The sequence below is a fragment of the Rhineura floridana genome, chromosome 3 (assembly GCF_030035675.1).
Source record: "Rhineura floridana isolate rRhiFlo1 chromosome 3, rRhiFlo1.hap2, whole genome shotgun sequence".
Lineage (NCBI taxonomy): Eukaryota > Metazoa > Chordata > Lepidosauria > Squamata > Rhineuridae > Rhineura > Rhineura floridana.
The window spans coordinates 172777198-172921376 of NC_084482.1; the positions used below are offsets into that span (position 1 = coordinate 172777198).

Consider the following 144179-nt stretch of genomic DNA (forward strand, 5'->3'; position numbering starts at 1 on the left):
TATGACAAATGGCACATGCTGAAATTACTTCATCTATACATATATTAGAGGTGCAGGAGCATTGTCCTTTCTTTACCTGGCCATCCTGCTAATTTGTTTTTAGAGCCTACCTCATCCCAAGACGTTAATTGGTGTAATTAACTATGTTTGAATTTTAAACCTCCAGTCACACTGATTACATTTCACTTTTCCCTATAGTGCTATATCCCTGGCCACTGAAAGTCAATTTAAGTAAAAATATTTTATACTGCTTCCAGAGTAAATGTTGGAGGGTCAAAACTAAGAATGCTACTCTGAATGCCCTCGTGGCCCTGACTTGGTGCAAAAATGATAAAAGACTGTTCTAGGTCAGTCGTATGATTGTGTCAGATCATAAGGATGGAGGTGGTCTTTTAGATATGCTGGCCAAGGGCATTCGGAGTTTTATTTCATCTCTAGTAGTGGTTAAGGTGCTAGACTACGACCTGGGAGACCAAGGTTTGAATCCCCACACAGCCATCAAGCTCACTGGGTGATCTTGGGCCAGTCACTGCCTCTCAGCCTCAGAGGAAGGCAATGGTAACCCCCCTCTGAGTACCGCTTACCATGAAAACCCTATTCATAAGGTCGCCCATAAGTCGGAATCGACTTGAAGGCAGTCCATTTCATTTTTTAGTGTCTTGAATTTAGTAATAGGACAATAGATGTTGAAATAAGGGATTCTTCTTTGAATATGAAGACAAGTGAATGCATAGTACACAGAGACAAAAATATATTTTTGAAAGCTGTGAAAGCATGAACAGGATGGCTATTTTTTAAAAAAAAATTGACAAAGAATGTCTGTATAAAAATGTACACACCATTGAGATTGGAATTAATGATTACCGTGCCAGTGTTGTGAACTGATCCAGGAGTACAGCTGCACAGTTAGTGCTGATCATGGGCAATTGTTACCACTTCCAGAAGTAATATTGCACCAAGCTGTTGCACAACTTGGAATGGGATACCCAAAATGCAGCCACTGTGGAAGTGCGATGGGGTAGGACTGAAGACAGTTAATTTCTGATGCGTTCTGAAAACAGTTTGGCTACTGCCAAGAATTTTCTAGAGGGCCACAGTTTATGCAACTAACATTGCAGCTTATCGCATCACAGATGGATGGACTTGCATCATAGACACTAGTATCCATCTCACTACAAACTATTCCATTTGCTAATTATGTGTATGTTTACGATTCAGATGCCTAACCAACATCTTGCCAGTCTTTTTTCATGCACATATGATACTTTCACACCCTGTTAGAATTCTTTTATTTTTGCATTCAGTAAAATTACCCTCAGCAGGTAAGGAAAAGCTGTTGCATGAACTTTGGCATCATAGGGGGAAGGGTTTAAAAGGTCAGCATAAATCAACAGGAATGGCAGCACTCTATAGTATCCTGTAGTAACTGAAAACCACTGATGCAGAAGTGTGACCTTTGATAACAGCCACATGAGATCACACAGCCCACTTTATTTATACCAGTCCAAGGGCTGTTCTATTATTGCTGAAGTCAAAGTTGTTGATGGATTTAAACTTGCTTGATCAAACTCCCAGTTAAGAAAATAACAGCCAAATGGAGCCTGCTAGTTACATATTTAAAAAGAGTGTTTCATAAACAGAAAAAAATGCCTTGTGTTGCATGTGTTAAAACATCACACAAAATCAGACTGGTGGGATGGGCTGGCAAGTTTTCAGTGTGTGACATTTCAGTATTTGCTAAGAAACAAAGAAGTCCAGGGAAACTACATAATTCATCTTGCAGGTTTGGGGGAGGAAAGAGAAAACTGTGAGTTTTGCAGAAGAAAACATCAACTTTTTCAGAGAATAAATTGTTCTTCTCACAGTCTTACTAGGCACCCTTGTTTGTCACAATTATGTCATTTTTGTACAGACTGTCATTTAATAGAAAGGAGACTGTGAATTACATTTTTAGCTGACTTCCACCCCCATCATATGAAGAAACAACTTGGCATTTTTATTGTTAGAGTGATTCTGCCCAGATCAATTACTGGATGTACGTTCTCGTTAGTGTTTTCTTTTATAAGGGTTTGCTTCCTCTTCACTGAGTAGTGGGAAAGTCAGGAGACCGTATTGGGATCAATATTCTTCTAAGGACAGAGGTGTGGTATCTTTATAAAAATCTGTTTATTTACCTCTTTATGAGCCCCCAAAGGCGATGTTAGGGTAGGAGCCAAAGCAGTGCTATCTGCAAAGCAGCTCAGTCCAAGGTTTGTTTATTCCAGACTCCAAATTCTGTTTCATAGACTGGCTTTCCCACCCATTTTTTAAAATTGTCTTTTTTTAAAAAAAATTGTGTTTTTAAATTGTTTTTTGTGTTTTAAAATTTGTAGATTTGTTTTTATTGTTTTAATTGCTGTAAATCGCCCAGAAAGCTTCAGCTATGGGGTGGTATATAAATATAATAAATAAATAAATATGCCTCTGAAAAACTTGAAAGCAGGACATGATCAACCATCTAAGCACCTGGTCTCTGAATATGGCTTGAATAATTTGCTAGAAATTCTGCATGTTTGTTCTTACTCACTATTCACCCTGACTACAGAATCTGTATGACTAAATTTAAGAGTGCTAGTTCCAGTGCAAATCACCCTTATCTACTGTTAGTGAAACCTTACATTTGATCATTCAGGGCAACATAGGAACAGTAAGCTGCCTTATACTGAGTCAGACCATTGGTCCAACTAACTCAGTATTGCCTTTACTGATTGGTAGCTCTCCAAGGTTTTAGGCAGGAGTTTCTCCCAGCACTACCTGGAGACACTGGGGATTGAACATGGGACCTTCTACATGCAAGGTAGATGCTCTACCACTAAGCTGTGGTTCTTCCCCAAACTCACTGCTTCAACGCTTTCCAGGTATAAGCTATCTTTACTTCCAAGTTTTAACTTCCTCCATCTCTTCCTCTCCTTCCCTTCCACTCTCTCCTCCTATTTATTTATTTAAGTTGGCAAAGTCCTCCCAAGTGTCTTACAAATGATAATTAGCTTCACATGCATAGGTAATTTAATTTCCAATTTAATTGTAGGAACATTGTGCTTCCATATGATTTACAGTACAATCCACTTGCAATGCTTCCAGTCCAGGTTCCCAATGATCCTTTACCAATATTCCTTTTACCCATCAACCTCTGATCCACACTGTTGTGCCTGTCCACCAAAGTTGTTTCAGGTCCTCATACCTTCTCCCACTCTGGCTCCATCTCTTGCCTTTGGTGGTCCAATGCCTCTCTTTCCCTTGTCTTTCATTTTCTTGCCTCCCTGAGCCCCCTCCCCGGTACTGATTATGTCTTTCATCTTTACTCCTCATTCATCACCATGATGATTGTATAAATAGGTTAAGCAAGTCTTCTGAGGCACAGTCAAAAGAGTTTGATATATTTAGCCAAGAGAAGAAAAGATGCAGGGATGGACATAATAGTTGTCTTCAATTATTATTATTATTAATAATTATTAATTATTACTATTGTTATTATTATCATTTATTTATATACCACTTTTTGGCCAAAAGGCCCCCAAAGTGGTGAACAAAACATTATAAAACATATTACAAAAAAAAATACATAAGAAATAACCAGTAAAAAATATACAGTAAAAATACAATGCCACAAAAACAATGCAAATACAATATAACAAGAACAATGCAACAAGAACAGAGGAAAAACTTTTCTCCTTCTCTCTCTCTTATCTGAAGGGATGTCATACAGAAGATGATCTCTGTTGTCCCAGAGGGCTGGGCTGGGACCAATGGGTAGAAATTGCAAGGAAAAATGTTTTGGTTAAACTTTAGGTGAAACTTTCTAACGCTAAGAGCTGTTTGACAAGGAAGCAGATTGCTTCAGAAGGTGATGGACTTTCCTTCACTGAAGGAATGTAAGTAAAAGCCAGACAGCCATCCGTCATGGATCCTGTAGTTGCAAGATTGCTGAACTGAACAGGTGATTGGACTAGATGACCTCCAAACTCACTTCCAATTCTAACATACTATAATTCTATGAGTCTAAGCCTTTGATTTGCCTGCACACATCTGCAGTACAAGGAAGCAAATTAGGCTGAAGACTGGCTGGAGTGTCCTCTCGAGCCGATGCGGTGAGCAAGGAAGCAGATTCTGCAGCTCCTCATGCTCATTTCCTCTCTCTCCCTAAACCCTTCTGCCTCTCTTCCCTTATTCATCAATATGTTATTGTATACAAGGGCTGTGGCAGGCCAGGAAGCCTCCAAAACTGTCCTAGAAATTAAAGACCTTTTTTCGTGGGAGGCTCAGAGGATAGGTCTTGTTTTGTACACAGGGTCATATTGGTGGGTAGAAATAAAATTTCCCACAGATCAGATGGGTTAGTTGTGGTTTGTCTCACTTGTTTGAATCATATAGACGATTACTAAACTTGAATCAAGAAGGCACTTCTAATATGAGGCATAATTGTTTACTCTTTCTTCATGCTAGGAAAGTGCATGCTGCTTTTGAGAAACACAACTGCCCAAACAGTCATTTCACATTCAGATGCAAGTGTGCTTTTGAGGCAGGTATAAATTTTCTTAGCCAGCTACTGCCCTCTATTTATTTATTACATTTCTGCCCTGTACTTACTACATTTCTGAGTCACTTTTTCCAAATCTTTTCCATGACTGCTCAAGGCACCTTGGGCATCTTGTGATGGAAAGATATAAATGCAATGAAGCTACCTATATTATTTCTTCCATATTTTCATTGTAATTAGGAAAAGCAAGACAGTACAATAGCAAAATCTGAGTTTGTATTTGCTCTTCTTGACTGGTTTCATTAACTATTGCAAGGGGTTCATGTGGGAGAGGAAAATATTAAAGCTTCTTAAAGGAGTTCTTGAAGCATTACTCTCCTTATTCTAGCCTGGTTAAGAGGCTCACTTTAGGCTTATTTCATAAATAAATTTGCAGTCCTACACAAACTAATTTTGGAGAAAGCCTCATTGAATTCAGTGGGACCTACTTCTGAATAAACATGCATAGCATTAGGCTGCATGGATTCCGGGGGGGGGCTTTTATGGCATTTTTGTTTTTGTTATGCTTGAGGGGAGTGGGTGGAAGGAATGGATTTGTAAAATTAACAAAATACTTTTATCTTCCTTGGTAATTGAGATAGCAATTTTTCCCCTTTCATATACATGTGAGTCAGTGAGGGAGACACATCTGCCTGCACATGTCTGCTATTGAATTCCACTTAAAGCAATGTTTGGCTGTGGATTTGCGGTCTCAGCCCACAGCAGAAGCAGACTGGAACCTGCAGTAACCACTCAAACCAGAGCATTCTTCTGTAACTCCAGAAGGCTACCTTGATGTAGGTCACATCAAATATGCACAGAAGCCACCTCTACTGGAATGATCCCTCACTGACTCACATGTTTATGAAAGAAAACAAAATTTGCTACCTGAATTACCAAGGAAGATAAAATTATTTTGTTAATTTTACAAACCAATTCCTTCCACCCACTCCCCTCAGGCATAACAAAAACAAAAATGCAATACCCCCCCCATGCAGCTGAGCACAGCCTTCAGTGATAGAAAGTGTCCAGATCTCCTGAAATACACTGGAATCTGCCAATTTCTGTTCACATTACTGGTAAAGCTCTGAGTTAGCTGGATTTACAGATGGAAAATTTGGATCAATCAAGACTTTTTAAGGTGGTGGTTGTGCTGGAATAGTGTGGTTTCTCCCACTTTCACCTGATTTGTGGCAGTCATATTGTTATGTGAGTTGTTGACTGACAGGACACATTTTCTTACATGCAGGAAGAGGATTGTTCATTGTCTCCAAGGTACTTCAATATGCCCCATATTGACATTCCTCAGTCTCTGGGACTGTCTGAGGATGAATGCACATCACTGCCATTTTCTCTGGTGGCCAGTATCTCCCTCTGTTCATGATGACTTTTTTTTGGTGTGACTTCTCTGAACAGTTTGTTTTCAAAATGTGGGATAAGCACTGGTGTACATTACTGTGGCTTCTGCTTAAGGCACTGAGGAAACTGATAAGTGGCCCAAATGCTGTGGGAAAGTGAGAAGAAGCATGCTGTTTCTCTGAGATGCTAGTCTGATGCACTTGATGACATTGATTCAATCGTCATATCTGTCATGGACATGGAAAAAAGAAACAATTAGCACAATCATGTGCTACATCCTTCGCTGTGTTTTGATAAAGGGAAAACGTTTTAGGATGTAAGGAGAAAGGGGGTATGTGTACTGGGGGAGTGTTTAGAATAGGATTTTCTTCTCCTGAGGACGTATGGCCCACTAAGAGAACAGGACATTTGCAGTGATGCCTCTCTTTGATGGCTATGGGATATACCCAAATAGTATATCATATTTTCTACTTGAATGTACTGGCAGAAAGGCAGTATATAAATCTAATAAATAAAAACCTAATATATATATATGCTGATCCTCTGAAATACTAGCTTGATGACACATTTTTTCTTCTATATGTGATTTTATGAGGGTTAATTATGGAATGCATGTATATAGCACATCCTTCTCCCCCTACCCCCAAGTAGGTGGTAGACTGAAGTTCTACTACATTATATTTTGGACCCGGGATGGGTATTTCACATTAAATTTACTTGGTGTGACAGACTTGCCCCGTATCCAAAATATCATAATCTTGTAGTTGTGTTAACTAATCCATAATAATTACTGCTGCCTGGTACCATCTTCAAAACCACTAATCAAAATTAGAATCTACTCTGTACCTATTGGCGTAGTCTGCGTATGTACATGCAATCTCCTTGCTTGAGGCAATCCTGTTTTGGGCCCCCAAAATAGCAACCTATTCTTGATGACAAGGTTGTTTGACTTGTTCGTCCAGAGTAGGGCTTGTAATTTTGAACACTGCCACACAACCTTCATTGAAGCAGCTTGCAGTGGTGTGTAAAACTGAAAGTTTTGCTCAGGATGAAGACATCCATAAGCAAGCAGGCTTTGCAGGCAGAAAGAAAATAAATAACTCCTATAAATAGGGTGGTCATACAAAAACCCTGAAGAGTGGAAATCCAACCGCTTTACTATGCTTTAACCACTTTGGGACTGTGATAAGATGCTTAAATGGTAATTACTGCACGTCTGACACAATCCTATGTGTATTTAATAAGAAGTGAGTTTTGCTGTATTCTATGGAACTTACTCCCTATGTGTAATTAGGATTGCTGCCCAAGTAACCTTAAGAAGCTGAATGTTGGAAGATTCAGGACAGACAAAAGGAAGTACTTCTTTACTCAGCGCATAGTTAAACTATGGAATTTGCTCCCACAAGATGCAGTAATGGCCACCAGCTTGGACAGCTTTAAAAGAAGATTAGACAAATTCATGGAGGACAGGGCTATCAATGGCTACTAGCCGTGATGGCTGTGCTGTGCCACCCTAGTCAGAGGCAGCATGCTTCTGAAAACCAGTTGCCGGAAGCCTCAGGAGGGGAGAGTGTTCTTGCACTCGGGTCCTGCTTGCAGGCTTCCCCCAGGCACCTGGTTGGCCACTGTGAGAACAGGATGCTGGACTGGATGGGCCACTGGCCTGATCCAGCAGACTCTTCTTATGTTCTTAAGTATGCATCCAAGGAGGTGACACATGAAAGGACAAATGTTGACATATTGTCCGTACACTTGATAACTGACTGAAGAGGCATAGGCTGCTCCTGTGGGTGGTTAATAGAGCAACACACCTGAGTATTGGGACATATCCCCCACTTCTTTGTGGGCAATTGTCTGAGGGGCCACGTTCTCACGAGGCAAGAGGGCCGCTGACAACAGTCACCCCCCCCTCTGGAATAGCCTGCGGCGTTTCCCCCTCTATCAGTATTTGACCAGGGATGAAGGGGAGCTGAGTGTAGGCGCTTATGAATATGGACCATCCCGTACTGCAGGGTGAGTGAATTTATTTTCTGGCTGGGCCCCAATGCCCACTTGTTGTTAAGCAGGCGACTTTAAAAGGCAGAATGCCCCTATGTGCGACTAACAAATCAACCTGGAAATGACACATTAAGTACGGTTCACGAGGGGCTAAATGAAAGGCATCCTGACAGACGGGTGACACACATTCTCCACTTTACGCGAGTGAGTGAACAATTTAAGCGGCACGTCATCTTTCTCGTGCCCACCTCTTTGCGCGAGTAATCCACTTCTCCTGCGTTTGTGCGTACACGCACACGTCTGAAGACGGCAACGCTCAACGCGAGGAAGAGGCGAGCGACTAAACTGAGGCGGGGTCACATGCTGGCCTTGTGGGTGGCCAGGCGCCGCCCAGCGACGGCGACGGCACCCTCATCTCCTTCCACGGAGTCTTGAGGAAACAACGTTCTCCTAGCCGAGGGAGCCATTCCTTGTCTGCGACTGAGGGGGTTGAGTGTTGGTCGGTGGGTGCACGTTCTTCTTCCCTCGCCCCAGCGGAGCCCAAGGCCGGGCTGCCCGGATTGGCCGGGGAGGGCCGCGAGCTCCGCCTGCTGTAGCCGTGCTTGCTGACTGGGAGGGGAGCAGAGCGGAGCGAGGCTGCGCTCCCTAGTCTGGAGCGGGAGCCTGGCAGCGGCAGGAGGAGCGGCGGCGGCTGAGGAGGACCCGGAGCCTGCTGGTCTGAGGAGTCAGCCCTGTAAGCCCTCCGCTCCTTGTGCGCAAGGCAAGGGGGAGCCTCCCCGCCTCAACCGATCCATGACCATGGGCGACAAGAAGAGCCCGACCAGGTAAGAGGGCTGACGGAAGGCAAGAAAGAAGGGAAGTAGTGGCGCTTCGTGGAGTAGTCGAGAAAGAGTGGGAGCTCTTCCTAAGATGGAGGGAGTGTGGAAAGGGGGGGGGCAGAAAGGAGTGTGCGTGGGTGCCAGCCGGAGCACCCAACCCGCTTTATGCTCAAGGGAGGCGCTGTGTGTGGGGACTAGGCCCCGGGTGGTGGTAGGGGTTGTAGTGGTGGTGGAGGAGTGGGCTTTTAAGATGGAGGAAGTGGGTAAGGAGGAGAGCTTGTTTGTCTGCCTGCCTGCCTGCCTGCCTCCTCCCCAGCTAGGTACAGAAAACTCCTTGTTTTCAATTGTGTTGAGGAGAAAACTGTAGGGTGGAGGGGCAGGAAAGCTAGAGCTCCTTGTGTGGCTAACTGTTAGTGAAGGGGGGGGCTCTATTTTGTGCCCAGGGTGGCTCTTAAGATGGAGGGAGTGTGTAGGAGCAAGAGGAGGAGGGCGAAGTATTTGTGTTTCTCGCTCTCTCTGTCGGTGCCAGGGCTAATCTGGTGTTAGAGCAGCTATGGCGGCCTCTCTCTCTCTCACACACACACAAACACACACAGCTCCTCGTCTCCTCACACTGACTTCTTTCAGACAAAGGGAGATTTAACAAGGTAAAGGAGACAGACAGACAGACGGAGGGGGCGCATGGAGGGACACGCCTCCAAGCCTTTAAAGTACAATCAAGCACACACACCCCAAAAGAGGGAGGGTAACCAGCTCAAATACCTTCCACCATCTCCTTTCCCCTGCCCTTCTAGATTCAGTGGGTAGTCGTCGTGTGAAAATTGATTGTCTTGAGACTCTCTTACTGGGAGGTATGGAGATGGGGAAGGTTGGGGATAAATATGTGCGTGGTGAGAGGATAAAACAAAGTGGTATTTTAGCTTTATAGATATTTTGTGTCCTTTCATCGCTGCTCCGTCCAAAATGTGATTACTTTTTAGGCAAGGAGCAGAAAAACAGGCAAGCAAGCAAAGCAGAGTATTATATGAAACAGCTTTGCTTTATGATCTTGTTTGTAACATGTTTTATTTTTCCTTTCCTTTCCTCCCCCTCCTTCTCCCTCTTCTTCCTACACCTACTTCTCAAGGCCAAAAAGGCAAGCAAAACCTGCAGCTGATGAAGGTTTTTGGGATTGTAGTGTCTGCACCTTTAGGAACAGTGCTGAAGCCTTTAAATGCAGCATATGTGATGTCAGGAAAGGCACCTCTACAAGGTACATTGACACATTAAAATGTGAACAATTGTCTCCTGTTTTCTGCTTCCTTAATTGTACTGCTGCTGACTTGTTGATATACCATGGTGGTGGGAACAAAAAATAACTACCTTTGAAATACTGTTTAAACCCCTATTTTGTGTTACAACTGTTTAAGTACACATTAAAAACAAATGTTTGTAGACATATAATAATTACTTGATGATATTTGCATATTTGTATGCCATGCTTGTAGATAAAAAAAAGGTTGATGGGCCTTTCTCAGATCATTCAGATTTGATTGGAAGCTGGGTATTTTTCTGTGCCATTTTGGTAGTGGTGTTTGTTTTTTAAAAAAGTCTGGGGAGTGCCTTTTTGTTTTCTGAAGGTTGATAGAGTAAGGAGCCACAAAACAGGAATTGCTTTGAAGTGCTGCTTTTTTGTTCTAATAATGGCTTGTGTCATGTAAGGAGGGAGCTCTGTGGAAAACCAGTGTCCTGCAGAATAGCATTGTTGTAAAGACTTTCAAGCTATATGCAGGAGTGCTGCCATCTGACATCTGACACATGCATTTATGTTACAGAAAGACATGTAGAAACAATGCAGATTTTTGAGAACTTGATGTCTTTTCTTCTTCTGATTAACTTGTACCTGTTAGTGATGGAAATTCTTTCAAAATGTTGAAAATGTTAAGTATGGGCTAAGTAATTCTTTCAAAGTTATTAGGTTGACAAGCTGTCTTAACTGTGAATAGGGTGTTCTATTTTTCATGTTCTCCACGATATTTTCGGAAAGCTATAAACTTTATCATATGTTGCATGCTTTTTCTTTTTAAAAAAGATCACAGTATTTCACCATGAATAGAGTTCTAATGTGAAACCTGCAGAATGGAAAAAGCAAGTTGTTTTGGTGATTGGGAGCAGTCTTTAGTATGTTGAGCTAGGCAGAGCAATACTAACTGAAAATGTATACTTTCAACAGGAGAATTCTTCTGGTTCACTTAGACTTCTTGTGACATGAGTGCATTTGTTAAGTGTCATATGATGGCACTTCTGTACATAACTTGCATGTCTTTTTGACTGTTTCTACACTTCATGCTGTTTTGGAGGACACTGATTTTAACTGTAAGTCTAATATATATTGTAGTATAAAACATGCTTTGTGAAAACTTCAGATGTTCCTATAGGCTTTAGTACTGTCAGTGAATCCAGCTGTGGCTTTTGCATAAAAACCTGTTTTTCTTTGGGACTGTATTGTTGTAGATCCACTTGCAGGTTTAGCGTTTTGTAGATGGTGTTTAATAAGGATGGAAAACAGGCAGATTGTGGGATAGAACTACTTCCTGCATCAATTTTATGTGGCTCTGCCAAATTTAATTTAAGGTACAGTAAAAAAATTCCTCCACCCCGATTTCACTTTTAAAGAACAGAACAGTGTTTTCAAGTTGCAAGAAACACATTCCAAACTTCAATATTGGATCTCTCTTTGGTTTTGTATATATAACATTTGTTGCTCTTATATGCCTTCAAATCGATTATGACTTATGGTGACTCTATGAATCTTTTTGGATATATTCATAGGGTTTTCATGGTAAAAGGTATTCAGAGATGGTTTACCATTGCCTTCCTCTAAGCCAGCCTTTCCCAACCAGTGTGCCTCCAGATGTTGTTGGACCACAACTCCCATCAGCCTCAGCCAGCATTGCCAATGGACAGGAACGATGGGAATTGTTGTCCAACAACATCTGGAGGCACACTGGTTGGGAAAGGCTGCTCTAAGCCTACGGCACCTGGTATTCCAAGGCGGTCTCCCATCCAAGTACTAACCAGGCCTGACCCTGCTTAGCTTCCGAGATCAGATGAGATTGGGCCAGGGTAGTATTTATTTTCTATATAATGCTTCAGTGGTGAAACTGGGAAGGCCTTACCGTCAAGAATGGGCAAACTTTATTGGGGAGCTTGAGTGCTCATGAGTGACTTGAGTTTGAGAGACAATATATACTTCACACTCCCATACTACAGTCTGGGGACCAGTCCCCACAAGGGATACAGAAGTTGGGCAATTTGCTGGGTATGCTTACTTGTTCAAAAGCATATTTTTGTCTCTGAGGAAGGACAACCTATGCTGTAACATGAGAATTTGGGGGTGGGGTCAAGTGATACTATATTGATATGGAAACATCATCCCATTTAATTACATATTAAATTAATAAATTGAATTAATAATGGAAAACTTTTAATTAAGGCATAGTTATTAAGTGATTATTAGAACTAGAAAAATGTGTGCTTTCTTCCTCATTTTGAATTTCCTGCAATGTAGAGTTAATGTATTATTATTGTTATTATTATTGTCTTTATTTATACCCCGCCATTTTTCCAAAACTGGAACTCATGGCGGCTTCCAGATAAAAAATACATATAATTAAAAACATACAAAATCTACATTAAAATAAGATTAAACTATTTCCAATATTAAAACCATACACACATATAGCTAAAAGAGTTCAAACTAGTTTAAAAATAATATAATAGACATTAGCAATGCAGCACCCTTCACATCCCATCCTTAGCCTTCAATTTCAAAGGCTTGTTGGAATTTAAAGGTCTTTGCTTGTTGGCGGAAGGACTGCAAGGAGGGGATCATTCTTACCTCCCTAGGAAGGGAATTCCAAAGCCTAGGGGCAGGCACCGAGAAGGCCCTCTCACGTGTCCCCACTAGTCGTACTTGAGAAGATGTGGGTATTGAGAGAAGGGCCTCTCCTGAGGATCTCAGGGCCCGGGCAGGCTCATACAGGGAGATACGGTCTGATAAATAGCCTGGATCTAAGCCGTATAGGGCTTTATAGGTCATCACCAGCACTTTGAATTGTGTCGGAAACAGACTGGCAACCAGTGGAGCTTTTTTAACAGGGGGGTAGTATGGTCCCTGTAACCAGCCCCAGTTAGCATTCTGGCTGCAGCACGTTGTACCAACTGAAGTTTCCGAACAGTCTTCAGAGGCAGCCCCACGTAGAGTGCGTTACAGTAATCTAAACGGGATGTAACTAAGGCATGTGTCACCGTGGCCAGATCAGATTATTGTAAACATCTTGTTAGGTTTCTTTTCCTGGTTTCACCAAAGTCAATATTACCACATGCACTTAAGACACTTGGGGCTCCTCCATATGTTGTTGGACTCCCAACTCCCATCAGTACCAGCCAGCATTGCCAGTGGTTAAGGATGATGGATGCTGTAATTCAACAACATATGGAGGGCCACACATTCCCCATACCTGATTTGCTTAAAAAGCATACCTTATGCTTTTTAAATAAGTGTTATCAATGATATTTATGACATCTCATAATAAAGGTAAAATTAACAGTATTTTTATAAACAAAGTGAATATTGTTTATAAGTCTGTGAATAACTCAAATGATAGTAACTGAACAATGAATTCTGCCTTGAGTTTTTGGTTATGGCTTGGGCTTGAGAGTTACTGTATGTGATGTGGTGTTGTCAGGGAACTTTGACACGTAATATACAAAAATGCTATGGTTTATGTCTGGCTGTTACTCAGAATATTTGCATCTGATGATACAATCTGTTTGCTTATTTGTATGATAGAAGACCTTCCGTGGTGCAGAGTGGTAAGCAGTGGTAACGCAGCCGAAGCTCTGCTCACGGCAGGAGTTCAGTTCCAATGAAGGAGGAAGTTGAATCTCCAGTAAAAGGGGTCGAGGTCCACTCAGCCTTCCATCCATCCGTGGTCAGTAAAATGAGTACCCAGCATATGCTGGGGGGTAAAGAAAGGCCGGGGAAGGAACTGGCATTCCCACCCCATATATACAGTCTGCCTAGTAAACGTTGCAAGATGTCACCCTAAGAGTCAGAAAAGACTTGTACTACAAGTGCGGGGACACCTTTACCTTTCCTTTATGATAGAATATCTCAGTTGCTAGTATATACTAGGATTGTTTAAGAACCTGTAAATCTGTCCTCCAAAATATCAGTAACAAGCTACCAGTTTATGAGTGATACTGCTAACATTAGAGACAGAAGCTGGAATGTCCAACAGTGGAAATGATTTATTGTTTATATAAATACTCAGACAAGGAACGTAACCTCTCTGTATAATAAGACTTATACTGGAAAAAATATTACCACTTTCTATTCCCCCACTTCCCTGCTCAGTCCAGGGCATCTCAGTATTATTCTAAGGGTGTGTCCTGGGTGACATTTGTTAGTTTCTGATCAGAGGCTCAGAATATAGCTTTGTGTACTAGCCAGTGGATTTTGGCTTGAGTTATGAGGGCTACTGTGGATTGTGAGCTAATTCACTTTTAAGGTTTGCTGTGGTTTGGGGAATGAGGTAGGTATCCATGACTGAAAGTAAAAGCCTCACTTGGTTTTCTCAGTCAAGAAATGCTTCTGTTTTTGAATGTTTTACATAAAATAGTGAATGATGTGGCAGAGGAATATAATTCACATGAAACTGCACCTGGATATAGTTTACTCAATGTACTTGATGTACTTTCAATTTCAGAAGCATAGGTTGGCAGTAGTACATGTGAAAAGGATCTTGAGATTGTAGTCAATTACAACTTGAACATGAGTCAGCAGTGTGTGCAGCTGCAAAAAGAGGTTGATACAATTTTAGATTGCATTAATAGAAACATAGTTTTCAAATCATGATAAGAAATAGTTCCTTTATTTTATTTTATATATGTCACTTATGTCCCATAATATAAAAATTCTCTTGGTTATAATAACTGAGCATAAAAACATAAATACAAGATAAGCAATAAAATCAAAATCAGCTTTATTCTCTACTGGTCAGATCTCATCTGGAGTACTGTCCAGTTCACACTGTGCTTTAACAAGAATGTAGACAACTAGGAATGGGTCCAGAGGAAGTCAACAAAGATGATCAGTGGGATGAAAAACAATTCCTTTGAGGAAAAGTTGAAAGAACTGGGTATGTTTAACCTCCGGAAGAGAAGACTGGAGGGGGACTTGGTAGCACTCTTCAAATCCCCATTGGGCTGTGCCATAGAACTGTGCAAAAACTTGTTCTCTGCTGTCTCAGAGGACAAGACTAGATCTGATGGACTTAGGTTGCAGGAAGGTAGATTTTGGTTGAAAATTAGGAGAAACTTTATTATTGTAAGAGTACTTCAGCAATGGAAACCATTACTTTGGGGTAGTAGGCTCTGAATAGTTTAGTCAAGGAGCAAGTTCTTAAAGCTAAAACAAGCATTGTTAAATATGTGACTTGCATATCTTCAGCCACTCAGTTTTAACAATAGTTTGCATTGTTCAAAGAGATGTAGGTTTTCTGTGGGGTCTGTTTTGATTTTTCAGATGATGATTTATGTGTAGCTCTGCAATCCTGAAAAGTTAAGCTGCAGTCCTATACCACTTAGCTAAAAATAAGCTCCACTGAACTGAATAGCATTTATTTCTGAGTAACCATGTACAGAACTGTTGTTTGTGACTAAAACTTCTGCTTCTATCTGTTCAGCATCCAATTTTTAAAAAAACCTTTTGCTGGCCATGTTTTTATTGTTAACAAAAGCTGCAAATTGTTTTCCATTATTAGTTTTAATAGTGCCTGCTTGCTTTGTGTACAGCATGCATGTTCCTGCTGTCATATTTTTTCCTTGCATTTAATCTCCCTTTTGAGCTATCTTGTTTGTAAATCCAGCCCAGTAGTTCTCTTTTGACACCATCAGTGTGAAATTGAATAGAATTCTTGTGTTCATAATTAGTTAAGTACAGTATGCCAAGAAAAGTGACACTTTGCAGTTGTTTTTAACTCTAAAGGCCACACCAGATGTAACATCAGTGATGATGGACTTCCTTCAAGTCAATTCTGACTTATGGCGGCCCTTTGAATAGGGTAAGCGGTATTCAGAGGGGGGTTACCATTGCTTTCCTCTGAGGCTGAGAGGCAGTGACTGGCCCAAGGTCACCCAGTGAGCTTCATGGCTGTGTGGGGATTTGAACCCTGGCCTCCCAGGTCGTAGTCCAACACCTTAACCACTACACCACACTGGCTCTTTAACATCAGTAGACTTGCTTATTTAAATCTGGATCTGCCTAAGTCATAAAAAAGCAAGAAGCAAGAGCCCCAATTCTTAAAAATACCATGTGTGTGAGAGGGGTGTGCTTGTTTAGTCCTATCTGCAGCTTATCTTCCCACAATCTTATCTCCCCTAGCACTTTTCTTTTCCAACACCAGAAGTGAACTCCAATCAAATTATAAATGTAGGTGAGAAAAACGTGCTTGGGTGTGGATAAGCGAGTAGTGTACTTGTGTGCGTGCCACTTGTGTTCTAAAAATCAGATTTCCCTCCCCCTTGCTTTGCCTGTGTTTGGGCAGACAGTTTAACTAAAGCAGGGGTTAGGAACCTCCAGACCATGGGCCAGATGTTGCCTTCTAGGTCTCTATGACTCCCCAGCCATTTATTTATTTATTAAATTTATTTTCCACTCTTCCTCCTAGAAGGAGCCCAGGGTGGCTGTGTCCCTCACCATTCTGCATCCTCCTCGAGTGCTTTTACTTGGCTTGCAAAAGTGGGCAGAGCCACAGATGTGAATCTTGCCTTTTACAATACAGCCATGTAAATAGTTTCTATGTATTCCCCTCCATTTTTCCATCTTCCCTCCAGGCAAGCAAAGAGGTATTATCACAGTTCAAGGATACATTTCAGCCTGTAAGAAATGGGATCTGTTTTCCTTCATCTGTACCACCTTCTGCTCCCTGAAATGAACTGGAATAATCAGGCATTAATTTATAGTGCGTGATTTATGACTTGTATTGAAGCAGATGCAATATAGTAAGGGATATGTCCTGATAAATGTCTGTAATATGGCCAACTTGTTTGATAAGTGTTCTAAATGTAACAGATGATATAACTTTAATCCTGTCCTTTTATGTAGTGCCATCAATATACATAGCACTTTACAGAATAATATTTGGGGGGGAAAAGATGTTGCTCCCCACAAGAATTTGCAATTTAAATATCAGCAGTTGGATTAGAGCTAACAAAGAGAGTGGATGAAGAGGCAGAGTTCTGCACACAAAGTTTTATAACTGACTGGCAGCACAACTGTCCAGCACTGTATTGAAAGTACAAAGCTCAGCCTATCCACACGTTCTTGATGTTATAGCTGCTTTTAGTGGGTGGGTTGTTCCACAGTTGTCATATTTATGTGTGTTTTTTATCTTTTTATTTTGTTTTTGTTTTTATACTGGTTTTAACTTTTTAATTGATTGTATGTCACTTTGGGTTCATTTTTGTGAAGAAAAGCGACTGACAAATTTAATGTGCTCGCCATATCTTTCATTTTCATTTCTAAATATACTTAAGACTTTTTGACTATTGTATGTACACACAAGATAGTTGTGTGTACAGCTATCTTGGAAACAAAAATTCAAGAGGGGATGATCACTTGCATGGAAAGGCAGTGAATTAGAATTGAAAACTCCTGTGGATTTTTTCAGTACCCTTAATAATCAGATTGTATTCTTCCATTTACAAGAATGCACTCTTATATTTACAGCCATTCCTTGCAAACCTTGTGTGGCTTTTTTATTTATACTAAAATTTAAGAGCATTCCTCTGTGAAAGAACTATTTTTCAGAATTGGCCCTGCAATTTGATTTGGGCAAAAGGAAGTTTTCTCCCTGCTTTCTCTTCTGGAATCCTATGTCTCCGTTTTGGATCTTGAGGAATGTTTCTAACACATTTCCCTAATCAAGTTTCTAAGATGGGGCAGTATCATAAGAGGGAAGGGGAACCACCTAAAATAACACCTTAGCATCCAAATGGGCTGTATTGTCATGCACAGAAGGTTTACAAAATGTGTATTCAGAGCTGCACAGCCCTCTTGGAAGTTACAAAGTGCTTTTGTGTTTGATATTTTGTCCCTTCAGGTAGCATTGGAAACAATCCCACAATGATTCCAAGAGATGCCTTCTTATTTATTTTTATTATTTATTAATTATATTTCTATACCGTCCCATAGCCGAAGCTCTCTGGGCAGTTCACAACATATAACATCCAATATACAATTTAAAAACATATGGTTCCTCCCCCCCACCCCACACACACACTTTCTTTTTCCATGTCTGTGCTGTGCCTGGTCTAAAAGCTATAGTAGATGAAATGAAGAATTTCAAAGCTGGAAAGGTAGCTAGGAATGGTATTTTATTTTTACTGGCATCAACTCTGGGCAGTTCATCCTTTTCCCTGGAGCTTGCTAATAGGCCCTAAATGAAAACAAACTTTTGTGTGTATCTTCATTCACTGTCTCTGACAATTTTGTTGTTCAATAGACTAGTCAGAAAAACTGTAACATTCACCTGTGGAAAACTTACATCTAAACACTCTTTCATTTGAATCGTTTAAGAGAAATAGAAGCCAACCATGTGACTTGAAAGAGAATAGTTTTATGCTATGCAGTTTGGTTAAAAAACTGGTAGATCACTGCATGTGGAGATCCTCTGTGATGTGCATTTGTTTTAGATTTAGTCACTGTGTGTCTCTTTCAAAGTGTAATGCTTAAAAACAGTGAAACCCAGTGACCTACTTTATGAGTTTTCAAACGGTTCTGTAGGTCAGTGGGTCTCTTTGCAGAATGTAGGTCATTTGGAAAGTTGTACATTTCTTCCATAACAAGTAGCCTTTGACCTACAGTGGAATTTACACAGGTTATGTATGCAGCTTCAGGGTTTTTTCCCTCTCAGTAGATACAGTTCTATCCACCTGATCCTGGTGTTCTACTCTGCTATGTAACAAATAATTTGGATATAATATAATTAATTTTTAAAAGTTGGCATATTCTAGAGAAACAAAGAGAACCTTTGTGTGTTGGTGTTTTGCTGAATAATAAACAGAAAAATAAACATATCATCCACTACTCTTTCTATGGGTTTAAGGAATTTGAAATATGATCTTGTTTCTTATGACTATTTGGTGTCTTCATCCATTGTGGATCTGGAATTATACTAATTCAGTCAGTTGAAGAAGCCTAGGACATGAATAATAATGCTCAGTTTTAAAAGAAAAGCTTTTGTTGAACTCTGCAGTAGTTCCTGTTTGTCTGGAGTACCTATTTTCAGTGAAATTTGTATCCTGTGTTCCTGTACTAAGCATTTTCATAAGTTGTTGTACAATATCTGATCATACTTGGCCTTAACTGTCATTTAGCCTTAATTTTGCATACCACTGCCATAGGTTTCGTGTAAGAGATATCATTGCTTGAATTGGGAAACTTGCCCTTGGCAGGATATTGTGGGTTCTGTAGCTCCATTCTAGTTTAGGCTTGAACTTGCAAGAGGATCTGATGTGGTGACTTTCTAATTTGCATAGCTCTGACTCCAAAGAAAGCAACTGGTTTTTGCTATTTAATCTTGCTGGATATAAACCTCAGAAATTTGGAGACTCTCTTCTAAGCAATGCGGTAACTTGGCTACTACTTAAGTATTGCTGATTCCATGCTTGAAAGCAATTTGCCTTGTAGCTGTTTCTTACTGCCACTGCTTTTTGCCTTTTTGTGCCCATCTCAGTCCATCTTGCTCATCTGTGTCTGCCTCTAGTTCCTTGGTTCTTCCTAATTTTGGACAGATTCTTTGACCTGTGCTTTCCCTTTTGATGCTTGCTCTACATGCAATCTATATGGGTTTATAGCAACTGATTTTGGTTCACCCTAATCCTTTGTTACTGGAATTGGCTTTTTGGCTTCGGACTCCAATCTGCATGGATTGCATCTTGCTCCTGTATTCAGGTTCTCAGATTTTTGTTGAGAAACATGTAATAAGCTTTAGTGGATTTAGTGTCATGGATTTCCTTTTAAAATCTTTTTCTTAGAGTTCCATGTTTCTCTGTGCCTGAGGCTGATAAAATGTCTAAAAATCCTAGATGCCACATTCTTGGCAACGTTGTCAACAAGATGCTTCAGATTTTTACAAGCTAGATGTAGCATCTTCCTTTTCATTGTACAGAGGGGCAAGTGCTGTTGAATCATTAGACTGTTGTTACCTTTTAAAGATATATCTGCATCTCCCCCTCCCATATGCTTTTAACATTTACTGTAGAGTTGCTTGTAAAAAGCATAGTTGCTGAATGAGTTTAATTAAACATCTTCCATGAATATTAAGAAGGGTAAAGATTAGGGAAAAAATGAATAGTTTTTTGGGGGGAAGGCTGGGTGGGATTAAAAATATCAAAATATGAAAAGTAGTTATTATATGACCTGTTCTACTATTTCTGTGCATTTTGGGTAGGACATGATGGAGATGGTAGTTGAATAGAATTCCTAGATTCAAATTACTTTTAGAAGGTTTCTGCATGTTTTAAAACCACGCCTACCATATGCTAGCTGTTGAATACACAGGTAATTTAAAACTGCTTCTCCAAACACCTGAAAGAGAATTCTCACCAACTCTGGTTGAACGTAGAGTTAAGACATGGGCACAAAGAAGAAACTATTCCTATTGTTAGTTGCTGGTAAAAAGAATAAAGGATGTGCTGCACAGTTGTGTAAGTACCTCTTAGTTCAATGGGACTTGGGTAATTTCTAGATCGGCATGAGAACCTCTGGCCTGCAGGGCAAACTTTGTTCACTAGCTAGGGGTTCAGAGTTGGCCTCCAAGGCAGTTTTCCCTAAACCACACCCACCTGTCTCATACATGACATCATAGGTGACACCAGGTGTAGCGTAGATAGAAATGCACCTGCAAATGCACATTTGGGAGCCTTAAAGTGTGTTCCTGAGTGTGCATTGGCAAGAGACAGCACTCTTTGGTTCTACCACCCTTCATGGAACAGGCTTTGGCTCAGCTTCCCATTAGCAAAAACGTCAGATGCTTTAAAGCACTGCACAGGTCTCTTTGGAAGCCCTGAATTGTGCTTTGAAGTCCTGACTTTGGGACTTCAGAGTGTGCAGTCATCTAATGTTATTTTGAAGTCAAGTAATTGAGAGGTGGGCAGCGCCATCTCCCTGTAAAATTTGGCTCACAAGGCTAGGATCTGATAGGGATCTGACCTGCAGAGCCAAGAAGTTTCCACACCCCTAGATGAGGTGTATATTGAGAAGGTTGCTTCCAGATGAAGTGTATATTGAGTAATTGTCCTAATTTGTTTTCACAAAATTTGCACAGAGGTGATATGATGTGGCAATCATGAGGTTATCATAAATTTTCCACACAGTTCTCTGTCATTTTTTCAACTGAAAAATGTCCAGGGGGTGGCTGGGAATTGGAATTTTTGGAATCATATTTGTTGCTATTTAGCCACTGCTATTTATCACAATGTCCTTGTTTTCTTTGTGATGGGTTATGAAGGTGCACTCTTATTGCACAAGGGCATTTACTGGCATCTACCTGACTGTCAGAGAGATCAGCGCAGAAGTGCAGTAGTCTGGAAGTGCTCATACTCTTCAGATAAATACGCATAGGATTTTCGGCTTAGTCAACAATTGAATCATGTAAAAAGGAGCATTGCCTTTTAGAAATGCCAAGGGACCAACTTATTTTCTCAATTATTTCCAAACTGCCATTAAGTGATTATTTACACTATATCGTTCCTCCATGCTCAGTGTCACCTATATTAAGCATGATTAATCGCACTGGAGTAAATCCCATTGAACTCAATAAGTATGCAAATGATCAAACCTGCCCTCCTCTTTCCATCACCTCCGTTTTACCCCTTTCCTCCCCCTTCTTTTGCCTCTCCCTTCCCCTCCCCTCCCCCCTTTCTCCTTCCCCATGGTCAGTTTTACCTATCCTAACCATGATTGCATACGAGTAAGTCCCAGTGAACTCAGTAAGCATGTAAATGCTCAGACCTGCATGTTCCCTCCTTCCCCTCCCCTCCCCTCTCCCTTCTCCCTTCCCCTCCCTTCTCCTTTTTTCCTCCTCCCCTGCCCACTCCAGCCCTCCGTCCTTCCCCCCTGGTCACTTTTACCTATCCTAAGCATGATTACACAGGAATAAATCCCACTGAACTCAATAAACATGCAAATGATCAAACCTGCCCTCCCCCTCCTGCCTGCTCCCATCCCCCTCATCTCCTCCCTTTCCCCTGTGGTCAGTTTCACTTATCCGAAACATGATTGCAGGGGAATAAATCCCACTGAACTCAATAAGCATGCAAATGACCAATCCATTCCCAGCAAACTTGCGCAGGATCCCATTTCTTACCTCCCGGATTAAAAACCAGAGAAATTCACTAATAGGCAAAAATCCTTGTGGGTTAAGAACGTACCTATAACCAACAGATATTTCTATCAAACTTTAAAAAGCAGGAAATTGGGCTGTAGTGGATGCAGGAGGGGAGCACGAGACCTGACCTCCTCTCTGAGATATTGTACTGCCCTACAAATTTGTCAAAAATGCAAACACAATTTGGGCTCGTCTTTCACAGTCCTATCCATTTCCTGTGTAGCTTGGAAGAATTTGGTGACATGTGCCTCTGAGCATTTGATGAGTGGTGGCAACACCTGCAAACAGCCCAAATAATAGAAAGAAGACGTGCTGTGCTGATCTTGTTTTAGGAGGGAGGAAGCACAGTATTAATAGTTGATATAGTTCAGATGGTCACTTTAAATATGTTTGATTTACTTTGCAATTTTAGTGAAGTTTCCTACAGTAAATCATTTTCTTTTGCTTCTTTTTCTGTGAATATGTGAAACACAGCAACACTTTGCAGAATATACACTAAAAAACTCCATAAACAATTGTGGAATAATTGTAATTATTCTGCAGAATAGTCTCCAGTGGACATGAAGAGTGTCTCAGTTTGCACAAGATAAAACAGTGGGAGGTGAAATCTATTCTAACAAATTTCTAGGTGTGTTTTTAATTGACCATGCCCACCTTTCCTCAAATGAAGTGGATTAAGCATAGCAGGCTGAAAACATTCATCTTGGGCAGACCAGTTTGTTTCCCCCAGCAGCTAGATTCATTGCTTAAGTAGCAACGTATTGTAATCAGTTTGATTGTACATCAAACTGCAGTTTCAGATTCAATTATTAATGTACCCAAAATAGAAATAGAGCATAACCTCCAGTTTGAAACACAAAAGGCGGTCTTCACCATCATATGACATTGACCAATAAAAAGGCTTTGAAATTAATAAATATAAATTTGACACAGGTTACTAGGATGAACAATGAGGGAAATAAAAATTTCTAGATTAGATTCTCTGTAGAAACAATAGTAATGCAGGAAAGAAGCAAAAGTAAGAAGAACACCAACAAACATACAAAAATGTAATTCTCCATCTCTGGAGATGGCAGGTGTTTCCACCACTCTCCATAGGCCCATGTTACCAAATTCTTCCAAACTACACAGGAAGTGGATTGGACTGTGAAAGACCAGCCCAAATTGTTGTTGCATTTTGGCAACTTTGTAGGGCAGTCCAATATCTCAGAGAGGAGGTCAGGTCTCCTGCTTCCCTGGTGCATTCACTATAGTTGCCCAATTTCCCTCCTTTTAAAAGTTTGATAGTAATATGTGTTGGCTATAGGTATGTTCTTAAACCACAAGGTTTTTTGCCTATTAGTGATTTTTTCTAATAGGTTCTCTACATTTCTGCAGCAATTTTTGAACTGTTTTTTAAGTCGTCATGAAAGTTGTTGAGTATTGTAGTGCCAATTTCTTCTAATCAGTACATTTTTTGTATGCAGCTTTGACTACTGTACACATTTTTGCAAGCAAGTTGTCCTAATGTAATGTATTTTTGTATGTTATTTTCACTTATATGCATTTTTATACACATTTCCCTTTAATACAGTATATGCACTTCTATGAATATTGGTTGGTTGGAGAACCGTGTCCCAAAATTTGGTTAAGTGCAATTTTCAAAGGATGGTTATGTTTCGGTCCTCATATTACTTTGGAAAGTGTGAATTTGATAACTTTGGCTTTAAATTTGTGTTTTAATGTTTTTAAATCTTTTTTTAAAAAGCATAGATGTTTTTAAAGCTTTTCAGAATGTTTTTAAAGATGTTTTGTTTTAATATGTTTTAATGGTGGTTTTATTTTAATATAAAGTCTGTTTTTATGATGTGTTAAAGTGTTTTAGTGCCTTTGTTTGCTGCACTGGGCTCCTACTGGGAGAAAGGGCGGAATATAAATCTAATAATAATAATAAGATGTGAACTGAATCTAACTTCTCGCTCATCCCTAATGACTTCTGTGCCTGGCTACCAAAGACATGTTTCTGTTTCTTTGCGTATATTATTTGACCTGCTGGGTTGTAGTATTCTCAATTCTGAAAGTGCTTGCAGTACTGAGGACTTGCACTTTCTCAGATTTCAATAGAACATGCAATACATTGATGGACGATGGCCCTGTGATGGAGTCAATCAGCCAGCACAGTCATTTGTCCCTTGGGCATACTTGGATGGAGCACATCATTAGATGAAGGGGAGGCTTTCCTCTGTAATGTTAATATTGTGTACTAGCTCTCTTACCCCTGTGCTGCTATTACTGAGACCCTGCAACTCCATTGGGGACAGGGAAGGAAAACAAGTAAATAACTTTCTCTGGTGTCATGATTATTTTGAGTGTATTATTTAATTGTACTTCAAGAAACCTTATATAAGTTGTTATATTTCATACTCCTAAACAAAATGAAAGAGTGAAAAACATTAATAGTTATGACTAAACAATTAATGACGAATTAAATGCTAGTGTATTTATTGGAGATGCTGTGTGGTAGGTTGCTTTTACACATCTCGAGGTTTGTACAATGCATTTAAGTGATATTCTGAGCAATATTTTACTTGTCCATAACTTGCATGTTAATAAAATAAAACTAAGCCAAGAAAAAGAAATGTTGCCAGCATATCTGTGTGCATTAGATGTTGTCTTAAGAGGCGAGAGAGGCAAGCTATTTACCTGGAAGGACTTGTTATACATTCAGCAAGTTGGCAAGGTGCTAGCTGCAAGACTGGACTTGACTGTTTTTCAAGTAACTGCTACCGTTGAATCTTTAACACTCAATCTCTGTTGAGAACACTGAAATTTTAAAAATCAATTAATACATTTAAGAGCAAGACAGTAAATGTGCTGGTTATTTAGAATCAGTTGACAGCCCTAGAAGTAAATAGGCTAAATGTGATATAATACCATCTTCATTGTGTAAGATAATAGATTTTTCTTTCATGGCTAATTTGCTGAAATTATAGATTAAGGATTCAAATAGAATTAGTGTAGTGTCATAGAAATCTGATTTCCATTTTAAACAAGTATATCTGAGCTTTCAGTTTCAGTAGATATTTTTGTTAGGGTAGTTGAGACAGTGTACTTAATTTTTGTGTTTGACAGTTGATGGAAAAAGTCATGCACAGAATTACTTTGCTCCTCCGTTGGAGTGTGAGAGCCTCAGAGAGCTGCAGCTGAGTCAATATCCTTATAGCAATGGTGATGCATTCTGTAGCCATTCTTTTGAGATTGGTGTAGTGTTGCCAATTGTTGTCAAACAAATCTGTTCTTGTTGCATGATATTAAAACATAACATGTCATATGCTACATGATATAAAACAATCGTGGCACAGTATGAACAGTTCTATTGTTGTTGTTATGTGCCTTAAAGTCGATTACGACTTTTGGTGACCCTATGAATCAGTGACCTCCAAGAGCATCTGTTGTGAACCACCCTGTTCAGATCTTGTAAGTTCAGCTCTGTGGCTTCCTTTATGGAATCAACCCATCTCTTGTTTGGCCTTCCTCTTTTTCTACTCCCTTCTGTTTTCCACAGCATTATTGTCTTTTCTAGTGAATCATGTCTTCTCATGATGTGTCCAAAGTATGATAACCTCAGTTTCATCATTTTAGCTTCTAATGGTAGTGCTGGTTTAATTTGTTCTAACACCCAATTATTTGTCTTTTTCGCAGTCCATGGTATGCGCAAAGCTCTCCTCCAGCACCACATTTGAAATGAGTTGATTTTTCTCTTATCTGCCTTTTTCACTGTCCAACTTTCACATCCATACATAGAGATCGGGAATACCATGGTCTGAATGATCCTGACTTTGGTGTTCAGTGATACATCTTTGCATTGAACAGTTGTATAGCTAACCAATTATGGTACAATCTGAGCTAAAGCTCTTGACAGCATTTTTTTGTAATACTTCAAAACAGGCTTCTATATATCTCACAATTAACTCCCAATTACAAATGACTGCAGATAAAAAAGTTTAGTCCAAGTAAAATTACAGGAGATGTTAAATAGCATTAATGCTTAAGAACAAGGGCTCCTACTGGGAGGAAGGGTGGGATATAAATAAATAAATAAATAAATAAATAAATAAATAAATAAATAACATAGCAGCAGCCTGCTGGATCAGACCAGCTGCCCAGCACCTGTTCCCATAGTGGCCAATCAAATGCCCATGGGAAGCTTGCAAGCAGGACCTGAGTGCAAAAGCATTCTCCCTTCCTGTAGTTTCAGCAGCTGGTATTCAGAAGCATACTGCATCCAACTGTGAGGCAGAGCATAGCCATTGTGGTAAGTAGCCTTTGATACCGTTATCTTCCATGAATTTGTCTAATCCTCTTTTAAAGCCGTCCAAGTTGGTGGCCCTCACTGTCTCCTATGGGAGTGAGTTCCATAGCTTAACTATGCGCTGTGTGAAGAAGTACTTCCTTTCATCTATCCTGAATCTTGCAACTCAGCTTCACTAGATGTCCACAAGTTCTAGAATTATGAGAGAAGGAGAAAAACTTCTCTCCAGCCACTCTCTCCATGTCTTGCATAATGGTATAAACTTCTATCATGTCACCTTTGACTCGCCTTTTCTCTAAACTAAAAAGCTTCAAATACTGCAACCTTTCTTCATAGGGGAGTTGTTCCATCCCCTTGATCATCTTGGTTGTTGTTTTTTAAACTTTTTTCCAACTCTACAATATCCTTTTTGAGGTGAGGTGACCAGAGCTATACATAGTATTCCAAATACAGCTGCACCATAGATTTGTATAATGGTATTACAATATCAGCAGTTTTATTTTCAATACTTTTCCTAATGATGCCTAGCATGGAATTTGTCTTTTTCACAGCTGCTGCACATTGGGTCGAAGTCTTCATAGAGCTGTCCACTGCGACCCTAAAGTCTCATTCCTGGTCAGTCACTGCCAGTTCAGATCACATGACCGTATATGTGAAATTAAGATTTTTTGCCCTGACATGCATCGCTTCACGCTTGATCACATTAAATTATATTTGCCATTTTACCGTCCATTGAATCAGTTTGGAGAGGTCCTTCACAATCTCTGTTTAACAGCCCTGAACAATTTAGCATCATCAGTAAATATGGCTACCTCACTACTCACCCCTAACTCTAGATCATTTATGAACAAGTTAAAAAGCACAGGTCCCAATACTGATCCTTGGGGAACTCCACTTTTTACATCCCTGCACTGGAAGAACTGTCCCTTTATTTTCCTACTCTCTGCTTCCTGTTACATGATTAGCTCCTGATCTACCTCTCTTATTCCATGACTGCTAAGCTTACTCGTGAGTATTTGATGAGGTATCTTGTTGAAAGCTTTTTGAAAGTCCAAGTACACTATGCAGGGTGGATTGATTTAAACCAGGGCAATTTAAATAATTGATTTAAATCATGATTTAAATCAGTGTATATTTATTACATTTATACTCCTCCTTTCTTTTCATGGTAGAAACCCAATGCGGCTTACATATGGTTCTCAGGCGGTCTCCTATCCAGGCACTGACCAGACCTGATCCTGATTAGCTTCAGCAGGGTACTGGCCTTATGTGCCTTCAGACCATAGCCTGGGACCAGTTACTTACAGTTCTTCACATATTTCTTAAACAATGGTGCAGATCTAATTACTAAAACATGTTAATTTACAACTCAGTATAGCATTTTACAAGGAGGGTACACTTTGTGTAATTGTTTAGATAACTTGATTTTTATTTATTTAGGAAATAGTACATTATATTGCTTGTGTCAAGCTGTACATGCTTGTTTTTTGAGAAAACAAGTATAGAATGGAGTTCCCTAGGGAAGATGAGTTATGCTGAAGCAAAACAGGGTATGGACTTATGGCATCATCATTATGGTCTGCCATGATGTTGCAAAATAAAGGGCGTGTTATGTAGTATAAAATAAGAAAACGACACCCAGTGGCAACTCTTAACTGCATCTTTCTATACCGTAATCTTGGGTTATAGTTTCTAAACCCAGTTAACTGATTAAACAAGCCATTAGGAGCTCAGCTTTTTTCTCTTAACATCCAACATAGGAAACAGCATGTTGAATGACACTAATACTAAAAGACATAGAGAGTCTTGACGAAGGATACATTACCATAATGCATTACAAAGTAAATTATTCAATTTAATAACCATTTGATCCACATTGTTCTTCAGACATATCCACATCTTCATCCCCGTTCTTTTCTCCCAATAAGCAGAGTTCATTAAGACGTTTCATCATTCTTGCAAGTAGGGCCCTGCATCTCCTTCTTACACTATTTACACTTTGCAGATTTTCCTTTTTTGCCCAGGAAGAAATGTATTCAAAATATTCCCAGATAGGGTCTCTTTTACGCCTAGAAGCCATGGCAGTTCTTCTGTGGCAAAAGTGAGAGGGAGGGAATATGAAAACTGCACTATGTCTTCCCTTTTTTCTTTCTTTCTCTCCACTGTTCCTTTCTACTCTACCTCCAGCTGTCCTTTTCTATATTGTCTCTGCCCTAATTCTTTTGTCCATGTGTAGCCCAACTCCACCACCACATACATTCAGAACAACAATAATCCCATTCCCATCCAGCATGTGTCTTTGCACATGTAACTTTAGTCAGAGAAAAAGAAACTGAAAGTCCAAGTAGCGAGAGTTTGAAGCTAGGCTAGGCAGAGCCATTTTCATGAAATAAAAAACTGAAATAAATGCCCATGTTTGATTGGTAGGTAACTCAATATATGTGAGTGTGTTAGAGCTGTTAATTCATTTTAACAAGTCTGGAAGTGTAGGTTTAGCCTGTTTGTAATAAGATAGAATTGAACGAGAGAGAGATGTACTATTTTATAAATGATTTTTTAAACAAATAAAAATCTAATTTAAATTTTAAAAATCATTTCTTTTAAAAAATCACTGATTTTTATCCACCCTGACACCATATCAACCAGATCACCTCTATCTATATGCTTGCTGACACTCTCAAAGAACTCCAGTAGCTTGGTGAGACAAGACTTACTCTTGCAGAAGCCATGCTAGCTCTGCTTCAGCAAGACTTGCTTTTCTATATCTTGGTTATTAAATCTTTAACAATAGTTTCTCCTAGTTTTCCCAGGGCAGACATTAAGCTAACTGGCCTGTAATTTCCAGGATCCCCCATGGATCCCATTTTAAAGATTAGTGTTACATTGGCCACTTTCCAGTCCTCAGGTATGGAGGTAGGTCTAAGGGAAAGGTTACATATTTTTGTTAGAAGAACAGCTGTCTCAGATACAGTCCTCTGAGAACTCTCGGGTGGCTGCCATTCAGACTCAACAATTTGTCAGATCTTATTTTGTCTATAAAGCCTAGAATGTCATCTCTTGTCACCGCTATCTGCCTCAGTTCCTCAGACTTCCTTCCAAATGTTAGTTCAGGCACAGGGATCTGTCCTGTATCCTCCACTGTAAAAACAGATACAAAGAATTTGTTTAGCGTCTCTGCAATCTCCTTATCCTGGTTAGCACACCTTTAACTCCCTTGTCATCCAAGGGCCCAACCCCCTCCCTAGATGGTCTCCTGGTTTGAATATATTTAAAGAATTGTTTTGTTGGTTATTATGTTTTTAGCAATGTGCTCCTCAAATTTGTGTTTAGGATCCTGTATGTTCTTCTTGTATTTCTTTTGTCAGAGTTTGCGTTCCTTTTTATTTCCCTAATTTGGACAAGACGTCCATTTTTTTTTTAAAGGAAGCTTTCTTGCCTCTAATAGCTTTTTTGATTCTGCTTGTTAACCATGCCGGAATCCTCTTAGTCTTGGTGGTACTGTGACGTCCTTCCCTGGTTCTCCCTGTCAGGTTCCCACCTGCTTGTGGCTACTGCCTTTCACTAGGCACCACCAGGGATACCACCAGTCTGGACCGTCCTTTATATGGTTTCTCACTCCGCTCTAGCACAGATCTCACTAGATCCCCCTGCTAGGCAGCACCACCAGTCACGTCCTATAACCAATACTCCCAGAGACTTTGCCTGAGTCTCTCTCTAGCTGGTTACTTTTGTGACTGCATGCTTATGCTGTTCCCAACCCCCTTGTATCTTTATAGATAACGCATACAACTCTGGGTTGCTCTGGATACTTGAATTGTTATTATTCCTCCCTTCACCGCTGCCACCATTAGATACTGTTTCTGTTCAGCCTTGGTAATTACCTTGCCCTCCCTTCTGGTATGTATATCCCCCAGCCAAGGATCAGGCCTTTGGTAAACCAAATAAGTATTTATTAAATATCAGAAATAACAAGATTAGTTTTAGAATGTTTCACAAGCGTATGGTTTCATCTATTCCTGTTTTGTACTTGACTTATTATTAATCAGAACTCCAACTCCCTCTTTCTCCACACTCCCAACATCCACCCAGATTCAACTGTCATTCTTCCATTTATACTCCCAGCCATTCAAATGCTCAGCCAATCATCCAGCATTCTACTGCTCATGTACTCCCCCCTCCTCTTTCACTTCACTTACCATATGTCTTCTATATAAACAGCACTTACCATATTTACACTATAAGCAGGAACATCACAGGTACCTTTCCTGATCTGCAGTATACACTCCAGTTGAGTTTCTAATATAGTGTTTTTAAACAATTCCCAAGCATGTTGGTAACCACTTATTCTAGGGTACAGTAATTTAGGGTATCTAGAAATTTTACTTTTTCGTTGTGACTGGAACACGTATGTAGCCAGTCTGTATCAGAGTAGTCACCCATTACTACAATTTTTCCTAGTTTGAGTGCTTCAGTTTTCATCTCAAGGTCTCTCTCTGAGCATTTTGAACAAGGGGACAATAGAATATCCCCAGTACTAAATTAGTTTTGTCACCCAATATCACCACCCACAGCGATTCTGCAGAGGAGTCTAACTCTTTGGGGGGTTTCTGGGTTACTGGATTCAATGCCCTCTTTTGCATATGACATCGCCTTCAATAAGTCCTTCCCTGCTTATATGCAGTGATAACCATGTCCCACTGGGTTTCTCTGTTCCACTAGGTTTCCATTATGCTGACTATATCAATGCTGTCCTCTAAGACCAAGCATTCTAGTTCTCCCATCTTGGCTCGGAGGCTTCTGGCATTAGCGTATACAGTGTCTCTCTTCAAGTGTCTTTGGCACTTTTGATTTGATCTGTGGTATTTAGGCCTCTCTAAATTGCTATGCTGTGCCTCTGCACTCACAATGCCTAATTGTAGGTCTATCCCATTAAATTGTCATCATTTTTATTTATTTCTTTATCCCAAGGGGAAAATTTGTTCGGAACTGGACCCTACTCAGCTCCTATTGGCTTGCCCCTTCAATCAGTTTACAAGCTGCTCTACCACCTTCTTGATTTTAAGCACTAGCAGTCTGGTTCCATCCCGGTTCAAGTGGAGCATGTCCTTTTTGTATAGCCCTGGCTTGTCCCCAAATGTTCCCCAGTGCCTAACAAGTCCAAACCCCACCTCCTGACCAATCATATCATCTACGCATGGAGACTACAAAGCTGTGCCTATCTAGCATTTCAGAGAAAGCTACCTTAAAGGTCCTGGCTTTCAGCATCGTAGCTAGCAACCTAAATTTTGCCTACAGGCCTCACGGCTGCATTTCCCCACATCATTGCTGCCAACATGCAACATGACCTCTGACTCCTCCCCAGCACTAGCTACAAAGTTATCTAGATGATGGGAGTCATCTGCAACGTTCACACCAGACAGGCAAATAACCCTGTGATCTGCGTGCCTATTACACACCCCACTATCTGTGTTCCTAATGTTTGAATCTAATAGGATCCCTCAACCCCCCAGAGAAGTATCCTTGGCAAGAGAGGATATCTGATCACCTCCAAGGACATGGGTCACTTTCAAGAAATTGTTTCCTTCTTCCTCAGATAGACACTGTCCTTCTCCAAGGCCCATGATTGCAGAAGACCTATCAACTTAGGAGTGGGACACCGCTGTTATGTCCCTGTAGACCTCATCCACAAACCTCTCTGTCTCTTTCAGCTTCTCCAAGCCAACCACCTTTGCCTCAAGGAAATGAATGTGTTCCCCAAGAGCCAGGAGCTCATTGCATCGAGGGCACACCCACAACATCTGTGCAACAGGTAGATAGGCGTACATGTTACAGGCAGTGCAAAACACTGAAAGCCCCCACATCCCTGCTGCCTTCCTACCTGCATTATTTTTTTATGCAGTTTATTGAGTTAATTTACTGAAAGCTAAGGTTTTGTTCAGGTCAATGGACAGACTGGCAGAATGGTGTGTCCTGGATTCCTGGCTGTACAGCTGAAGTGGCTCTGCTGTTTAACTCACCTTGATGTTTGTGAGCTACGGGTTCTCACTAGCTCATGGAGTGGGCGAAGGGATCAAGGCAGTGGTAAATGCATCCTTGAAAGAGGGTGCTATGCCATCAGCCCTCAAGGAGGCGGTGATAAAGCCCATCTTGAAAAAACCCTCCTTGGATCCCCAAGAGTTGAATAACTTCCGCCCAGTCTCTAACTTACCATTCTTGGGCAAGGTGATTGAGCAAGTGGTGGCCAAACAGTTACAGACACATTTGGAGGAAACGGATTATTTAGATCCATTCCAATCGGGCTTTAGGACTGGGCATGGAACTGAAACAGCCTTGGCTGTCCATGGAGGCTCAGGTTTTGGCGGTGAGTCGGGCAGCCTGGTATCAATTACATCTGATACGAAGGCTGCAACCCTATCTCCCTGTTCATCTTCTCCCACAGGTGATACATGCCCTGGTCTCCTCTCGCCTAGACTACTGTAATGCGCTCTACGTGGGGCTACCCTTGAAAACGGTCCGGAAATTACAGCTGGTACAAAATGCGGCAGCGCGCTTGATTAAGCGCGGTCGTCGTCGTGACCATGTCACGCCAGTATTCACTGGTTACCTGTTGTTTACCGGGCCCAATTCAAGGTGTTGGTGCTGACCTTTACAGCCCTATACGGTTTCGGCCCAGTCTATCTGAAGGAGCGCCTCCAGAATCACCAATTATGCCGCCTGACAAGATCAGCCTCACAAGACCTTCTCTCGGTCCCACCAGTTAAAACAGCTAGACTGGTGTGGACCAGAGAGAGGGCATTTTCGATCGTGGCCCCCACCCTCTGGAATTGCCTTCCCCTCGATCTCCGACATGCTCCCTCCCTGACAGGTTTTCGCAAAGCCTTAAAGACCTGGCTATTCAGGCGGGCCTATGGAATGGGGGAGGATTGATTTTTATGTGGTTTTAACTGGAATTGTTTTAAACTGATTATGATTGTTATTGGTTTATTATGTTATATACTATGTATTGTTTTTACCATTGTAAGTTGCCTAGAGTGTCCACTAACCTGGACAGATAGGCGACCAATAAATAAAATTTATTATTATTATTATTATTATTATTTATTTATTTATTTATTTTATTATTTGATTTATATCCCACCCTTCTTCCCTGCAGGAGCCCAGATGGCAAACAAAAGCACTAAAAACACTTTAAAACATCATAAAAACAGACTTTAAAATACATTAAAAGAAAACATCTTTAAAAACATTTTTTTAATAGAGCTTTGAAGACATCTTTAAAAAGAGGTTGAAAACATATTGGTTTTTTTAAAAAAAAAAGGTTTAAAAACATATTAAAAAGCAATTCCAACACAGATGCAGACTGGGATAAGGTCTCAACTTAAGTCTTGTTTAAAGATGAAGGTCTTCAATAGGCACCAAAAACATAACAGATGGCACCTGTCTAATATTTAAGGGGAGGGTATTCCACAGAGTAGGTGCCGCCACACTAAAGGTCCATTTCCTATGTTGTGCAGAACGGACCTCAAGATGGTATCTGCAGGAGGCCCTTACCTGCAGAACGCAGTGATTGACTGGGTATATAAGGGATGAGACGGTCTTTCAGGTATCCTGGTCCCAAGCTGTGTAGGGCTTTGTACACCAAAACTAGAACCTTGAACTTGGCCTGGTAGCAAATGGGCAGCCAGTGCAATTCTTTCAGCAGCAGGGTGACATGTTGGTCATGGAAGCGACCAGAGGGGCTGCAATCCTTGACTTAAACTTAAGTGGAGCTCAGGACTTGCTGCTTGAGATAAGTGGGATTAAACTGATTTGGAACAGTGACTTTAGTGGTATCAAATTCAAAAAATACATATGCGGACAATTTCCAAGAAAATTCAACACAATCAATTTGATTTCACTTGAGAAAACTTCTGAAACATGGGAATTGGTCAAAAAGGGAGTTGAAAGATAAAGTCAAGAGGGTTAGATCTTTCCTTAATACTTGGTGGTGGTTCTAAACCACAATAATACATTCAACCAGAATTTACTTGTAATTCATTACTTTTTTGAGGAACGAGCGGGTAATTCCTTTACATTTTGCTTGTAATAGAACTAGGAGTAATTTTACTGCTTTTGTGGAGTAATTGTAATGTTTCCAGCATTACTTTTGAGCATTACTTGAGGTGGAGAAACAGGGGAAGTCTTCTGCTCCTTTGATTTGTGGATAACAATCATGTGCCTCAAACTGGGCTTCTGTGTAGCGTCGCTCTTCTCTCATGCTCTGTGGGTGGGTAGGAGGCGACGAGGGAGGAGGTGGAGAGTGAGACAGGATGAAGTGAAGAAAACAATTGTTTTTAAAAATGGATGGTGGTGGTGAAGAATGGAGTGGAGGGAAAAAGGAGCCGGAGGGCAAGAAGATGGATAAAGGAGGAGAAGTAGGCAGCAGCAGAATGGAAATAAAGAACTGGAGGTGAAAGATGACGACGTGTGTGTGTGAATACTGTGTTTGCACTTGGCACACAAAGTGGTCACCACCACCATCTCTGGCTACTGTGCTGCATTTGCAGTATTTTAACTTTTTTGCATCTTGGGAAAATGTTTGCTTGGATGAGTGTCCCTTGGTTGGTGGCAGGGCAGGGTCCAGGAGGTGGTTAAGTGAGAAAGATTATGCTTGCTGGCTGAGTGGGGTGTGTGTGCACTTGGTTTGATGTGCGAAGATCTGAGTAGTGTCCTCTGCCTCCTTTCCCACCTTCCTTACCAGCAGAGAGACCACCGTTGCTATCTCATGGATAAAAAGAATTATTCTACTACCTTTGTATGTGTGTATTTATTTTTAATGTTGTTTTAGGCTGCTTAGATATGCAGTAGCCAAGGCCAGCACCTTGTAGGCGTTTTTAAAAAAAGTAACTGGCGTGTAATTGTAGTGATTACTTTTGAGAAAAAGTAACCAGTTACTTTCAGAGCAATTGTAATTGTTACAGTAATTACTACTTTTTGGGCCATGTAATCATAACCGTAATTTATTACTTTTTAAAAGTAATCTTCCAAGCTCTGAGTACTACCATGGACAGGAGAACACCAGCATGGTTAACGAGCACAGTCAAGGGAAGCTGTTAGGGATAAGAAAGCTTTGCTTCCTTCAGAAAATGGAAATATCTAAATGAGGTGGAGAAGAAAGAACACAATGTTTGGGGAAAGAAATGCAAGCAGACAATAAGGGATGTAAGGGGAAAAAATTCAAACAACACATTGGTAAAAACATAAAGACAAAAAATAAAAAAGTACATTAATAGCAGGAGACCAGCTTTAGAAGTAGTTGTATCTTTAGTCTACAAGGGAGTCTAAAGGCAGACTGCAGAGAAGTTAGAAATAATTCTTTATATATGTCTTCAAAGTGGAAGATCTAGGGAAGATCCTTGTGCCTGAACTAACTTTCACAGGAAGGGATAAGAAAACATTTTAGGCCTTATTGACAAACTAAAAACTGACAAATGACTGGGTCTGGATGGGATCCACCCAAACGTTTTTAATGAATGCAAGTGTAAAATTGTTGATCTTCTAACAAAAATATGTAATTTACACCTAAGGTCAGCCTCTGTAACTGAAGACTTGAAAGTGGCCAGTGTAACATCTCTTTTAAAAATGAGACCCCGGGGGGATTCTGGATATTATGGGTCAGCTAGCTTAGTGTCTGTTCCAGGAAAACTGGTGGAAAGCATTGTTAAAGATAGAATACCAAGCATATAGAAGAACATGTCTTGCAAGGCAGAACTGGCATGGCTTCTGCAAGGCTGAACTCTGTCTAACCTTTGAGAGTGTCAACAGAAGTATAGATAGAGGTGGTTCAATTGACCTTTTGTACTTGGACTTTCAAAAACCTTTTGACAAGATACCATACCAGAGACTCCTGAGGAAGCTTAGCAATCATGGAATATGAGGATATGTCCTCTTATGGATCAGTAACTGATTAAGGAAGAGGAAGCAGAGAGTAGGAATAAATGGACAGTTTTCCCAATGAGCATATAAAGTGGAATCCCTCTAGGACCAATTTTGGGACCTATGCTTTTAAACTTGTTCATAAATGATTTAAAATTAGGGGTGAGAGTCAGATCACCAAATTTGCCAAATTGTTCAAGGTGGTTGGAACAAAAAAAAAGGGATTTCAAGGACCTCCAAAAGGATCTCTCCAAACACTTTGAATGAGCAGTAAAACGATCAAGTTAATTCAATGTAAGCAAGTATAAATATGCATCAGGGCAGTTTTTTTCTAATTTCATGTATACGCTCATGGGGTTTGAACTAGCATGACTGATCAGGAGCAAGACCCTAGGGTCGTAGTGGATAGCTCAATGAAGACATCGACCCAGTGTGCGACAGTTGTGAAAAAGATGAACTTCAGTTGGGGATCATTAACCAAAAGGGGGTTGAAGAATAAAACTGTCAGTATCATGACATTATATGACATTATACAAATCTATTATGAGACCATAGTTGGCATACTGTGTACAGTTCTGGTCACCTCACTACAAAAAGGATATTGTAGAGCTGGAAAAAGTTCAGAAATAGGCAACCAAAGCTGGAATATTCTGGAGAGACAGAAGAAAGTATTTCTTCACACAATTCATACTTAAGAGAGGATTAGACAGATTCATTGAGCATAAGCTGTCAGTGGTTACTATTGATCACTGTGATCTACCTCCACTAATACTGGTTGCTGGGAATCACAAGTGAGGATATGCCATTGCTCTCAGTTCTTGTTTGCAGACTTCACATAGGTATCTGTTTGGTCACTGTAAGAACAGAATGCTGGATTAGATGGGCCTTTAGGGTGATCCAGCAGGGCACTTGTGTTCTTATGCCATAATACATCCCACAAGAGTCTTTATGATGAGGCTATCTCAGTAAATTGTGCTTGATTTATTTACTAATTGCTCTTTAATTTAATTGGATAAAATTGGGATTGGCAAATAACAACATATTTCCTTTAATACTTCAGTCGAAAAATGTAACAGCACATACCATCAAAGCATGATCAGAGGTAACTAAGCACCTTGAGTATAAAGCCAGATCGTCCCTGTTGTGATCAGGGTGTTGGCACTTTGGCAGATCTGGTCAAGGCATCTAATGCACTGTCAAATCCATTTTTGTGGGATTAGTTCCAATTTATGCTACCTAAGGACATGGAGAGGATAGCAGTTCACTTGACCATATACTTTCTCTGTTCCTGTCCCTCATGGTTTGACTAGGTGAGTTCAAGGTGTGGTGAATGCATCTTTGCGTGATGGGGTGTATCTGTTGTCTTTAAGGAGGTGGTTATGCAGCCTCTCCTGGAAAAAGCACACTCTGAACAACTATTGCCTGGTTGCAAATCCCCCCCTTTTGGAGAAGGTGCTCGAAAGGATAGTGGCAGTGCAACTGGAGTTACTTTTGCAGGAAACTGATTGTCTAAATCACTTCATTCTGGGTTCTTCTGACCTGGCTTTGGGACAAAATCAGCCTTGGTCACCCTGATGGATGACCTTTTATTGTGAGATGAACAGGGGGAGTGCAACCCTGTTGCTTTTGCTTAGTTCCCCAGTGGCTTTTGAAATAATTGACTGTGGCATCTCTCCATGAGATGGGCATGCCATATTACGGTGCCTCGGCTTCTACTTACAGGAGTGTTTCCAGAGGGTAGTATTGGGTGATTGCCTTTTGGCCTCTTGAAAATTGTGCTGTGAGATGCTATAGGGCACAATATGGTCCCTGATGCTATTTAATATCTATATGAAGGCACTGGGAGTAGTCATTAGGGAGTTCGGGGCTTATATCAGAATGCTGATGGCACACAACTCTACTTCTCTGTTAGGTTGGCTGTGCAAGTCCTTGGTCAGTGTCAGGATTCAGTGGTGGGCTGGATGAGGATGAGTAAATTGAAATGGAATTCTGATAAAACGGATGGGTATCCATGTGAGTGGGCAGTTCCCAAATCTGGGAGCTTAGTCAATCCTGTTCTGGATAGGGTTGCACTCCCTCCAAGGGAGCAGATTCATATCTTGGGAGTGTTGCTAGAACTTACAGAACTGCTCCAACTCAGTGACATTTGAGGGCTTCCTTGCATAAACAGCTCTTCATGTCCTGCCACAACATTTTGATGGGCTTTAGGTCTGGGCTTTCACTAGGCCATTCTAAAACACAGAATTTCTTTTTCCGCAGCCATTCATTGGTAGATCTGCTTGTATCTTTAGGATCATTGTCGTGTTGCGGACTTCCGGGAAGGGTGACTTCGCTTGTGCCTGCTTTTGAGACGGGCTCCCGCCTCAAAAGAAGCTTATTCAGATATAAATCAGTCAGAACATTTTTTTTTTGACTGATGAAATTTCTCCCGGGCAGGGAGAAACGTAGAGATCAACCTCAAAAGCCTGTTTTTGTTGGGAGGACTGGATTTCATTAATTTATGAGAAAAGGTCCAGCCAGCAATGCCAGACGGACTTCCGAACAAGCTCTATCTGATTAATGCGATACGTTTATCTTTTCTTCAAAGAGAAAACGGACTAACAGGCAAGCACCCTTCTTTCTATTATTTTTTTTACTTGGTTTAAATTGTTGCAGCAAAAAGAGATTTGTCAAATGAATCAGCTTTAAAGAACTTCTGGGTGAGCTATAACTCTTCTCTGTTATTCACGAAATTAACAGCTTATCTCTGTTTCTATTGCAAAAAGCTGTCCTGGAAGTGCATTCTAAAGATATAAACAGAAGAGGGATTTCTATTCCGAGGAACATTATATTGTCTGGGACTATTCTCTTTTTGGTCTATTTTATTTTGACGAATCTGCTTCTTCACGACGCCACTAACTGTTTTGATGCTGGGAACTAAATTTGTTTTGTGTTCTTGAACATAGAGAGATAAGGCAGGCTGCTCTGTTTATACTGTGATGTCATCAAGCCTGGAATATTAACCCAATTGTTGCTGAAATAAGAAGTGGTTCTTCTTTATTTTTGTTTTGTTTTGTTTTCGTGGTTTTAAAAATGGCAATCAAGAAAGTGGCTGAGAATCTGGAAGTAATTATGTTTCAGAAAATAATGGATGAGATTGAGATAACGAAACAAACCCTGCGACAGGGCAGTAAGGAGCTGAAAATTGAACTGAGCAAAATGACGCAGGAGCTTAAAGAAATAGGGGATCCTGTGAGAGAGGAGAATGAGATCAGAGATGAGAAAAGAAAAAATAAAGGGAAGATACAAGCCCTGGAGATTGGAACAAATGTGGAATTGGAAAAAGATCTGGAGTTTATGGATATTAGAAATAAAATCTACTGTTTGGAATTTAACGTTATCTCTGAAGAAATTAATGAAGATATTAGAGATAAAGTTATCAATGGCTTGGATAATCTTCTGGACTGGAATGACGTGATGGAGCTTGATATAGAGAAAATATATGGAATCAACTGCAGCCATGTGACAATGGAAAAACTCAAGAGATGAGCCAGTGCATTTTGTAAAAAAGAAGAACAGAGATATGACTTTACAACAATATTTCAGCAACTTATTCAGAATCGATGGCAAGAAAATATTTGGGATAGAGGAAATTCCCATCAGACTCTTATTATATGACTATGGTTATGACAGCAAGATTATTATGGAATACTGATAATGGAAGGTTGGACACTGAAATTACTGGACTTAACAGGACTATTGAAGATGGAAGATGGAATTAATATGGATAATGGAATAATGGCTATTGAAATTATTGGACCTAACAGATTTTGATGAGATGGATTAATCGATATGTTTATTTGGACTATGGTTATGACAATAAGATTATTATTATTATTAACGAGATGGATTAATCAACATGTTTATTTGGAGAAAAATTGATAGATATATTTCTTAAAGAATTGAAACCTCTCTTTGACTTTTTGTGGAAAGAATAAAGTAATGTTTATGAGATTTGATGATTAATTAAGATAACTACTGGAGGAAAGTGATTTTATAATATAATTTAAGAGACAGGATTGTTATATATTGTAGACCTACAACTGATTTGATCTGCGACAAATGGGAAGTCAACATTTTATTTTTTGTTTAATCATTTTTGTTTTGTTTTTTGTCTTTGAATGTTTTATGATTTTGTTTTGTATGTTTTATGAAAATTTGAATAAAAATTATTGTAAAAAAAAAAAAGGATCATTGTCGTGTTGCATGACCCATTTTTGGTTCAGGTTCAGCTCTCGGATAGGTGGTTTCACATTCTCCTGAAGAATATTCTGATACACTGCAAAATTTATGGTTGTGCCAACGAAGACAAGCCATCCAGGTCCTGAGGCAGCAAAGCAAGCCGAAACTATCACATTCCCACCACCTTGCTTGATGGTTGAGATGAGGTTGCTTGTTTTTCATCAAACAACGCTTCTCATTGAGGCCAAAAGTTTACCGTTGACTCTTCTGTCCAGAGAACATTGTTCCAGATGTCTTGGAGATCATCTGTGTGATCTTTGGTGAATTTCAGATGGGCAGCAACGTTCTAGTTAAAGAATAATGGTTTCCTCCTGGCTATCCTCCCATGAACACCATTGTTGTTCAGACTTTTCCTGATCATTGAGTCATGAACACTCACATTAGCCAAGGTGAGAGTGGCCTGCAGATTCTTGGATGTTACTCTGGGGTTCTTTGTGACTTTCCTGGATGATGTGCTGGTTTGTTCTTGCAGAGATTTTGGTAGGACAACCGCTCCTGAGTAGAGTGACTGTGAACCTTCTCCATTTGTAGACTCTCTGTCTGTCTAGCAGGGGAAAAAACTAAGACTCAGATGACTGTTGCGGCCCTGCCAGTGCTCACATGCCAGTGGTCAGCATGGCCACCTTGCTTTCATATGCAAGTCATCTTCCTCACGTGATACGTGCAGATCACCTGAGGAAAGAGAGATTATTGCTTCCTCTTCACTCATCAAATGTTTAATCTGATTACTTGGAAGGGGGGTGATTTGCATCTGTATCAGGGCACTGGGCTTCACCCATCCCAGCACTGTATGTTAATTCTCACCCCCGCCTTATTGTTGCGGTGAGGGGGTTTGAGAGTGTTGAAGAAGCTAAGAGCAATGCTGTCAGGAGTCTAGACCAAGAGCAGGGGCACCATGGCGGAATGGTCAAAGCTGAAACACCAGACTAAGATGCATCCAAACTCAGAGGAAGGCAATGGTAAACCACCTCTGAATGCCTCTTACCACAAAAACCCTATGAATAGAGTATCCAAAATGCAACACAACATAGTGCTGGAAGATGAGACCCCCCAGGTCAGAAGGCACTCACCGAGCTACTGGGGAAGAACAACAGACAAGTACGAGTAGCGCTGTGACTAATGATGCAGCTGGGTCAAAGCCGAAAGGAAGCCCATAGGCTGATGCGCACAGATGAGAAAGGAGAGTCCGGAGTTGTACGATGCACACAATAGGAACATGGAACGTGAGAAGCATGAACCAGGGAAAGTTAGAAATTGTCAAGCAAGAAATGGAACGTATCAACATTACAATACTTGGCGTGAGTGATTAAAATGGACTGGAATGGGACAATTTCAATCAAGCAACTACAAAATATTTTATGCAGGAAATGAGAAATTAAGAAGAAACGGGGTTGCTTTAATAGTGAGAAGTGATGTAGCAAAAGCAATTAGGAGCTACAACACAAGGTCTGAGCGAGTATCAATGAGATTAAACGGGAAACCTATTAACATAACCATCATCCAAGTCTACGCTCCAACGTTAAACGCAGAAGGAGAGGTTTTATGCAGATGTACAGGAGGAAATTGATCACAGACCAAAACAAGATGTGCTGATAATCATGGGGGACTGGAATGCAAAAGCAGGGAACAGAGAAGAACTAGAAATTGTGGGAAAATGGGGCTTAGGTGACAGAAATGAAGCAGGAGAAAGACTTATTGAATTCTGTGAAGTCAATAATTTGTTTCTTGCAAACACATGTTTTGGGCAACAGAAAAGACGACTGTACACGTGGACCTCACCAAATGGTCAATATAGGAATCAAACTGATTATATAATCGGTAGCAGAAGATGGAGAAGTTCCATACTTTCTGCAAGAACAAGACCAGGAGCAGACTGTGGTACAGATCGTGAACTGGTCATATCAAAAATCAGAGTAAAGCTAAAGAAGAAGAACAAAGCAATCATAATGCCAAAATACAATATAAATAACATCCCAGAAGAATGTAAAGATCAAATAAGGAACAGGTTTCAGGCGTTAAACTTAGTTGACAGAGAACCAGAAGAACTATGGACTGAAGTCAGAGTCAGAGACATTATCAGGGAAGAATGCAAAAAGACAGAAAGACCTCAATGGATGACTGAAGAAACTCTTAAAATGGTCAAAGAGAGAAGGAAAGCAAAGGCAAACGGCAATAGAAACACGGTAAGAACGCTAAATGCAATAATACAACTACTAGTACGTAGGGACAAAGAAAACTATTACAATAGTTATTGTATAGAAATAGAAAAGGACAACAAAATGGGAAGAACAAGAGCCCTATTCCAAAAGATTAGAGAAATGAAAGGGAAATTTAAACCACTAGTAGGGATGTTGAATAATCAACAGGGGAACACACTGACTGACTGAGATGAAATAAAAGGAAGATGGAAGCAATACACTGAAGAACTCTATAAAAGAGATGCCAGGATGACAGATTCGTTCACGGAGGAACCGTATGATAAAGAACCAGAAATTTTAGAATGTGAGGTGAAAGCTGCTCTTAAAATACTTGGAAGAAACAAATCACCAGGAACAGATGGCATACCAATAGAGTTGCTACAAGTCACCGAGACTGAATCAGTCCAAATTTTGACAACAATTTGTCAAGAAATACGGAAAATTAAACAATGGCCCACAGACTGGAAGCGTTCAATATATCCAATTTCAAAGAAAGGGGATCCCAGAGAATGCAGTAATTACCGCACTGTTGCCTCTATATCCCATGCAAGTAAAGTAATGCTCAAGATTCTACAACAAAGGCTGTTACCATATATGGAGCGAGAAATGCCAGACGTCCAAGCTGGATTTAGAAAGGGAAGAGGCATCAGAGATCATATCGCAAACATACGTTGGATAATGGAATGGACCAAGGAATTTCAGAAGAAAATCACTCTGTGCGTTATAGACTACAGCAAAGCCCTTGACTGTGTAGATCATGAAAAACTATGGAATGCTTTAAAAGAAATGGGGGTGCCACAGCATCTGATTGTCCTGATGCACAGCCTATACTCTGGACAAGAGGCTACTGTAAGGACAGAATATGGAGAAACCAATTGGTTCCCAATCGGAAAGGGTGTAAGACAGGGGTGTATTTTATCACCTTATTTGTTTAATCTGTACACAGAACATATCATACGGAAAGCGGGATTGGCCCAAGATGAAGGAGGTGTGAAAATTGGAGGGAGAAATATCAATAATTTAAGATATGCAGATGATACCATACTCTTAGCAGAAACCAGTAATGATTTGAAACAAGTGCTGATGAAAGAGGAAAGCACAAAAGCAGGACTACAGCTGAACGTCAAGAAGACTAAAGTAATGACAACAGAAGATTTATGTAACTTTACAGTTGACAGTGAGGACATTGAACTTGTCAAGGATTATCAGTACCTTGGCACAGTCATTAACCAAAATCGAGACAATAGTCAAGAAATCAGAAGAAGGCTAGGATTGGGTAGGGCAGCTGTGAGAGAACTAGAAAAGGTCCTCAAATGCAAAGATGTATCACTGAACACCAAAGTCAGGATCATTCAGACCATGCTATCTCTATGTATGGATGTGAAAGTTGGACAGTGAAAAAAGTGGGTAAGAGAAAAATCAACTCATTTGAAATGTGGTTTTGGAGGAGAGCTTTGCGCATATCATGGACTGCGAAAAAGAGAAATAATTGGGTGTTAAATTAAACCCGAACTGTCACTTGAAGCTAAAATGATGAAACTGAGGTTATCATACTTTGGACACATCATGAGAAGACATGATTCACTAGAAGAGACAATAATGCTGGGAAATACAGAAGGGAGTAGAAAAAGAGGAAGGCCAAACAAGAGATGGATTGATTCCATAAAGGAAGCCACAGACCTGAACTTACAAGATCTGAACAGGGTGGTTCATGACAGATGCTATTGAAGGTCACTGATTCATAGGGTCACCATAAGTCATAATCGACTTGAAGGCACATAACAACATTGTTTTAAGGGCTCACCTGCCACTCAGTTTTCTAACACTTCTTAAAATCATTGATAAGTTACTCTCTTAGACTCAGTATTACTAAATTTAAAGTTAAGTACGCATTGTTATAGTTCATTGAGAACCAGTTGCAGGAGGTTATCATGTTTTGAACTTTAATATATGAGAGTTTGTTTGGTTTCTGACTACCTAACTGCTATGAGTCCTGTGAAGATGGTTGCCCTTCAGAGACCAAGGCAGACCTAGTACCAATTATGACTCTGGAACTTCTAGACCAGGCTGTTAGGATGGCAACCCCAGTTGCCTTTTGACATGCAAGTGTCCCTTTTAGCGGACTTACTCATGTCTTAACGTGAAGATGCAGTGACGAGATGTGGGATAGCCAGTACAACAAACACCTAAAACTCCAAATGATATTATGTGTGTGGCTGAAAACAGAGAATGTGGCATTAATGAAATCTTGTCAATAAGTTTACAAAGGCTATAATTGTATGCACCATTACTTAAGATTGAGCCCCATTGAACTCAGTGGAACTTCTGAGTAAATATGGATTACTCTGTACATAACATTTACTATCGCCCAAAAATACATATTAGTTCATCATGTGGTCTTCTATAAAAGAGATTCTGTTGCAGAAGTTGCTTGCCTGGTTGCCTAAAGGCAATTTTCAACTCTCTTCAGGCAAGTGACTATTTTCACAATGAGCTCTGAAAAAGGCTTTGTGGAAGTGCAATAGAAATGAACTAGCTAGTGCAAAGCTATCAATACTTAATCAGCATGTGCATTTGTATACATTGTAGAAATTTAGTTATAGAGATGTTAGGTTCTAGAAATTCCTGCTTTGTTCATGCCTTTGGGCAGAAGCAAGTTTAATGGACTCCACGGTGATTTTCAAATTTTGTATTTGTGAGATGGATATAGTGTTGCTTTCAGGCTGATCTGTGAAGAGTGGTACTTGGATGAAGAAGCCTGCCTGGCATTTTAACTAACAAAAAGGAAGTATGCTTGTTTGGCTGTTGTCCAAGGAGGCAGGATGGTAGTGTGGAATAGGAAACATGGAGTAAAGAGAAACAAAAAGGTGTTTTCTACAATCAAAAGTTTTTCTTGAATGCTATTGCTTTGCTGTAATTTGTAGAAATATTACTACTTAAATACAATTTGTCATCCTGTGAAGCCATAGTATGCAAAGTGAAGTTACAGATAACCTAGATATATTTGTAAAATGTAAAATTTAAACTGGTTATGAGAAATTGTAACGATGTAATATTTTGGCCTGTTGAAATAAAAAGGGACCGAACAGCTTTCAACAATGTACAGAGGTTGCTGTGATTGTGTGAAAAAAAAATTATACGTGTTTCTGTGTACTTTACCTCATGGTGTTTAGTCCTCAAGCCACTTTTGAAACATTCTAGCCTGTCCTTGACCAAAGAGTATGTACAATGTGGTTTAAAAGCAACTTTAAAATTCTTCCTCATACCATCATTAAAAAAAAATTCAACCTGAGTTTCATGTCCAATAAACAGATTTTTAAATTGACTTTAGAAGCCTGTTGAAGTAAAAAAAAAAAAAGTTCTAGCCTGTAAAGGAATTGGACTTTACTGTCCTGGACTGTTTGTATGGACTCTTTTATATGGATTGCTGTGTGTTATATGGGGATACATATGCACAGAGCATATGCTGTATATCTTTCTTGTCTGGTCATATGGGCATTATAGGGTTAATCTGCTCGAATGGTGTGCCCTGGGACTCAAACGAGAAGGCAGTAGAATTGCTTTGCTTACTTGAGAGATGGTAGGTAAAGGCACTAGAGGAGATTCTGCAGGGTATGTAATTAGGCCCAGGGATAGATTACATTTAACACTTTGTTTTGTCGTTTTAGCTCCAAAGGGAATATATTACTTTTCTGTAACTTTTGCATATAATATTGTTCCGCGCCACCCCAATCTCCTAGCGGTGAGAGATCTCCAGGGGTCCCTGTGTGTACCCAGGGTTTCCTTGGAAAGAATGTCAGTGGAGACCGTGGTGTCTTTATGAAATATGGTATATTTACACACATTCCAACCTGAGCTTACGATGGAGGAGGTCAAAGCATCATCAGTCCAATATCTTGCTTTTCCATCAGACTTACAGGAGGCACCCTAAAGCCATGGTGCAGGGAGCCAGCCTCTGCATGTCTCCAGCTCCCAGCAATTCCTCCTACTCAATCTAAAAACATAACAATAGGATTTCCCTGGGCCAGTTATTAGGCACTTGATAGACCTATTAACTCACCTGGCCACTCTGTTAGACTAACAAAGAGGACTCATCTGACCAGTGGAGCATGCTTCTCAACTGCAGAGCCCACCTCCAGGTGCAGGGTTTCAAATCAGAGGCTGGGACTCATAGAAATGATCTATCTCAACCCCAAACCCATAACTTAAAACTTCATTATTTTTGTCATAAACCTGATATGGTCTCTCCTTAGTGTAACAACCTTATGCCTAGAAGTCACACTTGAGAGGCATTGGAGAGATCAAAGAAAGGTTTTTGTTCTTTATTATTAGACCGATTGGTAAGGGGCAGCCTAATATTCAAATCCCCCCCCCAAAAAAAATCTGGTGGCAGTGAGTTCTCTTTAAATGGAAAGGATGGGCTGAGCAGAGGGATACAGTCTGTGTTAGCCAAGAACTCTCTTCCCTCAGATGGCATGGGACCCAGGGTGGGTGTGAGGCAGCTATCAAGTAGGCTATCTTCTGAAACTGAGAAGAGCATCCTTTTTACACTGCCATGACGGGCAAAGTCTGAAGCTGCCTCACCACTGCAGAACATTTGTGTAAATATGCTTAGGTTTATGCTGTACCAGTCTTTTCTTATAATGACCAGTGAGATCTGCCAGCTGGATTTTGTTATTGGTCCTTTTTTTTTTTAAATCAACATATTATAGCCCTAGAAGTTGTTCAACCCATATATCTGCTCTATATGGACATATCTCTGTGGGCCCTTGTATTCCTTCTTCTTCCCTCTGAATACCCGCTCACTTTACAACTGCCTTTTTTCTGTTCAAGAAGCTACTATAAGGACAGAATATGAAGGAACAGGTTGGTTCCCCATAGGAAAGGGTGTGAGACAGGCAGGGCTGTGGAGTCGGAGTGGGAGTCAAAAGCAATTTTGGGTGGAGTCGGAGTCGGTAGAAATGTTCCGACTCTGGCTTCAAAATAAAATTAATAATTTAAATTTTTTGTTTTAATGTATTTTAAGGTCTTTTTATGATGTCTTAAAGTGTTTTTAGCATTTCTGTTTGCCGCCCTGGGCTCCTGTTGGGAAGAAAGGTGGGATATAAATCAAATAATAAATAAATAATATACATTTGCTGTTTATGAAGGAGTCAGACAGTAGAAAAATAGAGGAGTCGGAGTCGAAGGCTTGAAGTACCGACTCCACAGCCCTGGAGACGGGTGTATTTTATCACACTATTTGTTTAAACTATATGCAGAGCATATCATGCGGAAAGCGGGATTTCACCAAGAGGAAGGAGGTGTGAAAATTGGAGGGAGAAACATCAATAATTTAAGATATGCAGACGATACCATACTACTAGCAGAAACCAGTAATGATTTGAAACAAATGCTGTTGAAAGATAAAGAAGAACAAAAGCTGAATGTCAAAAAGACTAAAGTAATGACAAGATTTATGTAACTCTAAAGTTGACAACCATTAACCAAGCAATAGTCTTTAAAATAGTCAAGAAATCAGAAGAAGGATAGGACTGGGGAGGGCAGCTATGAGAGAACTAGAAAAGGTCCTCAAATGCAAAGATGTATCACTGAATACTAAAGTCAGGATCATTCAGACCGTGCTATTCCCGATCTCTATGTATGGATGTGAAAGTTGGACAGTGAAAAAAGTGGATAAGAGAAAAATCAACTCATTTGAAATGTAGTCTTGGAGAAGAGCTTTGCAGATACCATGGACTGCGAAAAAGACAAATAATTGGGTGTTAGAACAGACTAAACCAGCACTACCATTAGAAGCTAAAATGATGAAACTGAGGTTATCATACTTTGGACACATCATGAGAAGACATGATTCATTAGAAAAGATAATAATGCTTGGAAAAATAGAAGGGTATAGGAAAACAGGAAGACCAGACAAAAGGTGGATTGATTCCATAAAGGAAGCCACAGACCTGAACTTACAAGTCTGGACAAGGTGGTTTATAACAGATGCTCTTGGAGGTCGTTGATACATAGGGTCGCCATAAGTCAACAACCGCTACCCAATGTTTTCATACTTTTAAAAATCAGTTTCTTCTTGTTCTACTGCTTCTCTTCTTTCTGTCGTCCTTTCCCCTATCACCTGTCCACTGTGGGAGGCTCCAGAGCAGCAAACACATGGTATTCTATGGTTTGATATGACCTGACCTATCTTCCAGGTACTGGAAGGAAAAAGCATGTGTAAAGAATGTACCTTAAGAGTATATACATATATTTGCATGCAAGATCAAATGGATGCTGAAAAGAAAAACAAACTCAATGCATGGATTGAATTGTTAAATATTTTAAATCTATTTACTAAACATAAATAGATGAGGTTTGCAAGAATAATTTGTTAGTAATGTCACACTGCAATAAAATACATGTAAAGTTAATAGTTTCTACTTAGTTTTTACATGACATTTCACTAACTGTGTCAAAACAGTCATCTTTGTTGTTCCTCTTAATTTTTAAGAAATGCTCAAAATCCCTTTCCCCTGCAGTGTGTTTAGAGATCTCCTGCATGTTTTTCTTTAGTTTATTTTCCCCTTTTGCCTTTTGTTTGTTGATAATATATTTTAGTTATGTGCGAACCAAGATTGTTCTGTTGTGTGTTGATGTACTTTGAATACCATCCCACACTTCCAACTGGCGGGGAGTCGGGAGAAATGACAGATTCTGTTTAAATGTTTATTACCTTATGTTATGTGCCTTCAAGTCGATCACGACTTATGGTGACCCTGTGAATAAGCGACCTCCGATAGCATCTGTCGTGAACCACCCTGTTCAGATCTTGTAAGTTCAGGTCTTGGCTTCCTTTATAGAATCAATCCATCTCTTGTTTGGCCTTCCTCTTTTTCTACTCCCTTCTGTTTTTCCCAGCATTGTCTTTTCTAATGAATCCTGTCTTCTCATTATGTGTCCAAACTATGTTAATCTCAGTTTCATCATTTTAGCTTCTAGTGATAGTTGTGGTTTAGTTTGTTCTAACACCCAATCATTTGTCTTTTTGCAGTCCATGGTATGCGCAAAGCTCTCCTCTAACACCACATTTCAAATGAGTTGATTTTTCTCTTATCCACTTTTTTTTACCATCCAACTTTCACATCCATACGTAGAGATGGGGAATACCATGGTCTGAATGATAGTGTTGACTTTAGTGTTCAGTGATACATCTTTGTATTTGAGGACCTTTTCTAGTTCTCTCACAGCTGCCCTCCCCAGTACTAGCCTTCTTCTGATTTCTTGAATATTGTCTCCGTTTTGCTTAATGACTGTACCAAGGTATTGATAATCCTTGTCAAGTTCAATGTCCTCATTGTCAACTTTAAAGTTACATAAATCTTCTGTTGTCATTACTTTAGTCTTCTTCATGTTCAGCTGTAGTCCTGCTTTTGTGCTTTCCTCTTTCACTTTCATCAGCATTTGTTTCAAATCATTACTGGTTTCTGCTAGTAGAATGGTATCATCTGCATATCTTAAATTATTGATATTTCTTCCTCCAGTTTTCACACCTCCTTCATCTTGGTCCTATCCCACTTTCCGTATGGTATGTTCTGCATATAGATTAAACAAATAGGGTGATAAAATACACCCCTGTCTCACACCCTTTCCAATGGGGAACCGGTCGGTTTCTCCATATTCTGTCCTTACAGTAGTCTCTTGTGCAGAGTATAGGTTGTGCACCAGGACAACAGGTGCTGTGGCACCCCCATTTCTTTTAAAGCATTCCATAGTTTTTCATGATCTACACAAACAAAGGCTTTGCTGTAACCTATAAACAACAGGGCGATTTTCTTCTGAAATTCCTTGCTCTGTTCCATTATCCAGCATGTGTTTGCGATATGATCTCTTGTACCTCTTCCCTTTTTAAATCCAGCTGGGACGTCTGGTATTTTTCATTCCATATATGGTAAGGGCCTTTGCTGTTGAATCTTGAGCATTACTTTACTTGCATGAGATATTAAGTCGATGGTTTGATAATTACTGCATTAGCTGGGATCCCCTTTCTTTCAAATTGGGATATATATTGAACGCTTCCAGTCTGTGGGCCATTATTTTGTTTTCTGTATTCGTTGACAATTTTTTGTCAAAATTTGGACAGATTCAGTCTCCGTAGCAACTCTGTTGGTATGCCATCTGTTCCTGGTGGTTTGTTTCTTCCAAGTATTTTAAGAGCAGCTTTCACCTTGCATTCTATAATTTCTGGTTCGTCATCACACGGTTCCTCCGTGAATGCATCTGTCATCCTGGCATCTCTTTTATAGAGTTCTTCAGTGTATTGCTTCCATCTTCCTTTTATTTCATCTCGGTCAGTCAGTGTGTTCCCCTGTTGATTGTTCAGCAACCGTATTCTTGGTTTAAATTCCCTTTCATTTCTCTAACCTTTTGGAATAGGGCTCTTGTTCTACCCTTTTTGTTGTCTTATTTATGCACAATAACTGTTGTGATAGTTCTCTTTGTCCCTGTGTACTAGTTGCTGTATTATTGCATTTAGGGTTCTGACTGTGTTTCTGTTGCCGTTTGCCTTTGCTTTCCTTCTCTCTTTGACCATTTTAAGAGTTTCTTCAGTCATCCATTGAGGTCTTTATCCCTTTTTAACTAGAGGTATTGTCTTTTTGCATTCTTCCCTGATTATGTCTCTGACTTCAATGCATAGTTCTTCTGGTTCTCTGTTAACTAAGTTTAAAGCTTCAAATCTGTTCCTTATTTGATCTTTATATTCTTCTGGAATGTTATTTAAATTGTATTTTGGCATTATGATTGCTTTGTTGTTCTTTAGCTTTACTTTGATTTTCAGTATGACCAGTTCATGATCTGTACCGCAGTCTGCTCCTGGTCTTGTTTTTGAAGAAAGTATGGAACTTCTCCATCTTCTGCTACTAATTATATAATCAATTTGGTTCCTATATTGACCAATCTGGTGATGTCCACCTGTACAGTCATCTTTTTGGTTGCTCAAAAAATGTGTTTGCAAGAAACAAATTATTGACTTCACAGTATCAGTAAGTCTCCTGCTTCATTTCTATCTCCTAAGTCCCATTTTCCCACAATTTCTAGTTCTTCTTTGTTCTCTACTTTTGCATTCCAGTCCCCCATGATTATCTTACCAGCACATCTTGTTTTGGTGTGTGATCAATTACTTCCTGTACTTCTGTGTAAAATCTCTCCAATTCCTCCTCTTCTGTGTTTGCCGTTGGAGCATAGACTTGGATAATGTTTATGTTAATAGGTTTTCCATTAAATCTCATTGATACTCACTTAGATTTTGTGTTGTAGCCTCTATTTGCTTTTGGTTCATCCGTTTTCACTAACAAAGCAAACCTGTTTGTTCTTAATTTCTCATTTCCTGCATAAAATATTTTGTATTTGCCTAATTGAAAGTGTCCCATTCCCGTCCATTTTAATTCACTCACACCAAGTATTGTAATGTTGATGCATTCCATTTCTTTCTTGACAATTTCTAACTTTCTCTGTTTCATGCTTCTCACATTCAATGTTCCTGTTGTATATGTCGTACAACTCCAGACTCTCTGTTTGCATCAGCCTCTGGGCTTCCATTTGACCCAGTGGCATCTTAAGTGACAGCACTACTTGTACTTGCTCATTGTTCTTCCCCAGTAGCTTGTTGAGTGCCATGTAACCTGGGGGTCTCATCTTCCAGCAGTGTCTTGTGTGGCATTTTGAATACTCTGTCCATAGGATTTTCATGGTACTTTTTCAAGGTACATAATTACTTTATGTAGCTGGTACATTTTACTTACGGTTTAAAAATATGTCTTTCTGTGTCTGTGTCTCCCTCTCTGTATGTATATGTTCCATAGAACTGTTGGTCAATAGAGACATGCAAAAAATTCCATGCAGTATTCCTGGATACCCTACAAGAGCATGCTCATATGGATGAATAATGTTCTACATTGTTAGTTACGTTATCAGAGAACCCCAAATTTGCTTCCTGAGGTCTTGCCCTTTCTTATGGTGTACACTTGGCCCTCTTGTAGACCTATGCTGAAGTTGGAAAGGCATTTATAGATTGTTTTACGCCTCACGTGGTGGTACAGACAGCTGTTTCCTCTTAACTGCTAGGGAAAACATTGTTCCTCCTGGTTTGTCAAAGTGCAGCATGGCTACTTTGGCTGTAAATTAGAGGAGGTGGTGTTGATCAGGGTTAGAGCACATGCTTTGCATGCAGAAGATCCCAGTTGAAACAATCAGGTAGCCATTGAAAGGAAAGACCTGTTATTTGTATTCTGGAGAGCCACTGCTAGTCAGAGTAGACAGCTGTGCTCACCTCATAATAATTTGTAACTTTCCTGTAGGAAAAAGGTCTATTAAAGTAACCATTGATAATTTGTTCTTTTTTTTATCATTTCTGTATTCTCTAATTAAATGCCTTTTTCATTCTTTGCATATAAATAAAAACCTAAAAAGAACCCCAGTAAATAAGAATCTGACTATACAGTCAATAGGCAGATGGCATATAGCAGGACTTGATTCAAAAGCAGTTCTTTTGATCTCTTTTCATTCCCCCCCAAAAAAGTCTTGTCTAATGATAACTGCTTGTACCACCTGCTTTTTGTAAACAGTACCAAAAAGTCACACTCTTCTTACTGACTTACTCATCTCTTTCATAACACAGAAGAGAAAATTCATGTTAACTCACATTTTTAAAAAACTAATTTTAATGAATCTTATAAAAGCTGAAAGTTTTGTAAGCCTGGAGCTGTTGCTTAGAAGGCAGCTTTAGGTATGCTTTGCTCCAAGACTCTTCAAATGACATACTGTATTAGGCTGACAATTCCACACGTGTTGTGGGTCAGGCACATTTCCAAGTGCTTTGCAGCTATCCAGCAGGAGAAAAAAATATTAGGAATCCAAATAATCCACACATCAGTCTGTGCTGTGCTCCTTGGTCAGTGGAGACACAGAACAAGTGAGCTGCAGAGAGATTGTGGGTATTAAGTGGGTTGGATAATGAAAGGCTACACTGGCATTGATGTGAGATTCCTTAAATGGAAAATGACTGTAACTGATGGTGCCAGGATGGTTGGCATGATTTACAGTTGGCAAAGCTTCACAGCAGAACTGTGAGTACTTAGCAAGAACTCCCCAACTCATATTGTTAGAACTGAAGAGTTTTTCTAGTTTGCCCTGATTTTCTAGGTATTTGTACTTGGAAGAATAAAAAAAATAGAGCATCTATGTGTAAATGTGGTAAAGCTTTATTGTAGCTTTGAAATTAGAGGACAGAAAGGGAAAGGGAGATGTTCCAGATGATATATTAAATTAACAACAACAAAACCCTTTTTGGTTTCATAAGTTAAGAGCTTTCCATTTTTAATCAAGCTCTGAAATGCCAGGAAATTGCAGCTATTAAGTACCTCACCCTTACAGATGTTATTTAGACAATATGGATATAATCATAGAATCATAGTAGAGTTGGAAGGGGCCTATAAGGCCATCAAGTCCAACCCCCTGCTCAATGCAGGAATCCAAATCAAAGCATTCCCAATGGATGGCTGTCCAGCTGCTTCTTGAATGCCTCCAGTGTTGGAGAGCCCACTACTTCTCTAGGTAATTGATTCTAACTGTAAACTGTGGTACCTACTCCTCCCCAGTGTCTCATAATAATGGCAGAACTGATCCAACTGACTCCCCCTTAACATAGAGCCATGACCATGGCCGTATAATTATAGTGAGATGAAGATGTTACTGTTGTGTTCAGGAAATGCAAGGTTAAATCTGCAAATTTTTTGAGTCGGCAGTCTTCCAGATATGTATATTTTGAAAATATGTTGTAACTTTCTATTCAGTTATCTTGTCTTTGCATGTGCTCTGTATTTTGTGTTGTGTATTTGAGGCTGTTTGAATATTATCTCCCTGATTTCCCACCCCCGCCACATCCCTGGACTAGGACTATATTTTCCTTCCGTTCATTTTCAACCTGATCCTGAGGCCTGCTCCCAAGTTCCCTGCCCCCTGCACCCCAGTCAAACAGTCCATCTGGGGTGTGGTTGATAGGTTGTTGATATTTATATGCACATTCACAAAACTGCTTTGACAATCTTGTTAAGAAGCGTTATATAAATTAAATAATTCTTTTTTTAAAAAAAACCTCTACTATTGAAAATGTAAGATTCAAACAATGCAGAAGAAATAAAAAAGTTACACTTATGCTCTGTGGATATGAGACCTGCCTTTATACTTTTTTATTGGGAGATTTTTGAAGCTTTGTTTTTATATTTAAGGATCACGCTACTGAGGCATGTTGCCGCACATGTGGTCTCTTACCAGTGAAGTTGCTATGTGTTCTGGGAGGGATGAGGCAGCGAGTCCTTCCTGCTGCCTCCCCACTCCTGCCCGGTAAGTGGCATCGAATCCCCTGGCAGGAAGCCAGGTGCACAGCGTAACCCTCCCTCCCTGCAGGACAACGTGAAGAGATTCATATACCACTTTGCCTTGGCATAATTTTGTTGCTCATTAAAATCATGCAGTAACTGGAGCCTCTGGACTAAATCTGGCCTCTGAGGCCTTGTGATGAAACAGAACATTGCTGGCAGATCACTTTAGGAGATATAGGCTGGCAAGCTGGCTTACCAACCCTCATTCTCTTCTAAAAGTGGCCCTTCAGGAAAACAAGTTAATGAGTAGAGTTCTAGTGCTACAGTGCCTTGCAAAAATAATTGGACCCCTGACCGATGCTCTCATATTACGGAATTACTAATGGTACATTGTAATTTTGTTCTGTATGACACTTTATTTTGAAACACTGAAAGTCAGAATCAGTTAAGGTAAATTAAGTAAAGTGACATTGGTTTTATGTTGGGAAATGTTTGTAAGAAACATAAAAAAGTGAAACATGTTGCTTGCATAAATATTCCAGCTTGTGACACACACACACACACGTGCTGTGGAAGCGCCCAGTTTACACAGATGAAAGAAATTGCCCTATTGAGGACACTATTACTTTACAATTGGCCTCCACCTGCGGTCAGGGGTCTGAATACTTTTGCAAGGCACTGTGTATGTATATTTTAAAAGTATATAAGGTGGAGGAGCAACCCTTCTTAGGAAGGCTATACAACAGAAGCTCTCCAGAAGCCTTCCCAAGTGCCTGGGAGAAGACAAATGTTTTTGCCAGGTGCCTAAAGATAGAGAATGATGGCACCAGGCATGCCTCCCTGGGGAGAGCGTTCCACACACAGGGGACAGCTACCAAGAAGGCCTGTTCTTGTATTGCCACTCTCCACACCTCCTTTGGAGGGGGCACACAAAGAAAGGCCTCTGATGCCGAGCACAGGGTCCGGGTTGGTATATATAGGGAGAGGTGGTCTTTGAGGTATTATATAACCTTGAGGTGTATTATATAACCTGTAATTATTATGATCTGTTGTTTTGACGTTGTTTGTAAGCCTCTTTGGGATTCACTTGAATAGAAAGTGGCATAGAAATACAATCAGGTTGAAATACTGAACGAAGCTGAATGTTGGAAGATCCAGGTGAAAGTACCACTTTATCTAGTACATGGTTAAACTATGGAATTAGCTCACACAAGAGGTAGTGATGGCCACCAACTTGGATAGCTTTAACAAAGGGTTAGACAAATTCATACTGGATAAGCTATCAGTAGCTACGTTCTACCTGCACTGTTGGAAGCAGTGTACTTCTGAGTACCAGTTGCTGGAAACCGTACGAAGGGAGAGTGCTGTTGTGCACAGGTTGTGCTTGTGGATTTTCCATGGGCATGTGGTTGGTGACTGAGAGAACAGGATACTGGTCTAGATTGGCCTTTGGCCTGATCCAGTTGGCTCTTCTTATGCTCTTAATCTTCTTGGTAATGAAAATATTTTCCCACAGTGATTTGAAAGAAAGGACAATTCCCCAAAAGCAGAGGAACGAGAGGGCAAGGTATGGGATAAAGCACATTCTTCTCAAGGTTCCATCTTGTCATGTCCTGCTTTAGTTGTCATTAACTATGTTTGCTCTTTTCTCTCCTCATCTCACACCTGCTTCCACTAGTAGTTAGACATAGACAGCCTCTTACAGCTCAGTTGTGGAGAACTGGCAGTGTTTGTTGGTGGCAGTTTGGGCAAGGTTGTATGTGCTGTAATGACTGTGATGAATGCTGTGGGAGAAGAGAAGAGAAGCTTGGCAGGCTGCTTTCAGAGCCTGTGGCATACATGTGAAATTCTCCAGCAGCCGCCTATATTGGAGCAGCTGTGAATTCATGGAGAGAAGCCAGAGAGCTTGGAAACAGCCATTCACCACTTAACCCTCAGTTGTGGGAGCCCATTTACAGAGGGGATAAATAACGCAACATGCTACTCCCTGTAACTTCTCCCTCTTGTTATTATGCTTCTCTTTCCTGATCACTCTGAGTTCCTTGAAACCCCTTAGGAGCACTTGATCCATTCCATCAGAAGGTTGAAGGAACCTAAGGCAAGGTATTCCAGTTAATAAAATGGACTTGTTTTTCTTATAGAAATGGCTGGAATGCTTGTGACAAACCTCCAGAAGATGACTGCTCATCAGATAAATACGCAGCAGCTCTGATAACTATTTCTTTTTCTTTTGAAAATTCAGAGCTTGAAAATGAGCAGTCAGATATTATGGTAATAGACCCAGTTTCTTCATTGATTGAACCAATGGCATCTACGCATTCCTTATTTGAATTGGCAGTACTTGTAGCTTTCATTCTGTATGGGAGCTATAGTTGCAGAGCTAGAAGAATTTGGATACAGATAGAATCGCTTCCTTTTCACTAATTCTTAGCTGATAGCATAAATGTGAAGTGCTATTGAACACATCTGTATTTGTAGCAGTGAAGTCTGACAGGTTGGCTGGGCTGGTGTAATGGCATGAAATGTTCATTTGATCAGGGAATTAAACAGTACAACTTCTGTGAAAGAAGGGAACCTTGTTGAATTAAAACACAGGGTGAGGACTGGGAAGAGATGATTGGGTTTCATGAAATCTAAGGGACAGAGTGCAAAGGCAATACAGAATGCAGAGAAAGCAGTATGGAAGGATGGGTATGTGGAGAACGAACCTGGAAGAAAAGGTCACACAGCTTAGGGGGCCTGATTACCCACTAAGCAATACTCCCAGCAACTTTTTAAAAAAAGAAAAAAGAAAAGAAAGAGAAAAGCAAACCCACTTTGGGAGTGGGAAATTTAGAGTAGCAAGTGAAGGATTGCTTGATGATTTCCACAAGCACCATTTCCCATTTTTCTTTACCTACATGTCTATACACACAAAATAGTATAAATTCCTTCTATTAGTTGTGTCGGAACTGAGCTCTAGGGCAAGTCTCACCTATTTCCTGTCTAATAATAATCATGATATTGATTGTGGTTTCTTTGGGGGAAAGTTGACTATAGTTTTAACACAAAGGCGAGGAACTAGATCAGACCAGTTGGCATGATTGTTATCTTCCGCCAGGTTTGACAGGTGAGTAAGACCATCCACTTGATGTCACAGTGACATCAGGTGAACTGTTTTTGGTGGCGTGGTTTGAAATCCAGCCATGCAGACTACCAACAATCGGCTTATTGTCAGGTTTTGTGAAGCCCTGGGCTTCACATGACCTGAGGAGGGTCTCATGAAGCACTCCCCAAGCGCTGACAATCCGCTGATTGTTGGAGCTTGCAAAGCCAGAACTGTAGTTAATCAGCCAATGGCTTGCAAAGCCCAGTGCACAGTATTGTCAGATGTACATCACTTTTTAGAGAACTTTGCAGGCTTATCTGATCAGTGGTGTCTTCATCCCCCCTTTTTGACACAGTGCGTCTTTCCCTGCCCTACAGCTGAGTAGGTGGATGTGATTTGGTAGAAATGGCCATGGAGGCCTGGTGGTTTTAAGATTATGCATGGATAATACCAATATGTATCCTGGAAACCTCAAAATTTTCCATAGTTGGCTACAGAATCATAAAGAGTGCTTATCAGTAGTTTCTTCTCAGACTGAAGGGAGGTAATGAGCGGAGTACCACAGTGCTCGGTCGTGGGCCCAGTGCTCTTCATATTTATTGATGACTTGGTTGAGGGAGGTGCAGGGAATGCTTATCAGATTTGCAGATGACACAAAATTGGGAGGGATAATTAATACCTTGGAAGACAGAAGCAAAATTCAAAGGGATCTTGAAAGGCTGGAGCATGGGGCTGAAAAAAACAATGAAATTTAACAGAGATAAGTGCAAAGTTCTACACCTCAGAAAAAGAAACCAAATGAGCAGTTATAAGATGGGGGATACTTGGCTCAGCATTACTGCATGCAAGAAGGATCTTGGGATTGTTGTTGATCACAAACTGAATATGAGCCAACAGTGCGATATGGCTGGAAAAAAGGTGAATGCTATTTTAGGCTGTATTCATAGAATCATAGAGTTGGAAGTGACCTATAAGGCCATCGAATCCAACCCCCTGCTCATTTCAGGAATCCAAATTAAAGCATACCTGACAGGTGGCTGTCCCGCTGCCTTTTGAATGCCTCCAGTGTTGGAAAGCCCACCACCTCCCTAGGTTATTGGTCGCATTGTCGTGCCGCTCAAACAGTTAGGAAGTTTTTCCTGATGTTCAGTTGAAATCTGGCTTCCTGCAACTTGAGCCCATTATTCCGTGTCCTGCACTCTGGGATGATTGAGAAGAGATCATGGTCCTTTGTGTGACAACCTTTCAAGTACAGTAGGGCCGTGCTTCTTGGTGTTCCGCTAATACGGCACCAGCAGGGTGATCAGCTGGGGGGGGGGCTGGAGCTTCCTGCACTCCAGCTGATTATGCCGGAGGAGAGGAAGATCAGCTGTAGTGTGCTACAGCTGATCTTCTCCTCTTTTGGTGCAATCAGACTCCCGCTCGAGGTGATGGTGCCCAAGGAAGGGAAGATCTGATCTTCTCCTCCTCTGGTGCGATCAGCGGGTTAGGTTCCAGATCCCCGCGCCAGAGCTGATTTGCTTTTCAGCGGGGGTCTGGAACCTAACCTGCCGTATGACTGGGACCCTACTGTACTTGAAGAGTGCGATCATACCTCCCTTCAGTCTTCTCTTCTCAAGGCTAAACATGCCCATTTCTTTCAGTCTCTCCTTATAGTGCTTTGTTTCCAGTCCCCTCATCATCCTTGTTGCCCTCCTCTGAACCTGTTCCAGTTTATCTGCATCCTTCTTAAAGTGCGGTGTCAAGAACTGGATGCAGTACTACAGATGAGGCCTAACCAGTGTCGAGTACAGGACTAGTGCTTCATGCAATTTGGAAACTATACTTCAGTTAAAATTCTGGAGCAGATTATGAAGTGATCTGTCTGTAAGCACCTTGAAAACAATGCAGTGATTACCAAAAGCAATGATTACTCTGTGTAATCAGGTGCAGTTTTGCAGTACAGTATGCACTGATTTTTGTTTAGATAGATGAAATATGAGTCATTTTGGTTTCTTTGTTCTTGCCTATCCCAGCTGGGCACATAGTCAAATACTTCAGTGCTATTAAAAAAAGAGCACATTTAGTAATACACCCATCCTTATTCACAGAAGTGATCAGACCAATCAGACCTTGCAATTAATACAAAAAATGAGAACACTGAAATTATCCATATCTTCCCTCCTTAAGGCTTTTAACTCCATGAAATCTCAGGTTCTATTACTTTTGTTCTCATCATAAAATGTTTGTATTAGAGTTATGAGCAACTGTCAAAGGAGTGCTATGGAAATGTATATGTTTCCTTAGAATTGATGGTATCACTATATTCATCATGGATATTCTAAATTTGGTCTGATGTATGTATGGCCCAATCTCTAGGCTAAGCAAAGTTCTGTGTCCCAAAATGAGGTGAACAGAATGGATAAGTTAGTCTAGAATTGGACTAGAGCTGTAGAATGCACAGTGAATTGATCTAGAGCAGGGGTTCCCAAACTGTGGTCTGTAGACCACCAGTGGTCCTCAAGCTTTATTCAGGTAGTCCACATCATGACCATATTAAATATTCATACTGATTTTAATTGAATTGTATTGCTTTTATTTGTTATACTGTATTTTATTGTATTGCAGTTTGAATTCTATTATTATTGATTATGTTCTGACATCACATAATTTGCTGGACAACTTGATTTTTCTTAAAGTTGAGCCACATCAGGATAGTGATCATTTACCTATCTTTCTGAAATTTAAAATTGGAATCATGGCTACTCATCTAATTGATAAGTTTGACATAAATTTTATGTTTGCTAATCAGGGCCGGTTCTAAAGCGTGGCCAGGTGGGGCCCTGCACTCCCCTTCTGCAATCCGTGGCAGCAATCCTGCCGCGGATAGCAGGGCAGGAGCTTCAGAGCCGCCCACCATGCCCCCGCTTCACCTACCTTTCTCTGTGCTGTTTTGGCGACTGCACGTGCTGTGCGCACAGGTTTGCCATCAATCAAGATGGCGGCCGAGGTTTCCCTAGGAGGCTGAAGCCTCTGCCGCCATCTTGGTTGATGGCAGCAGTGCGTGTGTGTAGCATGCATGCGTGCCATCAACCAAGATGGCGGCAGAGGCTTCAGCCCCTTAGTGAAACCTCAGCTGCCATCTTGATTGATGGCAAACCTGCATGTGCAGTGCGCGCTGCGAAAAAACAGCACAGAGAAAGGTAAGTAGAATGGGGGAATGGTGGGCGACTTGGGATCTCCCACCCTGTGATCCGTGGTACCCATCCTGCCGCGAACCACAAAAGGGGAGTGCCGGGGCCCGGAGCAGGCTGGTGCCTATGGGCCCCGGCATGCCTGGGGCCGGCCCTGCTGCTAATGTCCATAAAAGAGTCAGATGGTCTAACAACCTGGATGTGATAAGTACTAAAATTCTTAGACCTGATAGGGCCTTCGGATTCTGCTATGAGATTATTATAACAAACTCACCTGAAATAGCTATTTGCGCGTGTCAAAATTTAGCCCTTGAGCTGCAACAGGTCCTAACAAAAAAAACTCTTAACCTGTTAGTTCCCACCTTTATAAAACACAATTTGAAGCCCTGGTTTGACTCAAAGTGTGTGACAACAAAGAAACAGCTGGTAGTTCATTATCAACACTACAGACTAAGTAAAGCTACCTCAATGCCCCCAGCATTACATCTTCAAAAAAAAAGTAGTACAATGTGCTAATCAAAAAGAAAAAGAGGGAGGCATTAAGCAAAGCCTGGGCCCAGTTGATCCAGGCAGCTAAAAGCAATGATTCCTCTCTTTTGGCATATTGTAGGGAGTAGGCTTCCATTAGAACCCCCTAGGATGACCTGTCTGGTGTCTGCCAAGACATGGGAAACCCATTTTAGTGCACTCTATTCAGCAGGGCTAGACTCTACAGTAACCTCAATTATCAATTTGGCAGATACTCCTTCATGACAGCTAGTCTCTATATTAGAAATAAAAAAAATTAGTCATTCTACACAAACCGGGGAAGGCTCCTGGGATTGATTGTATTCCATCAGAGCTAATAAAAAACAACATAGACATAGTCCTGGCCTCACTTCTTACATTCATAGATCAGTCAGCACAAATACCGACAGACTGGGGCCTGACCATTATCATCCCAATATATAAAAAGGGACAAAAGGATGACCCTTCCAATTACTGTCCAAGTAGTCTGCTTAGTACAGTAAGCAAGCTCTGTGCCAGGCATTTGTTGTGGAAACTTTGGGACTGGCTTGATCAGGCGAACATAGTAGTTGAGGAGCAAGCTGGCTTTAGGTCCAGTCGCTCCACCACTGATCAATGCCTGATCTTACATAATCTGATTAGGAAATATAGCTGTAGGCCCAATGGAGCCCTTTTTTCAGCTTTCGTCGACTAAATCTGCATTTGACACGATCTCCAGGAACAGGCTGTGAGCAAAATTGGAGTCCTCCTCTCTTGACCACCAACTATTAATATTAATTCTCACCTTGCATGAAAATAATTCTCTTAGAGTAAGGTGCAACCCGCAAGAACATCTGTTCTCTCGGTCCCACTAAACAGAGGAGTGAGACAGGGTTTTATTCTGCCCCCCATTACTCAATTTTTACATTAACTCTCTAGTCCCAACTTTAACAAACCCAGACTTTCACCCGCCCAAATTAGCAAACCGACCCATTCCTGCCTTATTGTATGTGGATGACACTGTTATATTATCTTACTCAGAAGTAGGACTCAGGAGAGCTCTTTGTGCCTTTACTGCATACTGTACAGAGAATGAGCTTACAATAAACTACCAAAAGACCAAAATGTTGGTCTTTTCCAAAAGATATACTAAGCACAGATGGAGGGTCAATGGGCACAATACCAAACAGGTCAAGGTATATAAATACTTGGGTGTAGTTTTTAAAACAGCTGGTCTGTGGAGAGCCCAAATTGCTTTCTGAGAATGACCAAAGAACTATCTCCACTAGATTTTAGATTATTCTTTTTGGAAGGGGGGTTCCCATATTCTCCCTGTCATCAAAGTTTTCTACGGCAAGGTGTTGACCCAACACTCTATGGCTCTCAGATACGCATCTGTAAAGATTTTCGCTCCCTGGAGGCAGTACAGTCCAAATTTCTGCATTCTATTTTTGGAGCCATACATGGCATTCCTAATGCCCTACTCAGATTGGAATCTGGGCTGGTTTTCCTTGAAGCATGAGCATGGCTAAAATACATTAAGTTTCTGGCTCAAGCTAAATTTCAGACCTCAAGGATTAGCCCCTTTGATTTTAATAGACAACCTGACCTCTGGTTGGGCAAGTATTGTTGAGGAAAAATTACACCTTTATGGGTTTTCTCCCTCAGCTCTAGTTCAACTAGGACCTATAAAGGCCAAAGAAATGATTAAGAACCGGATTAGGGATGTTGCCTTACAAGAAGACAGAGCTCAGGCCTCACATTACTTGTTTCTGGTGAATTACAATAAGAATTTTGCCCCTTAACTGTATCTTTATGCTCTGGAGATCCCTAAGTATTGTAGAGCCTTTACACTGGCTTGTTTTAACTCTTTACCATCAGCCTTGTTGGAGGGGAGATAATTTGCACATTCCTTATTCCCAACGTATCTGCCCATGTCAATTGGGCGAGATTGAATCAATCACCCATGTTGTGTTATACTGGTCATATTATAAGGACATTCATTCCGTTCATAATCAATTCTAAAAAACTTACCAGGTAGATCTGACACATTCTATACCTCCTTCCTTCTCTCAGATTTGAGAAATGAAATACCTTTAAAGTTGCAAAATTTTGGGCTTTAGCACACGCTATAAGGAAACAGATGGTTAATACATCGTAACTAGTATATCAGATTTTTTAAAAGTTTGTTTGTATATAAGTCATATAATTTAACCTGTTTATAAGTAACTCTTTTGCCTTTCTGTGTTTAAATACTTGTACTTGTATGGCTGGGTCAATGACTGCAAACAATAAAGATGAGTTACTTTTGCAGGAAGGGAGTTTGAGGATCTGAGGCAAATAGCGGTGACAGATGTAGTTCTAGACCTTATTGATAGACTAAAAGCTGACAAATCCATCAGAGTTCCTAATGAACTCAAATATGGAATTACTAACCTTCTAACAAAAATATGTAACTTGTTCCCCCAGATCAGCCTCTGTACCTGAAGACTGGAAAGTGGCCAGTGTAATATCCCTTTTTTAAAAAGCGATTCAGCAAGGTCCTGGAAATTTCAGCCTTTTTTGCTTAATGTCTGTTCCAGGAAAACTGGTGGAAAGCATTGTTAAAGATAGAATTAGCAAGCATATAGAAGAACAGGTCTTGCTGAAGCAGAACTGGCATGCTTTCTGGACAGGTCAGTCCTGTTTCATTAATCTATTAGAGTTCTATGAGCATGTCAACAGGCATGTGGATAGAGATGATCCAAAGGCTCCCCACCCAATCTAGACTTTCAAAAAGCTTTTGACAAAGTAACCTTCAAAAAACTCCTGAGTAAGCTTAGCAGTCATGGGATAAGAGGACAGGTTAAGAACCAGGAAAGTGAGAGTAGGAATACATGGGCAATTCTCCTAATGGAGGGATGTAGAAAGTGGAGTCTCCCAGGGATAAGTATTGGGGCCTGTGTTTTTACATTTGTTCATAAATTTGCAGTTGGGTTGAGCAGTTTGCTAAGCTTGCTGAGGATATCCTTGTTCTGGATTCTTGGTGGATGGTTAACTGTGCATGTTAAGCATGCTGTCTCTGACTATGGTAACAGAGCACGGCCATCATGGCTGGTACCATTGATAGCCTTATCCACCATGAACTTGTTTAGTCCTCTATTAAAGCCATCCACGTTGGTGGCCATAACTGTCTCTTGTGGGAACGAATTCCATAGTTTTAACTATGTGCTGTGTGAAGTACTTTCTTTTGTCTGTTCTGAATCTTCCAACATTCAGCTTCATTGAGTGTACACAAGTTCTAGTGTTATCAGAGGAGAAAAACCTTTCTCTATCCACTTTCTCCATGCCATGCATAATTTTATACACCTCCATCATGTTGCCTCTTACTCGCCTTTTCTCTAAACTAAAAAGTCCCAAATGCTGCAACCTTAATTGAGGATTAAGAAAGACAATAGTAGTTTGCATCTGATAGATTTTGGGGGACACAGAAAGAGAAGGTGGGTTTATATGAAAGAATGATGATGGAGATATTTGAGTGCAGTGAACAAGTTAACATCTATTGAGGATATATTGCCAGGGGAAACAATTTTCATATAAAAACTATATTTCCCCCAATTCCTTGGTGTTAAAAGGATAAAGAACATTAATAATCACATTAACTTCTTGACATCTTAGAAAGGGCTGACAGCAACCATATAATTTTGGGTTTTTGATACCTCTTATCACTTATTTAAATATTAAATTATGGGTAAACCTGAGGAATCTTCTCGAGAACATGTACCGTGTCTTGCTATCTTTGTTTTTATCTAGGAAAACTACAGAACTGACATAGACAGTTTTATGAGGTAGTGTTCTGTCCCATGCTGCCCCCCAATGTATCTTGGAGTAGTAAAATGTGCCAAACGAAGCTATGTATGTTGTGTGAGGAGAAGAGTACTTTAATCTGCTTCCCTGGATCAGTTTTAGGGGCTATTTCTCTACCCCAAGCAGAATTCAAATGTGTCTTGGGGTAGTAAAATGTCCCAAAATGAATCCATGTGTGGTGTGTTAGGAAAAGTGCCCATATCTGCTTCTCTAGATTGGTTTTTGGTTGAGAAACCAGATGGGACATTTTTTTTTACCAGTTATGTTAAGGGTGTCTGGGACAGAAAAGTACCCCAATGGCAAATATCAATAAATGTCATGAGAAAGAAAACAGTAAATGTCAAATGAGTGAAACTTAGGGTTGTTGTGTACTATCATGTAGGTGACAACAAATCAGAAGGACTGTGTTGTAGGTCTACTTCTGTTTAAATCCTGCAACAGTGTACCTGAGGTAGTTTTTAACCCATTTTTCTTTGGAAGGCAAAGTTTTATGCCACTCACTAGATCAGGTTCATTCTCTTAATACACATAGCCACAATGATATCTCATGTTTCATCACCTGCCAGAGTCTGTTGACGCCTGTGGTTGTTAACAGAAACCACACCATCACCTTCAAATACTTGGGCTTGAAAGTGAAAGTAGGTTGGATCCATAAATTAAAAATTACTAGCTGTTATGTAGCAGCTACTTATTAATCAGTATAACATCTGGCTCCTTTCTGCTTAAATACATCTTTTATTTGCAGAACTTGTTAAAAATGCCTTTCAGATTTGCTACTTTCTTATTGGCAATGCAGGCTTATGTGTCAGTTGTTGTAATGATTGTGGAAGTTTGCAGGAAAATAGTGTTGAGATACAGTGCCAGTTAGGAGACTGGCAAAGACAAGACTGCTAATGTGTCACTCAATTTATCATTTGTTTAAGGTTTGCTTTGATTGACAATCACTGTGTTGTGATTGTCAGGCTTGAAGCTTTAGGGAAGAAGGATTTAATGTGAATAATTACAGTTGAATGAGACATTACTAACTCTATTTTATGTATTTAAAAATTTACTAGTGTCCATTTAATGAAACAATGCAAGCAGTGTGAAAGCTGTCTGTTGACATAGCACTTCAAATTATAGACAGAGTGAGTGTGGTTTCTGGGCTTTCAGTTATCTGTGCGATACATCTTCATATACAATCTTTTAAAAAGGCAGACTAGATGCCTAGAAATTTCCTAAAGAAGTAATACAGTGTGCTAGGTTAATGTTTCAGAGCTGTGTCTGTTTGGCCCCATGTTTCGGAACATGTTTCTTTTCATCATATTCTGTGAAGTTCAGTTCTGAAGAGAGGAATTTTCACTAAAATAAGTGATGACTAGACCCCCAGTTTCATATATAGAGAATATTCCGAAAGTGGTTAAGAACCTTGAACCACAACTTTAAAATTTGTGTGAATGTACCACTTTAAAACCTTGGACATGACACTCTTCCTAGTTAATACTACTTGTTTTGATGTTTGCTTTATTGATGCTTTAGCTACAGTCACCCATGGGTTTTAATAAAGACACTGACATTTTTTTATTTCTTCTCACTCATAGGAAGCCTAGGATAAATTCTCAGCTTGTTGCACAACAAGTTGCTCAGCAATATGCTACGCCACCACCTCCTAAAAAGGAGAAGAAAGAGAAGGTGGAAAAGCAGGAAGAGAAAAAACCAGACAAAGAAAAAGAAATTAGTCAAAGTGTTATAAAGAAGAGTACCAGCAAGAAGACTAAGTATGTTTTTGGCCCATCCTTTTTGTCTCTGTATCCTCCTGCAGATGATTTCATCTAATACATATCCTTAACCTCTAGAAATGTACGCTTCTGCTCTCAGCCTTGAAGTCTCACCCAGTCCCACCCAGTCCCACCCAGAATACCTCAAACTTCCAGACACATTTCCAGTGATTCCCCAATCATTCTCCCCTTCCCCCATCCCACTACCATCTATTGATTACATGTGTTTTGTCCTTTTCCAGAGTGGGTGGAGGAGGGGAAGGTATATTCATGTCCTCCGTAACCTCTGTCTGTGGCTTTATTAACTGGTGGGAGAGCTACATTCATTGTATAGTGGCTGTGCGTGTGAACACACTCTGGGGTACAAGTGATCCAAGTTTCATAATTGATATTCTTGAAACAGAAAGCCCTTTAACATTAAGTTTCCTTCTGGTCTCTCTTTCAGGCCAAAGTCCGATATTGTGAAAGATCCCCCAAGTGAAGCAAATAGCATACAGTCTGGCAATACGACAACAAAGACAAGTGATTCAAATCACACCTCAAGGTAATTGTTTTAAAATAAAGAACTGCCTGATTATAGGCTTTTAAAATTAGCTTCTCTATTTGGAGTTAGAAAATATATTTATTTTCCAGGCTAGTGAACATGGGGCTTAAACTTTTCCCAGCAGCCCATGACTTAGCTGACTTACTTGAGTCATTGACAATGATGGGGTATAACAGGAGGCTGTACCTCAGAATAATAATAATAGTTGTTTATTATTATCATCATTATTAATACTAATAATATTAATATTATTAATATGAATGAATGCCCAGCCTGTCATTTACTGGTACCATTGGCATAATAATCGGAGATAATCTCAACTCACCAATTTGGATATGCTAGATTGTGCACACCAAATGCTAGGCTAATCCATAATCTGTGTGCACTAGGATCTACAGGCTACAGTCTATACGGTGGTGATTTCACTACTTGTCGCTCAACATCATCCCCACTGTACAGGCTACAGCCTCCTTTGTGAGGTCTGTATGCCATTGTCCATCACTGGGCCTCACAGCAAAATGGGAAAGAGAGGGTAGTTCCTGTGGGATTTTTTTGTACTTGGGTGTGAATACCAGAGTACAAAACACACGTGTGTTAAATACAAAGTGTGTAGATGTGTGCCTAACCCCATTCCTTCTTTAAAAATAAATGTGGGCTTGAGTCTGCTTTTATAGAGTCTTTTTCTAGTCCTTGGCTTGCCTTACACCAAAAATATCCACTGCTTTCTTATTTGCTACTGTAATATAAGATCCTGCTTTTTGCCAAAGAAAATGATAAAATTACCACAATAGCTGGTTTTCATTACTGGTTCTTGCATGCAGCTGAGAGGGGAAAGAGCAGGGAGAGAGAACAAGGAAGTAAAACCAGATTGTGTGGCAACTTATTTTTATGGCAGTACTCACAAGCTCTTGTTAAGAGATAACGTGTGAAATGGCCATTAATATAATAATAAATGCTGTTTCTTTCGTTATGAAACATGCAGACAGAATTGTAGCACCTTAGCCAATGGGAGTTGAACAATTTAAAGCTTTGTTTCACTTGGTAAATTGAGTATTCCTGTCTCTAATTTGCTCTTTGGATGGAGGGGCAGCTACCGTTAAGCTTGCCTTTCATGGAAAACTACTGTGCTGGCAATTGTAGAGTAATAGGATAAAAATATTTTTAGTGCTATGCAGCACTGGATGTTCCTTCTGTTTATAATCCTTTTAAAACTGAGTAATTCCATCAAGTATTTCAAGCTCTATTCAACTTGAAATTGGGTTCTGCATTCTTTCACAAGATTTTGTTTCCTTTCTTGTTTTGGGCTGTAGCTTATATTTTAAGACAAATTCTTAATTTGACTTCCTTAAATATTCTAAGTGCTTAAGGTACAACACGCAAGCAGCTGGCAAGCAAAATTACCTAGAGAAGTTAGAACCTGCATTTGAGCTATTCAAACCCCAGCTTGCAATTTTGTCTCCCCCATATAGTAAAAGCAGGACATGGGAGGGTGTTCCTCAGTGTGCTGCTCCATCAGGAAAGATGAGATGTGGCCCTCTGGTTTACTTGAAGCATCACAATCTGGCTAGAACTATATGGCAGTAGTGGGGAACCTCCACCCCACAGGCCAGATTTGCCCCACCAAATCCCCATTTGGCCTCCCAGGCCATGAAGCTGCAATCACCTGCCTTGCACCTGATGTTTTATATGACATAGGTGTGGGACAGGCAAGGGTGGGGTTGGTCAAAAGGGACTTTGCAGACATTACTGAATGTCGGGAGCTTCATTGGACAAGGAGCTTTGCAAGTGCTGTGCTTGGCACTTGGGAAGTGCTGAGCACAGAGATTGCAAAGTGCTTTGCTTGGCACTTTCCAAATGCCCAATAACCAGTTGATTGTCAGGTGCTTGGAAAGCGCTTCTCACAAGGCTGAGCAAGCCCTCCCACTGGCTTTGTGGGCCACCTTTGACAGGTGTCAATCACCTGCTATCATTATGACATCAGATGATTGAAACGTGGGTGCTCCCACCCACTTGTTTAAGTTGACCTGTGAGGTGGGGTGTGAGTGATAAATATCTGGCCCACTGGGCCAGAAAAGTTCCCACCCCTGCTGTATGGAGTTATGATTGAGGAAACAAAGATGCAATGTCATCTGAGTAGATCCTGCTTTAACTATACAGAGCACGCTTGGTGTGTTGGTAATGCAAGGTGAAATAAAAGTAGTAGATCTGAAAATTGGAGTGGAAGTCAGTAAAACACCTGGGAACTCCTGTTTTAAGAAGGGTGAGGAAGAGACCAGTGGAGAGAAGACAGAACTATTTCCCTCTGCTTCTGCTTTGTTTTTAGGTTACTGTGGGCCTGGGAGAGGACTTACAAGCTTTCATTTTCTACCCTGTAGAGTTGAGAATTGCAGGAAGGTGTCTGATTTCCCCCTTCATCTCAGTGGCTTTTTTGTATTACCATTATTTATTTATTTATTTATGAACCACTTCCTATGAAGCATCTCAAAGTAATTTCACAATAAAAAACAATTTCAAATCCAATACATATACCAACTGGGAATACTAAGAATTGATAAGGGGTAGAAGGAGCTGCAGGATCAAATTTTTTCTTACGGCTGGCAGTGTTAGATAATGGCCTACAGGCTCTATATCTACAGAATAATTTTGGGCAGTGCCTATGTTCACGGGGGTATTAGGAGTTATTGTCCGCAACCCATACTTCCCAGCAGGAGATGATTGACAGATCTACCTCATCATTAGCTGAGAGGGACATATATTTAAATTGGGATTCTGGTGCTACAAAAAACACCAAAGTGGGGCAAGAGTCTGCATTGAACTAAATGTGGCATTCCTATAAAAATAACTCCTCTTTTAAAAGTGCTACTGGTTCTTACCTTGAGCCAACTATTCATTTAAATTTGATCTTTAAGTACAACTTCTGAATCTCCCCATAGGGTGATTTTTTTAGCTGCTGAGAAGGAGCCATTAATGTTTTCTTAAGATCTTACTTACAGCACAGACCCAGTTCTATCTTGAAAGAAATTTCTTGTATTGTATTAGTGTTAGCAGATGAACACTATGCAGTCACGTGTAAATGTAAACTGGTGCTTTATAAGTGGTCATATTGATTGTGTGATGACGTGGCACAAATCACGAAAGATTCTGGACTAAATTGCTACTTTTCTCTTTATTGGTCTGTTTTTAGATAGGACAAAACTAACAATTTGAATAATAATTGTGAATATTTCATAGCTTGCTTTCACGAGCTATATTCAGAAGGAACTATTGAGCAATTATTTTACGTGGGTTAGTTGGTTTGCTTCTCTGTATAACTTCGCAGCTGGTGGAAAGGAATGCCACATTGTACTGGTGCCTGTGGTGTTTGCACCAACAGAGATCCCCTTTGCAAATGACAGCACCACTTGCAGATGCTTTCTTGTGGCTTTGTGTTACAAAATCACAGCTTTGGGGCACTTGACAAGATAAAGAATTCCAAGCACAGAATCCTTGTATTCTGGAAGGGACTTTGAGGCTTTCTTAATGCCTAGATAGCTATTCTCATATTACCATTCTTTCTGGCTGAGCTCCAAAAAATTGATTCCCCCAGCTATAGGTGCTCATTGAGGATTGAACATGCTCTGGTGAAGCCTTTCATTCAGAGAGAGCAAAAGGTCAGATGTTGGAGGGTGGGGTAGCAGTTGATTTGTTTATAATCATAGCCATTCATCAGTTGACTGGCACCTCTGCTCTCTTTGGAACTGTTCCTTGTAAGTTAGCTGAGAAAAATGTCTTAACAGAAGGCTGATCTGTTGTTTATAATTGGTCGTCTTATTATTATTTAAGGCCCAGACTGAAAAATGTGGACAGAAGTACAGCCCAGCAGCTGGCAGTCACAGTGGGAAATGTCACAGTAATTATCACAGACTTTAAAGAAAAGACTCGCTCTTCCTCCACATCTTCATCTACGGTGACCTCCAGTGCAGGATCAGAACAGCAGAATCAGAGCAGCTCAGGCTCAGAGAGCACAGACAAGGGCTCGTCCCGATCCTCTACGCCAAAGGGCGACATGTCCGTAGTCAACGATGAATCTTTCTGATAATTGCACATGGAATTGTGGGAAACCTATGAAATCAGGGTATGAAATTCAAATATTCCATTTGTCCACTAGGCTGTAGTCCTGGAAAAGCTGCCAGTGCCACTTTTTCTCGTCGTCCTCCTATGCTTCAGCGTACTTTATGGACATCGTCCCTTAACTGATGACACCAGGATTGTTTGGGAAGGCTGTGGGCATCTGGTCACCAAGGAATTTCGCACCCTGACAATTACTTTTTGACACTTATTAATTCCATTGTTTTATATGATTTTCTTAACAATCATTTATAATTGGATGTGCTTCTGACTCTTTCTTATAAAACTGCTGTGCACAGTTTTTTTCCATGAACATTACAACCTTGTTTTTTGGGGGGTGAGGCAACATGATGCAGGTGGGAGGGGAGGGCTATAGGAGGATTTTTATTTATTGTATTCACAAACGTCATCCTCTCATTCTCCCCCACCCCACCCCACCCCACCCCAGCATATTCTTTTGAGTTCAGTTCTCGCTACTTCCAGTTATACTGTGTACTATCAGTTTTGATATAAATTATATATAAATATATAAATATATATATATATATATATATATATATAAAATATATATATATAGGGTTATTTGAAACCAATACATGGAAACGCTGGTGCTTGAAACACTGTGAAGCAAAACAATTTAAGATCTGGGACAGTGAGTGCTGAAACAAAACCGGAACCGCTTTTAGATGAACAGAGTGTTCCTGGAAGTTCAAGTGGAAATGGGACCTGGCTTTCTTCGTGTGCTTTGCCTGAAGAGTACTGGACAAAGATAAATGTCTATTTTCTTATTTTCTGTTCCTTTTTTTATCCCAAAGGTGCTCCAGGTCACTTGCATTCCCAGTAGAATATCTGAAAACAATAAATTTCCAGCCTTTTCCTACAATAGTGTACAAATTTTAAAAACTACAAGCTATATTGGTTTCAGAATGCCTAGTATTAATGTACATGATGGCTGCACATTAACATTGCCTAGTTTTGCATAATCAATCTCACTTTTACTCTGTGTCACTTTTTCTCTAGCCATTGTCCAGATCCATATTGGTTATGGGAGTAACATTGAATATCTGTGGGGTGGGGAATATCTGTCAGCATTTATGACTCAAGGCAGCTGACAGCCTAACATTGAGGGTGCTGCCCTCGCCCCTGCTATTATAACCAGCCCACTGTGTACTCTGATGTCACATAGCTTGCTCTCAATGCAAATCTCACGTGTCTGACTTGTTTTTAATTTAATTATTCTGTATTCTGAGAGTATTTTTTTTCAAACAGCCTGTCATCCAATGATAACGTCTATGGATTTATTTAGACATGTCGAGCTAAAATAGTCTGTTATGGGAGCTACAGTTGTGAAGAACTTTCATACTGGCAAGCGAGGAACAGAATGGCCAATAATCGTTATTCTTTCTAGAAAGCTATCCTGACTATAAGCTTCCTTCCAGTTTCAAATTGTGTTGCAGTTTTACCTAACTTTTGTGTTATCCTGCTTAAAACACTAGAATGAAGTGATGGAACACTGTTTTAAAAAATCCATTGTATGTGCTTTTTTAGGCGACCCAGAGTGCTTTGCTATAATTTCAGTAGCCCCTTTTCTGATTATCAAAATGGATACCGTGTGGGTGTTTATGCTCAAAGGGCCACTTGGCAGAACTTGGTGCTAGAAAATTATTGTACAGATTTGTTGCTCGAAAAATATAAATTATTTCTGTTGTATTGAGGCAATGAAATTGTTGCATTTTACCAGTTTAGTTTTAAGTAGCAACAAACACAATGTCCTTTGATATCAATTTTAAATTTTAACCTATGCTTAACTGAATAAAGCAACTCTGCTCAAAGAGTTAGAGTAGCAGAGCAGTGCCTTTGCAGCTGCAGTTCAATTCTGAACATGGTGATTTCCTCATTAAATTGTTCGTATATCTAATTATTCTTTTTTGAAGTCTTATTCTTAAAGTATTTATTGAAAAAGAAACAAGAACCAAAGGAAAACCAGATGATTCTCATAAGCTCTGAAATACAATAGGTGTAGTTTTAATAGTCCACATCAATCCACATTTCAAACATTGGTATGATATTGTAAAGACATTCCTTTTCCAAGTCTTACTATTCCTTTAAAGGATCTCAGGGAGGGTAAATTGGTCAGCCATAATTTATTTTTGGAGAAAAAATAATTTTTAAAGAGATGTTTTGAACTTAGTCCCAGATGTGTGTAATTTGCACAGCTTTTTTTAAACAAATAAACCAGAATGAATTAGGCCTATATGCATTTGGCCCCTTCCCAGCAAAGACCTGATCTATGGGCATGGGTATTGGGAGTGCACCCGTGTATACAAATGGTGTATTTCCTTCAGTGGGTTGCTAGAATAAGGCCTTGGTGTGGGGGAAAACAGTGCGTGTTGAGAAAATTACTTAATATGGTGAGCACCACCCACCAAGCATTGCTGCTCCACTCATTTTATAGTATGGCTTTTTGTGGGCTGCCATTTAAAGAGTGCACACAGCAGCAGAGGTTGGCGGGTTCTGCCTTGTGAAATATGCCCCTTAGGTTAGGCAACAAAAGCTTTAACAGTAATGAGCTGCTCATTGGCTTACCAATTCAGTGAAATCCTCTTTGGGTTTTCTTTTCCTTTCTCCTTTTTTTTTAATGTGTGCCTCTGACATATTAGCCTGTTAGAATAAAGTATGCAAATCTATCTTTGGCACAAGTGGTGTGACTGAAACTGCATTTGGCTGAAATTGTCAGCTAAGCATTCAAACTTTCTTGGGCCGCATTTTTAGCTGTTGCATTGTAAACTCTGCAACTGGTAACACACACACCCCTTTTAAAAAAGCATGTTTAAAAATGGAATTCCCTTCACTTTCTGCATTTCAGTTAGCCATACAGTAGTTGGAGAGCATGTTTCTGAAATACTAGTGTAGAAGAAGGGCCAGAAATGCTTGGTAGCAAGTGGCACAGAAAGCAGGTAAGGAAAAAGCACAGTGTTACATTTGCAAGTTTCAATTTTTACACTTTATATATACACACACATGTGCGTGCACACCATACACACAACAGCTTGCTTGACTTGCTCAGTTTGAAATAGTCATGCAAAGGGAACAATAAAAAGAAGAGAATAGATGGGCAGTTTTAATTGAAAGCATTTTGCTTGTTAAAAATCAGTTAGATTTTAAAATTGGGCAGTAGCTATACGCATTGAGACACTTCCATCTGCCTTATCAGTACCATTTTCAGGCTACTTTTTTTTAAACAACTGTAAACGTAAATTATTGAAAATTTATTACTTGCTGACTATAATAACCTTTGCTTGTATGTAACCGAAAACAAAATGGTTTAAGAGCCAACATTTAGAATATGACAATGGAGGTGAACAGTTTTTAATGCGCAAGCAGTTCTGTTCTTGTGTATGACTTGTAACCTTAATTTACTGTGTAAAGATGGTTACATTATTCTTTAGCTTTGTTTGTTTGGAGACAAATAGAGAATGCTTGTTTAAGTATGTCAAGACATAATTTTATCTTGTGGATTTTTATGTTAATGTATTATACGAGCTATATTTTTCATTTGCCCAGAAAGACAGCTTGTATAACGCTTTTGGAAGTTTTCTGCTCTGTAAAGTCTTTAGAGCTGACAGTCCTGTTAAGTTTGTTTAATCTTCATGCTAAAAGTGTCAATGGTGGTTTTGTGAACTGGTCAGAAAAATTCACAGGTCTTAAATGTTTTCGGGAAATTTATATTGGACACTGCTCTTTGTCTAGCAAATAAAAGATGTTAATATATTCCTGTTACCGGCATGTGCACGACTGTTATTAGAAGCCACTTTATCATTTTCCTGCTTTAAATAGAAATGTCTATTTATGAATTCTGCTTGTAGTTTTTTCACAAATAAAATAGTAACATTTAATTAAACCTGAATTTCTATTCTTTGGTGTTGAGGAAAGACTAGTCAGTTTGCTGTGCTAGCATTTTTCTAGACAACGTTTGATTTTTTAATATTGCTTATTGTACATTATGTTGCGTGCATGAAAATATATTTATTGATATTCAAAATAAGTAAATTCATATAGACTGCTGATGTTTCTGGTCTGGTTTGCATGTCACACTAAGTCAAACCATGTTTTAGTGCAAACACATGAGGTTGTGGGCTATTGGGAATAAGGTTTTCCTGCTGCACTGTGTGAATTTAAGTCATGGCTTAGCTTAGCTCACTGTCCAAAACCAGGCTTATGGTTTAAGTTCTCTCCAAACTTACCACAAGCTATAATCAAGGATTGTTCTTGGTTTATGGTTCATGGTTAGTGTGATCAAAGCTAAAGCATGAGCCTGGTTCAGATGACACACTAAGTCAAGCCATGACTTAGCTCAGGGTGGCACAACAAACAGCTGAACGACAGGGATGAAAGTGAATCAGTTGCAAACTCCTCCCGAGGAGCTCACACTTTTGTGCTAAGCCTTGGTTCGGTTTGTGATGTATGAACCAGGCCTGTGTTCACTGTGCTTTATATATAGGAATGATTCACTGAGAACTCTGAAACACATACCTTTTCCTGATTTTTAGCTACAGAATGTTGAGTCTTAAGACAATGTTTTAATGCATATACTTTGAGCTGACAAATCTTCAGTGTACTTTCCCATTACAAAAAGCAAGAACAAGAATTCGTGTAGAGTAGGATGTTTTTTTCATATGCCACTTGTTGGATCTGATTTTTTAATTTAAAAGATGAGGTTATTAACAGGAACATAATACTCAGTTTCAGGCACGTTGCTATGAAGAGGAAGGTGGACAAAGTTTCCTCTTGCATAAGGCAAAATAAAATAGGACATTTTATCTAGTTTATGATAGGACTTGTGAAGCATTCTGTACCTAGAATCCCAAAGACTTGGGGCTTTGGGATCATTTGAAACATTTTAAGGTAGCAACATGCTAAATTGATAGTTTTGTTCTCTGGCCACATTGTTCATCAATTTCAAAAAACCTTTTTTGTACTCTTCTTGCTCTTTCAGTGGTGGAAAGAACTTTAAACAGCAGTGGTAAAAGTTAGTTCAAACACTTATGACAGTAAGAGCAAAGCTACAGATTGTTTAGATTGGTTTGGCAAATGCTTCCTATCCATTGGCACTTGTCAAAGGTGGATTTTCTGTTGGGAGAAGGGAAATACTGTCTCCAGTAGCACAGGTCTATCTACTCAGCAACTAGAGTTTGAGGATGGATGCAGAATACTGTTATCCCATCTGCATCTGACAAGGCAGTAAAATTCTCCATGATGAAGATGACCAACAGCACAGTCCTGTATGTGTGTACTCTGTAGTAAGTCTCACTGAATTCACTGGGACTTACTCGCATGTAAGTAGGTATAGGATTGCAGCCAAAGCTTTCCCATGGTGAGAGAAATCACCCCATAGTTGGTTTTCTGTATGGGCTCAAATAACCAGTTTACCGAGCGATTACATATAAATTGCTACTTGGTAAATGGTTGTCTGAATCCATGCTGAACCTGCCTGTGGAAAGACATGGTAGCAGTTCTGTTCTCCCATGCTACATGGCCAGGCAAACTGATTTTTCATTTCAGCTAGGTGACGTTTCCATGAACAGCCTTTTCTCAAAAATTATCAAAAGTTGGCTGGCCAGTGGAACTTCAAGGAGAAAAGGCATTCTTAGATAGTCTTTGTCTAATTAATAGGAAGAAAGTTTATAAAGGTTCACGATCAGTTATAAAGTTTCGGCTGATTTATCCATAAAACTATTAAATCAATATTCTACTCTGGCTAAGGATCAGAGTAGATAGTTGAAAAACACTGTAGAGGCCAATGCGTAGCAGCATAAGCCATTACATACTTTAATCTCAGTTGGAAGCTTGTCAAAATTTGTGCCAAAAATAAGATATCTGTCCCTCTAGGGAGCCCAAAGCACATATTAGACACATCCTGGACCAGGCCTTACACAGTTAACAGGTAAGAAAAAGAACAATTGTATTAAATGAGCAAGATCCTAGCAATTGGTTTTTCTTGAGAACATACTTCTACTATTAAAATATTCAGGTTCTTGCAACAAATCTTATTTTTGTTGTACTCAATGTAATTCCATAGATATAGATATATAGTTGGGAGGTTATAGAGTTACTTCTACATGAATGCTACTGCCTCCTATTACACCAAGTGTGTGCTCATATTTGTGTACCCTACATACTATTTAGAAACGGAGAGGGAACCTATGACCCTCCAGAAGTCGTTTTTTAATGTCCATCGTTCCTGATCATTTGCCATTCTGAGTGGGGCTGATGGGGGTTGGCCCCCCACCTAGATGGCCTCAAGTTCTCCACCCAGTCTAGAATCTTAGTGTGAGGCTGGTTGCTTTAGGTATTGCTCTCCAAACAAACAATGAAGAGGACCACAAGACCAGATACTCTGTGACTAAAGGGTTTATTGCCAACCCTGTAGAGAAATTTTGGGTAGGTCACTAAAAGAGTGAGTAATATGTTCATGCCGAGAACTGAAGAAAATTCTTCTGAATGGAGTGATTACAACAAGTCCCACAATCCCTTATGTCAAAAGTGAGCAACTAAAATCTTGGAGAATTAGCAATAAGCTTATAACACCATGTCTATTGTAAGTGCTTTCTGCTGTTGCAAAGCTATTGTTGCATACAATTTACCAGAAGACTTTCCTGAAAATTCAATCTGAAGAGCAGGAAAGGAAAATCTCAGCACTCTTGTACAAAGATAACATTTTAATACTGTTTTTTAAAATGTGCATTCTAAGGAAAATTTGACATTAAAAATATCTTAAACCTTGAATCTTACTGAGAAAATGTGGAGGCAATAATGTGAAGTGTTAAATTCAATGTTAGATTTTTCTACATCGCCTAGTTCTAGCAGCAACTAAAACTTGGTATTGGATCTAAAAATGAATTAAGTTCAGCTTCCTTTTTCTTTTGTGCCAGAACAAAATTGAGTTTCAGTTTCCTTGATTGTTAATCCCAGACTACCTTCAGTTCTAGATCTGAGCAAACTAGGAATTTTAATATCAGTTCGTATTTATAGATTTTAAATAAAATGCATTAAATTTAAGTATTGAACATTATGTAAATTAGCTGTGGCCCACAGTTGCAGTCAATTTTCAGTTTAGCCTCTTGATGTGAACAAGTTGCCTGTCTCTTCAAAGGAGAACATATGCAGCCTCAATCCTGTTTTGAAGAAGCATGCCCATAGGCTGCCTGAAAATGAAAACACTCCTGAGAGATACTTAACAAAATGATCTGGTAAGTATTGCCTTGGAACAGAACATTGTAATCATTCTGCAAACACCATGCTTGCTTGGCCTTCATTTCCTCCAGTAGGCAGGTGGGTCAGAAAGGTCTGAAGCATGTAATGTGACAGATTTCACTACAGTACTATGAAATTCCCTGTGTAATACACATTTGTGTGCTGCACAGCTGGTAGCTTTTAGGAAGTATTAATTGGGTATAGCTAGTAAAGCCGGCTAGAATTCTGACAAAGTTACTAACTTGTGGAATCCAGGTTTGTGCCAGAGAAAACTAGAGAAGTGATGCTTTTCTAGTTTGCTTTGAAAATGCGGCTCATTTTGGTAGTGCCTTTACTGGAGAGTGGGATTAATTAATCAAAGCTGTGTTGCTGTTGTCCCATGTTCACATTGCCTACTGAGAGAAATACTGTTGCCTGATCAACCATTTAGATGGATTCACTCAATTGAGTCCATGTGAATGTGGTTAGACCACCTTTGTGTGTGTGGTAATTGTGTGAGACTGGGGGGGATCTATATTGTATTGAACATAGTGAGCTTTGTATACCTCAGTTCACTGAACTGGGATGATGGCAGAAGGATGTTCACAAACATTCCAGTGACTCAGATAAGGTATGTTTGACAGCTCTTCATTGAAGCTAGATTGTACTTTATCAGAGTCCTAAGATAGAAGTGGCTTGGTAGGTGGAGGTACCTCAAAAGAGGGCTCAGGAGTTAGAGAAACTAAGGGACTGGAAGCCAAGAGAGAAACCATGTATAGGTGTTTATATGCTAATACTACAAACATCTGGACCAAGAAGAGCAAGCTGGAGTGCTTGGTTTTAAAGGAGAGCGTAACTATATAGTGGGCAGAACAGAAACCTGGTGGAATAGAGAGAACCAGCGGGTCACAATTATCTCCATATATAAACTCTGCAGCAAGAATGGGGAACCTGTGGCCCTCCAAATGCTGATAGACTACCAACTCTCATCAGTGCCAACAAGTACAGCTAAGGGTCATGGATGATGGGAGTGGTAGTCCTGCACCATCTGGAGGGCCACAGATTCCCTATCCCTGCTCTGTAGGAAGGGTGTACTGGACATGGTGTCGCTCTGCAGATTAAAACTGGGCATAGAATCCAACAAGCTAGAAATCCCAAAAGAGGGCAGACTCCTCCACAGAATCCCTGTGATGGCAATTTTGGTCCCAAGAGTAATGTAGTACTGGGAACATACTATCACCACCCTGACCAAAATAGAGATTGAGAATGAAATCAAGGAGGCAACCGGAGAAGGACATATAGAAATGGGTGACTGATCACCCTCACATAGATTGGAACAATGTGTGCTCAGTCATGACAAAGAGGTAAATTTTTTAAATAACCTGGAAGTCATGAAACAATGTTTGTTGGGGTCATAAAGAAAAGCAAGACAGAGAAAGCAGAACTGAGCTAAAAGTTTGCAACAGTTATAGGGATGGGATTATGAAGCAAGTAGAAAGGTATGGGAGGTGCTGAGGGCTGAGATTTTGTGCCAGGGAGCCAAGGAGGTAGTTGATCAAGAGTTTTGACTGTCACTGCTTAGGTCACCCTTAAAAATCACATAAAGTGGGTGGTGTTCTGACCGCTGTGGCACCTGCTGTCACTCTGGTGCAGGGATCCAGATTCAGACGGATCCATTGTTAAAGACTATATTTTGGAAGTCAATCTTACTCGGTCACAAGTGATCGCCAAGAGTTTTTTCTATAGCTGCTTCTAGCGCTTCATTTCTACTTACCTACTCCATGTGTTATTTAGCTTTACTTGGCTTTATAAGCAAGTTGAATAATTTAAGTTGAATGGTGTTATGCAGCTTTTTCTCAACATCTTTCATTTTCAGCTGTCATTGTTTCCTGTAAAGAAGTGTGTACCCTTTGCCACTGTTGCATTCCTAAATGCAAACAAGCTCATGCATCTCTTTTCCTAAGGCACTGTAGGATTCAAGACTCTCATTCCTAAACATCTGCTCTCATTCCTAAAGAGCATAAACAACATGAGAGTCTACACAAACCCTGTTTGGATGGGACTTGGACAAGGACATGCCAAATGTCTGTTCAGTTCATAAGGTGCTTTGTTGTTGTTATGTGCCTCCAAGTCGATTACGACTTATGGCGACCCTATGAATCAGTGACCTTCAAGAGCATCTGTCATGAACCACCCTGTTCAGATCTTGTAAGTTCAGGTCTGTGGCTGCCTTTATGGAATCAATCCATCTCTTCTTTGGCCTTCCTCTTTTTCTACTCCCTTCTGTTTTTCCCAGCATTATTATCTTTTCTAATAAATCATGTCTTCTCATTATGTGTCCAAAGTATGATAACCTCAGTTTCATCATCTTAGCTTCTAGTGATAGTTCTGGTTTAATTTGTTCTAACACCTAATTATTGGTCTTTTTCGCAGTCCATGGTATTCGCAAAACTCTTCTCCAACACCACATTTCAAACAAGTTGATTTTTCTCTTATCCGCTTTTTTCACTGTCCAACTTTCACATCCATACATAGAGATCAGAAATACTGTACCATGGTCTGAATGATCCTGACTTTAGTGTTCAGAGATACATCTTTACATTTGAGCACCTTTTCTAGTTCTCTCATAGCTGCCCTCCCCTGTCCTAGCCTTCTTCTGATTTCTTGACTATTGTCTCCATTTTAGTTAATCACTTTGCCGAGGTATTGATAATCCTTGTCAAGTTCGGTATCCTCATCAATGCCGGTTCTAAAGGGCGGCCAGGTGGGGCACTGGCCCAATGGCCCCTGGAGCTACAGGGGGCCCCTCAGCTGCCCCTCTGCTCCCCTTCCGCAATCCACAGCCCCCCCCCACACACACACCTACCTGTCTGCTGTCTTTTACCATTGCCCTTAACGAAGATGGTGGCCATGGTTTCCCTAAGGTACTGAAGCCCCTGCCGCCATCTTAGTTGATGGCACAGATGCGTGCGCGTAGCATGCACGTGTGCCATCAACAAAGATGGAGGCGGAGGCGTCATCCCCTTAGGGAAACCGTGGCTGCCATCTTCGTTAAGGGCAATGGTAAAAGACAGCAGACAGGTAGGTGGGGGGGCACGTGTGCACGCAGGGGGGCAGGGCAAGCTGATGCCCAAGGGCCCTGGCATGCCTGGAGCCGGCCCTGATCCTCATTGTCAATGGTAAAGTTGCATAAATTTTCTGTTGTTAGTTTAGTCTTGTAAACGTTCAGCTGTAGTCCTGCTTTTGTACTTTCCTCTTTAACTTTCATCAGCATTCATTTCAAGTCATTACTGGTTTCTGCTAGTAGTATGGTATCGTCTGCATGTCTTAAATTATTGATATTTCTCCCTCCAATTTTCACACCTCCATCTTGGTCCAATCCTGCTTTCCATATGATATGTTCTGGGATGTTATTTAATTTGTATTTTGGCATTATGATTACTTTGTTGTTCTTCTTTAGCTTTACTCTGATTTTCGATATGACCAGTACATGATCTGTACCGCAGTCAAGTGTTTGCAAGTGTTTGGTCTTGTGTTTGCAGAAAGTATGGAACTTCTCCATCTTCTGCTACCGATTATATAATCAATTTGATTCCTATATTGACCATCTGGTGATGTCCACGTGTACAGTCGTCTTTTCGGTTGTTCAAAAAATGTGTTCGCAAGAAACAAATTATTGGCTTCACAGAATTCAATAAGTCTTTATCCTGCTTCATTTCTGTCTTCTGGGCCCCATTTCCCCACAATTCCTAATTCTTCTCTGTTCCCTACTTTTGCATTCCAATCCCCCATGATTATCAGCACATCTTGTTTTGGTGTGTGATCAATTTCTTCTTGTACTTCTGCATAAAATGTCTCCAATTCCTCTTCTTCTGCGTTTGCTGTCGGAGCATAGACTTAGATGATGGTTATGTTGATAGGTTTCCCGTTTAATCTCATTGATATCACTTGCTCAGTCCTTGCGTTGTAGCTCCTAATTGCTCTTGCTACATCATGTCTCACTATTAAAGCAACCCCATTTCTTCTTAATTTCTCATTTCCTACATAAAGTATTTTGTAGTTGCCTGATTGAAAATGTCCCATTCCCATCCAATTTAGTTCGCTCACACCAAATATTGTAATGTTGATGTGTTCCATTTCTTGCTTGACATTTTCTAACTTTCCCTGGTTTATGCTTCTCACATTCCATGTTCCTATTGTGTGCGTCATACAACTCTGGACTCTCCTTTCGCATCTGTGCACATCAGCCTCTGGGCTTCCTTTTGGCTTTGACCCAGCTGCATCATTAGTCACAGCGCTACTCATACTTGTCCTTTGTTCTTCCCCAGTAGCTCGGTGAGTGCCTTCTGACCTGGGGGGTCTCATCTTCCAGCACTATGTTGTGTTGCATTTTGGATACTCTGTTCATAGGGTTTTCGTGGTAAGAGGCATTCAGAGGTGGTTTACCATTGCCTTCCTCTGAGTTTGGATGCATCTTAGTCTGGTGTTTCAGCTTTGACCATTCCGCCTTGGGTGCCCCTGATAGGAGTCTAGCCTCTTGGTCTAGACTCCTGACGGCATTGCTCTTAGCTTCTTCAGCACTCTCAAACCCCCTCACCACGTTAAGGTGTGCATCCTAGAGGGGGCATAAGGTGCTTGCACAAAACTAATTCCCACAGGACGGTGCTCTGTTAAATGTAACTCAAGAGCTGATCATCTGACTTGCAGAACTCAAAAGAGGTTTCACTACGAAGAGGGGATTTGCAAAAAACCCTTTGAATTTCAGAATTAGTGGGAGCAGTTACACTATTCCTTACTTCACAATTATGTACTTGAAAGGTAAGATAAGAATGTAATTTCCTATTTAAATGATGGTGAGTAGTATAGAGGTTTCCAGAACTGCTTCTCTAGCTGGGGTGATCATGCTCAAACTGGAGGCAAGAATATGCCATTTTTAGAGCTCTGAAGGAGGGATGTGAGGCCTAGTTTCTCTTTTACCTCAGGCGCTATCTTCAGGTATGGTACTGTTGCTCATCATTCCAGCTTTGTATGCTCTGCTTAGGGTCTTGTCTGATGTTATCCCACTGGCATCAATGCTGTTGTAGCATTATTCCCTTGTGCTCCACATGTGAGAATGTTGGAAGCCTGAATCTAGCACAGGAAAGGCTACTGACTTTACTACTCACACCAAGGTCATCCCAGATCCCACCGAGTGAGTAATTTGTGGGTCGGGTTCTGAATCTCCTTCAGAAGAGAGAATTTAGTCTCCTAACTAATTTGCATGAAAATTCACTCTGTTCATTATGAAGTCTCACCCACTGCTGTTTACTAAGGATCACCACTGTAGAGATCAGATGAGAATGACGTGATTCACTAGAAAAGACAATTCTGGGAAAAACAGCAGGGAGTAGAAAAAGAGGAAGGCCAAACAAGAGATGGGTTGATTCCATAAAGGAAGCCACAGACCTGAACTTACAAGATCTGAACAGGGTGGTTCATGGCAGATGATACTGGAAGTCACTGATTCATAGGGTTGCTATAAATTGTAATGGACTTGAAGGCACATAACAACAACAAATTCTTAGTATTAGTAGGAGTATGATTAGTAATAGTACTAAATTAAATGTACAATAGCAGGCATAGGGTGTGTACTGAAAACATACATCCTACATGTCAAAGGCCAGGGTAAAGAGCAATAGTAACATGCAGCAGGGCTTTCAGTGTGGCTGCTTCTGTTCTGTGGAACAGCATCCCTGTTGAAATATGACAGGCACCCACTATCTCTACTTTCTGGAAACAATTAAAGGCATTTTTGATTTGGCCACTGGATGAAAAGGTTCTGTCATGCATGTTCTTTTTGTATTGTTTTTAAACCTATCTGCAGTTGTTTTTGTACTGTTTTAAACTGTGTTTGGCTGATTTTATGATAGGCTTGTAAATTTTTTTGAAACATATGTAAAAGATAATTATCATAACCATTATTAACAATACATATTATTGCAATCCTGTACTGTGCAATCCTGTGTCTACTGAGAAGTAAATCCCACCATGTCTACTGTGTCCTCTACATATTATTGCAATCCTGTGTCTACTGAGAAATAAATCCCACTGAGTTCAATGGGGTTTATTCTCAGGTAAATCGGCACAGCAATGCAACTATTCTATTAGAACTCAGTGGAGCAACTGTTGGTACATTCCATTAGCCAAGTTCTAAGAGCTGTTGCATGTCTTCACAGTTGTTTGTATGGGAAGACCTGATGATAATGATTGTTTGTTAGCAAAGCCTGGAGCTGTGTTTGTACCAACTACTTGTTGCAAAATATCTTTCATCAAACATAGCTAGGGTGAGGCACTCTTGTTCTCATATGGGGTGTTGCCACATTGAACCATTCTTGAAACAAAACAAAACAAAATCACAAGTCTTCGAAGTTCACTGAACAGCTGTTCTTGTTCCTAATCTCTATCAGGAAGAGCATACAAAGCCTTTGTATTTTAGTACATTTCCAAATAAACTCCTGTTCACTGGAGTGATTGTCACCACATTCTGTATTGCACTGTGGCCACAGTACTATAGCCTGCCTAAGCCCTATTTAAGCACACTTAACTTGAGTTGTACTCAAGAGTGTCCACAGAAATATTCCTAGAGTGGGCAAGGTCTATTAATCGTTCCTACAGGTCACTGGTAACTCACTACATCCACCATGGTGTTTACCCTGCTTGTGCTGTGGCTTGTTAGCCTTATCTGAATCTCCCATTTCCTCTAAAGGGCACAGCACACAGTTTAGAAGGAATAGTCTCATTCTGTCTTTACAATCTGGTGAGACTGGCAAGATTGAATTAAATTAAATTGCCCAAGGTCACGTACTGAGCATCATGGCTGAGGAGAGATACGGGACCCATTCTCCTGAGTTCAAGTCCAGTACTGATCTAGATCTCTTGCTGGCTTGACGGCTGTTCAGGCCAATCTAGAAGAAACTTAGATGTTAGTTCTAATACTTACACTGAGGTGACATTTGTGGCTTTCCAAGATGAGTTCACCTTGGACTTGTTAAAGGCAGGGTTAGTTCACTCCATGGCCGTAAAATTCCATGTAGAACCTGGTATCTAAAAAGAACATGGATTCCTTGCATTTATAGAGGATGTACAATCCAAATTGCAAAACCTTACATATGGGGCTCAGAAGAAAGCAGGAAAATAGTGTATATCTTTGCAACTGTGCATTATTTGGATTTTGTTGTTGTTATGTGCCTCCAAGTCGACCACGACTTATGGCGACCCTATGAATCAGTGACCTCCAAGAGCATCTGTCATGAACCACCCTGTTCAGATCTTGTAAGTTCAGGTCTGTGGCTGGATTCTTTAGGTTTATTTTGTACAAAAATATTACTGCTGCTGGCTCACCTTTCCTTGGTTGACTACTGGCCCAGGGGTAGTGATTGATGTTTCATCAGTTGGACTAATGAGAAGGAAATTGCCCCTTGTAAGTGGGAACGTCTCTCAACTGTTTGGAATGAGAGACCCTTCAGAGCTTTGAAAGAATAACACTCCTCCAACTGGGAGGAGGAAGCAGAGAGAGATACCCAAGAGTCCTTGTTACAATAGAAAGAGCACAGAGAGAGGGAGGGAGCGCTGAGTGTTTATGGCTGACGTTAACTGGAACTAGGGGTGTTGCAAGGCCCGTATAAGACTCATGACACAGGTCCATGGCACAAATATGCAAAAATATATATGCATATGCTAATTTACATACATAGGTGTAAATTTAGGAAGACTCAGAGAGTAGGCAAAGAAAGAACATTTTTTAAACGAAAAATGGGAGAAAGGGCAGGAGATCTGGGGGCCAGTGCAAAACAGTCTCAGGGGCAGCCCTCCCACCAGTGTCTTTCGTCAGAGCCCTGGGTTGGGTGCTTACAGGCCTCGCTCCTGCTCAACCTTTGGGGAGGCCTGGGCCCAGCCAGGTGAGAGGTCGTGGGATTGTGTGAGGTTATGTGAGAGGTTGTGTGACCCCTCACTTGTCTGGAGATTGGGGTAAATTCCCCAGAGATGCTGGGAGGACACCCAAAACCTGGAGCTGAGACTCCTGGTAAAATCTGGAGACCTGGGAATGCTAGTAATCCATTTTAGTGAAGTAAAATGCAGATTTCCTCTTTCTCCTACAGATTGAGCAAGTTGGCTAGCTTCTTCCACTTCTTTTTCTTTAAGGATTATATCATAGGAGACTGACAGATTAAGAACAATGAAGTTCTAAATCTGTCTAGGCCAGTAGTTGTGAACCTTTTCAGGACCAGGGCCACCCTTAAGCCCAAACATGCATTTAGGATCCAATTCTTAATTTTTATCAGATATTTCTATGGTTGTAGTGCTGCTATTACAACCCACCTTAGGTCTGGTTGCTGACCCACAACAGCTTTGAACAGGATAGCACTCCTCCAGCTGAAAGGAAGAAGCAAAGGAACCATCTAGGCCAAGGATGGGGTCTTTGTGACCTTCCTAGATGTTGGTCCTTTAATTGGGATTGGCGGAAGCTGGAGTTCAACAAAAAGTAAGTTGAGGTTCAACACAAAAATGAACACCAGGAATGGTACCCAAACTCTAAATCCACAAACAATTATTTAAGTCATTGCCTCCACTGCTTAGCTCTTTGTCTTGCCCTTTATATGAAAAAGCCTACCCTGGACCCATTGGTCTGTGACAATTACCAACCGGTCGCAAATACTTAGGGAAGGTGATTGAGAGGGTTGTGATGGAGCAATTGCAAGTACTCTTGGATGAAACAGATTATCTTGACCCATTCCAGTCTGGGTTCAGGCCTGGTTATGGGACTGAATTGGCCTTGGTCGCCCTTATGGATGCCCTTTATCGAGAGAAGGACAGGGGGAGTGCAACCCTGTTATTCTTACTTGATATTTCAGCGGCTTTTGATACCGTTGACCCTGTTCTGGGTTGACTTGGTGAGATGGGTATTGGAGGCACTGTTTTACAGTGGTTCCGATCCTATCTCCAAGGTCGTTTTCAGAGAATAGCACTGGGTGATTGTCTTTCGGCCCCCTGACAGTTGAACTGTGGGGTGCCACAGGGTACCATCTTGTCCCCCATGCTATTTAACATGTATATGAAGCCCTTGGGAGCGATCATCAGGAGATTTGGGGTGAGGTGTCAGTAGTATGCTGACGATACCCAGCTCTATTTCTCTGTAACATCTGAATCGGGAGAGGCTCTGCAAGCCCTGGACCGCTGCCTGGACTCAGTGGTAGGCTGGATGAGGGCCAGTAAACTGAGTCTGGATCTTAGCAAGATAGAGGTGCTGTGCGTTGGTGGTTCCTGAGTTCAGATAATTGGTCAGTTGCTGCTTTGAATGGAGTCGTATTCCCTCTGAAAGGGCAGGTCCGCAGTCTTTGTCACTAGAGGCCCCGGTGACCTCAGAGGCTAGGAGTGCCTTTTACCAGCTTCGGCTGGTAAGTCAGCTGCGGCCATTTCTGGACTGGGATAGCCTGACCACTGTACTAGTAACCTCCAGGCTGGATTACTATAATGCACTCTATGAGGGGCTGCCTTTGAGGTTGGTCCAGAAGCTGCAGCTGGTGCAAAATGCAGTGGCAAGACTGCTCACTGGGGCAGGGTATCGCCAACATGTCACCCTGCTGCTGAAAGAATTGCACTGGCTGCCCATTTGCTGCTGGGCTAAGTTCAAGGTTTTAGTTTTGGTGTACAAAGCCCTATACAGCTGGGGACCAGGATACCTGAAAGACCGTCTTGTCCCTTATATACCCTCCGCAGGTGAGGATATCCTGCAGATACCATCTTATCAGGAGGTCCGTTCTGTACAATATAGGAAATGGACTTTTAGTGTGGCAGCACCTACCCTGTGGAATTCCCTACCCTTAAATATTAGACAGGCGCCATCTCTATTATTTTTTCGGTGCCTTTTGAAGACCTTCCTCTTTCAACAAGCCTTTTAAGTTGAGACCTTATCCCAGTATGCATCGGTGTTGGAATTGCTTTCTAATATGTTTTTAAACCTTTTTTTAAGCAATATGTTTTTACCCTTTTTTAAAAAGATGTCTTGAAAGCTTGTTTTTAAAAAATGTTTTTTAAGAGTTTTGTTTTAATGTATTTTAAAGTCTGTTTTATGATGTTTTAAACTGTTTTTAGTGCTTTTGTTTGCCACCCTGGGCTCCTGCTGGAGGAAGGGCAGGATATAAACAAATAATAAATAAATAAATAAATAAATAAATAAATATGAATTGTCAAGCCCTTTTTTCGTCATATGAAACAGAATAGTAAAGCCACTCCAGTTGTTCTTTTAATTACCCACCCTTCACCCTGAGGTCCCATGGTGGGTTACAACAGTTTAAAATACATCGTTTAAAACAATAAAAAGCAACTTAAAATCACAAATATCACAAAAAATAGAGTGGGTCCTAAAAATATACATCTCAGGTGTCAAAGGCCAGGGTAAAGAGGTGTGTTTTCAGAATTCACCAAAAACTGTATAGTGAGTTCTTTCCTCTACTGCTCCTGTCTTTGCTACTAGTTTCTAATGCTGCACAGTATCGATCTTCTATGGTTTAACTTTGTAAACAAATGCATGTGTTCTCACCACTGGACACCTCTAGTTCTGTATTTCATTTGCACTAACCCAACAGGTTGTAAGCTGACTCATCACACAGCCTTTACAACTGTGATGAGTCAGTTTGCAACCCTGGAGTTACACTATGTAGTGTATACTGTATAACCTGAGAAAAGCAAAAATACTGATGGCGCTTACTGCAGAAAGTCAGATGTGGTGCCTCATTCATCACTTGCTGCAGAATTCCATTCACTCCATGGAAAGTGCACATGTTACTTTGAATTTGCAAACATGAGGCATGGGCTGGAATCTGAAGTGTGCTCTGAAACAAGGATAGGATTTATGAAAAACTGCAGTGCTGCACTTGCCGATCCAAAGGAGGGTTTTATAGTAACAGAGATGTCAAGTGTGATGGGTGCTTGACATGTATGCTGTGACAATAACATAATTTGCAGACACAGGAGTACAATAGCAAGCAGGGTGGAGAATTACTGATGTGAAATGTTCATGATAGCAAATGATCCTGAAATTGTGACATTTGGGGAAAGAAAAAGATAGGTAAGACACAGATGGTGAGATTACAATCGACAAAGTTGCATATCGTGCTGTATTCTGGGTGCTTTTTTATCTTCCTATGTATGCAGAGCATTGATATTAGTTTTACTATAATTGAGTGTGGGTGGGATCTTTATAGTGTGAAAATGAACCATAGTACTGACAGACTTGTAGGGGAGAAAGCCCTGTGTAGTTAGATTTCCTGTTAAGCTTCTATCAAATTTTCCTGCCTAGAACAAAATATTAACATGTTTAGTCACAAACATCACAATCCAGAACTAGAGATCTTTTTTTAAAATGGTAGCAGGCTCAAACAGTCCTAAAAGCACACAGGTTTTCTTTTCATACAGATTTGCCTGTTAACCCATAAACTGCCACACTCATCAAACACTGATTAAAACACAAATGCCAAGTGGTAGCAGTTACTATAGCATTTTGAAGAAAGCCTTATAGGCCCCTTCCAACTCTACTATTCTTTGATTCTATATGGGTTCTATTTTCATTGGCAGGCATAACAAGACTGTTGCTCTGGAACTTTTTTTTTTGTGCCCCACAGTGATATCTCTGACAAACAAAGTAAGGCCTTTTTTTGCACAAGAGATAGATTATTGCATCTCTTGTGTCTGTAAAGCAAATGAAAATGCTTCATGTGCTAGAATGTACATCCAATTAAAAAGGGTTCTCTTCTGCATTCTGCTTGTCACTGAAAAACATTCAGACATTCGTAGGAATATACCATCTCTTTGATAACGCATTTTGTGTGCATTGCTTTGCAAAAGGGGGTGGGGGGAACTTGAAGGAGCCTATCTTTCTCTTATGTTCAGGCCGCAGAAGAAAACAGGAAATTATCTTAACCAGCAAAAGTGAGTTTTCTTGGGCTGTAGGGCTTTGTCAGTAGTGCATTCAGCACTCTTCTGGTGCTAGATAAGCATTAAGCAGTATTAGTATTCTTCACTGCTGTTATGCAATGGCGGTTTCAACCCCTCACTTCGACTGATACTTGCTGTTATGTGAAGAACACGCAGGATTCCTCTCTACATCTTCCTTTAATGAGCCACTTCTCTTGTACTCTTTCTTGCCTTCCATCTTTGGGCCAGCAGGAACGGGGAAGGACTGCTCTCTGTGCGTTGAGCACACTGTACTGTATGTGCTGTAGAAATGCTAGTGCGGTCTGGCTCTGAAATATTAAGAATTATGCTGGTTTATTATTTTTGTATGGTTTATGCTGGCTTTTCATAGTATTTTGAAGGAAATTGATGTTTTAAATGTTTAGGAATGGATTTAATGTTACGTTTGTTGTGTTTGGGAAGCAATTTTTGGCTTGAACAGTGGTCCATTTTAAATAAGTATACAAATAATGAAATGAAATAAAACCAGTGTCGTCTTACCCCCCGCCCCCCACACACAACCTTGCCTCCTTGCTCAGGCTCAGCAGGCTGAAGTGGACAAGGTGAGGCAGCTTGATAAAGCACACAGGGCTACCTCTCTTGTCCCAGTGCCTCCATCTATACAGGCTCTTCAAAGCTGGTGAGGCTGGCAAGGGTAAGGGGGATGACAGGAGACAGGAAGATCAATCAAGAGAGAAAGGAGAAGCTGGAGCGAAGAAAGGGGGAAAGTTCTCTGCCCTCTCCCCTTTCCCTACACCAAATGACAAATAAATGAGCTATTAATTAATCTGCAATAAAACAGACCATCTTAGGGATCTAAGCAGAGCCCTCTTGGGCAGGAGCTTTTTTTCCCTACTGCACAAGCAGCCAGCACACTGCCCTCCCCCAAACTAGGCAAGTAATTTGTTCCATAATATCCTATCAGCAGGGCTTTTTTGTTACTGTTCTCACCAGTAGGGAGTACCTGCACCTCTTTTTTTTTCTGCTACCTATGCCAGCCATTTTGTGTTGGCACTCACAGGACTTTTATGAAGATGTGAGTACTGGCACCTCATTTTTTCACCGAAAAAGCACTGACTAATAGTAAAAGGTTATGAAGATTTGACAAGAACCGGTATTTATCTTCATTTTCTGTTTCTTTTTATCTTTTCTCATTCATTGTTTTCCCCCCGAAACAATCTAGCTCCTTATTAAATCCCATATGCTCAACTGCACAAAAATGTATTTCACACTGCACAAAATGTTTTGATATTGCACAAAATGTGTCTAGCTGCACACTCACATGAACCTTGCCTCTTGGCTCAGCCCAAAGGCCTATCTTGCCCAGCAACCTGTTTCCCACAGTGACCAACCAGAAGCCCACAAGCAGGAAACGAGGATGGTAGCCCACCCCCACTGTTGTTCCCCAACAGCTGGTATTCAGAGGCAACAGCATGCTGCCTCTGATCCTAGAGGTATCGTATAGCTCTCGTGTTTATTTTTATTTAAATATCTGTATGCTGCCATTCTGGATCACATGCAGCACCTAGCAGTTCTTAATAGTCCTATCCACCATGAATCTGTCTAATCCCCTTTTTAAGGACGAGGGGAAAGAAAAGTGGGAAGGCACCAGCAGCCCGGAAAGGAAAAGAGAATGCCTCCAGGTGTACAGGAAAAAGCATGAGCAGAGAAGAATCTAACTCTCTCATTGCGGAACGTATTCAGGGAGTCGACAACATCCAGGCAGACTGGTGAGTCAACAGACTTTGATGCTAGGGGAATGGCAGCTTGACAAGGCAATCTTCAGAAAGATCCAATGTTTGGCAGGTTCAAGTGGACCTGTTTGCATCTGGCTGAAATAATCAACTACGAAAGTTTGTCACAAGGTTCCCATGTCTCTTGGCAGAAGATATATATATATATGTATTTAACTGCTGGTGGCCTCCAGCCTGTTAGATGCTTTATCTCCCACTTCTCTACTGTGGTGGTGGCTATTGGGACTGGTGGGGCGGAAGTCAGGGATGCCCAATGGTAAGTGGGGTCAGAGCCATTGACAGGCAGAGCCAACTCTTCCTCCTCCTTGCTGAGTTCTACAAGGCACAATACTGAGATTAGAAGTAAGGAGGTAGGCAGGCCAGGCTGAAGAGTGGCAGATGGGGGCTAGCTGAGGACAGACTGAGCTTGGTGTGGCACTGCCAACTTGCCCTAATGGATCAGCATTCGCTGCTGTACAGGCTCAAGAAAGTGCATCAGGAGAGAGCATTGATTGTGCTGGTAGCACAGTTCTGGCCCAGGAGCAGAGCTTGGAAAAGTTACTTTTTTGAACTACAACTCCCATCAGCCCAATCAGTGGTCATGCTGGCTGGGGCTGATGGGAGTTGTAGTTCAAAAAAGTAACTTTTCCAAGCTCTGCCCAGGAGGCAATGTTTTCCCACTTCTAGCTGCCTATCCTCCAGCAGCGGTTGAACCAGTCTTGCCAACAAAGGATTTGGTCTCATTTACCCTCTTGACATCACATGTGGATCTGGCAAAAGCTGTACAGGTACATTAGGAGAAACAATGACGGGCTGAACATACTGAAAGCCCAATACTTTTTGAGCAGTTTTTCTTTCTTAGTAGCACTCCTGGACAATTATTTTCAGCCTGGTGACAACTTGTTTCTTGTTGTCCTTTATGAATTTATCTAACCACCCTTTTAAAGGTTTTGGCATCACCACATCTTCTGACAGTGAATGCCATAGTGTAACTATCCACTTCACTCGACCATTTCAGCCTAAATAATGGTGGGACTTAGCCATTTCATGCAGACTTGTAGCAGAAGACTGACTAGGGAGGCGGTTGGACCCTTGAGGAATAGGGAGTCAAAGGTATGCTAAAGTAGGATAAGGAGATTGCAGAGAAGCTGAATGAATTCTTTGCATCTGGCTTCACAGTGGACAATACAGGGTAGAGCTCTGTGCCTCAATTTACTTTTGCAGGAAGGGAGTCTGAGGATCTGAGGCAAATAGTGATGACAGATGAAGTTCTAGACCTTGTTGATAGACTAAAAACTGACAAATCCATCTGAGAGTTCCTGATGACTCAAATGCGGAATTACTAACCTGCTAACAAAAATATGTAACTTGTTTCCCCAAATTAGCCTCTTTACCTGAAGACTGGAAAGTGGCCAGTGTAATATCCCTTTTTTAAAAAGGGATTCAGCAGGGCCCTGGAAATTTCAGCCCTTTTCACTTAATGTCTGTTCCAGCAAAACTGATGGAAAACATTGTTAACGATAAAATAACCAAGCATATAGAAGAACAAGCCTTGCTTAAGCAGAATCAGCATGGCTTCTGGAAGAGTAAATCCTGCCTCACTAACCTATTAGAGTTCTTTGAAAGTGTAAACAAGCATATAGATAGAGGTGAGCCAGTTGACATAGTGGGCTTGGACTTGCAAAAAGATTTTGACAAAGTGCCTCAACCAAAAACACCTGAGTGAGCTTAGCAGTCATATAGTAACAGAACAGGTCCCCTTGTAGATCAATAACTGGTTATGTAACAGGAAGCAGAGAGCAGGAATAAATGAACAGTTCTCCCAATCAAGGATTTAAAAAGTGGAGTTCTTTCAAGATCAGTACTGGGACCTGTGTTTTTGAACTTGTTCATAAACAATCTAGAGTTAGGGGTGAGTAGTGAAGTGTCCAAGTCTGCTGAGGATACTAAATTGTTCAGGGTGGTTAAAACAAAAAGGGCTTGTGTAGAGCTCTCCAAATTGAGTGCAGGGGCAGTAAAATGGCAAATGCAATTCAATGTAAAGAAGTGTAAAGTGATGCTCATAAGGTTTGAACTGGTGGTGACTGACCAGGAATGAGACCTTGGGGTCATAGCTTATAGCTTGATGAGGATGTCAATCCTGTGTGCAGCAGCTGTGAAAAAAGCAAATTTCCTGCTGGCAAGAATTTAGGAATTTTCAATTCCAGCAAAGGAACTGAAAATAAAATTGCTGATATTGTTAAGCTGTTATACAATCTATGGTGCAACCTCATTTGGAATACTGTGCACGTTTCTGGTTACCTTGCCTCAAAAAGGATATTGCAGAGTTGGAAAATGTTCAGAAAAAGGGCAACCAAAATGTTCAAGGGGATGGAGGAACTTCCCTATGAGTAAAGGTTACAGCATTTTTAGTTTAGTGTTTAGAGTTTGGTGCTTTTTAATTTAGAGAAAAGGCAAGTCAGAGCTGACATGATAGAAGTTATAAAATTATGCATTGTCTAGAGAAAATGAATACAGAAAAGGTTTTCTCTCTCATAACATTAGAACTCAAGAACATTCAATGAAGCTGAATGCTGGAAGATTCAGGACAGACAAAAGGAAGTATTTATTCACACAGCACATAGTTAAACTATGGAATTTGTTCCCATAAGAGGTAGTGATGGCCACCAACTTGGTTCAAAGAGGATTGGACAAGGTCTTGGGGGATATGGCTATCAGTGGCTACTTATTCTGATGGATATGTTCTAACTCCGCAGTTGGAGGCAGTATGCTTCTGAATAACATTTACTGGAAATTGTAGGAGGGGAGAGTTCTGTTGTGCTCAGATTCTGCTGTTGGGCTTCCTATAGACTGATTAGCCACTGTGAGAATAGGATGCTGGACGAGATGGGCCACTGGCCTGATCCAGCAGGCTCTTCTTATGTCCTTAGACTTAGCATTGTCTTGGTTTGATACAGTTCTATTTTGACAAGCTTTCGGCATATTGTCACCCTGGAGAACCACTGTGGTGCAGTGGTTAGAGTGTCAGACTAGTGCCTGGGAGATCAGGGTTCAAATCCCCACTCAGCCATGAACTCACCAAGTGACATTTGGCCAGTCTCCAACTCTCAGCTTAACCTTCCTGACAGAGCTGTTGTGAAGATAATATAGAGAGAGCAAGAGCCATGTACACCACCTTGAACTTCTTGGGGTAAATGTGGGATATAAATGCAATAATCAATAATATATTGGAGTCGATGTGTTTTGGTGCTGCATTGCAAACTTCTCTTTGCAAGTATTTATGCTATTTGCTTTTGTTAACACTTGTAGCACTGTAACAAAAGTTAAATTAAGGCTGGCTCCTGCATATGTCAACAGATTCCTACGATAGCCATGCTACATAGCTGTAGATCAGTATGGGGCTGGGTTATTCTCACAAGAGGATCACAGTTTTGAAGAATGACACCACATTTATTGTCATCTTGCCGCAGCAGGCAAAGGCAGCAATCTTTTACACCATGGGTGCCAAGCTGTAGCCCTGGGGTTCAGCCCCCAAAGCATTTTTGCCTAGCCTCCTAAACCCACCAGTTTGGGAAGTGGCAGCAAAAAGAAAAAAATTAAATGAGCATGGTACATCAGACCAGTCATCTAATGAGTAGGAAAGGAGTGATAATCCTCACTCCTCAGATGATCTACACAGATCAGTTGAAGAGGAGGGGGCTGTGTATGTGAGGGGGGGGTCATACCCTTGACTTGCATGCTATCACTGGAGTGTTAGCTGAGGGTGAATGTGGTGCTTGGGCCAAAAAAAGTTAGTCAACCGTACTATACACATGTACCTGGGGATGAAGTTCTCATTGAGCATAATAGGACTTCTCTGAATTGACCTCTGTAGGATTGTGCTGCATATATGAACTGCTTCTCGGGAAGATGCCCATCTTCAAGTTGACAAAACAAGTTGACAAAATGTCACAAGATCATTCAGCTTACTCCCATAGCTAAACAATAGTCCGTTAAGATTAATGGCATGACTCAGACTGAGCACCAATAAACTGGAAGAGAAAGGACAGTTGATTCCTTAGTGTAATGGAATGTTGTGTGGATCAGTTTGGTGTTAGTGAGGAAGTCAGCTCCGTTTCCTGAGCCACCAGGTAGGGCTGCTTATGCCAGATGTGCTAAATTTGTATTTCTGAAGCCATGTCAGGAGTGAGGACCAAGGATTCCTAAATGTACCTCTGGTGCTCTCATTTCATTTCCATTTTATTCAGTTTCATCCCATTGCTAGGATAATCAAAGAAGGAAGTGAGGAAGTGGCCACAGCAGCACAATATGTCTGGCCAGATCAATGGCTGAAAGCTGTGCTTTGACCTAATGAGGTCAAAGCTTATTCACACACAAATCTGCCCATTTTTGGATGCTCTTAGATTTCAGGTTCATGAAAACCAAGGAATAAAAGAGTTGGATTTTGGCAAGTTTAATATTTAAGAGGCGATTACCCAAATGAGTCATGCTCAGAGTAGACCAACTGAAATGGGTCTCCTCTGAGTATGACTAATATTGGGTATCACACTAGGTTATTGCCTTTTAAAATTCACCAAGTAAAGTTTGGTTTTAAAATGTTCCTTAAATTCAAACTTCAGATGCATATGAGTAATTTTCCAAGTCCACTGCTTCAAATTCTGAAGTCTGCATTTACACAGCACCTTGTTTCATCTCAAATTATAATCTACATCTTTTTCTTCCTTATCACATCCCTGTATATATGTAGATCACCACATCGACCATTTTATAATACCCTCTTTTCCAGCGGGCTTCCCTTCCCTTCCAGGCAACCTTCTGACGGCCACATGCCAGTGGTGGCCTTAGCAACAAACCTCATTTCTATCTTTGTAGAGTGGGCTAGTTTCTATGCACACATGCCCCTCTCTGTCCTCCACCCAGAAAAGCAAGAGGCACGAGTTCAAGGAATTCATCTGAGCCAGGCAGAAACACTCTGCTAGTGAGGGGGGGGGGTGTTGCCTGGGGAGAGTTCAGAGAGCCTGTGGCTCCCCACCCCACCTCGGCTGGTGTATGGATGGGCAGCTTTTAACCTAGCTGTTCAATGGTCCCTAGAGGATAGGCAGCACAATATAGGAACAGATAGAGGTGCGAGCTGGGAGAAAGACATACCAAGAAACAGGATTTGAGAGAGGAAAAGGTTAGTCCAAGGCAGAGAGGGAAAACCTCAAGCCTGGGGAATGAATGCAGCCCTCTGGGATTCTCTGTCTGGCCCTTTGGACTCTCTGGCCCCGCAGGCTCCCCAGGCCACACCCCTCACTGGCCCTGCTGTTGTGCATCCTCCTTGAGAGGTTTTGCCTGACTGGAATGTGTCCTCAAACTTGCTTGCCTGGAGGGAGGCTGGAGAGGGATGGGGTGAGTCTGTGTAGGAACAAGCCTGTTGTACAAAGGCAAAAGTTACATTTTGTGGCGCCACCACTGTTTGCTTCTTACCCAGCCCACCTCTGGCACGTGAGGCCCAGAAGATTGCCTGGAAAGGGAATGAAGTCCTCGAGTTGAAAAAAAGATCCCCTGCCTATTTTGAAGGAAGAGAAACCTTGAGTCATGATTTATTCAAAAATTAAAGATTAAGTGTCCCACAACCAAACTTGGATAAGGCAAGAGGGCAGATCACATGTGGATTGCACAGTGAGCCAACTTCTTCTGCATTGTTGAAAAAAAATGTAAGAGTATTCAGAAATAATAGAATAGTATTCTACTCTAAAAACGTTATGTAGGGTAGTCTCATGGATTTCTCATTGAAGTACTTAAATGACAACTTTTGGTCTGGTAGGAAGGCAGCATCTTTTTGAGCAGTGAAGACTGACAGGCCTTTTCAGATGTGTGTTTTAGCCTGCCAGAACTGCCAGCAGCTTATCCTGCAGCTGTTACCATCTGAAACATTTTTCCTGAAAAGTAGAAATTCCACAGAGGCCTTGAGTCAGCACAAGAGTGCCACACATTAATCTGTCTTTTCAATAGGCTTTTTGGGGGGGCAGGGAGAGTTCTAGACACACCGACAATATCTTTGGGACATGCCCCTAAAAAAAGAATGTGCAGAGTCGTTTGCAAGGGGAAACCGACTCCTGTGACAAAGACCAGCTTAAAAAGATGAAAGAAAAAACACTTCAACAGAGAGGATTATTCTCAGAACTGGAGTGGTGTCGCAGCTGAGCAACCCGTGTACACTTTCCTGAAATTAAGCCATATGAATAAAGGTGCACAAGATTATGCTGAGCTGTAAAGTCCCCAGGTCAATGCTAGCTCGGGCTGATGGGAGTTGTAGTCCAGCAACATCTGGGGACCCGAAGGTTGGGAAAGACTGAGCTAGAGTCATTGCTGAAGTAGCAACATATTGTAATCCATTTGATTTTACATCAAATTGCAGTTTCAGATTCCACTGTTAATGCACCCAAAATAGAAATAGAACATAACCTCCAATTTGAAACACAAAAGGCTGTCTTTGCCGTCATATAGCGTTGACCAATAAAAAGGCTTTGAAATTAATAACAATAAATTTGACATAGATTTCTAGGATGAAAAATGAGAGAAATAAAATATTCTAGATTAGATTCTCTGTAGAAACATTAGTAACACAGGAAAGAAGGAAAGTAAGAAGAACACCAACAAACATACAAAAGTATAATTCTCCATCTCTGGAGATGGCAGGTGTTGCCACCACTCACCATATGCTCAGAGGCACACGTTACCAAATTCTTCCAAGCTACACAGGAAGTGGACTGGACTGTGAACGACCAACCCAAATGGTGTTTGCATTTTGACAAATTTGTAGGGCAGTACAATATCTCAGAGAGGAGTTCAGGTCTCCTGCTCCCCTGGTGCATTCACTATAGCTGCCCAATTTCCCTGCTTTTTAAAATTTGATAGAAATATCTGTGGGCTATAGGTACGTTCTTAAACCACAAGGTTTTTTGCCTATTAGTGAATTGTAATGGCATCATAAGTTGCAGCATGTACATTTTTTCAAATTTCTGTTCAAAAATTATCTGAAAGATAACATGTATAACATGCCATTTTTTGCAAGTAATGAAAAAAAATCCTGCATGCACTTTTATTATAATCATAACTGAAATTGTTTAATGTGCATACCTACTGCTGTGATCTTCAGTCCTAAATTTCCTGCTCCATTATTGTAGAAAGGCAATATGGCTGCTGTTGAAAGTTATACACTCGCTCATGAAGTGGAGGCAAGCAGAAAAAGGAAACTATTTTCAGGATTTGCAATGGGTTCTAGCTATTGCCTAGAAATCAGTAAATCTTTCATCAATCACAACCCTGTGGTTACTTGTTGGCCAAAAACCTGAAAGGGAGGAGATTAGAACAGCCAACTTCTAACAGAAGTTTCAGGGGGTCCCTGACATTTTGGTGTATATCTCTTAAACCAGACCATCTAGAAATTTAATTTTTTAAAAAATGAAAGCTAAGCATCCGGGGATTGGGTGACTCTCCCAGAGACCTGGAGAGGACCCACAAAAACTGGAGTCTCCAGGCAAAAACCAGAGACCTGGCAACCCTAACCACAAGTAAAATAAAGCAAAGTGACTTAATAGATTTCATAGAGGGCTTTTTCAATTGTGGCCCCCACCCTGTGGAACTCCCTACCAATCATCTCTGTCATGCCCCCTCTATGATGGGCTTCCGCCGGGCCTTAAAAACCTGGCTCTTCAGGCAGGCTTTTGGTGTGGGTTAGGTTTTACTATTCTGGTTTGAGATTTTAAATGTTTTAATGTAAATGTATTTGGATGGGGTTTTTTGTACGTCGCCCAGAGTGGCTGGATAACCAGCCAGATGGGCGACTAATAAATTCAATAAATAAATAAATAAATAAAATTTAAATCTAAATAAACTTTAAGTTAAAAAAAGAAAAAGGAAGGGGATTTAGACAAAGTTGTTCCATTGGTGTCAGTGAGCATTATAAGGAAACGTTAGCTGGATTTAGGTTGATATGTTAGTGATTGCAGTAGTAGTAATATAGTAATTTATTTATTATATATTTTTTATTAATTTTTATTCAAATTTTCAAAAACAAAAAACAACACAAAACAAAAACAATTATACAAAAAAAATAAAATGTTGACTTCCGATTTGTCGCAGATCAACCATAGGTCTACAATATATAACAGTCCTGTCTCTAAAATTATATTACAAAATCACTTTCCTCCAGTAGTTATCTTAATTAATCATCAAATCTCATAAACATTACTTTATTCTTTCCACAAAAAGTCCAAAAGGGATTTCAATTCCTTGAGAGATATATCTTTCAATTTTTCTCCAAATAAATATGTTGCTTAATCCATCTGATTCAAATCTGTTAGGTCCAATAATTTCAATAGCCATTCCTCCATTATCTATATTAATTCCATCTTCCATCTTCAATAATCCTGTTAAGTCCAGTAATTTCAGTAGCCATTCTTCCATTATCAGTATCCCATAATAATCTTGTTGTCATAGCCATAATCCAAATAAACATATCGATTAATCCATCTCGTCAAATCTATTAGGTCCAATAATTTCCATAACCATTCTTCCATTATCAATATTAATTCCATCTTCCATCTTCAATAGTCCTGTTAAATCCAGTGGTTTCAGTATCCATTCATCCATTATCAGTATCTCATGATGATCTTGCTGTCATAGCCATAGTCATATAACAAGAGTCTGATGGGAATTTCCCCCTTCACAAATATGTCCTTGCCATCAATTCTGAATATGTTGCTGAAATATTGTTGTAAAGTCACTTCTCTGCTCTTCTTTTTTACAAAATGCACTGGCTCATCTCTTAAGAGTTTTTCCATTGTCACATATTTGTAATTAATTCCATAGATTTTTTCTATGTCAAGCTCCATCACATCATTCCAGTCAAGAAAATTATCCAAGACGTTGATAACTTTATCACTAATATCTTCATTAGTTTCTTCAGAGACAACGTTGAATTCCAAACAGTAAACTTTATTTCTAACATCCGTAAACTCCAGATCTTTTTCCAATTCCTCATTTGTTCCAGTCTCCATGGCTTGTATCTTCTCTTTAATTTTTCTTTTCTCATCTCTAATCCCATCAAAATCCTCTTTCACAGAATCCCCTATTTTTTTAAACTCCTGCATCATTTTGCTAAGTTCAATTTTCATCTCCTGTCTGCCCTGTCTCAGGGTTTGTTTCATTATCTCAATCTCACTCATTATTTTCTGAAACATAATTTCTTCCATGGTCTCAGTCACTTTCCTGGTTGTCATTCTTAAAACCACAAAAACAAAAAATTATTTCAGCCACAATTGGGTTAATGTTTCAGGCTTGCAGACATCAATACAGCCTGCCTTATCCCAGCTTCAAACAGTTAATGGCGTCGTGAGTAAGCAGATTCGTCAAAATGAAATAGACCAAAAAAAAAAAATAGTTCCAGACATAATACTCCAAAGTTCATAAATCAAATTTGTTTATTTTTTTCCCTCCTCGAAATAAAAATCCCTCTTCCGTTAATATCTTTAGAATGCACTTCCAGGCCCGCTTTTTGCAATAAAAACAAAGATAAGCTTTTTTCGATTTCTTTCCTCCTTAGTTTCGTGAGTGAAAGAGAAAAATTTTAACTCACCCAGTTCTTTATAGCTGATTCATTGACAAATCTCTTTTTGGTGCAACAATTTAAACCAAGTAATAAAAAAATGGAAAGAAGGATGCTTGCCTGTTAGTTCGTTTTTCTTTGAAGAAAAGATAAACGTGTCGCTTAATCAGCAAGAGCTTTGATGGAAGTCCGTCCGGCATTCGCTGGCTGAACTTTCTCTCATAAATTAATGAAATCCAGTCCTCCCAACAAAAACAGGCTTTGTGGTTAATCTCACGTTTCTCCCTGACCGAGAGAAAATCTTAACCAGTAAAAAAAAAAACATTCTGACTGATTAAAGCTGAAAAAGCTTCTTCTGAGATAAGAGCTTGTCTCAGAGGCAGCACAGGCGAAATCACCCTTCCCGGAAGTCAGTAATTTATTTATTATAAACATATTTTTTTAAAAAAATAAATGTATTGGGTTGTATCCAATACTAGTCCTACTCAGAGCAGACCAGTTGAAATTAATAAGCATGACAAACTTAGGTCCCTTAATTGTAATGAGTCTGAGTATGACTTACTTGGCTACAACCCTTTGTTGGAATCCTCTCTCACCATTAGTTTTCCCTCTCCTCCCCCACCGCTGACCAGCTCCCACCATTTGCAGTTAGTCTCAATATAAATGGGAACATGTGGAGACCAAATACGACAGGCCTCCATCACAGTAGTAATAATAATGGTGATAATAATGATAATTCTCTCCTGAATTTTCATCTTCATTGGACTTCAGCAGCCCAGGTAAGAGCGAGGGTAGAAGCTAAGAAAAACAGTAAGCATCTGATTTGAATTATTGTGGCTGATAGCAATCAGGCAAAAGCGGCAGCTGGAGTGCTGTGCGTCATTCATTCAGTTATTTATTTATTTAGATTGGCTTGATTTATGGCACTCCAATTGCCTAGGTGGCGGCTGGCGCAATCGCTCACTTCTGCTTTCTGATTTACATCTTGCGTTAGTATGAAACTGGGAAGGGCTGAGGCTGAAAGGAGGCAATATTCTTTTCTGTGTGGTTAAAATGAAAAAGCTGAGGATCAAAGGTTGAAGCCTATGTGCTTGTACTCCTGCAGTCTGGAGAGGCTGTTGAAAACTAGAGTGAACCCCCACAGGAGGTTTGCATACCTTACCTTTGAGGTCTAATGGCTAGTTTGAAAGACACGAGGGTTGAGATTTTAATGTGCAACCTCAATTATGTAAACTCCCATTTACAGCCAGAATAATTACACATAGACACACACATCCACCTACCTTACATTTTAGTATCTGCAGAAAGCAGAGGCCTTGACATCATCTTTCTGGTTTTGTTCTGTGCGAGCATCGCTCATCTCATTACGTGCCTCACAGCATGATCTCTCCAATCTGTAACTTTGTGTACCTTTTTAAATGTTCTTAGAAACCTGTGCTGACCTTCAGGTATGGCAACCTATGGCAAGGCTGCCGACATGTACAGGAGTCAACTGGGATTTGACTGTTGGCATGCTGCCATTACCAATAGTATAGAAGTAAGAGACACAAATGCTTGAAAAGGCAACATTTGCAGTGGTATGCCAAAAGTCAAAACTGGGTTGACTTCTGCACAAGCAAGAAGAATCACAAAACAGTACTTCCTTGGTTTTTCATATCGTAAGTCATGGATTGGATGGGTTCCATTGACTGAAATAGTTGTGTGAAGGATCTCTAAGATGCTCTGGTTCGTTGTAGACTGATCTTCGCCTCCCTTGATGTTTATTGCTTTGGGCTCCATCTTAGGACTACCTGATCCTTGTTCAGAGATCCATCCTACCTTCCCATTTTAAAATGCCATAATCTGAACAGGGTGGTTCATGACACATGCTGTTGGAGGTCGCTGATTCATAGGGTCGTCATAAGTTGTAATCGACTTGAAGGCACATTACAACAATGCATGCATGGAATGTGAAGCCATTGCTACCCCTGCCCAGTTCTCTCTCTCTCTCTGTAAATATAGGTATGTACATATTCCATACTGCTCATCCAACTATTGTGGCCAGGACCAAAACTGTGTATGAAAACTCAATGACTGCCCAAGAGGGCCAGTGAGACAGAAGTTGCAGTAGGTGTATACTGTCACTTTGGAACATTTAAGGAGACAGTCAGGATCAAAGGGCAAGGACATGGTAACCCTTCTCCATCTTTGGAGTTAGTCACTGCTCAACTTCTGTATAAAAATGGTCTTATTCACATTCAAAGTTTGAATGGCAAAAACACAAAACAACTAAGGTTTGTTCCAGCGCAAAACTGGCCAGCTGGCACCTTCCAGGGTATGTTTAATCATCACAACCATTCTTGAAAGTTTGTTCCTTCCCAAAGTATTTTGGTTCTACTAAGGATTTGGATTTAGTTCAAGCTTTTATTCAATCCTCGATTTAGTTTTCAGATATTCTTTTGCAGTCATGGCAAATTCAATTCATGAACTCTCTCTGAAACAAAAAAAAATTAATATCAAGAATATAAAACCATGTGGAATACAGTAGTATTATAAGCAGGACAAAGCTAGGAGGACAAATGTCTTGCACAATATTGCTTTTGGGGGCCTAAACAGATATAATGAGGGATTTCCTAACTTTTTAAAAATTGTTTTTTAAAACAAAACAATTGTTTGGGCTTTTGAGGTCATTGACCTAATTGTACTGAATACTCTGTCTGGCACTGTGGAACTTGAGCAGTTCCCAAGTTTACTGAAAAGTTCCAGGCAAAGAAACAGTTCCGGAGACAGCTGCAGCACAAAAGGTGCAAGCCTCATTGTGAGGGTGACCAAACACTCATAAGGCCACATAATTGTGCCTAATGCATGGTGTTGAAGGCAATGTAGAAGGCCTCCATTTCTGCCTCCATTGCATCTTCAAGTAGTTGTCCAGCTGAACTTTTCAGAATGAAAATGTGAGTGCTTACATTGATATATTGTCCGCTGAGGTGTCCGACAGACCATCCTGTCCAATTCTGTGATATCAGTTTCAGTTATTGAAGACTGTGGATGTAAAGACTCTTGTGACCTACTACCTGTGCCCATCCTGGTTGGTTCTTGCCAGCTGTGGAGGGTTGATAGGGTGTGATGAATGCTGTGCTGAGTGATGGAAATGTGCTAGCAAAGCAGCACCCAGCGAGACTGAACCCTTCACTCACCAGTTAATGAGTGGAGGGTTCAGTCCTGCTGCGTGCAGGGTTTGCTTCACTGGTGCATTTCCTGTAGGGAGCACAGTGGTGAAGCAGACTCCAACAGGACTGAAGCCTGTTCTCGCACCCATTAGCTGACATCATCCAGTGATGTCAACTGACGGACAGTTGGGCGTGTTTGGGTGGGGGAATGTCCTCCTAATATGTACCTCAGATGTTATCATAGCATGTCTTGATAATATATAAGGTAATCAAGACAGAATCCAACAACATGTGTAGTGAACTAACTTCCATCAGCCCCAGCCAATATGGCCAATGGTTAGGAATAATGGGTGCTGTAGTTCAGCAATAGCTGGAAGGTACCAAATGTTTGTGGCTTTAAGAACATAAGAACATAAGAAGAGCCTGCTGGATCAGGCCAGTGGCCCATCTAGTCCAGCATCCTGTTCTCACAGTGGCCAACCAGGTGCCTGGGGGAAGCCCGCAAGCAGGACCCGAGTGCAAGAACACTCTCCCCTCCTGAGGCTTCCGGCAACTGGTTTTCAGAAGCATGCTGCCTCTGACTAGGGTGGCACAGCACAGCCATCACGGCTAGTAGCCATTGATAGCCCTGTCCTCCATGAATTTGTCTAATCTTCTTTTAAAGCCATCCAAGCTGGTGGCCATTACTGCATCTTGTGGGAGCAAATTCCATAGTTTAACTATGCGCTGAGTAAAGAAGTACTTCCTTTTGTCTGTCCTAAATCTTCCAACATTCAGCTTCTTTGAATGTCCGCGAGTTCTAGTATTATGAGAGATGGAGAAGAACTTTTCTCTATCCACTTTCTCAATGCCTTGCATAATTTTATACACTTCTATCATGTCTCCTCTGACCCACCTTTTCTCTAAACTAAAAAGCCCCAAATGCTGCAACCTTTCCTCGTAAGGGAGTCGCTCCATCCCCTTGATCATTCTGGTTGCCCTCTTCTGAACCTTTTCCAACTCTATAATATCCTTTTTGAGATGAGGCGACCAGAACTGTTCACAGTATTCCAAATGCGGCCACACCATAGATTTATACAACGGCATTATAATATTGGCTATTTTATTTTCAGTACCTTTCCTAATTATTCCTAGCATGGAATTTGCCTTTTTCACAGCTGCCACACACTGGGTTGACATTTTCATCATGCTGTCCACTACAACCCCGAGGTCTCTCTCCTGGTCGGTCACCACCAGTTCAGACCCCATGAGCGTATATGTGAAATGAAGATTTTTTGCTCCAATATGCATAATTTTACACTTGTTTATATTGAATTGCATTTGCCATTTTTCCGCCCATTCACTCAGTTTGGAGAGGTCTTTTTGGAGCTCTTCGCAATCCCTTTTTGTTTTAACAACCCTGAACAATTTAATGTCGTCAGCAAACTTGGCCACTTCACTGCTCACTCCTAATTCTAGGTCATTAATGAACAAGTTGAAAAGTACAGGTCCTAATACCGATCCTTGAGGGACTCCACTTTCTACAGCCCTCCATTGGGAGAACTGTCCGTTGATTCCTACTCTCTGCTTTCTGCTTCTTAACCAATTCCTTATCCACAAGAGGCCCTCTCCTCTTATTCCATGACTGCTAAGCTTCCTCAGAAGTCTTTGGTGAGGTACCTTTTCAAACGCTTTTTGAAAGTCTAAGTACACTATGTCCACTGGATCACCTCTATCTATATGCTTGTTGACACTCTCAAAGAATTCTAATAGGTTACTGAGCCAGGACTTTCCCTTGTAGAAGCCATGCTGGCTCTGCTTCAGTAAGGCTTATTCTTCTATGTGTTTAGTTAATCTAGCTTTAATAATACTTTCTACCAGTTTTCCAGGGACAGAAGTTAAGCTAACTGTAATTTCTGGGATCCCCTCTGGATCCCTTTTTGAATATTGGCGTTAATTTGCCACTTTCCAGTCCTCAGGCACAGAGGAGGACCCGAGGGACAAGTTACATATTTTAGTTAGCAGATCAGCAATTTCACATTTGAGTTCTTTGAGAACTCTCGGGTAGATGCCATCCGTGCCCGGTGATTTGTCAGTTTTATATTGTCCATTAAGCCTAGAACTTCCTCTCTCGTTACCACTATTTGTCTCAGTTCCTCAGAATCCCTTCCTGCAAATGTTAGTTCAGGTTCAGGGATCTGCCCTATATCTTCCACTGTGAAGACAGATGCAAAGAATTCATTTAGCTTCTCTGCAATCTTTGTTCTTTTTTATTTTCTTCATTCAGGCTGGGTGCTGTTCTTTCCAGATTGACTCCATGGTGCTGACACAAAGACTCGGGTTTTTCTAAGCCAGAGATGGGGACCCTGTTGCCCTCCAGATGTTGTTTGACTCCAGTTCCCATTAGCCCCAGGCAGTATGGCCAATGGACAGGGAAAGTGGGAGTTGTAGTCCAACAGCTTCTGGAGGCAGTGGTGGCTGGTGCCTATTAGACCTGGTGGACTGCTCAGAGGGCACAGGGGCGTGGTCAATGAGAGGTCAGAGAAGCATGGCCAAGTTATTCTGGTTTTCTCCCCATCCTTCGTTGCAAAGACACTGTAGACACATAAGCATTGCTTTTTACAAATAGTTAGCACCTAACTGGTTTAGAAGGAGTCTGTGCTGTGAAAAATAGTTGTGTGGCTTCCACCTCTTCTGGTTCTCTTCCTATCCTCTTCCTTTGGAAAAAAACTAGTGGACACTTAAAACACTGCAGTTTTATTAATATGTAGCACCTAAGTGTCTTGTTGAGAAGGGGTCCTAGTTGTCACAATCTCTAGTGTGAATTCACACCACAATAACTACATTACTCAGAGGTAAGCCCCCACTGAAATCCATGGGGATTGCTCCCTGGTAAGTGTGCACAGGATTGCAGTCTGAATTGGTTAGTCTGAAAGGCGCTATACAAGACTGTGATCAAGGGACCCCATACATTTAATTTATTTATTAAATTTATATCCTGCCCTTCCTCCCAGGAGGAGCCCAGGGTGGCATTTCCAGATCTATGGAAAAATATTACCATCCCCAGCAGCTTATCAATTTCTACATTTTTCCAGAATGTGTAATGAAATGCCGGGACTAGGACCTGGGAGAGCAGGGTTACACTCAGCTATGAAACTCACTGTGTGACTTAGGGCCCCTCACTGTCTCTCACTCTCAGCCTAACCTACATCGCAGGGTTGTTTTGAGGATAACATGGAGAAAAGGAGACCTTGGAAGAAAGGTGGATATAAATGAAATACTGATAAATAAGGAATAATCACATTTAAAAAATCTATTTCCAGCCGACTTGTCCCTGATTTTGAACTGGAGTGCAAGGGCAGGTTTAGAATCATGGGGGGGGGGGAGAAACCAACCTCAAAAACAAACCCCGGTGCAATTTCTAAAATAAGGGCCCCTTTCTGCTAGAAAGGTGCACATGAAATGAGGTACCACAAAGTAAGTCTTGTACTATCTTCTAGACTAACAAATTTCTTCTGGTATAAGCTTTCGTGGGCTACAAAAGACACTCCGGGAATGTGCAGTTTAACATTTTAAATTCATTTAACTCATTGTTTTTGCTCCCTTGCTGCCCCAACTCTCAAGTCTTATTTTTTTATATATATAGGACTGCACTGCGAATTTTATTGATGCAGAGATCAGAAAAGAACACTACAGTTTTTAGTTGGTCAAGTCACCAGTTTACAGTGTAATCCTAACCATGTCAAAAGTCCAAAGGTACTTCCACTCAGGGAAATGGGACTAGGATTGCAGTCTTAGCATGGGGTACAAAAACTGGAATGGAAAAATTATTCACCATCTCCTCCTAACTTTCCAACAGCTCTCACAGGCTAACAAACTTACAGGGGAGGAAGGCAGTCACACACACACACCCAAGAAAAACACATGGGCAAACAAACTTGCAGAAGAGGAAGGTAATGGGACATGGGAGAGCAGAGATTTATGACCACAATACCCTTCACCTTCCAACTTTCTAAAAGCCCCTGTGAGCAAACAAACATGCAGAAAGAAGTCAGGATATATATTTACTGCAACCTCCTCCTAACTTTTGTGAACAAACAAGCTTACTGAGAAGTCTTTAATTCAGCAAGTCACCACCTTACAGTGAAATCCTAATCACATCTACTTAGAACTAAGTCCTGCTGAATTCAGTGGGGCTTACTTTCATGTAAGTGGGGTTCAGATTGCAACTTTAGCAAGGGAGCAAAAGTTAGATTGGAGCAATGATCCACCACCTCCTACCAACTTTCTGACAGCAGTCTCCGGGTTTAGAGCAGCCTTTCCCAATCAGTGTGCCTCCAGATGTTGCTGGACCACAACTCCCATCAGCCTCAGCTAGCATTGCCAATGGTCAGGAAAGATGGGGGTTGTGGTCCAACAACAGCTGGAGGCACACTGGTTGGGAAAGGCTGGTTTAGAGAATAGAAAGGTGGATGGGACATTAAGAGAATGGAGACTTACTGCCACCTTCTGCTCCCAACTTTCTAAACGCCTTTGGGAGTAAACACACTTGCAGAAGAGGAGGACAACTGCCAAGCACATGGAGGGTGAGCACGCAGGGAAATTGGAAAATAACTCGCTTTCACCAGCTGCCCCCCTCCCAACAGTCCATCAAGTGCAGAGACACTGATCACAGTCCACCATTTCTTCCAGTCCACCGAATCCTCCTGTAGTATCCCCAAGCCCATTCACAAAAATAAAAATAGTTTAAGAAGTAAAAAACCAGATAAATCTTTAGTATAGAAAGAGACTCATACTGTCCACTATTGCTCTCTCTGTGTTAACAAACACTAATTAAAAAAACTCTCATTCTCCACCCAGTCCTGCAAGCCAAACAAGTTGCGGCACCAAAGCACACACAGACATTTATCCTCTCAGTTGTTTCTCCATCCGTTCCCAAAAATAAATGCAAATAACATACAAAAAAGTCTAATGTTAGTTATAGAAAGACGACTAAGACTCACACTACGTCCAGCGTTTTACCATCTCAGCTCTGAGCATGTTCAGAACCTATGTATGATTCTGACATAGGCTAAGTCGACTAATGGGGCTATTCTTGAAGCAGCCTAGACTCCTTCCTGGCTCCTCCCTAATTTGCCATAGTGCCTATGTTAGATAAGCATCATAACAACAACTGGAGCAGGAACCTGACAAACTGGACAACCAAGGGAGGGACCACTTTGCCATAGCTACACTTTTGGATTAGGATTGGCTGAGTGGTGCACAGAGCTGGCAGGCCAGAGAACAAGAAGCTGATTGGCCAGAGACAGAAATGATTGACAGGAATGTTTGCAGAGCTTCTCTGAGTTCAAACGGAAGTATAAAATGTGTATGAAACAAGAAAGAGTGTATGGTTTTGAGATTTTGGGAATCTTTTTAAAAAAATGCTTGACACTCTCATTGGAAGAGCTGTGCCCCAGTGGACCAGGCTCCAATGTCTGGAAGGCCATGGGTTCCCCACCTCAATCCAAGCCATTCCCCCAAATAAATGGAGGTATATCTCAATAATAGGGAGATTTAAGCACCTCCAGAAGAATGCAGAACAAGTTGGAAATTTGCTAATTAGTGAGTGAGGCAGGTGACTCTGTCCATCTTTTTTAAACCCTAATTATTTCTGTAATTTTCTTCAAAGGAACCCAGCTAGGCCTTAGGCTCTGAGTAATGTAGAAGGCTATTACTGATATTATAGTATCTGGCAGAGCAGTGACTCTGCTTCCCTGGTGTTGGAAGTATGTCACAATTAACCTTAACAACTGGGTTTAGCCATTTTGCAATATAGCTGATATGGTATGGGAATGTCATCTCATTAACAGCTGAGAGTTGGGGACCAGCACCTTCACTTCTTTAGTACATAAGAGGAGAGAGGATGTTGCAGCCAGGCACAGGCGACATCCTACTCATAATTAGAGGAAACTCCTGCTGTTTGCTGCGATGCTTGTGGGTTTAAGGCAGACTATTAACATTCCTTAATCATTGCATTATTTTTAGTAGGTTTTAGAGGAAGGGCAGTGCATAAAGAGCTCAGAGATTTAGGTGAACTATTCCATAATGAATGAAGGAGCACAGGAACATTGAATGGAAACTGTATGCGAGAAGAGTCTTTTGTATTCAAGGATGCTTTTATTTTCTGAATATATATATACATATATATATATACATACATATAAAGATAAGACAGTTTTGAAAGCAACAAACAGAACTTCACTCAAGCTTGCTCTGGATCCCTATAAGGATTCCGTTAATCACCTAATATATATATATGAACGTAATTGTGATTAACCAAACAGAGGTTTTTATTATATTAACAAAACGTTTCAGCTTCCGCCTTCATCAGCTGCCAACATACAAATGCTGTTACCAAGGTGGCAGTTATAGAGCTTTGAGGATGGAATGCTCAGAGGGGCTTCATTTGCAGAAGCTAAGTAGTGGTGGTACTGTCCTCCAGGTTCAGGCCATGTGGTGCCAATGTGTCCAGAGAGCAGGTCAGTTGTGGTCTTTCCTACGTATTGGATATGACATCCTGGTCTTTTGCACTCAATGATGTAAACTATATTGCAGGACCTGCAGGTGATGTTCTGTTTGATATAATATGTCCTGCCTGTCCTAGTGCTTGTAAAAGTGGCTGTCTCTCTGAGGTACGCACAGGTGATACAGCGTTTGGAGTGACAAGGATGAGACCCTGGATTGGTGATAGGTGGCTTAAGCACAGCTCTCACCAACAGTCTGCGCAAATTAGGAGGTTGGCGAAATGCTATAACAGGAGGCCTGCTGATGGCTCTGGTAAGATGTTCAGAGTTTGCCAAACTTTGCATCATCGAGTGCAAAAGACATGGCCTGAACCTGGAGGACAGTACCACCACTACTTAGCTTCCGCAAATGAAGTCCCTCTGAGCATTCTGTTTGGTTAATCACAATTACGTTCATATACATACATATACACACACACACGCACACATATATATATATTGTAGCAATAGTAAAGGGCTGGATCAAATTTCAGGTAGTTGTCATAATCCACTATTCATAGTGCCCCAGAAGAGGGTTCAGGGGGGCAAGCCACCCCCACCACTCAACAAGGGGCTTCCTCCTCACATTGCTGTATTCCTGTGGTTATTTGAAAAAAGGGCACTTTATATATACAATTTATAAATGAATCATAAACAGAACATTAAAATAAGGCTAAAATTATAGCTATGGTTAGTTATGTTTAGGATGGAGCATAACAGTGAAATATGCTGTTTCTCCTTCAGGAATCTAGCACGTGGCACAAAGCTTACCATCCCCCAGAAATGCACTTTACATTCTCTGTGCCCCCGTCCCTAATATGTTCTGTTGGTACCGCCACTGGTCACCATGTTCATTTTCATGAGTCAGTTAGACAAAGTTAAACTACTATAAACTGCTGTCTGTAATTCCTTGTGATTTATCCTTTGCCTTGTGTTTGCCTGTTTCTTGCACAATGGTAATATAACTGGTGTTACAGTTTTTGTACTTGCATGTTAAGAGGCAAGTGGTGAAAAATTGTATGCCAGATCAGAATACAAGTTATTGTTACACTAGAAAAGCCAGGCATGGAACTTAACACATGCATTTGGTAGCCACCAGCAAAATGTGTATCTGACCTCCACAACGTGACATTTAAGACCATAAGTGGAGCCCTGTTAGATCAGACCAAAGATTCATCTAGTACAGTATTCCTCATTTCCTCCAGTGGCTTAAAAACAACAACCCAAACCCAGATGCTTCTGGGAAACCCATAATTCAAGCAGACTATGAAAGCTATAACCCTTTCCTGCACTTGTTTCATAGCAACTAGTATTCAGAGGCAAATTGCCTCTGAATTTGGAGGCTGCACATAGCCATCACAACTGGTAGCCATTGATAAGGTGATTTTCCACCAGTTTTCCTCTTAAAGTTACCTAAGGTAGTAGCCATCACCACAATTATGTGTGTGTCCAAATCTCTTGCCATTCAGCTTCAGTTCATGCACACGTCACAATAAGTCATAGTATTACTTAGGTGTAACAAATTAAGTTCATTAAGTTGGACCACTCCATCTTTCAAACAAGCATTACATCAGGGATGATGATTAAACATCCCCAGGTGAATTAGAAATGAGTAGGTTCAAGTTTCCTAATCTGAAATAGACCAGAACTAGAACAAACCACTACACTGCACTGGCTTTCTCTGAGCGGCTACACATGTACTGTAGCTTAGTACATCTAATCTCCTCCCCCATTGTTTCCATGCAAAAAAATGATGCTTCCAGAAACATTCTGCTCTAGAGCTAGCACCTACACCTTCTGAGATTCTGCTTGTTCCCTTTACCTCACTTGGTATGATCTCAATACTTTATACAACTAGTTTAAATGCAGACAGGTGGTAATCTTGATTGTCCTGATTGCTGTGGGTTATTGTTGCCTTCTTAACTCCACAGTGGTGTATTGTCTCCTAGTCTAATCTACCCATGAGCTGCTGTCAATTTTCACTCTTGGGTAAATTGTAGGAATCAACCATAATGCACTGTAAAAGCTTGAAAATGGAAATGAACTGCCTTCAAGTCCATCCCGACTTATGGCTACCCTCTGAATAGGGTTTTCATGGTAAGCTGTATTCAGAGGGGGTTTACCATTGCCTCCCTCTGAGGCTAGTCCTCCCCAGCTGGCTAGGGCCTGCTCAGCTTGCCATAGCTGCACAAGCCAGCCCCTTCCTTGTCCACAACTGCCAGCTGGGGGGCAACTGGGCTCCTTGGGACTATGCAGCTTGCCCACGGCTGCACAGGTGGCAGGGCATGTAACCCCTGAGCCACTCACTGTGGGGTGATCTTTAGCTGGCCCTTGACACCCAAGAGACATGAGCGGGGATTTGAACTCACAGACTCTGACTCCCAGCCAGGCTCTCCTCCCCACTGTGCTATACCAGCTGTTCTGTAGAAGCTTATGAGCCGGGAAATGTTTCCTCCATGGTGAAGGATCTTTTGACTTTAAACTTCTTTCATGGTGGGTGGGGTGGGTGTGTCACATTAGCAGCCGTATGTGGTGGGTGATATTAAAACAGGCATAGATTTAAAGAATTTTCTCTTCCAGATATTTTGTTTCACTATTGAATTATATATGTTGATGATATTCTTGTTGTGAATTTTATACTGAAAAAGGAAAACTTCTGTTTCTTTCATTAAAAACAGTAGCTTTGCATGAGTTTGAAATAGATCTGTACATGAATGCATTTGCTTATTTTGATGCCCCAGCAGGATCTTCATGAACTGTTGTTTGCAACAGATATTATCTCCCAAAGTGTCCTTTGTTTTATTTTGTTTTTGTGTACCTAAGCTCTTGCCAGCTGTATGCATTTATTTCTTTGCAGTTCTGTATTGTGTGTGTGAGGGGGGGGGGAGAGAACACATGCACACACACATGCATGTACCTAAAGATAGTTTGAGCTCACAAAGTCCCAAATAGACATATTTCATTCCATAAAATTTCCTGATAAATATTAAAGATATGGGAATGATCCAGACAACACATCAGGAAGTTCAACTCTGTTCATTTGGGTCTGAATAGAAACAATGGTTTCCCTTTTCACTATATATGCAGATTAACTCAGCATTGCCATGTTGATAGCTTTATCACCTATCGCTTCTGTTGTAGAAGGCACATGTTACCAAATTCTTCCAAGCTACACAGGAAGTGGATTGGACTGTGAAAGACCAACCCAAATGGTGTTTGCATTTTGACCAATTTGTAGGGTGGTACAATATCTCAGAGAGGAGTTCAGGTCTCCTTCTCCCCTGGTGCATTCACTATAGCTGCCCAATTTCCCTGATTTTTAAAGTTTGATAGAAATAGCTGTGGGCTATAGGTACATTCTTAAACCACAAGGTTTTTTTGCCTATTAGTGAATATAGAAATTATATTTCATGTAAGGAAAAACATCACGTATAAAATGGGCCGCCTTTTGGAGAAGGTTACACACTCTGCCTGAATCAGGAGGGCCTGTTACTGTGTGTCTTTCTGATCCAGGGCAAATCTGTGGGCCAGATTTGTATCAGTATAGGGATGGAAGAGAAATTTTCTGTTCATATTTTAATGTGAATCTACCTAATTTGCACTTCCTGAAATGATATGCAAACTGAAATTAACCTATAAAATTTGCACTTCTCTGAATTTTGTGATGCATTTCTCCAACCAAAAACATGTACAAAAATGCATATATTAGTGAAAATAACATACAAAACTTCATTGTATTAGGAAACATTGGTTATAAAAATGTGCATCTTAGGCAGTTGTTATGTTATTGCATACAAATATATGTGGAGAAATGCACACTAAAATGCTGATGAATTCTCATGTGATTTTTTTTAAAAAAAACTCAGACTGATGTAAAATGCAGGAAACTGAATTTAACATTAGAAAAATGAGAAACTGGGAGAAATCAGAATTTATATGTTCATTTCTAATCACCTATGAGCCACCATCATGCCAGGCAGCCATTCTAGGGTCCTTGAGAACAGTTGCTGGTGTTTGAGCTAGGAAACAGAGCTGGACCTGAACAATAATAGAGTAGAACAGGGGATCCCAAACTGTGGTCTGCGAGCTTAATTCAGGTGTGTCTGTAAAAATACAGTTAAAAGTCATACAGCATCTAGCACAGTCCATTACAGTAGCTACAACAGCAGAAAAATTATTAAGTGGCCCACCAAGAAGCTCAACCATTTTCATGTGATCCATGGGAGGGAAGGTTTGGGAACTGCTGGGCTAGAAGGTGAGACTCCATGGCCAGATAAGTCTAGGCTTCTGTCAGGCTGTCTCAGTCCAGAGGTTTCAGATGCCAGCCAGTCATTGGCCAGTGATGCATACACCTAGTTCCCTTCTGTGCTTCCAGAGGATGTAGAACCCTGAGTTCACATAGTCCATGGTAACCCATTAGTCTAAGGTCCAATCTGAAACCATAAGCACTGAACTTTCTGCACACAAAGCATGTGATCTCCTCAGCTGTGTCTCCAGATAGCACCTGAGTTCATTTCAACCTCTGCTTTTGTATCAGTTTACTTTCTGGGCTTAAAACAGGAGTTGGAAATGAGTTGGAGGACATTCAGTCATCCCTAGCTACATATGTGATAGACTGTTTTAATGATTAACTGTGCATATTTTGACAATTTGTAACTTGCTTATCTCATCACGGCTCTTGACCTGTGGTTTTGTAAGGACTGTTCTTCAATTTTTTTTCATACAGGTATTTTAGTTTTGTAATGGCTTATGACCAAATAAAACTTCCTTACTAGCATGATTATTAATTAGTGGCTCTCTCATCCCAGGATATGAAAACATGTTAACAGGGTAGAGCTCTTGTTCGCTTCCGTTGGTGCCATTTGCAGTTTTATATAAGAGAACAAACAGTGGTCTGTGAATGCTCCAAAAACAAATGACTATGGTTAAAGCCTCCTGTATGTCCTTAATGTGTCAACAAAGCTTGCTGTCTGTTGATAACAAGCTAGAGACCACACACACTGAGATAACTGAATCTTGATTATTGGGACTGTTGTCTTAATCATATGAACAAATGAAGCTGTCTTATCCTGGGTCAGACCATTTTTCCATCTAGCCCAGAGGCAGGGAAACTTTTTTTCAGCTCAAGGGCCACATTTATTTATTTTTATTTCAAAAAAGTATTTCTGTATCACCATATCATAAAATATCATCATCAAAACCAAACACCACTAAAAACAATACATATAATAATTAAAATGACTGGCTAATCAAAAAATTAAAGAGTTATCAAAGGCCTGTTGATATAAAAAGGTCTTCAAGACATGCCTGAAGGTCAAAAGCAAGGGTGCCTATTGAATCTCTGCTGGAAGAGTGCTCCACAGCATGGGACTGGCAACACTAAATGCCTGACTTGTAGTTGAGGCCTGTCTGGTCTCGGTAACATGGGGGGGACAACAGTGCCATTCCAGATGATCTCAGTGACTGAGCTGCTTAAGGGCTCAGGTGATCCTTAAAGTATCCTGGACCCAAGTGGTTCAGGGCTTTGTTCACAAGAACTTTGAGCCTGGCCCCTTCAGGGCAACCTTCTGAGGGCCATAGGCCAGTGGTGGGCAGGACCAGTGGCAAAAGTGCACAGGGCAACAAATGTAAATTTTATATTTGTACAGTAGGCAGTTTCCTCAAACAGTCCCATAGCCCTCTCTATTCTTCATCCAAATAAGTAAGAGGCATTATTGGAGTTCAAGGACACATTTCAGCCAGGCAAAAATATTTCAGGTGTGAAGCAGGGCGGGTGAAGGGTACGGCCCGGAGAGAGGGGTATGGCCTAGGGAGAGTCCCAAGGGCCAGATAATCAGGTCTGGGGGGGCTGTATTTGGTCCTCAGACTTGAGGTTTCCCACCCCTGATCTAGCCCAATATTGTGAACTGCTTGGCAGTCAGCCGCAAGGGACTGAACTGTCAATGTGCAAAGCATGTGCTATTCCATGGAGGTATGGCTAGGGATGGACTAATTTGTCAGTTTCCAGTTCTCTCAGATTCTCATTTTTTCTCCAATCTTAAATTCAGTTCTTCACATTGCTGCAGCAATTAGCATTTTTAAAAATTCTTAAGCATTTTAGTGCAAATTGCTCCTAATAAACACATTTTTGTATTCAGCTTTGACCAATATACACGTTTGCAAGCAGTTTCCCCTAATAAAATTTGATGCACATTAACAGTGTGATGATGACCATAGGTTCATGGTCTGAAAAGGCACCTATGTTGGGGTTTTGGTAATATGTAAATTTAACTAATTGATCCATTACCTAGTTAAGGAACAGATTATCTATTTATTCATTTATTATTTAGATTTAGACCCTGCCCTTGAAAAAGCATTACGAGGGCAGCTTACAATAAAACAGTGAAAACATAAAATAACTAATACAGTAACTCTATAAAAGCAGCATAAAAATAAAACAGATCAACAAAAGTTAAAAGCCTGATAATATTTTTTTTAAGAAGGTCTTGTTGCCCGAGTGACATCAAATTAGAAGGAAGTGAGCCTTTCCGGAGAGAGCCTTTCCTAAGTCAGGGCACCACCACTGAAAAGGCCATTTCCCCAGTAACGATTCAAAACACCGCAGATTGCAAGGAAACCCAAAGAATGCCCTCTGATGAGGATCTGAAAATTGTTAAATCAGTGAACATATGATCACCTTGATGTTATTCCTTGGAGGAGGTGCAACCTCCCAGTGATCCTAGGCACTGGCTGCTGGTGACCATTAGAACTGCTGGGGTGGAAGGCAGGGAGTCCAGCAGTAGGTGGAGCCAGAGCCAAAGACAGATACAGCCAGTTCCTTCTAGTCCCCCCCCGCTCCTTCTCCCTACTACAAGTGCAGCACTGAGACTATACAAGGAAGCTGACACCCAGGGCCACCCCTTGGACTCGATGTAAGTAACAAGTCAGGTAGGTGAGAGCTGACTGAGGGTTTTTCTTGTTATGTGCCTTCAAGTCGATTGTGACTTATGGCGACCCTATGAATCAGCAACCTCCAATAGCATCTGTCATGAAAGACCCTGTTCAGATCTTGTAAGTTCAGGTCTGTGGCTTCCTTTATGGAATCAATCCATCTCTTGTTTGGCCTTCCTCTTTTTCTACTCCCTTCTGTTTTTCCCAGCATTATTGTCTTTTCTAGTGAATCATGTCTTCTCATTATGTGTCCAAAGTATGATAACCTCAGTTTCATCATTTTAGCTTCTAGTGACAGTTCTGGTGTAATTTGTTCTAACACCCAATTATTTGTCTTTCTCGGGTCCATGGTATCCGCAAAGCTCTCTTCCAACGCCACATTTCAAATGAGTTGATTTTTCTCTTATCCTCTTTTCTAGACCTTTTCTAGTTCTCTCATAGCTGCCCTCCTCAGTCCTAGCCTTCTTCTAATTTCTTGACTATTGTCTCCATTTTGGTTAATGACTGTGCCAAGGTATTGATAATCCTTGACAAGTTCAATGTCATCATCGTCAACTTTAAAGTTGCATATATCTTCTGTTGTCATTACTGTGGTCTTCTTGATGTTCAGATGTTGTCCTGCTTTTGTGCTTTCCTCTTTCACTTTCATCAGCATTTGTTTCAAATCATTACTAGATTCTGCTAGTAGTATGGTATCATATGCATTTCTTAAATTACTGATATTTCTCCCTCCAATTTTCACACCTCCTTCATCTTGATCCAATCCTGCTTTCCATATGATATGTTCTGCATATAGATTAAACAAATAGGGTGATAAAATCAGAGCTTGGAAAAGTTACTTTTTTGAACTACAACTCCCATCAGCCCAATCCAGTGGCCATACTGGCTGGGGCTGATGGGAGTTGTAGTTCAAAAAAGTAACTTTTCCAAGCTCTGGATAAAATACACCCCTGTCTCACACCCTTTCCAATTGGGAACCAATCAATTACTCCATATTCTGTCCTTACAGTAGCCACTTGTCCCAAGTTTAGGTTGTGCCTGAGGACAATCAGATGCTGTGGCACCCCCATTTCTTTTAAGGAATTCCATAGTTTTTCATGATCTACACAATCAAAGGCTTTGCTGTAATCCATAAACCACAGGGTGATTTTCTGCTGAAATTCTTTGGTCCGTTCCATTATCCAACGTATGTTTCCGATATGATCTCTGGTACCTCTTCCCTTTTTAAATCCAGCTTGGACATCTGGCATTTCTCATTCCATATATGGTAACAGCCACTGTTGTAGAATCTTGAGCATTACTTTATTTGTATGGGATATTAAGGCAATAATGCGATAATTACTACATTCCCTGGGATCCCCTTCTTTGGAAGTGGGATGTATATTGAACACTTCCAGTCTGTGGGCCATTGTTTAATTTTCCATATTTGTTGACAAATTGTTGTCAAAATTTGGACTGATTCAGTCTCGGTGACTTGTAGCAACTCTATTGGTATGCCATCTGTTCCTGGTGATTTGTTTCTTCCAAGTATTTTAAGAGCAGCTTTCACCTCACATTCTAAAATTTCTGGTTCTTTATCATACGGTTCCTCCGTGAATGAATCTGTCATCCTGGCATCTCTTTCATAGAGTTCTTCAGTGTATTGCTTCCATCTTTCTTTTATTTCATCTCAGTCAGTCAGTTTGTTCCCCTGTTGATTATTCAACATCCCTACTCTTGGATTAAATTTCTCTGTATTTTTTCTAACCTTTTACCTTTTTTGTTGTCTTCTATTTCTATACAATAACTACTGTAATAGTTCTCTTTGTCCCTATGCACTAGTTGCTGTATTATTTATTTATTTGATTTATATCCCACCCTTCCTCCCAGCAGGAGCCCAGGGCGGCAAACAGAAACACTAAAACCCCTTTAAAACATCATAAAAACAGGCCTTAAAATACATTAAAGCAAAACAATGTTAAAAACATTTTAAAAAGAAAAGCTTTAAAAACATCTTTTTAAAAAGGGTTAAAAACATATTATTAAAAACACACATATTAATAAGCAATTCTAACACAGACGCAGACTGGGATAGGTCTCAACTTAAAAGGCTTGTTGAAAGAGGAAAGTCTTCCAATAGCACCGAAAAGATAGCAGAGATGCATTTAGGGTTCTGACCGTGTTTCTATTGCCTTTTGCTTTTGCTTTCCTTCTCTCTTTAACCATTTGAAGAGTTTCTTCAGTCATCCATTGAGGTCTTTCTCCCTTTTTAACTAGAGGTATTGTCTTTTTGCATTCTTCCCTGATTATGTCTCTGACTTCAATGCATAGTTTTTCTGGTTCTCTGTTAACTAAGTTTAAAGCTTCAAATCTGTTCCTTATTTGATCTTTATATTCTTCTGGGATGTTATTTAAATTGTATTTTGGGGTTATGATTGCATTGTTGGTCTTCTTTAGCTTTACTCTGATTTTCGATATGACCAGTTCATGATCTGTACCACAGTCTGCTCCTGGTCTTGTTTTCACAGAAAGTATGGAACTTCTCCATCTTCTGCTACCGATTATATAATCAATTTGATTCCTATATTGACCATTTGGTGATGTCCACATGTACAGTCATCTTTTCTGTTGCTCAAAACATGTGTTCGCAAGAAATAAATCATTGGGTTCACAGAATTCAGTCAGTCTCTCTCCTGCTTCATTTCTGTCTCCTAAGCCCCATTTCCCCACAATTCCTAGTTATTCTCTGTTCACTGCTTTTGCATTCCAAGTCCCTCATGATTATCAGCACACCTTGTTTTGGTGTGTGATCAACTTCTTATTGTAGTTCTACATAAAGGTTCTCCAGTTCCTCTTCTTTGCTGTTGGTGCATAGACTTGGATGATGGTTATGTTTATAGGTTTCCCGTTCAATCTCATTGATATAACTCACTCAGACCTTGCATTATAGCTCCTAACTGCTTTTGCTACATCACTTCTCACTATGAAAGCAACCCCATTTCTTCTTAATTTCCTGCATAAAATATTTTGTATTTGCCTGATTGAAAGTGTCCCATTCCCGTCCATTTTAATTCACTCATGCCAAGTATTGTAATGTTGATACGTTCCATTTCTTGCTTGACAATTTCTAGCTTTCCCTGGTTCATGCTTCTCACATTCCATGTTCCTACTGTGTACATCTTACAACTCCAGTCTCTCCTTTTGCATTTATGAGCATCAGCTTCTGTGCTTCCTTCCGGCTTTGACCCAGGTGCATCATTAGTCACAGCGCTACTCGTGTTTGTCCTTTGTTCTTCCCCACTATCTTGTTGAGTGCCTTCTGACCTGGGGATCTCATCTTCCAGCACTATCTCATGTTGCATTTTGGATACTCTGTTCATAGGGCTTTCGTGGTAAGAGGTATTCAGAGGTGGTTTAACATTGCCTTCCTCTGAGTTTGGATGCATCTTAGTCTGGTGTCTCAGCTTTGATCATTCTGCCTTGGGTGCCCTTGCTAGGTCTAACTTCCTGGTCTAGTCTCCTGATGGCATTGCTCTCAGCTTCTTCCACACTCTCAAACCCCCTCACCACGTTAAGGTGTGCATCTTAGCGGAGGTGTCTGAGGGTAGACAGAGGTTTGTGGGGCAGCACCCCAATTGCCCTAATGGACCATCCTCCACTGACCCACGGTCTCTTGACCGATGGCCAAAGCCAGTGTGTGCTTCCCTTCTGCTCTCCAGTGCCAGGTTGGCTGTTAACACTGTCATGGGTAGGGCAGCTGGGCCTTAATCCCAGGGGTGAGGAGTCTTTTTCAGTTTGAGGACCACATTCCTTCATGGGTCACTTTGCATGCCAGTGCTAGGTGGAGCCAGAGGCAATAGGAGGTGGAGTGATGGAGGTGACTCATATTTTGTACAGTATGTACATACAGTATACAGTATGTACCATATGCTACATTTCAGCCATGAAGGAGCCAGAGTTTTATACATCCTGCTCCCCCCCCCATTTCTCCATCCTCCATCCAGGCAAACAAGATGTTCTATTGCAGTTCAAGGACACATTCCAGCCGGGCAAAGGCACTTAAGGGTGTTCAGAGTAGACCCAGGGGTATTACCCAGAAGAGGCAGCATGTCCTAGGGAGGAGGCATGGCCTGAGAAGAATCCCAAGAGCCAGAGAGAGCAGTCATTTGCCTCCATGCCTGATTTTCTCCACCTCTGCTTTTGTACAGTTGAACCAATAGGAAAGGGGTTAGGCTGATGGTTCTCTCCCATGACAGATGATTTATGAAAATGAATTACTTTAAACAACGGGAAACTTTCCATTCAGGTTTCCATAGGACAGTTTAGGCTCCACTTCAAGGACAGCCTAGAAAATCTGGGGCAGATCTGCACCACTTGTGCACTTAATGGTGGAGCTGAACTGTCATCTCTGTACAGCTGATGGCAGTGTCAGAACTGAAGCAAAGCACCATTTGTGAGCAAAGCCTGCAAATGCCGCAAGGAGGAAAAGGGAGGAAGGGCAGTTGTCGATTTGCTAATGAAGACTAATGTGATAGCTGATAAGGAAGATTCCACTCCAAATTGCTACTCCTGTAATATAGCCAGCAAACATTTTAGTTGTGGCACTGGGACACACACACACACACACACACACACACACACACACACACACACACAGCATGTATGTACACAGTGTTTTTCAAAGAATGATGACAGGTCTCTGCTCTGAGAGGCTTACAGTCCAGAAACAGATATAAGGGAGAGAACACAGAGAGGATGAAAGAAATGGAGGCAGCAGTTAACAGGAATAACCTGAAAGAGCAGCATCTGGGTAGTGATCTTGGAGGCTGCAGTAGAAGGGAAAAGGGTTGGCACCCGCCCCACGCCATGCACAGTGGCCCTGACTCCAGAGCTGGATTGGTAACTGTTGGCTGTGACCTTGGCCTGCTTAGAAACAAGAGACATGTCTCCTTTGCTGGCAGCCTGGGCGTGTAGAAGGAAGTGGCACGAGATCGCTTACTTGATGCCAGCATCTGCAGACTCCTTTGGACATGTCGTCCCATTGAACAAAGTGAGATTTACTTACAACCCAATCCTGTGCACACTTACTTAGAAGCGTCCAGGTCTTTCAAGAAATCAGAGCTGGTACTTACTGAGCAGTATAGTACTATTAAGTTTATTTGTGTAATGCTTTGCACAGAGGACCCCCAAAGCAGTGAACAGTTTATTAAAAATAAGACAGAACAAAAGAATTGGCAAAAGAAATGCAAGAAGACAATAAGGGATGCTAAAAAAGAATTTGAGGAGCACATTGCTAAGAACATAAAAACCAACAAAAAATTCTATAAATACATTCAAAGCAGGAGACCATCTAGGGAGGCGATTGGACCCTTGGATGATAAGGGAGTCAAAGGTGTCCTAAAGAACGATAAGGAGATTGCAGAGAAGCTAAATGAATTCTTTGCATCTGTCTTCACAGTGGAAGATATAGGGCAGATCCCTGAACCAGAATTAACATTTGCAGGAAGGGATTCTGAGGAACTGAGACAAATAGTGGTAACGAGAGGAAGTTCTAGGCTTAATGGACAATATAAAAACTGACAAATCACCGGGCCTGGATGGCATCCACCAGAGAGTTCTCAAAGAACTCAAATGTGAAATTGCTGATCTGCTAACTAAAATATGTAACTTGTCCCTCGGGTCCTCCTCCGTGCCTGAGGACTGGAAAGTGGCAAATGTAACGCCAATATTCAAAAAGAGATCCAGAGGGGATCCCGGAAATTACAGGCCAGTTAGCTTAACTTCTGTCCCTGGAAAACTGGTAGAAAGTATTATTAAAGCTAGATTAACTAAGCACATAGAAGAACAAGCCTTGCTGAAGCAGAGCCAGCATGGCTTCTGCAAGGGAAAGTCCTGTCTCAGTAACCTATTAGAATTCTTTGAGAGTGTCAACAAGCATATAGATAGAGGTGATCCAGTGGACATAGTGTACTTAGACTTTCAAAAAGCTTTTGAAAAGGTACCTCACCAAAGACTTCTGAGGAAGCTTAGCAATCATGGAATAAGAGAAGAGGTCCTCTTGTGGATTAGGAATTGGTTAAGAAGCAGAAAGCAGAGAGTAGGAATAAATGGACAGTTCTCCCAATGGAGGGCTGTAGAAAGTGGAGTCCCTCAAGGATCGGTATTGGGACCTGTACTTTTCAACTTGTTCATTAATGACCTAGAATTAGGAGTGAGCAGTGAAGTGGCCATGTTTGCTGATGACACTAAATTGTTCAGGGTTGTTAAAACAAAAAGGGATTGCGAAGAGCTCCAAAAAGACCTCTCCAAACTGAGTGAATGGGCGGAAAAATGGCAAATGCAATTCAATATAAACAAGTGTAAAATTATGCATATTGGAGCAAAAAATCTTCATTTCACATATACGCTCATGGGGTCTGAACTGGCGGTGACCGACCAGGAGAGAGACCTCGGGGTTGTAGTGGACAGCACGATGAAAATGTCGACCCAGTGTGCGGCAGCTGTGAAAAAGGCAAATTCCATGCTAGGGATAATTAGGAAAGGTATTGAAAATAAAACAGCCGATATCATAATGCCGTTGTATAAATCTATGGTGCGGCTGCATTTGGAATACTGTGTACAGTTCTGGTCGCCTCATCTCAAAAAGGATATTATAGAGTTGGAAAAGGTTCAGAAGAGGGCAACCAGAATGATCAAGGGGATGGAGCGACTCCCTTACGAGGAAAGGTTGCAGCATTTGGGGCTTTTTAGTTTAGAGAAAAGGCAGGTCAGAGGAGACGTGATAGAAGTGTATAAAATTATGCATGGCATTGAGAAAGTGGATAGAGAGAAGTTCTTCTCCCTCTCTCATAATACTAGAACTCGTGGACATTCAAAGAAGCTGAATGTTGGAAGATTCAGGACAGACAAAAGGAAGTACTTCTTTACTCAGTGCATAGTTAAACTATGGAATTTGCTCCCACAAGATGCAGTAATGGCCACCAGCTTGGATGGCTTTAAAAGAAGATTAGACAAATTCATGGAGGACAGGGCTATCAATGGCTACTAGCCATGATGGCTGTGCTGTGCCACCCTAGTCAGAGGCAGCATGCTTCTGAAAACCAGTTGCCGGAAGCCTCAGGAGGGGAGAGTGTTCTTGCACTCGGGTCCTGCTTGCGGGCTTCCCCCAGGCACCTGGTTGGCCACTGTGAGAACAGGATGCTGGACTAGATGGGCCACTGGCCTGATCCAGCAGGCTCTTCTTATGTTCTTATGTTCTTAATTATTTCAGCCATATGTACTAAGGTATAGTTAATAAAACACATTAAAACAAAGCATCATCTTGTAGCCAATGAAATTATTCCGCAAGGACTTCTGCCTGCACAATGGAGTTTTCTCTCCCTCTCTTCTCCCCATGTGACCCTACCCCATCTGTTATGGAGGTTTCCCACACCCTTCAGAGCAAATTTGGGGGGCACATGGGGAGAGGAGAGGGAGAGAAAGTCCCATTGTACAGGCAGAAGTGCTGGCTCTCTTTCAGGGGTGGTGAACCATTTTTGGCCTAATGGAACCTTTAGGACCTAATACGACTCCATTGGACAGGTGTCTTTTTACTCCAGATTAACAACATACACACTTATATTCAAACAGCACAATAAAGGGTGTTTTTACTCTCTTGCATGAAAAAGCTGGAAATGTGCTCAGTTCTCTTATGCTGTTCCAACAGGGCCATTTACCAGCCTATGGTTTGTAAGGCAGCAATAGAACCTGCATTAAACCAATGCAGATTTCAGAGCAGAGGTATTATGTGCTGATAGGATCTCACTCATGTCAGCAATCATGCCCCAGCATTCTGCATTAACTGACTGGCTGCAAGGATTTTTTTAGTTTTGTTTTTCTGTTATGAATCCTGACTGGTTGTGGGATGCTAGTTGTCTGCCTTCCTCATAGGAATCTTGTTGTGTTTGGTATGGTATTGCATTTAGGAAAGCATCACTGAAGGTAGATATGTTCTTATGTTCTTAATTATTTCAGCCATATGTACTAAGGTATAGTTAATAAGAGGGTTTTGGGACTAGCGGGTAGTGCCAAAGGCACCATTTGATACTTAGACACTGGTTAGATAAATAATAATGTAATTGGCTGTTCTTTTCAAGTATGACTGCCTTTTTCATTAGTAGTTAGTATATAATTACTGGTATGCAAGTAGCAAATTGCTGTCACCACTAAAATGTGATGCTGAGAGAGCTATTACAAGTGGGCTTCTTTTGAGGAAGAATTCAGATGTTGGGATGTTGGGATTTCTGATGGACATTTTAAGAGAGCCTGGTGGGGAAACAGCTGCAACCCTCATGTAACCCTGGGTAGATGGAAGTCAAAGGAAGAAGCAAGAGAACCTTGTGCCAAGAAGGTGGTTTTGGCTCTCTACCATGTATGGATTGGATTTCATATAAGACAGGAGTTGTAATACCAAACCTGCACAGTCATACAAGTTGTTCAAACATGTGAGAAACATTTATTGCTTCTGAACTTAATTCTACAGCAGACACTGCTGAACTCACTGGGGAGCTGGAAACGGATGAGATGCTCTGTTCAGCAGCAAAACACAGTGGTGACAAATGACTGTGGATGCGAAACGGCATGGGGCAAGGGCAAAGCTCTCTGTTGAGTTTAGACTTAAACAGATGCAATTTGATAGTGCATAGGTGTGATATGTACAGGTGCTTGACTGTATCCTTAATGCACGCTCCCTTGACACAAGGAGAACACAAACTACACCTGCTGAAGGACCATAAATCTTTTTCCTGAATCAACTGTGTTCAGTGAGAGAAACGACAGCAATTTGTGGATGGCAGCAGGGAATGACTACACCCTGCCTGTTTGTATTGAAATGCAGTTAGTCAATAGAGATATCAAGGCTCCAAGGGAGCAAAGGAAGCAGCCTTATACCAGATCAGGCTGCTAGTCCATCTGGCCCAGTATTGTCGACTCTGACTGGCAGTGGTTCTCCAGGATCTACGTTTATAGCATTTAGCAACTTGGCGTGGTAGCAAATCAGCAACCAGTGCAGATTTCAGAACAGAGGTATTATGTGCTGACAGGGCCTCACTCATGTCAGCCATTGTGCTGCAGCATTCTGCACTAACTGCAGCCCCTGGGTCAGGGTGTGCTGCATGGGGATTTCTGTGACCTTGGCTGACTGGCTGCCAGGATTCTTTTAGTTTTGACTTTGGTTAGGAACTCTGACTGGTTATGGAATGCTGAGTTTTCTGCCTCATTCATAGGAATCTTGTTGTGCTTGGTATGGTATCATATTTAGAAAATCATCACTGTCTTTTGTTTTTGTTTTTCTATCTGTATTTCATTTACCTCTGACCTCACTCCCTTACATCCATCGAAGCAACAGCAGTGGTTGCATGTGCTCAGCTCAACCCCCTAAAACCCATTGATGATGCACCTTGTTGGTTGCATGGCAGTTTGTTTCTTGCCCAATAGTGGTAAAAGAGAATTCACATATTTGAAAGTGTGGCTGCAGTTGTTGTTTCCAAGCTGCTGCCTGTGAAGGTAGACCAAACCATGTGTGTTTTCCCTCAGTCAATTATTACTCACTGGAATGGGGTTGGCTGTCAAAGTGAGTTTAATAATAGCCCACAGGGTAGACAGAAAGGGTAGAGAATCTTCTTACTCATTTCTCAGACCTCTTTCTGAAGTGAAGGGTCAAATCTGTAAAGAAGTTTGGAGCAGCCACATTAAAAGATAAGGGCAGGGCATTCCAGGCAGGGGGTTGCCAACCCTGCTTGGATATGGATGTCTTTGCAGAGGATCCCTAGTCATGCTTTACCAACAGCACAATCCATACTATATGTACTCAGAAGTAAGTCCTGTTGAGTTCTATGGGGCTTAGTCCCTTAGTACGTGTGTTTAGAATTGCAGCCTTCAGGGGCATCCATCTTTACTCCCAAATGCTCCCATCTAACATCTCCACAACACTAGGCTCCTTTCTTCCTACAGTGGCCTTCTGGTGACTGGCCTGGCCTTGCCTGGCGGCAGTTAAACTGTTCTTGCTGAAAGCAAGCAGGCTAGATTAAATGTTCCCTACCCAGGCTCCATCTTTAGCTAAGATTTCTAGCTTAATTTCCAATTAGATATATTTTTTAATTGTATGCTCCAAGCAACTGTGGTTGATGCTTAATGTATCATGCTTAATGACATCACTTGGGCCCACCCCTATGACATCGCTCGGGCCAACCCCTAAAATCTCAGGTTTTGGGATGCTTCTGACCTGGCAACCCTAATCAGGACAAATAAGCCACCCAGGACCCCAAGGATGGCGGAGAATCCTGACAGGGTGAAGAACTTGTCCCTGAGCCTGGCAAATTCCTCCTCCGTTTTCAGGAAGTGGTTAGGGCTGGGGGCTGCATGCGCAGCAGCTGCTGTTGTCCCTGGCTGCTGCTCAGAGGCCCCCCTCCCCCCCGTGTACCGCATCCTTGCCTGCTAGCCCAGACATACCACGAGGGAGGCAAGGTCATCTCCTGAGGGGATCCATTGGTGTTTTCTGTTGCCTGACAGTATGTCTCCTTCTTCCCGCACCACCACCCCGAGCAGCACCATACTTGTGTCTGGCACGGGGAGCACTTGTAGGATGGCGTGCTGGCCTCTTGAGGGAGGAGGCCACAGAGCACCTGCTGGAGAGCCCCCTAACTGATACTGAGCTCTTAGTTGGCTTTTCACCAGTCCGCTCCAATGATGTACTCCCTTCAAAGCTGGTGCATGAAGGAAGAGGCCAATGTCAGGCAGGCCTAGGCCTAAGGTAAGGCCTGGCCTTGACTACACCCTGCTCAGGCTGTCATGGGATTGCCTGAGATCGCTAGCAATCCCATGAAAGCAACCATAGACAGGAGGAGGAATCTCCCCCCCATTGCGCCAGGGGCCATGTGCCACCCTCCAAATGATGTGAGTTGTAAACTCTCTGGTGCCTCAGCCTTAAGGGATGCACAATATATTTACTGCAGCAAGCACCACGATGGAAAACAGAGCTACCATGTTAATATTTATTTATTTATTGCACTTGTATACCACCCCATAGCCAAAGCTCTCTGGGCGGTTTACAGCAATCAAAAACATTAAAACAAATATACAATTTAAAACATATATTTTAAAAACAATTTAAAACACAATTTTAAAATTTAAAACAATATAAAAACAATTTAAAACACATGCTAAAATGCCTGGGAGAAGAGGAAAGTCTTGACCTGGTGTTGAAAACATAACAGTGTTGGCGCCAGGCGCACCTCATCGACAAATTCATTCCATAATTTGGGGGCCACCACTGAGAAGGTCCTATCCCTTGTTGCCACCCTCCGAGCTTCCCTTGGAGTAGGCACCCGGAGGAGGGCCTTTGATCTTGAACGTAGTGTATGGGTGGGTTCATATCGAGAGAGGCGTTCCATCAGGTATTGTGGTCCCAAGCCATGTAAGGCTTTATAGGTCAAAACCAGCACCTTGAATTGAGCTCGGAAACATACAGGCAGCCAATGCAAGCGGGCTAGAATTGGTTTTATATGTTCGGACCGTCTGGTCCCTGTTACCAATCTGGCCGCTGCATTTTGCACAAGCTGCAGTTTCCGAACCATCTTCAAAGGCAGCCCCACGTAGAGTGCATTGCAGTAATCTAATTTGGAGGTTACCAGAGCAAGGACAACTGAAGCCAGGTTATCTCAGTCCAGATAGGGACATAGTTGGGCCACCAACCGAAGTTGGTAGAAGGCACTCCATGCCACCGAGGCTACCTGAGCCTCAAGTGACAGAGATGGTTCTAGGAGAACCCCCAAGCTACGAACCTGCTCCTTCAGGGGGAGTGCAACCCCATCCAGAACAGGTTGGACATCCACCATCCGGTCAGAAGAACCACCCACTAGCAGCATCTCAGTCTTGTCTGGACTGAGCCTCAGTTTGTTAGCCCTCATCCAGTCCATTGTTGCAGCCAGGCACCAGTTCAGCACACTGACAGCCTCACCTGAAAAAAATGAAAAGGAGAAATAGAGCTGCGTGTCATCAGCATACTGATGGCAACACACTCCAAAGCTCCGGATGACCACACCCAATGGTTTCATGTAGATGTTGAACAGCATGGGGGACAAACTGACCCCTGCAGAACCCCATACTGGAGAGTCCAGGGTGCCGAGTAATGTTCCCCAAGCACCACCTTCTGGAGGCGACCTGCCAAGTAGAAGTGGAACCACCGCAATGCAGTACCTCCCACTCCCAACTCAGCTAGTCTCCCCAGAAGGATACCATGGTCGATGGTATCAAAAGCCGCTGAGAGATCAAGGAGAATCAACAGAGTCACACTCCCCCTGTCTCTCTCCCGACAAAGGTCATCATACAGGGCGACCAAGGCTGTTTCTGTGCCAAAACCAGGCCTGAAACCCGACTGAAATGGATCCAGATAATCGGTCTCATCCAAGAGTGTCTGGAGCTGGCCTGCAACCACTCGTTCCAGGACCTTACCCAGGAATGGAACAATTGCTACCGGCCTATAGTTATTAAGATTTTCTGGGTCCAGGGAGGGCCTCTTCAGGAGTGGTCTCACTACTGCCTCTTTCAGGCGGCTAGGGACCACCCCCTCTCACAGAGAGGCATTAATCACCTCCCTGGCCCAGCCGGCTGTTCCATCCCTGCTAGCTTTTATTAGCCAAGAAGGGCAAGGATCCAGCACAGAAGTGCTTGCATGAACCTGTTAATGTGAGACACACAGCTCTTGAACACAGAGGCATCCAGTCCCAAGTCCTGAATGACACTGAGCTTCATTGGCTAATCTATACCAACCTTTCTCCAAAGCTTTGGAAGATGTAGGTATCAGCTGTACCGAGTGAGCAAAGAATACATCAACACCTCTCTGCATGGGGTATGCTTTTCTGATCTGCATTTTGCTATCGCTGCGTGCATCAATAAAAAGGTGTATGAGAAGCAGATAAGGTGGGATCCTTCTCTAAAATGTAAGGCTTTTATTAGTCCTGGAAGGTACTGAAAACATGCTTGCAAACAGATGATGGATGGACACCATTGTAAAATGCAAATATTTTCAGCACAGCTTTCCCGTGTTTTATGGAATGATAGGAAAATGCAAAGTGACAAAATATATGTCTTGCCATGTCCCATTGGTTTATGCATTATTCCTAAGAGATTGGCAAGGCTTTGGCTGCCTGTTTTCCAAATGAGTTTTTATTGAGGCAAGTCTGATCTGGACCAGTAGTATAATGTGTCTATTTTGTTATCCCGTCCATTTCTTTTAACGCTTCAACCCTGCTGATATGTTTGAGAAACTAAAAATAGGCAGAGAGTGTCACATGACAATCCTCAGGATGCAAGAAAGTGCGTAAAAGGTACGGTGTGTCGATCCTGGTTTCCTTGGAAATAGTAGTAGTAGTAATTCTTGAATGTGAGGCTGTTAAATTGGCAAGATCTAAAAATGACCCATTGTTCTCCAAAACATTCCAGGAATATCCATGGGCACCATAAAAACTGGCTACAAAGAAAAACAAACTGCTTCAATTCCGCATGAGCTGCTTTAGTGTTTACAGGAAAACGATGCAGCCAAAAATGATTGCTTTTATTGGGCCAACTTGTTGATGGGGGGGGGGAATTAAAGAGGGAGAGAGGGGTGCGGGGGGCAGAGGGAAAAGCGAGGAAGCATTCAGACACCTATGTTACTGAAGCTGAGATGCAAAGCACAAGATGATTTCAAAGCTCTAAAAAGAAATAAACAAGGAGAAGGTTGGATTGAGGCAGAGAAAGTGCTTTAGCAGGTGTTCCTAACACTGCACACTGAAGGCAAGTGGTAGATGGGTGGAAGGTGATATGAACATGAGAATCTAGGCTGATTTTGAACGTGACAACTACGGACTACACTGCATCCTAGCTGTGAATCAACGTGCATCAGATTACCTTGGAATGAGAGCAAGGAAGTATATAGCCAAAGCAAACTCTAGGAGTTGGCAAGATCAGGACTATATATCCCTTTGGGACTCACTCACAAGTCTGTTGTCCGCTGCATGTAAGGGAGTCGTGCAGGAGCAGCGTTGTCCATTTTTAGCCTGTGGATGAGTTGCCTTTGCTGCCTCCGAACAGGTTCAGGGATACCTAGGAAATGTAGGAATTCTACTTCTATTGCCAGGCCACTAGTTTTCAAACTGCATTTCAGGGAATCCTGGAGTTCCTCAGAAATATGGGAAACAGCTTTCAATTAGAAGACCAGTAATGGCAGATAAAAGCCCATCACTACTGAACTTAGCGCTCAGCAGCACACCACATGTGCTGCGTGCCAAACAGGGCCAATGCCAGACTTCAGTAAGCTTCCAACATGGCGGTGCTGCTGAAGTGGCCCCCATCCCCCTGCCCGGCTCACACATCCCACCTCTCAATGCAGTCACTCAGCACCTTGTTTTTCTCTTGCCCTTGTGCAGCAGCAACACAACCCACCAACACCCCTGCTGGGTCCTCTGGCAGCACTTTTAGTGTCAGATTTGAACTGGAGCCAAACTTGGCTCCCATTCGTGGTGGCTGTGATGTTCCTGTATTAATGTATATATGGTAAGTGCTGTTTGTATAGAAGATATGTGGTAAGTGGAATGAAAGAGGAGGGGGGAGTAAATGAGCAGTAGAATGCTGGATGATTGGCTGAGTGTTTGGATGGCTGAGAGTATAAATGGAAGGATGACAGTTGAATCTGGGTGGACGTTAGTGGGTTGTTTTGGTGGAGTTTGGAGGTGGGTGTGAGTTGGTGTATGTCAGGAGAGTGTGGAGAAAGAGGGAGGTGGAGTTTGGATTAGTAATAAGTCAAATATCACAGTAATAGATGAAACCATAAGCTTGTAGATCATTATCAAAATTATCTTGTTATTAATGTTATTTAATAAATACTATTTTGGTTTACCGAAGGCCTGATCCTTGGCTGGGGTTTCACAGACCAGAAGGGAGGGTAAGGTAATAACCAAGGCTGAAGGGAAACAGTAACAAATGGTGGCAGCGGTGAAGAGGAGAAGATAACATTATAAGTATCCAGAGCAACCCCGAGTTATGAGTTATCTGCATTGATACAATGGGGTTGGGAACAGCATAGGCACGCAGTCACGAATGTAACCGGATAGAGAGACTCAGGCAAGGTCTCTGGGAACATTGGTTGTAGAACGTGACTGGTGGTGCTGCCTAGCAGGGGGATCTATTGAGATCTGTGCTAGAGCGGAGAGAGAAACCTTAAAAAGGACAGTCTGGACTGGTGGAGTCCCTGGTGGTGCCTAGTGAAAGGCAGTAGCCACGAGCAGGTAGGAACCTGACAGGGAGAGCCGGGGAAGGGCGTCACAGTGGCCAACAGCCATCTTAAATTATTCCAAATACAATGCTCTAGCCTATCAATTTATGAAACTAGGTTCCCAAGTTCTATCAGTTGGGGCATTGCATTTTAGGTAAATTAAGATAGTGGATGGCCACCACAGATGGGAGCAGAGTTCGACTCCCATTCAAAAGTGGCACTACCACCCACCCACCACTAAAACAGCCACCTGAGCTGGTGGTGGGAATCAGCAGTGAATAGCAGCACAGCAGGGTTGGGCTGGTGGTAAGGTTGACAGGTCAGAAGCATCCCAAACCTGAGATTTCAAGGGCGGGCCCTCGTGATGTTACAGGGTGGGACCTAGTAATGTCATTAAGCATGATACATTAAGCATCAACCACAGTTGCTTGGAGCATACCACTCAAACAAAAAATATATCTAATTGGAAATTAAGATAGAAATCTAAGCTAAAAGAGGGTGTACCCAGATCTAGTTGAAATGATGGGTTCATTCTTTCTCACCTGCTTAGGGAGCCTGGACAGGGAACATTTAATCTAGCCTACTTGCTTCTCGCAAGAAGGGTTTAAATAGTCTCAGATCATGCCAGTCACCAGAAGGCCATTGTAGGAAGGAGCCTAATGTTGCAGAGATGTTAGATGGAAGCACTCAGGAGTAAAGATGGATGTCCCCAAAGGACACTTACTAAGGGACTAAGTCCCATAGAACTCAACAGAACTTACTTCTGAGTAGATATCATTAGGATTGTGCTGTTGGTAAAGCTTGAGTAGGGATCCTCTGCAAAGATATCCATATCAAAACAGGGTTGGCAACACCCTGCCTGGAATGCCCTGCCCCTACTTTTTAACATGACTGCTCCAAATTTCTTTACAGACTTGGCCCTTCACTGCAGAGAGAGGGTTGAGAAGTGAGTAAGAAGATTTTCTACCCTTTCCTGCCTAGGTTTGGTCTACCTTCACAGGCAGTAGCTTGGGAACAGCAGCAATTGAAGCCACACTTCCCAGGATGAGAATTCTCTTTTACTGCTATTGGGCAAGAAACAAACCGTCATGCAAATAACAAGGTGCACCATCAGTGGGTTTAAGGGGGTTGAGCTGAGCACATGGAACCACTGTTGTTTCTCCTATGGATGTAACGGAGTGAGGTCAGAGGTAAATGAAATACAGATAGAAAAACAAAAACAAAAGACAGTGATGATTTTCTAAATATGATACCATACCAAGCACAACAAGATTCCTATGAATGAGGCAGAAAACTCAGCATTCCATAACCAGTCAGAGTTCCTAACCAAAGTCAAAACTAAAAGAATCCTGGCAGCCAGTCAGCCAAGGTCACAGAAATCCCCATGCAGCACACCCTGACCCAGGGGCTGCAGTTAGTGCAGAATGCTGCAGCACAATGGCTGACATGAGTGAGGCCCTGTCAGCACATAATACCTCTGTTCTGAAATCTGCACTGGTTGCTGATTTGCTACCACGCCAAGTTGCTAAATGCTATAAACGTAGATCCTGGAGAACCACTGCCAGTCAGAGTCGACAATACTGGGCCAGATGGACAAGCAGCCTGATCTGGTATAAGGCTGCTTCCTTTGCTCCCTTGGAGCCTTGATATCTCTATTGACTAACTGCATTTCAATACAAACAGGCAGGGTGTAGTCATTCCCTGCTGCCATCCACAAATTGCTGTCGTTTCTCTCACTGAACACAGTTGATTCAGGAAAAAGATTTATGGTCCTTCAGCAGGTGTAGTTTGTGTTCTCCTTGTGTCAAGGGAGCGTGCATTAAGGATACAGTCAAGCACCTGTACATATCACACCTATGCACTATCAAATTGCATCTGTTTAAGTCTAAACTCAACAGAGAGCTTTGCCCTTGCCCCATGCCGTTTCGCATCCACAGTCATTTGTCACCACTGTGTTTTGCTGCTGAACAGAGCATCTCATCCGTTTCCAGCTCCCCAGTGAGTTCAGCAGTGTCTGCTGTAGAATTAAGTTCAGAAGCAATAAATGTTTCTCACATGTTTGAACAACTTGTATGACTGTGCAGGTTTGGTATTACAACTCCTGTCTTATATGAAATCCAATCCATACATGGTAGAGAGCCAAAACCACCTTCTTGGCACAAGGTTCTCTTGCTTCTTCCTTTGACTTCCATCTACCCAGGGTTACATGAGGGTTGCAGCTGTTTCCCCACCAGGCTCTCTTAAAATGTCCATCAGAAATCCCAACATCCCAACATCTGAATTCTTCCTCAAAAGAAGCCCACTTGTAATAGCTCTCTCAGCATCACATTTTAGTGGTGACAGCAATTTGCTACTTGCATACCAGTAATTATATACTAACTACTAATGAAAAAGGCAGTCATACTTGAAAAGAACAGCCAATTACATTATTATTTATCTAACCAGTGTCTAAGTATCAAATGGTGCCTTTGGCACTACCCGCTAGTCCCAAAACCCTCTTATTAACTATACCTTAGTACATATGGCTGAAATAATTAAGAACATAAGAACATATCTACCTTCAGTGATGCTTTCCTAAATGCAATACCATACCAAACACAACAAGATTCCTATGAGGAAGGCAGACAACTAGCATCCCACAACCAGTCAGGATTCATAACAGAAAAACAAAACTAAAAAAATCCTTGCAGCCAGTCAGTTAATGCAGAATGCTGGGGCATGATTGCTGACATGAGTGAGATCCTATCAGCACATAATACCTCTGCTCTGAAATCTGCATTGGTTGCTGATTTGCTGCCAGGCCAAGTTCAAGCTGTGCTTTCCATGTTATGGGTGCCACACAGTACTTGTTCTGCTCTTGTATGAAATCAGTCCTGTAAAGTGGTAGTATTTTGGATACTCTGTTTATAGGGTTTTTGTGGTAAGAGGTATTCAGAGGTGGTTTACCATTGCCTTCCTCTGACTTTGGACATATACCAGACGGCCATGTGTTATGTCGACATGTGGACCATATGAGAGGACAAAGCCCACCTCCATCAGTTCTCTCTGAGGATGCTGGAAATACTCAAGTGGAAAGAGAAAATGAGCCAGTAGCTGCTCCTGATGCTGGACAAAAGCAGTAGCACCTGGACCCTGAAGTGGACCAGCATCAACCAGAGCCAAATGGGGAACTAGGGGATGCACTATCGACTTCAATGCAAAATTGTCGTCAATTGACCCGCCCCAGGGCTCATCCCAAGTATCTTCAGGACTATGAGATCTAGGGGGGAGGGGTGTAGTGTATTGGCGCTCCAGGCTTGCCATACCAGGAACTGCTGAGTCAGCCCCAGGCTGTGGCAGTTTCAGTTCCAAGCCTGCCTTGCAAGCAGCACCATGCTGTGGCCTTGTTCTCTGTATATAATTCATTATAGTAAAGTTCTTGTTATTGTTTAGATCAGTGGTTCCCAACCTTTATGAGCACAGGACCCCCTTTATAAGCTGGAAAAAAATTGGGACCCCCTCCCCCCAGGGTGGCAGGCTGGCTGCCAGGAAGGAAGGGGGAAAGCAGCCTTTCTTTGCAGGCTTGCTTCTTTTTGCTTCACAAGAAGCCCTCTCCTCTCATTCTAAGTAAGGGTGTTGCCAGTAGCTGCAGTGCAAGGAGACGGGAATCTGTGGTAGTAATCCCCTTCCTGGTAGCTCCACCCTCAGCCTCCTTTGGCATCTGCCATGTATTTTATAGGCAGATGCCTGCCCTTAGGGTGCCTGAAAGATGCTCTGGAGCTTCAGAAAAGGCCTCCCCTCTTGTTTGGAGTAAGGGGCAGGTGTCATCTGCAGTGGCAGTGGAAAGCAGACAGTGTAGAGGGAGTGAAGACTTTTTTAAAAAATAATAAATAATTCATTTCTTTACTGTTCACGGCCCCCTCTGAATTACTTCGCAGCCCCCCTGGGGTTCCCGGCCCCCAGGTTGGGAACCATTTAGATCCTCTGTGTGGCCTCTTCCTTCATGATACTTTTTAGTGTAAGTCTGCTCCCCTCAGTACTGCCCCTGCCACACCCCCGCCACACCTCCACCGGCTTCCACTGGTTTAACTTCTGCTGGTCTGAGTCTAGCAGAGCCTTGGTTGAGCAGGAAGGGGCAGAGGTTTGCTGGCTCTACCGTGGCTGAGCCAGAATGGTGGATGGTGGACTTACGCTGGCTCAGTTGGAGACCCGCTGTATCCAAACTCCCCTCAGCCCAGCCTAAATACTTATAGGATTGTGCCCTAAGAGTGGGAAGACCCAGGTTCAAATATCCACTCAGCTATGAAGTTCGCTGGGCAATCTAGGCTTGTCACATACTTTCTCAGCCTAGCCTACCTCACAGGGTTGTTATGAAGATGAAATGGAAGGGAGATTATATACACTGCCCCAAGCTCCTTTGTAGAAAGGTGTGGTATTAATGTCATGAATAAATATAGAAAACATCTTTTCCTCAAGTGCATTATTGAATATTACCAGAGATAATTAGCCTGATTTGCTTTTATGGAAACACATTTACGTTCAATGAAGAAGATGCACCCAGAGGGATTCCCTTATGCTCGGTGCTATTTGTCCACGTAGATGGGACCATAGTTTGTCAGGCAATTATTTTCCCCGTGCCCTTTGACAACGCGTCCATCTTGCTTGCAGCCCTGATGCTATCTGTGGTCTCCACTGAGCTGTAATTCCTTGTTAATGACTTGCCCTGAACAATCCTTTCCCTGCCTGCACTCACATCTGCACAATCCTGGAGGCTCTATTGCCCTTCATTAATATCCTATAGGTGAGCTTTCCCTGCCCTGCTTGCTTCCTGCTCTGTCTGGGTCTGTTGACAGTTTAGCTCACTTGCCTGCCAGTCCCATTTAGTCTGTCACCATGCGCTCGTGCCAGCAGGAGGAGAAATAAGCTTAGCAAGACATGGCCAGATGGCTCAGGCGAGCAAACTGTGACATAAGCTTTAGGGAAAGGCAAGTGGAGTAAAGGAAAGTTGTTTATTCACCTCTTTCCTCAGCATGTCAGCAATACCAAAAGCAGAAAGCAATTCACTCTGGATGCTTTCACACTTAACAAGTCGAGCTGAGTGGAGTGGGGCTGCGTGTGCTTCCAGGTAGATTTGTGCAAATGTAGAACTCTCTGCCTTAGTATTTGTCATTTTTTGTAGATTTTTTTCTTAAGTGTTTGCTTGATTTTTCAGCATCTGGCATTGTGAGCATCACAGATTTCCCTTTTGTTTTTCTTTTGTTTTCATTATTTTGCCCTTCATATAAAATGAAGTACTAGCATTTTAATGATGCTCAGAAGTGGACGGCAGTTAGTACAGCTCTTTCTAAACTGATGATATATATGGAGTGACATTTCTGTGGCCCAACCTGCACCATATATTTAAAGCACAATTATACCACTTGAAACAGTTGTGGCTTTCCCCAAAGAACCCTGGGAACTGTATTTTGTTAAGGCTGCTGAGAACTGGATTGACTGTTAAACCACTCTGGGAATTATATATATAAATTATATAACCATCCATGATTGAAATATGCAATGAAACAATTCCATTAAAACTGCACAACAAGTAAAAGAGCAAGTAAAATAGGATCCTTTCCAGGTTGCTTTGTGCTGATGCTAGCTTCATTAAGCTTCAAGGCACCTTGTGGGTCTTGCCACGGACTAAAGGGAAGAGTATAAATTAAATCAATAAATATAAATAAATGCATGGTTTGGCACAATGCAGAATGAGAGCTACCTTAGTGGAGAATTTTAGACATTTCAGGAAATTATTTTGCCTGTAATTTAACCTGCTCAGGGTGCTGCTTGTTATGGCCATGGCTGACTCTGGTCTATTCCAGGTCAACCAGTTAAGCCAGCAATGCTCATCCAGGTGGACCAGGTTCTATTGCTGCCTTACAAACCATAGGCTGGTAAATGGCCCTGTTGGAACAGCATAAGAGAACTGAGCACATTTCCAGCTTTTTCATGCAAGAGAGTAAAAACACCCTTTAATGTGCTGTTTGAATATAAGTGTGTATGTTGTTAATCTGGAGTAAAAAGACACCTGTCCAATGGAGTCGTATTAGGTCCTAAAGGTTCCATTAGGCCAAAAATGGTTCACCACCCCTGAAAGAGAGCCAGCACTTCTGCCTGTACAATGGGACTTTCTCTCCCTCTCCTCTCCCCATGTGCCCCCCAAATTTGCTCTGAAGGGTGTGGGAAACCTCCATAACAGATGGGGTAGGGTCACATGGGGAGAAGAGAGGGAGAGAAAACTCCATTGTGCAGGCAGAAGTCCTTGCGGAATAATTTCATTGGCTACAAGATGATGCTTTGTTTTAATGTGTTTTAAAGTCTTTTGTTTTTAAGATATTTTAAAGTACTTTTAGTGTTTTTGTTTGCTGCAGTTAAATAAATAATAAAACCCCTATGCTGAAATATGCCATGCTCAGTGTAGCCAATGTGGTGTCCTCCAGATGTTGGACTATAATCCTCATCATCCTCAGCAAGCAAAGTCAAAAGTCTGATATGTCCAACAACATCTGGAGGTCACCATGTTGGCTACCCCTGGTTACATATTTCTGCCAATGGACATTTTAAATACAAGGTAGACACTTTCAATTTCATGTACGAAAACATCCTAAATTACAGCTCAGATGAGTATAAATACAAAAACAATGTATGAAGGGAGAGGTTTTATCAAAAAAGTCTAACAATAAAACAGAACAGTCTTAGCAAAAAAAATATTGATATAAGGTTGAATCCAGACTGCTTCATGCTTAGAGTAGATCCATTTAAACTAATGGGACTTAGGTCAGTCATATGGCTAATGAAGTTCCATCAATTTCAAAGGTTCTACTCTAAGCATGATGAAGTCTGAATCAGTCACACTCATAGCTCTATAAAGAAAAGTCCACTTACTTCAAGAGCAATGAATATGCTGGAATCCTCATACTGAGTGTTTGTAAGGAACCTTTCTCATTGTTACCTCTTACCACACCCCATCTGGAGATACAGCAACCCTAGGAAGAATCAACTTAATTTTTATTTATTTATTTATTTATTTATTATTTGAGTTATATCCCGCCCTTCCTCCCAGCAGGAGCCCTTATTTTGTATGTTTCCCTATCTTGTCACTGTCACATCTATTCTCTTTGCCACACACCTGGGAGAGTTTACAACCAAGGTTATCCCTGAGAGTCTCTACAACTGTGCCCAGATGGCATTCCTCCCCCCCCCCAAGTAATGTCAGTCATAACGATGAATGGGCATTCCTCTTGGAAGAGGTACTGATTAGCAGATGAGGCTGGTGCTTCAGTTGCTCTTGTGCCCATTGGGAATGGTAGGGTGGAAGGCAGGGAAGCCAACAATAGCAGAACCAGGGGCAGGCAAAACCAAAACCAACTAATTCTAGTTTAGAATTCTCCTCCCTGCTAAGTTCTTCCTCCTGACTAAGCAGAAGAAAGCCGACTGGCAGTGCTGCCCACTGTTCCGTTGTAAGTAAGAAGGTAGGCAGGTGGGGGCTGGCTGAGTCCAGGCTGAGACTGGCGGGGCAGTGCCCCATTTGCCCTAATGGAGCAGCCTCCACTGGATTCTGTGCCACCATGTCGATCCCACTCATCCTTTGAGACTAGCAGAGATCAGGATTGGGATTGCCACAGGCCCTCTATGGATTTAGCAGAACAACTGATAGCAAAAAGCAACAACATTACCATCCCAATGATTCCTGGACACAGAAATGATCATCCATTTCTGGATATAAAAATAATCATGCCGAAGCACCTTAAGGGTTAGGGTCCAGCCTCTGTTCTTTATGCAACTTTGCTTTATACATCCTTTTTGTAAGTGACACCAAGCCTTGAATTGGGTCTAAGCCACTTGGAAGTAGACTTCTAATGCCACATGCCCTCAGTGAGGGATGCTGGAATCTGATGTACTGTTTGTCTAAAAACCCACACATCCTCTTGGAAAGGAACCTTTATATTAAGAGAGTCTTCCACAACACTGCGGGCCCATGGAAGTTAGAGGGTCATCAAAGTAAAGGGCGGATTTCTGTCGAAACGAAAGAACCAGCCGGCCCCATTCATCCTAAGGAAAGGATTGTTAATAACTCTGACCAAAGTGAGCACCAGGTGGAATCGCATCTATTAAGGGAAGTTGAAGTACCTCATGCAAGCCATCAAGTGAAATCTCTTATGCCGGCACATCCAAATATGGACAACTGGGGGAAAAATTGTTTTCTTGATGAGGAAATTATGCTTCTTGATACCTTCACAGGGTTGACTAGGGAGGCACAGGTAGAAATTATGAATAAAATTGAAGTTAGGAAAGGTGTTAAAAGACCTGAGTGATAAGAGTGCAAATACCGATCGCTCTGAGTCTGCCACAACGATTGAATTGGCCTTAGAACCTGGCAGGCTTCCTGTACTAAATCCTATTAATGCATTATCTGCTGATTGCCCATTGATTTCTCCCATTGAGTTGGAATCATTTAAGGTCCATGCCCAAAATACTTGTCAAACTTTTCAGAAAGGCAATAATGACTACCGCCAATGTAATAGTCTTGGTGTAAAAGCTCTACCTGATCTGACAAGTAGTCCTTGACTAATGCCTCACTTTGAGGAAGTGATATTGAAGATCCTTTCTTGGAATATAGCAGGATGGAGAAATAAAATAGCGGATCCATCTTGTATACTTTTCCTAAAGGACTATCACATACTGTTTCTCCAAGAGACATGGTGTGTGAAAGATATGACCTTAGATGGGTATGTAACTTATCAGTTGTTAGCGGCGCCCGTGAGGAAAGGTGGCCGTCCTAAGGGAGGGATCAGCCTACTTATGTCAACTGCGCTCCATGCCTCCATTGTGGAGGTAGACCCTTTGCCAGAGATTGCAGTAGCTGTCATCTTAAAACTAACATCCTGTTCTTTACTTCTGATTAACGTGTATCTACCCCCAAGCAAAGACAGGAAATCTGCAGTAACTAAGATCAAAAAATTAGATAATTATATACGCCATTTGACATCCCTACACCCGGAGGTACAGGTAGTAATGATGGGTGACTTCAGTGCGAGAATGGGCTCATCGGATGAGGTGCTTTTTGCCAAATACCATCAGGTGACGCCTTCCTTAGAAGGCCCTTTTGACATCACCTCGAGGCAATCCAGAGATCAGTGTATAACCTGCTCTGGCCTTTGGTTAGCCCATTTAATTATAAATTCTAATTTAACTATATTAAATGGGCGCACAAAAGGCGATTGGCAAGGAGAATTTACGTTCCTTTCGAGTAGAGGGGCATCGGCGATTGATTTCGGTATTGTTTCACAGGAGCTATACCATCTAGTTAGTAAATTTGAAATTACTGAAAGACCAGAAAGTGATCATTCTCCTGTATGTATGTTTTTGAACGGTATTGATTCGACTCATATACTTTCCCCACAGACCTCTTCACTGGTTGACTATGAAGTGCGACATGGTAGGGTCAAATGGATTCCTAAATTGGAGACTGAGTTAAAGACTAGATTATACTCCTCTCATATGTTAAATCTGAAGGAGTT

At 41.2% G+C, this 144179-nt stretch overlaps 1 protein-coding gene and 1 long non-coding RNA gene across 3 annotated transcripts; one reads left to right on the plus strand and one right to left on the minus strand.

Annotated features, from left to right (window-relative positions):
• The first annotated feature begins 8233 nt into the window (after positions 1-8233).
• Positions 8234-76100, plus strand: RYBP (RING1 and YY1 binding protein). 2 transcript variants are annotated; one of them, XM_061618611.1, is made up of 5 exons: positions 8234-8736; positions 9857-9982; positions 67390-67566; positions 68012-68110; positions 71933-76100. In XM_061618611.1, exons 1-5 carry the CDS (start codon positions 8705-8707, stop codon positions 72183-72185), a joined length of 687 nt encoding a protein of 228 aa, XP_061474595.1. In that variant the 5' UTR covers positions 8234-8704; the 3' UTR covers positions 72186-76100. The 2 variants fall into 2 exon arrangements, with proteins under 2 accessions (XP_061474595.1, XP_061474596.1); XM_061618612.1 differs by lacking the exons at positions 8234-8736; positions 9857-9982 and adding an exon at positions 55138-55238.
• Positions 76101-105158: 29058 nt separating this feature from the next.
• On the minus strand, positions 105159-110966 carry LOC133382364 (uncharacterized). Its single transcript, XR_009761928.1, has 2 exons — positions 110901-110966; positions 105159-105242 (listed from the first exon to the last, which is right to left on the minus strand). It is a non-coding gene; the product is annotated as an uncharacterized LOC133382364 (long non-coding RNA).
• Positions 110967-144179: the final 33213 nt, after the last annotated feature.

Bases quoted from the DNA above. Each gene is read 5' to 3' on its own strand.
- RYBP (XM_061618611.1), top strand. From the start codon at position 8,705: ATGACCATGGGCGACAAGAAGAGCCCGACCAG. The intron at 9,983-67,389 runs GTACATTGACAC...TCTCACTCATAG, and splicing joins AGGAAAGGCACCTCTACAAG to GAAGCCTAGGATAAATTCTC. The intron at 67,567-68,011 runs GTATGTTTTTGG...TCTCTCTTTCAG, and splicing joins AGTACCAGCAAGAAGACTAA to GCCAAAGTCCGATATTGTGA.